Raw genomic sequence first — 115,298 nt, 5'->3', positions numbered from 1 at the left:
TATTTCCTCGTTTAAATCACCAAAATTCTAGGATGATTCACTTTTTCCTAATTTTTAATTTGGAGGAATTCCCAGCCCTCCCGGAAGTGGAGGGTGACGTATGAACGCCCCGGGGTCACGTCATCGGCCGCGCTCCTGGCCCCGCCGCGTCATGCGGAGCACGCCCGTCACGTCCGGACCCCGCGACGCGGGCGCCGGGCGTGTTCTGACGGAGCTACGCGTCGCCCCTGCGCAGGCGCTCTCTGCCCAGCTTGCCTCCGTGGCCTGGCGGTGCGCTTTCCAGCGGGTTCGTGCCGTCGCGTCCCACCCCCGGCTCCCGCCTGCCAGGCGGACGCGGCCTTGTCGTTCAGCCTGCCCCTCTGTGCCCTGCACTTCTTGAGACGAAGGCCGGATGCCTTGCTCTTGCACACCACGTCACACGCGACACCGCGTCACATGCGACGTCCGCGTCTTACAAGATATTGCGTCACACGACGTCCACGTCACACGCGACGCCGCCTCACACGCGACGTCCACGCCGCACGCGACGCCGCGCCACCCGTGTCACGCACGACGCGGCGTCACTCACGATGCCGCGTCCCACCGGCAAAGTGCTCGGCGGCGACAGGCGCGGGCAGGGCCGGCCTGTGCTCCGCGCCCCGCCGCCTCCCTCCCGGGGGGCGCCCCTCCTCCTGGGGGGCCAGGCCGCTGGGGGCTCCTCGGGGGCTCGTCGCCGCGTCGCCGGCATCATCGTGCTTGCCCTGTTTCAGGGAGACGACTTGAGGGTGCGCGGTTCTAGAGCCCCGTGTGCGGAGACGCACACTTGGTTTGTCCTAGCCCGGAAATCGATGAATGCCCGGGAGTCTTGCTTTTAGTTTTAGGGGATTTTTTAAGATTTGTGTTCGGATTTGAAACTGCCTTAGGATCTTTTAAGACACAGCAAATAGATGCAAAACGTGGTGATTAAAAGAGAATCTTGTCATCTCTTACATCCCAATCTAATTTCAGTTTAAGAAGTATGTGTCGGGGGCCCACACTCAGTGCTGTATTAGTTTGCTAGGGCAGCCGTAACCAAGTGCCCAGATGGGGCAGCTTAAACGCTTACTCTCTCCCCATCCTGGAGGCTGGAGATCTGAGGTCAGGGTGTCTCAGGGCTGGTTCCTCCCAAGGCCTCTCTCCTGGGCGTGCAGACACCAGTCTTCTCCCTGTGTCCTCACGCGGTCGTCCCTCTGTGCGTGGCTGTGTCCTGATCTCTTCTTATAGGGACACCAGTACTACTGGATTAGAGCCCACCTGTATGAGCTCTTTAAAACTTAATTACTTCCCAGTTCCTCAAAAAATTGAAAATAGAACTACCATGTGATCCAGCAATCCCACCTCTGGTATATGAAGGCAATAGACAGGATCTCCAAGCGATATCTGCACCCCACCTTCAGTGTGGCACTATTCACAATAGCCAAGACAGGTGTTACGAAAGGTTCGGGGATTCGATCGGAGACGTAAAAGACACTTTCCACTCCAAACAAATGGACCGAAGGTATATTTTATTATATAGAGGATAGTAAAGGCGACAGTCTGCAAACAGATCCAAATAGGTCAAATATTAAGAGGGAAAAAACATCAGCCTGACTGGAAAGGGAAAACACCCACATCGGCTGAAGAGAAATGACACAAATCAACCGGAAAGAGAAACACCAGGTTGACCGAAAAGAGAACACATCAAATCAATTACTTCATATCAAATCAATTACTTCACACCAAATCAGTTACTCACAACATCCACGCCCCACTGCCGGGAGAGCCCTGTCAATCGACGCGGCTGGGCAAGGATCACACGTCCTGGGCAAGGTGTCCCTTCCACAGGTGGAACTCTCACTAGGTCTCAGTTTCCAGCAGTTTTTATACCATCAGTAATTTTCAGAGTAAGCAATTACAGAGTTTGCAGAGCAAGCATTTAGTGTTTCCATGCACAAAATAGTTATCAGTGGCGTACGTGCACTGAGCCCCCTGGCTAACGTCCCAGCCCACTAGTTGTGTACATGCATTGTTCTCTTTGGTTATCGTCTCAGCCCGGCACAGATGACCAGTCCATTCCGAGCTACGACGCTCCAAGAGCCTTGAAATGTTACAACTTGCAACTCTCTCCGTGGGAGAAAGGCCAGTTTCCGGGAAAAGGCCAGTTCCCACCACACAGAAAGCACTTTGTATTTCTTTGTGTGCTGGTGGCTATAGGTCAATGGAGCGGCCAAACATGGCTGTACTCATGTCAAGACAACAGGGAACAACCTAAGTGTCTGCCAACAGACGAATGGGTAAAGAAAATGTGGTGTATGTGAAGGGTACCTGAGGGCTACTGTAAATACTCCATAAGAACATGGTTACCCTTTACCCTTATTCCCAACACAGCCACAGACGAAAAGAAGTTAGTACCCACGAAAAACCTAGATAAAGAACCTCAATCCCCATTATACGTATTTGTTGAGCCCAAATGCTTGCTTCACAGATCACACATCATTATAGCTTGTCAATTTGCTGTTTTCTTGTTTAACCAGAGGGGTGACTTAGTGGTCACAAGGATTATGAGCTTGTTTGGTAGAAGAAAAAGAACGCCTTTAAGGAAGTTATGACCACCAGGTGACCCGACCCCCGCTGCCACTGGCACCAAGAAGTCTAGTTGTTCAAGGTCTTATCTGAAGTGAAAGAAACACGGACTTCCCCTTTGTTTTCCTGAAACTCCACCTCCCAAGCCCCTTAGCCCTATAAAGTCCCCCTGCTTCCTTGTTTTGTTAAGGTGGATCTGAGAGAACCTATTCTCCTTCCTTGTTTTGGCCAACTTGAATAAACCTTCCTCTACCTCCAAGCACCAGTGTCTCAGTGATTGGCTTACTGCACATCAGGCACACGGACCTGAGATTAAGAGTTTGGTGTGATATATATACTGTGAAAATTAATATAGGTAAACCTCATTTAAAATGGAGTCAGGGGACAGCCCCATGGTGTAGTGGGTAAGTTAGGTGTGCTCCGCTTTGGTGGCCCAGGTTCACAGGTTTGGATCCCAGGCATGGACCTACACCACTACTTAGCCATGCTGTGGCAGTGACCCACATACAAAATAGAGGAAGATTGGCACAGATGTTAGCTCAGGGAATCTTCCTCACCAAAAACAGAAAAGAAAAGAAATGCTAAAAATAAATAAATAAATAAATAAAACGGAGTCAGGAGGCCAGAAGGGGGATCTCCCATGCGGTACCACTCTTGGTCAATTACAGGAAAGGAGAATAGTCATTACAGACCCTAACACAAGTCCTCAATACAAAAGAATCATCAATTATAGGAAGAAATGTATATTGCATCCCAAATAGAAATCGATGACCCCAGCAGCTCAGCCAATGAGCAACCGTCACCACCCTGAACTCTTGCTTTTCTCAGATGGACTTTCCTTCAAAGCAACCCCTCCCAATTTCCTCCTTTTTCCCTATAAAATAACATTCTTCTCCTTTGGTTGTTGGATTTGTCTATGCTCTGCCATAGCATGCATATCCCAAACTGCAATTCTTTTGCTATTCCTGAATAAACTCATTTCGCTGGTAAAATAACTGGCTGTTTTTTTTTTTTTTTTAAGGAAGATCAGCCCTGAGCTAACATCCATGCTAATCCTCCTCTTTTTGCTGAGGAAGACCGGCTCTGAGCTAACATCTATTGCCAATCCTCCTCCTTTTTTTCCCTAAAGCCCCAGTAGATAGTTGTATGTCATAGTTGCACATCCTTCTAGTTGACGTATGTGGGACGCCGCCTCAGCATGGCTGAACAAGCGGTGCATTGGTGCACGCCCAGGATCCGAACCCGGGCCACCAGTATCGGAGCGTGCGCACTTAACCGCTAAGCCACGGGGCCGGCCCCTCCTGTTTTGTTTTTAAGGTTGACAATACATATGCACTGGAATATTATTCAGCCATAAAAAAGAAGGACATCCTGCCATTTACAATAACATGGATGAATCTGGAGGACACTAAGCTAAGTGAAAGAAGTCAGACAGAGGAAGACAAATACTGTATGATCTCACTTACATGTGGAATCTAAAATCATGGAACTTATAGAAACAGAGTAGAATGGTGGTTGCCAGGGGCTAGGGTACAGTCATATTTTGAGGTACTGGGAGTTGGGACTTCAACACATGAATTTTAAGGGGATACAATTCAGCCTATAACAAGTGCCAGGATCTGTGCTAAGCCCTTGGGGGTGGTGTTGAGTACAGCTGTGGAAATTAATAAAAGAAACCTTAACTAAATTGAAGTTGGGAAGGCCTGTAGGGGGAGCTCTCATGCCCTATCACAAGTCCTCAATTACACCAAACAGGAAGAGAGGGCTTGCATCTCCCACTGGAAGTACCACCACTTTACTACTGAAGGAAGATTTCTCTCCCCACCTGGCAACAGCCCAGCCAATGAGAAACACTGCAGCTCAGCCAATGAGAAATGCTGCAGCTCAGCCAATGAGAAACACCATAGCTCAGCCAATGAGAAATGCAGCTCAGCCAATGAGAAATGCTGCAGCTCAGTCAATGAGAAACGCCACAGCTCAGCCAATGAGGAGCCGTTGCCACCCTGAACTGCTACTTTCCCCCAATGGACTTTCCTTTAGAATGTCCCCTCCCTACTCACCCTTCTCTATAAAAGCAGCTCCCCTCCCTTGTTTGCTGGATTTGCCTATGGTTTGCCATAGTGGGCACATCCTGAGTTGTGATTCTTTTGGCTATTCTCACATAAACTCATTTTGAGATAAAATAACAGGCGAATTTGCTTTTTAAGTTGACAAAGCCTGGGTCCCTGCTCTCCGGTAGGGCAAATGTCACAAAAGGGGAAGCCCAAGAGGCTGTGGAAGCACAGAGTAAGACCTGCCCTGCCCTGGTGGGGATACCCCAGGAGAACGGGCTGGTGAGGAACTGAGCTCATGTCAAGCATTTGCTGAATGGCATAATTTGACCTCAGAAAGTGGGATGTTCTGGAAGTGAATATTTCTCAGACTGAGGAGGAACACACTTTCTGTCTTCCCATGAGAAGTGCAGCACACTTCCCCTTCCAACAAATGCATAGAAGATCAGGCTGGCAGGAAACTGTCATTAAAATGCTTAATCGAAGTTGCCTCAGGGTCCTAAAATTTCGAGTAATATGGTCTCAGCTGTTCCAAAGTTGTGTAATGTGGTTGTATTACTTTAGTAACTTTTAAGCTGGGGTATAATTTCCTTATAGTGAATTGTATGTATTTACACCTAGTGGAATGTCCAGATGGTAAGTGTACAGTTCCATCCGTTAGGACAAATGCACACGCCTGGGTGACCCAGTCGCCCCTCCCCGCCCCTGGCAGAAGTGACCATTTCTCCCTACAGGGTAGCGTTGCCGTCCTAGAACCTCACATGTGCAGATTCATCCTGCCCTTCTGTGCGATCTTGTGTCTGGCTTCTCTCAGCACGCCGACGTTGAGACCGTCCGTCTTCTTGCAGCCCTCGGTGGTCCGTTCCTTTGGTCGCTGAGTGTATTCAGTGTGTGGTAGACCTCAGCTTGTCTACCTGTCGATGGACACCTGGGCTCTTGCTGTGATGAAGGCAGCTGCTCTGAACATTCTTGTTTAAGGCTTTTTCTGGACATTGGTGTTCATTTATTGTGGGCCGTGCCTGGAGTGGAACGGCTGGGTGGTAGGGTGGATGATGTTTAACTTCTTAGGACACTGGCAGCTTTCCAAAGTGCTTGGACACGCACACATTTTATCAAACAACATTATCAAATCACTTATTTGTCTTTACCTACGTATTAAACTGAGACCATTATGAGCTCCTCTACACTGGGGCTGTGTTATTGGTGCAACATGGAGAGAGCACCTTATTGTAATTACTCAGACCCTCAAAACATCTGGTACTGAAAAAAGGGGGGCTGCCTCTATGAACCTATCCCTCCGAGAACAGAGCCTCCTGTGCCTGGGCCACATGAGAGTGAGAAAGTGGGCGCCGGGGGAGAATTATTTCCCCTCTAAGTTGGTGTCTTCCACCCTGTAAACTGTCTACAGACACTCGAGGACATTGCCTGCGGCTGCCTCCTCAAGGTTGTGTCCAGAGATGGAAGAAAAACAATAACTTGTGTCGAGTGGAGGATTCAGCAGCTCCTGCAAAATACAGATTTGAAAACCTTTTTTGCAGCTCTCTAATTGGAACTGTAGGCTTGTGGCTTTTTATGTAGAATGAAATGATTTCTCTTTCTTTTGAAAAAATGCCTACTCTGGTTGATTGTCAAAAGTGTGCATCTCTCTGTTGTACAAGATGCTACCAGATGGTCATCTCGTAAGAAGCACCGTCCCCCAGGTGGCAGTGAGGAGTGTCGGGGTCCAGCGTGGCTGAGGGCGGCTCCTCTCTCCCTAAGAACTTACCCTGCCTCAACGCTCTCTCCTTTCGTCTCTCTTGCTACATCATAGAAAGAAATAATTCTCAGAAAACTCAAAGAACAGTTTCTGCTTGTGCTTCTGACCTGTGCCCACCAGTAGCCATGCTGCTGAGCGACGGGAAGGCGGGAAGGCCCAAGGAAGCTGGCACGTAATATGTTTGCCTGACTTCCTTCAAATCCCTGAAGGCCACGCTCGGCACTGTTTGGACGAGTTTGCTAGCGTGCGTGAAGTCACAGGAGTTTCTGAGTTTGGCCCGCTCCCCCAGTATGCTAGTCACACGAGTTAGCGTCCCCACGGTGTGAGCCAGCCAGACTGGAGCCTGTGGAACCTTCCTGGACTGGTGGGTCCACGAGAAGCCAGCAGAGCAGGCACTTGACCGATTCCAGTGACCCCAGCTGACATTCTTAGCTCCAAAAAGCCAGGATTTAACGTGGCGGACTGTGTCTCTCCATCTAATTCCTTCCCTCTCTGAAATGATGTTGACAAGGCCGTTTTTCTAAATTTGCCCCAAACTCTGAGGAGTTGTTGAGGGTGGCTACTCACTTCCAGCTGAGACCACACAAGCTTGTGGCCGCTCTGGCCTGTTCCCAAGTGGCTTATTCAGTCCAGTGACATTCAGAGGGATGATGGCAGAGTGAACCCAACAGACACAGAAAGAGGCTGCTGGTGTGGCTCCACCAGCCTGGGGCACAGAGGGCTCAGGGCTCTAGAGTGACATTCATTTGAACCTTTAGTTATTGGAAAACATATTCAGTGCCCATGGTCTCTCTTACATGGGCTGGTTCCATTTTGTTGTCTCAGCAAACAGATGCCCTGGCTTTGTGGCACCGAACACATGTGTCACCCGGCTGTTCAAGCATCAGTGGCACTGTTTAGTGTTTAAAAGTCAAAACAAAATGACGACGTCAGAACAAAACACGCACTGACCACACAGCTCAGTGGCTACTGGATGGGTTTATTACTGAACTGCTCCAACCAGACACACAACCGTGTGACAATAAACGTGCCTCAGAGGTCTCTGTGTTAAGCACTTCAGCTCATTTTAAATAGCAAGATTTTAAAAAATGTACACAATGCTGGCTTCCAGATGTTTCAAATCATTGTAGAAATCAGTGGGTTGAGCTGAAGGCTTAAAGAGAAATACAAAACACAGGAAAGAGTTTTCATATTTCTTTGTTTACAACGTTGGTTTTGCCGGTGAGGAACACGATGGCGGCTGTTTCTTTGGGGTGGGGACCTGCTGCTGCCTGCTGGGCTCAGCTCTTTCATTATCTAAAACAGCTGGATCATCGAATCTCTGGATTTACCAACACCAACCCATTTCACTGAAAGGGAAAAGGGTCGTTCAGACTGGGGCACGGCCAGGAGAGGGACAGTGGGCCGTGCGCAGGGCACTCACCTGCCACTCCGACGTGATTCTCCACGAACCGAATGTAGTTCTGGGCCTGCAGAGGGAGGTCCTCCCACTTCCTGGCGCCCGTGGTGTCCACTTTCCACCCAGGCAGTGTCTCGTATTCGACCTCGACCTTCTGCAGTATCTCCTGGTTAGCTGGGGGAAGACACAGGGGCGGGATAATGTCTTGCAGACGTCCGCTCCATCCCTGGAGCAGACACTGGGTGGCTTGGGACCCCCAGCCCAGGGCCTGCTTGCCCGAGCGGGCTCAGCAGTGAGGAAGGCAAGTTGCCCTGCTTGGTTTTCTCAGGGTTGGGGAGCCATTCTCTGACACTGGCTGTACCCCTTCCAGACCAGGGGGACACGTCCACCCTGGACAGGGATTCACTATGTGCTCTGCTGGAACATCCACGGGTGACTCAGCTGAGGACCCCTAAGGACCCTGCCTGGAAATTCTAAGGGGCTCTAGGATCTGAAGTGTTCAGGGATCCTGAAGGACCTATCCCCCCACTCCCACCAGGGCAGGGATTCCACTTGGCCGGGACTCCGAGGCTCACAGCAGATGCCAACCACCCCTTATTGAGAGAAGATGCTGGAAAATGCTGTCCACTGCAAGCGTTGAGCCTCAGTGTGCTCCGAGTTTGCATGTTCCCCTGGGCCCTGGACCCCCAGAGGTCATGCCACACTCCTGCTGTGCCCTCTCAAAGGTCAGGGGTCAGCAGGGCTGGGGGACACTGGCCGACAGGGCACATGCGGCTCCCATAGCCAAGTGGCGCTGGTGGGTCTACACTTGTGTGCTCGGAGGAGAGCGAGGGCAGCTCCCCACGGTTGTGGGGAGGAAGTCGCCCATGGGAGTGGGGTCAGAACGTGAGCCTGGTCCAGATGCATCAGTAACTGTGAAATCCAGGAGAACAGCGTTGCCGTCACAGTTTTTAAAAGAACGGACGTGTGGTAGCAGAAACCTCAGTCAGGTCTTGAACAGCCTAACGGAAAGTGTGCTTTCTCAGGTAAAGTGTCATTTTTACACTTGCACGGGACTTCCGTTTTCCAGAGCAGTCCACATCTGCTAACTCTGGCGGGCTTCCAGCGCTCCCAGGAGGTGGGCCTTGACGCCAAGGCGCCTGAGGGTCCCCAGGGTGCCGGGGTTGTAGAGCTGGTTCCCTCCTGTCAGCCCAGGCCCATCCCTCTGAGCAGCTCCCAAACCATGGGACGCGCCTGCAGCGCCTGGAGACCCGGCCAGGCCTCCCCCTCGGGTTGTGAACCTGCGAGGTGGGGCGAATCTTGAGACAAGCGTGCACTCTTAGTATATTTAACGTGCAAACCCTTTCCCCTCGTCTCCAGAAACCCCAGGTCCCTCCATCCCCGTGTCAACCGTCCAGCGGACAGAAAAGCCGCCTCACGCACGCACCCGGGAAGTAGGGGATCCTTTTCCCGTTCAGCTTATACGAGATGCCGACTTGAATCTCGTCCAGGGCATCCAGGATGTCCAGCTTCGTTAAGGCCAGCCTGTCCAAAAACCGGCAGAGACAAAGGGGGAAGCTGGAGCAGTTGCTCACTCTTTCCTTTGGGTTCCACCCCTCACCTCTCCTCCGCCCTTTACAGTGGAGAGAAAATAAAGATTAGGTGGTCTCAGAAAAACGCAGTGACAGGTGGGCCAGGACCACGACTTCTGCCTGTGCAAGCTGTCCTCACCTCAAATGCCCCCCGGGACCCTTCAGTGGCTCCTGCCACACTTGCCCTCAGTCACGACCGCGTTCAGGTCTTAGCAATCGTGAGTGGCCAGTGTGTGAGCCTCATGCCCCGTGGCACGTTCATGCTCCTCTGTCCTGCCCGCCTCAGGCTGCCCCATGGAGACCCGGCGACTGTGTCGAGACCACTGGCGCCAACAACGGCGTCGCCTTTTGGCAGCCGGCCCTGAGCATAGGGCTTTACGACGCGTTTCCCTTTTCCTTTGATCCGCCCTCCATGGGCAAGGCCTGGAGGCCTCCTGGGGGTCTCTGTGCTCCCCGAGCCCATGATGGCCAGTGTGCGTGGCGACGCCCTGCCTGTGCTTTGCCGTGGCCCTCAGCACCTCGTGGGGCTGCATGTCATCTGCTGCCCCCCGACCCTGGGGGTGCTTGCTGGGGTGCCCCCCTGCGGGAAGCCTGCTCTGCGGCTCTGGGGGCCCCTGTCTGGGATCTCAGCACTCCAAGAGCAGAGGCACTTGGTCATACGCTGTGTCGGGACGGTGCCTCCCTCCCACAGCCCAGCCCGGAACCCTAACAGACCCGACAGGCGTCTTGACAGTCTGGTTCAGCCAGGCCCAGGCCAGGTCCCACTCAGCAGAGTGTTGGGTCCGTGAGGACCAAGGTCCTGGGCTTTCTCTTCATCTCTATATTTATTTTTTCCCCCAAAGCCCCAGTAGATAGTTGTATGTCATAGCTGCACATCCTTCTAGTTGCTGTATATGGGACGCAGCCTCAGCATGGCCGGAGAAGTGGTGTGTTGGTGCGCGCCTGGGATCCGAACCTGGGCCGCCATCAGCGGAGTGCACGCACTTAACCACTAAGCCACGGGGCCGGCCCTCTCCTCATCTCTAGATGAACCGCTGTAACCTCCTACAGGTGCCAGACACCCTCTGGCCTTCACCGTGTCGCCTTCCCTGCGCATGCACTCAGGAGCAGACGGCAGGGTCAGTTCTGACACGCCCTGGATGGGCCTCCACGTCACCCCCATTGTGGCCCTGCCACGCAGAGGGTCCAGATGGGGTGACACACCCACACAGGGAGACTCTGTGGCCCTGAGCCCCAATACCCAGCTCCACTTGCTCCCGTGGTGTCAGGGAGGCAGGGACGTCCCTGGTGTGGACGGGCACCGGGGTGTCCAGGCAGTAACAAGCGTGCTGCTTACGCAGTAAATCCGTTGAGCATGTGGGCGTATCTCAGAATCATCAGGTCCAACCAGCCACAGCGCCTCTTCCTGCCCGTGGTTACCCCCCACTCGTGGCCGCGGCTCTGTAGCAGGTCTCCGATCTCCTGCGTGAGAACAGAGCAGGTCCATGAAAGGGAGCCTGCCCTGGCCCAGCTCTGCTTGAGGATTCCTCTGCCTCGGCCACCTCATCCCTTCCCCACCCCCCACCCCTCGCCCCTGTACTCCCCCCTTCCCCCGTCCCCTTCCCCCTCCTCCTCCCCTTCCCCCTCAGCTCAGGGGAAAGCTTGAGGCTGCAGCCCCTAAGGAATTCCCTCCTCATGCCTGGCTTCCCCCATCCCGTGTTCCTGGCCCACGTGCCCCCTCTGAGTCTCCCCCTGGCGGGGCCTTGCTGACGGCGGGGCTGGTGTTCCACGTGTTGAGTGCCTCCTCCCCAACACTCGGCCTTGTCGGGGGCGCACAGCCTCACTCGCCTCCCCCCTTACCACTTGCTCGTGCGCAGAGAGGTGAGGCAGATCTGGTCTTGTAGCTTAGCTTTGGGGTGGGGGCGTGTGTTTATTTCTCAGGAGTCGCTATCCCTGAGCCCCCTGCCCTGTTAAAGCTGCATGGATACAGCATGCTTCCCTTCCCGCTCCGGCCCTCACCTGCTCAAGACCAGAGCCTCGTGTCCTCACTGGCCACTGGCCGTGAGGGCACAAGGCCAGGCTGAGAAGGAAGGCCAGTGGCATCCTGAGGATTCCTTCCTGAGCAGATGGGGGCCCCAAGCTGTACCCCACTGTGAGTTGCCCCACTCGCCTGCAGCATGCCCCGGGGAAGCGTGTGTGCACAGCACATCCTCAGCATAAGCTCATGTGGTGTGACATTGGGGGAGCACCTTGTTACCCCCCGCGCGCCCTGGGCGCCACTGCTCGTCCCCCCATTGGGCGCCCCGCCCACCTCCGTGCCCCGACACGGCCCCCGGGCTGCAGACTCACGTTGATCTGCTCGGTGGGGAAGGCCCCGATGCCCACGCGTGTGGTGTAGGCCTTCACCACGCCATAGACTTCGCCCACGTTCTGCGGGGGGATGCCCAGGCCTGTGCACACACCGCCCACGGTGCAGTTGGAGGACGTCACAAAGGGGTAGGTCCCTGCAAGACAGCAGGTCGGGGAAGCCTGCCACCCCACAGATCACCCTGGCCCAGGGGTCCCTCTCAGCAGAGAGCAGTGGGCGGTGCAGCCCCCTGTTCGTGCCCTCGGTGGGGTCTCCAGGGCCAGCGGTCTGAGAGATCATCCTGGGCGAGTGGCCAGCCCCGGGGCGCTGTGTGCCGGCCGCTGCGGCTCACGTACGTCTCGGGGGTGACAGGAGGGAGAAGATGGGTGCCTCCCCCACCCGCACCAGGCCGCCTCGGTGCTGGTGTGTCTTGGTCCTGGGGACGTGCAGGCTCTGACCAGCCCTGCCGGGCTCCCTGGCCTGGCCCGGGCTCTTTTGTCCCCATTCTCTCCTGTCCGGCTCAGCCCTCTCTCCTCTCCCCTCCCGGATGAAGTTAGGAAAACCCGGGGCAGCCTGATCATTCTCATGGGCAGGGACAGCAGCGTGGCCGTGGAAGGCGGCCCTGCCACGCCCCGTCAGCGGCCGGCCTGGTCCCCCTCAGACAGGAAAAGGAGGGTTCCTTGGGTCAGCCTGGCTGGGACGTACCGAAGTCGATGTCGAGGAGGGCTGCGTTGGCGCCTTCCACGAGGATTTTCTTGGGGGGGCCGTGGAGTGCCTCGTACATAAAGTAAACGCCATCTCGGACCATGGGTCGGATCCGCTCGGCAAAGCCCTGCACAAAGGAGGAATGAGGCTGTGGCAGGGCCAGGCCACATCCACTCAGCCCCGGCCTCCACCCCACAGCCTCACTCTTCCAGCACATTCCTGTCCAGTGAGGGGCCTGGCCTGCAAACCTGTTCCAAGACAGAAACAACCACTGACCCCGGCTGGGTCTCGTCTGTGCAACTCAGCACCAGCCTCTCGCTGGCTGTCATGGGTTGAGTTGCGCCCCCCCAACTTCATCTGTTGACGCCCTTATCCCCGGGACCTCAGAATGTGACTGTATTGGGAAATAGGGTCTTTAAAGAGGTGATTAAGTTAAAACGTGGACATTAAGGTGGGCTCTAATCCAGTGTGACTGATGTCCCTATAAGAAGAGGGATCAGGACATAGACACGCACAGAGGGATGACCACGTGAGGACACGAGGAGAAGATGGCGTCTACACGCCCAGGAGAGAGGACTCAGGAGAAACCTGCCCTGCTCACACCCTGATCTCGGACCTCCAGCCTCCAGGACCATGAGGACATATATTCAATCCTCCCAGTCTGTGGTTCTTCGTTATAGCAGCCCGAGCTGAGACAGTGTGAATGAGTTCACGTGAAACTTTGGGTGCTGATCTGATTTGAACGTGGGGGGATGAGCCGGATTCTCACAATCCAGTGATGTTCCCTACATGCGTCGGGGACTGTGTCTGGGAGATTCCCAAGGTGAGCACACTGACCCACGTCCCTTGGCAGCAGGAGGCACTGCCCCCAAACCCTGCTTTTTGAAGACAGGCATCTGTGTGCTTCTGATGCACCTCGTGTGGGGGTGCACTGAGCTCCCCCAGCCGCTGTCTTGCCCCTGTGGCAGTATCGGCCCAGCCTGTCCTCATTTACAGCCCCAGACCAGGGCTGGAGGAGCTGGGTTCCCAGCCTTGGAAACTTCCGGAAGGACTTTGCGCTGCTGACATCATCCTGTCCCCTGCCCGACTCTGCCCCTCTGAGAGGGAGCTGGGACACCTTTACCTCCTGCCCCAGATAGGACAAGGTCGGCCTCCTTCCCCAGCACGTCCTGGGCAATTTCCCCAGAGAGGAAGCAAGGGTCCAGGCCGAGCGGGTGAGCCCCTCCAGCCTCCTGAGAGGACTGCCCTGACCCCCACTGGCCAGGGGCTCACAGAGGAGGCCTGTGGTCCCCAGAAGGCCAGCCACCCCGGAATAATGCCCCGTGACGGGTGCGCTCCATGAGCGTTCAATGAACGTCGGATAAGATGTCAAACCTTGGTAGGGTTGACCTGCCTGTTTCCTTGCCCCCGACACCATCCCCCTACTCCCCAACACCGCTCCCACCACACTGCTCCCCAACACCACCCCCTGCCACCACCCCCCTACACCGCCTGCCCTACCTTGAGCCTTTTGAGTTGACCCTCAACGTCTATTTCCAAGGTGGGGAACATGGACTGGTGCTGATGGGCCAGGTTCTTGAATCTGCAGAAGCGACAATGACTGTGACCCCTCGCCCTGCCTGGATCCCCGAGTGCCCTCCCCACTAATCGGTCTCCCCCTGGGCTGCACACGGCTCAGGTACCTGGTGGAAAATTCGTCGAAGTCTGACAGGAGGTCGCAGACGCGGAGGCCCGTGCGGGCCGCCTTGGAAGAGTAGGCTGGTCCGATCCCCTTCCTCGTGGTGCCAATGCTGAAAGACGGGGAGCGGCTGTGAGCATGGGGGGGTGTGACAAGCCTTAGGCATTGCTGACCCTGCCCGGCAGCCTGCTGGGACCCTGGGGAGGAGCCTGGAAACTCGGGGTCCCTAGCCAGCCCCCTAGACCTTAGTTTCCACCCCATCAGTAAAGGGTAGAGCTGGTGGTAGAGCTAAGGTGCCTTTGCAGCAGCAGCACTGGGAGTCTGGGAGAGCCGACCAGACTCCTCAGATGGCCAGCTTTCAGGGATCCAGGGGCTGGGGTGGTGGCAGATGGTCTGGGCCCCCCGCCTCCACTCTCAGGCCCAGGGCCCCGCAGTGCTCTCCCTGTCCTGTCTGCAATCTGCCTGGACTTCCCTCTCGCCTGGCACTGAGGACGCTTCTCCTGGTATCTGCTGCCTCCCTGGGATGGGGGGCCGGCTGTGCCCATCCTGTACCCACTGCCTGCCCCATCCCAGGCCAGCCTCAGCGAACCAGCATGCTGAGTACTGCCACCTGCATCTGACCAGGCCACATGTGTGAGCGCGTGCACATGTGTGAGTGCATGTCTGCATGTGAGCATCTGTGTGTACTTGTGTACGAGTGTGTGGATGCGTGCAGTGCATGCATGTGTGCATGCGTGTGTGCACATGTGAGTGCATGCACGTGTGTGTTGCATGTGCGAGTGTGTGACTCCACGAGGCAGGACGCTCGTCTGCTTCACCCTGTCCCGGCTTTGAGAACCACAGTCCCGGCACGTTCTGATACTGTCTTTGGAGTACACAGGAACGACCGTCGGGTGCTGGGTGCCCTGGTGGGAGCTGTGGCCTATGTGGGGCCAAGGCTGGCCCAGGGGTCCAGCAGGCACGAGGGCGCAGACGGGAGGGCATGTCCACTCCTCGGGGGTGGCCGTGGTGTGACCCCGGGGAGACGTGGGCTCGTTGGGGCTTTGGGACTGGGGAGGCCCTGGGGTAAACCGATGGGCGCTGTTCTCATGGGGCTTCGTGTGGATCCATGTTCCCCACCCTCGGCCCGCTGGACCGGATCCACCCCCAGGTCACCAGCTGGCGGATCCTCGAGACACTCACTTCTTCCCCTCCTGGGCCTGCCGCTGCACCTCCTGCAGCCCATCGACAGCCTGGTGAAAATCAAACACTGCGGGCAGGCGGGAGCGCAGGCAGAAACAGACAGAGGGTTAGGGCCCTACCCGTGCATGCCCGGCCTCCCGGAGGGGTGGTCCATTTTGAAAAGGGACACGCTGGAATCGGCCTCCGCTCCTCACCGACTTACTGTGACCCTGAATCCCCCTGGGCCTGTCTTCCCGTCTGCCAAGGGGACAGTGAGCCTCACCCAGTGCCCACCTTGAAGCTCTCTGAGACACCCTCGAGGAGTTGCGTGGGCTCGGCGGCCATGGAGGGAGTCAGTCGTTCACGGGGCAGGGGGAGGGTCGAGCCCTGCGCCAGCCTCAAGTGTGCAACTTACCGAGGTGGGCTCGGTCGGAGATGACGAGCCTCTTCTCCCAGTCCTTCAGACCTGCGGGGACACAGCACAGCGGTCAGCACTCACAGGGGAGCGGCTGGCCAGCTCGCCCAGCTCCCACCAGGCAAGAGGCCACAAAGGTCACCCCTATCACATGGCAAGTGACGGGTCCACCCCTTGTGGCCTCTCCCTCTGCTGGGGTCCCAGACCCTCACCCCCAGGGGACGCCCACGCACATCCCGTGGGCTGGCCCATCTCCTTGCAGGCCCTCTGTCCTGGCACCTCCTGGGGCCCAAGTCCCAGGCTCAGGTTCCCACTCGCTCTTTTTGTGCCTGCCCTGAACTTGAGCCCTGAGGTCGAGGCTCTGTTTCCTCCACGGACCCTCTCGGGGTCTCAGGGCTGCTGCATCGCCAACCTGCCTCTCGACAACCTTCACAGGGTCTGACTTGCCCGGACGCCCTGGCCGGTGGCCTCGGTCACTGCCTGCCTGCTTCCTGCCCCCAAGGAGCCCCAGGAACCACATCCTTCCCTGCAGGCACAGTTGGCCCAATGGTCCCCAATCCTAGCTGGACATCAGGGTGCCCTGGGGAGCTCTGTCAAATTCCAGGTCCTGGGGCCCCTTCCTGAATCTGCATTTCCAGGTGCCACCTGTCCCTCGTGTCATGAAATCGTCCCTGAGACACCGAGGCCGTGGCCTGCAGCCAGAGTTTGGGGCCCCTGGGCTGCCCCGCTCTCTGCTTTCTGAGCCATGAGCCGGCTCTCTGCTCAGGCAGAGCCAGTGGGTGGTGGGCAGGGGCCCAGCGTGGAAGCTGCCCCCGTCTGCCCGCCCGCCCTCTAGAGAAACCGCACAGCGAGGCGCCGGCCAACACGGCCGCTACGAGCAGTCACGTGTCTGGGACAGGTGAGTCTGCAGGGACTCAGACCTACCTTTCTTCTCATTCTTTTCTGCTTCTTCAAACAAGCCTGGTAAGTGGACAACCACCCCATTGCCTGCAACACACGGACGTGAGACTGAATCGTATCACAGATCTTGGGGACTTATGGTTAAAACAGTGTGAAATCTGCACCCCATGGTCATAGCAGTGTAATTCACAAGAGCTAAGACGTGGAAGCAACCCAAGTGTCCACAGATGGATGCATGGATAAAGAAAACGTGGTCCATTCATACTATGGAATATTACTCAGCCTTAAAAAGGAAGGAAAGCCTAACACGCGTCAATACGGATGAACCTTGAGGACATCATGCTGAGTGAAATAAACAAGACACAAAAGGCCAAACACTGTGATTCCACTCACATGAGGTCCCTAGAGTCGCCAGATACATAGAGACAGAGAGTAGGATGGTGGTGCCAGGGGCTGGAGGAGGGGATGGTGAGTTAGTGTTTAATGGGGACAGAGTTTCAGTTTGACAAGATGAAAAGTTCTTCATGGTTGCACAACAATATGAACGTGCTTAATGCCACTGAAATGGACACTCAAAAATGGCTAAGATGGTAAATTTGTTATGTGTATTTTATCGCATAAAAGACATGGCCCAAACAAAACAAAAGCCAGCATGAAGGATTTACAGAGTCGGAGAGCAGCTCGGCGGTGGCTGGGGCTGAGTGGGAGGGAGACCACCAGAAAATGGGCATGAGGGAGTTTTCAGGGCGATGACAATGTTCTAGAGTGGAATTGTGGTGATGGCTCCACAGTCATGGGTGAATTTCAGGGCACATAGATTATACCTCAATAAAGCTGTTACATTTTATTTAAAAGGCATGAAAATGGGAAAGCAGGAGGCGTGGAGAAATGCAATCCAGGACCCAGTAGGCCTCCGGGGAGCCGAGTGTCCCCTCCACATAAAGCTAAAGTGGGGTCCGCGCAGACGTTCTGCACGGCAGACTGGCCCACGGCCCCATGGCACGTTAGTGAGGGTCCAGGCTAGAGCTGGACACTGGGCCCCTCCTCTAAGACCAAAAGCAGCTGGGCCGGCCCACCTGCTGCCCACCTGGAAGGATCCCTGCTCCTATGCGTCCTGGCCGGGGCTGGCGGAGGCACAGGCTCGGCCCAGGGAGACGGTACATCGGTCCAGTTGGGAGTGACTCAGGGACTATGCAAGCCACACCGAGCACAAAAGGTCACCTAAATGCCACAGTGTCCTGAAATGACCACGTGGCAGGGGCCTGGGGTGTGTCCCAAGCTGAGGGAGCTGCGTGCGCTCCGGCACGTTCCGCCCTTGCTCATTGCATTCCTCGGTGTTGTCTGGCCTCACTGACCACTGAGCCAACCCTCTGCTGATGCTCCCTGGGGACCGCCCAGCTTGGGCTCTGGCCCTGACCTCTCCCCAGCTCCTTGGAGACTGGGCAGAGTGCCCTCTCAGGCAAGCGGTGCCTCCTTGGCCTCACTTCCCGCCAGGTGGGCCCCAAGGCCCCGCTGACAGGCTGCTGCTGGAGAAGGCTTCCTGCAGCAGAGACCTGCCCTGCTGGGCTCTGGGCCGGGGGTGCAGGCTGGGGCCCCCAATGTGACCTGGGGCTGTTGCTCCACTGTCCTCACCCACGGCTGGGGCCCGGGTCTGCAACCCGTGAAGAAGGCCCTCGGTGCCCCACTCCTGCTCAGCTTGACTGCACACAGTCCCCTCGGCCCTCCGCTGACATTCTCCTTCCTGTGCGTATATGGAGTGGGCCAGACCCTGTGCCATCACCGGGCACACCCCTGCAGCTGCGGCCTCCGCTTCTAGACCAGGGAGGGGCGGGCACAGATAAGTCACAGTGTGATCTTGCTAAGTCATGGAAAGGGCCGGGAGGAGAAGTGCTGGAACCTCTGAGAGGGCGTCCCCAGGCCTGGCCTTGCTGAGGGGACCAGGAAAAGCTCCTGAGCAAGGGAGGCCACGACCTGACGCCACGACGGGCAGTCAGGCCTTGTGACCCAGAGAGAGAGACAGAGAGAGACAGAAAGAGAAAGACAGAGAGAGACAGAGAGAGGCAGAGACAGAAAGAGAGAGAGAGACAGAGAGAGAAAGACAGAGAGAGGCAGAGAGAGAGACAGAGAGAGAGAGAAGGACAGAGACAGAGACAGAGAGAGAGAGCAAGGGTGGCTGCAGTGAGGGCCACGGGGAGGGGCTGGGGGGCAGAGGAGTGAGGCAGTCCCTCTGCAGCACGGGCCTCAGGCAGGGGTGAGGGAGGCCTGTCGGGAAGCCAGCCTGGGCAGGGGCCAGGAAAAGCACAGCTTCACCACACAGGCTCAGCTTCACACGCACACTCACACAATGCCTACATACACACACACTCGCCCGCACACGTGCACACACACACTCACATGCATGCACACATGCATACAGACCTATATGCATATACTCACCCACCCACGCAATGCACTCATGAAGCACACTCACGTGCTCACACTTGTGTACACACTCACACATGTATACACAGCCCCCTGCACAATGCACTCACTCACACATGTCCATACAGGCTCGCACACACACTCTCGAGGTCTGAGAGTTCAACTGAGCCTCCTGCACTCTCTCTCCCTCGGCCCAGGCTGGGCAGGCATCCTGGGCTCTGAGGACAGGCTCCCAGATCAGACCCCTCTGCAAAGGCTCCTGCACAGGAGCTGAGGCCTTGAATCCCCCAGCCAGGGCTGAGGCCCCAGCCGAGCAGGTCATCCCTGTGCAAGCATCTGGCCAGGGGCAGGTGGCCAAGGTCCAGCCAGCTCTCCTGCTGTGTCCAGCCCCGCATTGGGCCCCTGGGCCAGATGACGTCCCGGGCCTTGCTGGCTCATACACTCGGGATCTAGGCGTCTGCGGCTGGTCCTGGGGCTGGGCGGCGGGGCACTCACCGATGAAGGACACAGCCTTGGTGTTGATGATGCCGCTGGGCAGCAGGTGGAAGTCGTACTCCTTGCCGTCCACCACCACGGTGTGGCCAGCATTGTTGCCCCCCTGGGAACAGAAACCCGGCTGAGCGTCCAGGAGCCCAGGGACTTGGACACACCTTGGGAGGGCCTGTTGGGCGCCCAGCCTCACTCCGGGCCAGCTCTAAAGGTAGGCACTCAGGAGCCGCCTCTGGGCTGCCCAGGGCGGCGGTTCTGTCCCCCAGGGCACTTGAGACGCTGTCCACGCTTGGACTTGGGGAATCTAGTCCAGTGATCGGCTCTGATGTGCATCTGGGCCATGCTGGGTTAGTGCCCTGCTCCTTGGAGGGGGTGCAGGGGCCCGGCCGGTGGACTGGGTCAGAGGGGTCTGGCCCAGGCTGGTCCCAACATCCGGGAGTGTCTCAGGGCATGTGCTGATGCCCCAAGGAGGCTGGCTCAGCACAGGTCCTGAAGCCGCAGACATGCTCAGAGCCCCGCCCCGCCCATGAGCCCCTCTGATGCAGGAATGAGGGGCCCACCCTTCCGGAAAGCACAAACTCAGGCACCCACCGCCCAAGCTGCCACGTTCCACACAGTCCGAGCTCCGTGGTGGCAGAGGGTGGGCCAGGCAGCACCACGCCTCTGGGGCCGGGTGACGGGAACAGATGCCATCACCGGCCAGCAGGGCCAGCGCCCATCACCCCCCAGCAGGGACCCCTCCCTTTGGGCCTGCGCCTCCCATCTAAGAATAAAAACGAAAAAACTATTCTGAGGCCAGCCCTGTTCTGGGGACACTCAGGAGACAGGCTCACTTTTTTTGGAACTCCTGCTGACCTTGGGCTGAGGCAGGCTTCGGGGGTGCAGCGAGCCCCGCTGGGGGGTTGGGGGAGCTCCGGGAAGGTCCCACCGCAGGAAGGATGCTGGGCCTCCAGCTCCAGTTCCCGCCACTAGAGGGCACTGTGCTCCCCCAGGAGGGGAGTCCCTAACTCTCCTGGGTCCGGAGCACCCAGGGCCCAGAGAGGGGACGCATTCTGGCTGGTGCCCAGCTCCACGGGCCTGCCCCACCCCCTGCACTAGCCCTGTCCCCAGGACCCCGGAGCCCAGCCCAGCCCCACCTTCCTGCCTGAATCTCCTGCAGAAACAGCTTATCTGTGGGGCCTCTCCACACTGGGGTCCCCTCCCTGCCACACCCCATGGTCCTCCTACCTTGCAGCGGGGTTGATGGGGCCCCCATACCCCCTCTCCTTGCCCCGCCCCAAGCAGACTGATTGACGGCAGCCTCCTGCTCCACCTCCCCTCCCGCAGGAGCACCTGTTCCTCACGCTGCTGCGTCTGGACGAGATTCACAAGTCTCCCAGCCCGTGGGGTGGGAAGAGTGTGCCGGGGACAGAGAGGAACAGCCTCTCCCTCCTGGACCCCACTTCACGCATGGGTAAATTAAGAGGTGGTGCTGGAGCCCTGATACATCCCCTGACCTCTCCCGTGAGCCCCTCACACCGGCTCAGCCCTGCGATCTGCACCAGCTGTCCCACACACGGCCCTGCTAGAAACCAGTTCCACAAGGTCCCCAGACCCCAAGCCTTCTGGTGTAGAGTGCATGTGTGGGTCTGTCTGGGTCTGCTCCCCGCGTCTCTGACACAGGGTCAACTGGAGGTCAGCTGGAGGACTCTGAGGCAGGTCTGCCGTCTCTAACAGACTCCTGGGTCACTGCGGTCCAGGTGTGTGTCCTGGGCCCTGCAGCACGACTGTGCCGTGGCCCACAGCTCCACTGTCCCCGGAAGGCGGGCCTGCCCTCTCAGGCACCCGGCAGCCAGCGGGGGCCAGCAGGCCCTGGGACCTCCAAGCGTTTGGCTGTGGGAACTGATCGCAGGCTCTGAGCAAATCATGTGGGAAGCGGGAAGGACAAAGGCACGGGGTCCTGGGAGCCAAGGAGGGGTGCCCCCAACATGGGAAGGGACTCCAGAGGGGCTTCGAGAGGGAAGGGAGCTGATCTGACGAGGTGTGGGGAGGAGGGGCAGTAGAGGGCACAGGCTCAGCCCTGAACGTCAGGGTCGCCCTGGCGCTTCCCGCAGACCCCAAGTCTGCCCGGGGGATCAGCCCATCGGATGGATGCGGCGGGATGGCATAGCTGGGAATTCAGAGAGGCCCATGCATGACTGAAGGGCGCCAGGTTTGGGGTCATGGCCCTCCCAGACACCTCGTCCTTGCTCCACCCTTGCCTGGGAGTTAGTCCCCCCACAAGGTTCTCTGTGCACGCTCACATCCACAACCACATTTGCCCCCCACGGGGGCGTGGTCCATGACAGAGTGGGAAACTGAGGTCCTGGGAGAAGGGAGTCTGCAGCAGAGCCCAGGCCGGACTGGATGGTAGCCCAACTGCCTCCACGCAGATGCTCTCTTCCACGTGCCAGACATCCCCCCAGGGCCATGTCCTGTCTGCCTGCACGGCCGGAGGCCGGATGAGCCCAGACACCCGCCTCCCGCCCCCTGCTCTCCGAGGGCCTAGTGCCAGTGTCAGCTGGCCGAGGACATACACATAGACGAGGAGCACCACCCAGCACACCCCCCCATTGTTGGGGGTAAACACAGGCGCCTGGGAACAGGGGCAGCGGTGTGGCCAGTGGGCATCAGATGACCACTCAGCTGCAGGCCCCAGGCGTCAGGAGCCAGCCCCGGAGGCCAAGCCCAGGGCCTGCTGATGTGCAGGGCACACCTCCAAGCCGCTGTGCAGAGCTCCAGCGTGACCATCCCAGAGACCCCGTGTCCTCCCCCAGGCGCACGTGGGCAAGCGGTGAGGTCAGGGCAGGAGCACCCCAGCTGCCCTCCTTAGACCTGCAGCTCTGCCCGCGGTCTGCTCGGGGCCGCGGCCTGGTTTGGAAAGCCACTTGGAGGGGGAGCTTGTCCAGGGTCCCCATGGGAGCGTGGGGGACAATGCCTGTCCCCGGCCAGCCTGGCTGCCCCTCGGGGCCTCTGCTCTCAGCCTTCGGGTCTCAGGTGGGCAGGTTCTGGGGGCTCTGAGCCTGGTGCCCTGTGAGAGTGAGGGAGGGTGGTCCTGGACCCTGGGGCTGCTTGGGGAGGGGGAGGATTCCTGGGCTCAGTTTCACCGTCTGCTCCTCTGCTGGTCTGCTGTCTGCTCGACAGCTCGACAGCTCGCCAGCTCGCCGAGCTGGCCTGAGCATACCTCCGCGCCCCTGGGGGATGGGCCGAGTCAGGCTGGGAGCTGGGCACAGAGGCAGGCCTTGTGTCAGCCCCTTGGGGCTCTGCCCGCCTCCAGGTTCTCCCCTCTGAGGGAGCCTCTGATGGGTCAGGCACAGCTCTGAGCCCCCTAGGGATGCTGACGACCCCTGCCACCCCCAGCCCAGCCTGCTCTGCCACATCTGCAGGGGCCTCTGCACACCAGAGGTTTTATCACGCCCTCCTAGCCTCCACTTGTGACTCTGACAGGGCTCCACGGGGCTCCCCTGATGGAGCATGTTCTGTGAGCCTTGTCCCCATGCGTGTCCCCAGCCTCGCTCTCCTGCAGCTGCCCATTTCTGCTCCCCCTTTCACCAGCCCTCGCCTATGTACCTCACCATCTGCTTGGTAGGTCTTCCGCTGACCTCTGACCTGCCAGGGTCCCACCCCCTCACCACCCACTCAACTACTACCCCCTGCATTCTTTCTCTGACCTCCACCACTCAGTCTCCACGCTGCTCTGGACGGCTCCTTTGGCCCCGGGTTCTCAGGGAGGCACTGGCCTGGCCTTTATCCCCTGCGACACAGCCCCTCTGACCCCCCAGCTCCCCTCCCCGCCATTGGAGGCACTGGGGGGCCGAGGGGAGTTATCTCTTTGGCAAGGCCCCAGGCCTCCGAGCTCCAGGCCCCTCTCCCTGACTTTGTTTCTCTGGCAGCTCCATGCCCCCATGCTCCTGGGTTGTTGTGGCATCTCCCCCAGAGCACACAGCCTGCCTGCCTCCCCAGTCCAGCTCACCGGGGAGAGGGACCAGCTCATCCCTCCCTGGGTCCGTCCCCAGCCCTGGTCCGTGTTCCTGACAGTGGACAGAGGGAGCAGAGAGGTGAATTCGGAGCGGGGGAAGCGCTCCTGGGCCTGTGCTGTGGCCTGGTGCGGGAGGAGGCCTCTTGGTGGCAGCCTCGGTTTTATTAGGATCACGCACAAACGCAGCGAGGGGTCTGCTCTCAGGGCGGGGACACACTTGTGACTCACCTGTCTGGGTGAAACCCCAAAGTTCACCCACACATGCAGTGCTTCACCTCCTTTTGGTATCTGCTGGCAGGCTCCTATCATTCATTCATTCATACATTCAAACCCAAACACAGTTGCTCTCCGCCCCATGAGGCACTGGGGCGGGGCCTGGGAGGGAGGGGCCAGGGGCCTCAGGTGGTACGCAGGTCTTACCAGCCCAGGGCAGACGTCCTCATGGCCACGAGGGGCTGTGTAGCTCTGGGGAGGCCTCCCCGTGGAGCCACCGCTGTGTGACCAGAGCCATCAGAGGGTTAGGATGTGGAAGGGAGGCTGCTTCTGGAAGCAACACTTGGCATTTCCCGCCTAAGGTAGCCGCCCCTCGCCCCCCGGGAGGCCCCTGGACTGGCCTGGGGTCCACAGCAGGGCGTTTCCCGATACCCCTGTGGAGGGAGGTCCCAGAGCAGCGACAAGCCACAGGACAAGGCCCCTCAATGAGTGAGACCACCGCGTACATCGCCACAGCTCTCCACCAGCAGCTCGAGGCCAGCTGGCCCTTCCCAGGGGGTGACCCTGGCTGGACAGGGCCCTGGCTAGACGGGGTGGTGGCATGCGAGCTCATGGTGGAAAGCAAGAGAAATCCACCCTCGCACCCTTGGCTGAGAGTGGTAGGCACCCGGAGCCCAGGGCCGGTGCACTGCAGTTGGATGGGGGGAGTTGTAAATCCTGACAGGCATGCGCCTTGGCCATCCTGGGCAAGGGGAGTGAAGGGCTTCCTCCCAGCCTGGGGCCGACTCCAGGCGGGGACAGGGGGCAGCAAGAGAGAAGAGGCCACGACGGCCAGTCCAGGTGAGCGGTCCTGAGGCTCCTATCTGGGTGGGGGGGTCAAGCAGCAGGAACGATACTAGGGAGACACAGAAGGAGGGAGCCCAGCGGAGATGCGGGGACTCCTAGGAGGGGTGGGCAGAGCTCACGGTCCGAAGAGCCGTGCACAGAGAGCACAGAGGGGTCCCCTGAATGATGGGAGTGGGCAGGGCCTGGCCTGCTGACCCAGGTGGCAGAGCAGGGAGGGCCCCGTTCCAGAACCATTTCCACAGCTGGAAGGAGAGCCTGGCAGCTTTAAGATAAGGGCTATCAAGGGTAACTGCAAAGTCCTCCGGACACTTCAGGAGGGAAGACGGGCCACAGATGTGCGTGCGAGGCTGACCAGGGCCAGCAGGTTAACCGGAAGGCCCTGGGCATCACTGCAGGAGACAGGCCGAGAAGCAGACGCCCTGTGCTGGGAGCGGAGAGCGGCAGCCTCCTGACCACACGCCCAGCTGCAGGGGGACCAGGGCCCTTGCTTACGCAGCAGGGCTTCGGGGGCCGCCTCTGGCACCTGCAGGCTCTCAGGGGAGAGGAGAGGGCTTGCTCACTGAGGCTTAGGGCACAGCGAGGCGGGGAGACTTCCCGCGATCCCAGGAAGCACCTTCCAGGAATTTGCTGTCCGCATAGGGCAGGACTGGTCCAGAGAGCTGTGGAGACTCAGGTCCCTGCGCCAAGCGCCTGGGGCCCATGCCCTTCTCCGGGACGTGACCCAGCCCCAGCCCTCCTGGCCGCAGCTCAGGAATGAGGCCATAGAACCTGGGAGAAGGGGCTCACGGATGCCCTTTCCCCATTTTGGGCAGCATTCCCAGGCGTGGCTCCAAACCCCAGCAGTGCCAAAGCGTGCACCCCAAAGCTGATCCCTTTGCACCCCGAGCTGTGTCAGCCCACAGCAGCAAGCGTGGCTTGGTGCCCCTGGCCTGAGGGAGTGTCGGTCAGAACAGACCTGGCCCTGCCCTGGGCCCTCAGGGGACAAAGTCTGTGTCTGGCCTCCTTGGTAGCACTGCCAGCCACTGGGTCACCCTGGCCAGAAGTCTGTGGCTCCTCCCTCTCCCCGAGTCTGGCCAGGACCCTCCTGCCCTGCCTTCCTTCAGGTCCTGGCCCACTGTCCTGCCCTCGCCTCTGCCTCCCCTTGGCTGACTCCCCTGGGTCACCCCTCTCCCAGAGGCCTTGCTCCTCACCCCTCTGGCCCCCCTCAGCGTGCTCTGACCCCTGTGTGGAGTCAGCCAGCCCATCTCAGACTCAAACAGAATGAGGAAGGGGTGGTGTCTGGGTGGTTCCCCCCCACCCCCCACACTGCAGGGTCAGCGTCACAGCCATGGCACACTCCCCCCCATGAGGATCCGGTGTCCCCAACTCAGCTACTTGTATTTATAGCTCTGCGCTGGCCCACTGCCCTGGCGGGTGGGGCTGGGTGGGGAAGGCGGGTCCCCGGGGGGGGAGAGAGTGGGCGAGGGGTGTCAGGTGCCGCGAGGGAAGTGTCTGTGCGTCTGAGTGGCAGGGGGTTGCGTGAGTGGGTGGTGTATGCGTGGTGAGTGGGTGGGGTGGCCCCTGGGAAGGGTGTCCCCGGCAAGGAAGGAGTCCAAGATGCTCGTCTGGGTCGGGATGCGGGAGAGCAGGGAGAACAGGGTCCCTCTGGGTGCAGGGGAGGGGAGGGACCCGGCGCCCCGGCCCGCACCTGGCAGCGGCTGATGATGTCGGCGTCCGTGGCCAGCAAGTCCACCACCTTGCCTTTGCCCTCGTCCCCCCACTGTGCGCCCAGCACCACGGTCACCCGGGAGCCCGTCGCCGCCGCCTCCTGCTGCAGCCGCCCCCGCTTGACGCCGCCCGTGCCGGGGGGCCGGTCGTTAGAGGCTCGGGTCCCCGACATGCTGGCTCGCTCGTCCGCTGCGCCGGGCCGCCTGAGACCCCGCCGCGGCCCGCGCGCCCGCGCCATTAAAAGGAGCCGGGCCGGGGCGGGGGGCGGGACGGGGGCGGGCCCGGCGGGCGCCGTGACGCGCCTGAGTGACCTTTGGGCGCCGGGTTCCCGCCCCCGCCGCCACCTGGGAGCCGAGTTGGGCTGCGGGCACTTCTGGGGGGCGCGCTCCGGGGCGCCTCCGCGCGGGCCTGGCCGGGGGCGTCTCGTGAATGCTAATGGGGGGCATTCCACTCGCCGCCCCGAAGCAGGGCCTGGGCGCTTCGCACCCACCCTGCCCGGGCCCCGCCTGGCCCACGACCTCGGGGTTCCAGAAACTGCAGGGGGTCTCCTCCAGGGCGAGAGTGCAGTTTGCAAAAGGGGAGTTGCGTCTCTGCACCCCACCTGGAGGGTCCGCATGCTCGGGGTGCGCACCTGCCCGGCGGTGAAGCCCCGCCGCCTGGACGGGCGTGCGCGCCCTCTGGTGGCCGCGGAGAGTACAGCGTGTCGTGTCTCTCCGCACCGCCCCCCCCACCCCCCCTCCCCCAGCCTCCCACTTGTGCAGGGGCCGGGTGTCGGGCACAGGGCACGCTGTGGAGCCTAGAACTGCCGGTACCAGCAAGCGGGCTCCATCCAGGATCCGGGCTGCCCTCGGTCCCCTGGGTCCTGAGTCCGGGGAGAAGCGACTGGTGTTGTCAGGTCACCTGGCCCAGCAGGGGAGCAGCCAGGGATGCTCACCAGCGGGACAGGACCAAGGTCTTCAAGAAGCCCCACACCAGGCTGTGGAGGGACAGGTGCCAAGAGGGTGCACGATGGTCCGTCTGCTGGGCTCCTGTGTTTCAGCTGGGTACACTGCCTCCCCCGCCTTCAATGGACTGGGCTTGGGCGTGGCTAGCCCCATAAGGGGTTAGGGGATAAGGGGCCAGAGATGGGCCCCTGGGGGCAGGAGGGCTTGTCACCCAAAGGTCACTCATGGAGAGTTAACGATTCAAGCAGCAGCAAAGGACTGCACTAGCCCATCCATCCCCTTGGACTCTCTCCCTCTCCCATCCCCCTCCTGGCCCTGGCCCCCACCGATGGGAGCCCTGGCTCTGTCCTGGTCTGGTCACTTGGCCCCACTGTGTCCTAGTCCCTCTTCTCTCACACGGGGACATCAATGTCAGTACTGTTGTGGGGTAAATGCCACAATGTGCGTTACCAGCAGTGAGGGGACATCTTGAGTTGTCCATCATTGTTCCTAGGAAGGAGATGCAGGTGTCACGTGTAAACTAACATCCTCAGCTGGGAAGCGTGGGGGGTGACAGCCAGCGGGGGTGGGGGGGGAGTGAGGAGACCCCCCGCCACCAGCCCCTGGGAAGTGGCTGGAGCAGGGGCAGGAGGGCCGACTCGAGGCTCTGAATGCCACCGAAGGCTGCGCAGGCTGAGGATGGCGCATATTGCGAGCTGGCAACCAGGAGGGGGCTGTGGCCAGGGATCCTGTGGGTTTCAGGGAGTGAGGGGGGTGGGAGGGAATTTGGGGCACAGCAGCTGGCTGTGTAGGGGAGGAAAAGTAGAGACTGTAGTGAGAGGGGCCCAGAGGGTTACAGGAGGTTTCTTTGTTTGCTTGGTTCCAGATGAAAGAAATTGAGTCTCTGGAATGCCCACCAGGAGCCATGGAGAGGAATGTGCTGGAGTCAGGTCAGATGAGGGGGTGCTTCCCCCTGTCCACCCCTGGGGCGGTGTTGAAGGCCCGAGGGAGGGGCGCTGGCTCTGAGCCTTTCCTGGGGAAAACCCGGGGCTCTGGGCCCGCAGGTGTGAGGTGGGGGCACAGGGGGGCCAGGAGGACACCATGGGGATTTAGATGGGCTCTGCAGGGCCAAATGCTGGCCAAGGCACTAACTCCCCCAGGCCCGGGTCTATAAATAGCCAGCAGGCCTGGGGGAGTCAGGCTTTTCTATAAACAGCCCTGTCCAGGCCCAACAGCTGGGGCCCTGCCAGTAACACACCCAGCCCGAATTAGAACACCCACCCCTGCAGTGGCCCTGTGCACAGTGGGCCTGTCACCAGGGCAGGACAGTACAAGTCACCAAGTTGCGGGGCCCTCTGTATGACCTTGGGGAAGCCCTCAGGGGAGCGGGTGTGTTGGGCCGCCTGGGGTTTCCACTCTCTGGGGCTGCACCTCCCTCCAGGGCCGCGTTGTGCATGGTGACCCAGGACACAGACACCACAGATGCCGACACGTACCCTCGCACCCTCAACTGTGAGGGGGCACACAGCAGGAGTGAAAAATGGTGCAGCCGCTTTGCAAAACAGTTTGGCAGTTTCTTAAGAAGTCAAACGTACACTTAGCCTATGACCTGGCCATTGCCCTCCTAGGAATCGGTCCCGAGAAACAAACACAGACGTCCACACAGACCAGCACACAGGTGTTCACAGCGGCACTGGTCACAAAGGCCTCGTGCTGTTAACAACCCGAGTGTCCGTCAAGGGGTGCATGGATGATGAAGTGTGGCCTGTCCACACGCGGAACGTTACTCAGCCGAGAAAGGAAGGACTGGCACATGCTCCAGCCCGGATGAATCTTGAAAACATGCTAACAAGCCAGTCACAAAGGGTCACGTACCATATGACTCCATTTATATGAAACGTCCACAAAAAGCACATCCACAGAGACAGAAAGCAGAGCGGGGGTTGCCAGGGCTGGGGGAGGAGGAATGGGGAGTGAATGAGGGGCTTTTGGTGATGGAAATATTCTAAAACTGGCTCATGGTGGTGACTGCACTACTTTGTAAATCTGCTGGAGTCACTGAGTTGCATACTAACGATGGGTGATTATGCCCCACAGCGCTGTGCTCATCTCCCTACTATTCTGGGGTCTGTTCACAGTCTGCTGTGCCCCTGCTCTACATGCTCTGTGGGAGCAGCTAGGCCTACCACCATCTCCTCAGGCCCACCCCTCCTCCTCCCTCTGCCCATCCATCCACCCGCTCATCCACCCACCCGCTAATCCAACCGCCCACCCATCTTTCCATGCATCCATTCACCCATTGTCCCACCCCTCTCCCCCTCCCTCCACCCGTCCACCCGTCCACCCACCCACATCATCTCAGCTGTTGTGAGGGTCAGACCCCTCAAAGCACCGTCCAGCCCCCACGTCCACCCCCAGCTTCTTAACACCACACAGCTGCGTGCTGGGCGAGCTTTGATCTTTATTGGTTCAAGTCCTTCCAGCTTCCTCCTTGGCAGCACACACCTGGTGGTGGTGGGGCAGAGGACTCTGGCAGGCAGCCCCTTGCTGGGTGAGGCAGTGAGAGGTGGCAGCCCCTCTGGCTGGACCCTTCCTGTCTCCTAGGCCTGGCTCCAGGGCCTCCTCTCAGCCCAGCGGGAGGCAAGCCGGGCCCCTCTGGAGTTGGGAGCAGAAGCTGCAGGGCGGGTTCTGTTAACGGGGTGGGCAGGCCTCATGGCAGCCAGGGCAGACACCTCCCCACTCTCAGGGCTGGGCGTACCGGGATGGGGGCCAACTCCATGGGGTCCCGCATCCGTCTACTGAGTAGGGGCACCCTGGCATGCCCATGGCACTGCCGGCCAGCCTGCCTCTACCCAAGGCCCTGGCGTCCTCTGACCCACCCTCCTATCCCCAACTCAGCCACCACAGAACAGCAGAAACGCATAAACAGTCATATTTGGTTAAAACCACTCTCCGCTCCAGCCCAGCTGAGCAGGTTGGGAAGCAGGGCTGGGGAGCAGCGGCTGGGCTCCGTTAATGGGGCAGCGGGGGCTCCACCTCAGCCAAGCTCCCATGGCTTCAGGCAGAGGGGTCTGTGAGGGGCTCTGCCCAGAAGAATCTGGGTGCTGGGTGGGTCACTGAAGAGCAGGCTGCAGGCTTGGAGGGACCCCCAGGGGACGCAGCTGCCCGACCTGTCCCCGCTGTGGGCGGGCGCCGTGGTGCATGCGAGTCCGGGGTCAGGTATCGGCATTTAGGAAGCAGACCATGAGGGACCAGGGGCGTGCAGGTGGTCCAGGAGGGTGCCAGGCTGGCTAGGCCCCGGTGTCTGCTGGGGTCCCGGACGCAAGGCCCCAAGAAGGCTTGGGGAGGCCCACGTCCCTGGCTGGGTAAGGCACGGAGTTTTGGCTTCCCAGGGGCCCAGTCCCAGCCTGGCCCCAGAGGACACGTCCAGCGGGCCCCTGCCACGCGGAGGCCGGCGGCCTGAGGGCTCTCTCACTTGGCTTTGGGCTTGGGCCTGAGGCCTGTGGGGAGGGAGAGGAGATGACGTGGTCAGGAACAGCCTTGCTGGGGGCAGCACCAGGGTGCCCACATCTGGGTCCCCAGGCCCCTGCTGTCCTCCATCACCACTGCCCACTGGGCTGTGCCGTGTGTCCCCGGGGCCACTCTGACCCCAGGCCCTTTCTCCAGAGCAGCAAAGCTCATGCAGGTGGAAGGTGCTGGGGTGACCCCAGGAGGCTGCCTCTTGCCCACCTGTCCAGGCTGGGTCTCTGCGGCTCACTCTCCCTGTCTCAGACCTGGCTGTTCTTTGTCTATGATCCCCACGGTCCCTGCTTCTCTCTGGAGCTCCCTCAATCGCTTCCCAGTGGCCCCTCGCGCAGAATCCTCCTGCCTCGTCTTTCTCCAGCTCGGTCCTGAGGGCACCAGGGCCTTGCCCCAATGGCTCCTGTCACCTGCTCGGCCCCCAGGTGGCCCTGCAGGCCACTGCGCACTCAACGCCCGCTGTGCTCTCTGGTCCAGGGACCCTCACTCGGCTGGTCCCCCAATGCCCTGCCCCCATGGCCACCCCGGAGCCAGGCGCTGACCCAGGCCCCATGGGTCTTGGGCACAAAAACAAGTGGGGCAGAAATGGGCAGTCACCAAGACCCTCACAGCGGGGCTTCAGTGCCACTCCCCCTGCGGGGCCGGGGCGAACAGCGGGGGAGCCGGGATGGCGGGCTGTGCCAGAGAGACGAAGCCTCAGGGACTGAAGGGGACAAAGGAGCCAGCGTGGTGGCCCCACTCGTCCCAGTGGCTGCAGGGGCATCACAGCGGATGAGGGTAATGGGTCACCACACGCTGGAGAGACAACTAAAAAAGGGGGGGAGAGGGGAAACTCGTGGAAGGAACTATGGACGGAAATCTCCGTGTTGCAACTGCCAAGCAAACCGCAAGCCGTGGCTCGGGGCACCCCACGGGCCGATCACCGCCCGCTGAGCGGAGCAGACTGTGCAGCCGGGCTGTTGCAACCACACCTCAACCACGGGGTCGTCAGGGTCACCAACCACGGGACAAAGGGGCCCCCGGACCCCTCTCTCGATGCTCTGGGGAGGACACGTGTCACGGGTGTGGAACGCCTGCCCCAAAGGCAACCTGGACCCAGCCACAGGGCAATGGGACACACCCAAAGTGAAGGTGTCCCCCACGATGTTACACAAGACAAAAACGGGTTGATGTGTGGTCCTGGGTAGGATCTCATTTCCAAAAACCCAAAGCAATGACTACGAATAGTGTGGCGGGGACGGCTGGGCATGTCTGCCTGGGCTGCGACATGTGCTGGGTGTGGGGGGACGGCCTTGTTCTTAGGAGGCCCCTGGGCACACATTCAGGGGCCAAGTGCCGCGATGTCTATAAGTGACTTCCAAATCATCCAGTAAAGTGGGGAGATGGGGGGTGGGCAATGCAGCAGATGTTAACAATTTTGCTATTTTTTGCAAATTCTTGCCATTTCAGGGTGAAGCGTAGGTGGTGTTCATTACGATCTCATCGCAAACGTCCTGTTGGGCTGAAGTTTTTCCAAATAAACAGCTGGGGAGACGAGGAGGTGGGATTCCGTCCTCCTGACCTCAGCCACCAGGATGGCAGGACAGGGAGGGTGGAGCGAGCTAGCAGAGCAGACCGGCCCACCCGCAGACGGGGAGGCGCATGCCCGGCCAGGAGTGACCCCGGGGGCACAGACCTGCATTGGGCACGTTGAATTTTCAGTGGACAGTGGCCACCTGTGTCTGCCAGCCCCCCGGACCCAAAGACCACACGGCCCACTGTCCCCCACACCTGGGCCAGCAGCCAGGGCCAGGGCCACAAGGCCAAATCCCAGCCCCTAAGGGACACGCCAGCACCATTCTAACAGACAGAGCCAAGCTCAGAAAGTAACCCCACGAGCAAACCCCGGAGCGGAGGGCTAAGCTGTACCCATAGTGAGGATAAACTGTAAAGAGAGTTGCAGCCTTGACTTCACTCCTGCTCTGCTCTGCACCCTGGATCCTAAGCCCCAGGCCCAGTCGGTCGGCACAGCGCTGTGGCCCGAGCCAGATGCCGGGCCCGCCCTGGCATGACTACAGGTGCGTGGAGACAGCCTGCGCTCATGGGGATAACGATCGGGCAGGGGACCCCTGCCCTGGAGCCCCCTCCACCCAGCACAGGCCAGGACGCAGCAGGGACCCGGGCCTGTCTGTCTGGTGCATCTGTGAGCCTCTCAGGCCACATGAAAGACCCTGACTGTCCTGTACACAGGCCCAGTGCCACCTCCCTGGGAGAGGCCTGCATCTAAACAGACCTGCCCACTGTTTCCAGGACCTGGCCTCCAGGGAGAGGAGGCCTGTGTATCCACCACAGGAATGATGGCCTGCCTGCTACTGGAGCCAGCCCTTAGGACCGTCCCTGTCTCTCACTGTCTCCCTGGGGACACACGTGGCCAGCACCAGGGCTAGAGGGGGGCTGGGGTGTGCTCTGTGGACCGACTAGGAGTAGAGGTGTGCGCCCCGTGGGCTGCTGGGTGTCAGTAAAGCCCAAGGCTAGCGGGGATTAGAGCCAGTCAACCTCAGCCTGTCCCACCAGGCCCTGGAGGCCAAGCCGCCCCCACCCTCACAGGCCCTGCTTCCCGGTGGGCAACTCTGAGGTTGCACCTTGCCGCAGCAGAGGAGACGCCAGCTAAGCGAGGCAGAGCTCCCGCCCTTTCCGGAGAGGAAGGGGGAAAGGAGGGGCGCAAGGAGAGGCCCACCACCAGCAGCACAGGAGGGCGGGATGCTTGCTGACGCCCTAGGCAGGGAGGAGGGAAGCCAGGTTAGTGTCCAGGAGGGGCCCGGCGCAGGCCGGGCCTCTGCCGCCCTGTTAGTGCAGAGCCAGGCGGTGTACGTACCTTACTGGATCACACAGAACCTTTTTGTTTTATTATCGTCAGTGTCTGGGGCAACCTCTGCTTTCAAATAAAAGAAACGCGCTCAACAGCTGATCACTAGCGAGCAACCCTGAACTTGGAGCCGGGGCCACAAGTGCACCGAGCCAACACGCAGCCGCCCCCCAGGCCCCACGCTGCGGCAGCCACCTGGCACTCCCTGCCGGAGGCGGCGTGAGGCAGGAGTTAGTGGGTTAGGGGCAGAGCAATCTGGGCGGTGGCCCCCCAAAAGCTGCCCCCCGCGTGTCTCCTGTCCTGCAGGATGTGGGGATGCCCTGGGAATCACCCACTCTCAGGGGGAAGAGGAGGGACCGGCTGGCCACAGGGAGGGGTCCAGGGACCCGGCCTGGGATGGATGAGCTTTGACTGCACGCAGATGCCCCCAAGTCCTGCGTGACTCACCCACCCGGCCCCCTGCTCTGGGGGCGACAAGATCGCAGAGCCCCGATTTACCTTCCTGGCTCCTCCTGGACCGCTGCTTCCTCCTCTTGCCTGGTCCCTTCGAGGCCCGGCCCCGGGCCCTGGGGAGGGTGCCAGATCCCGAGGAGTCGGTCACTGTGTCCTCCGAGAAGGACTTGTCCAGGGATGTGTCCAGTGCGGAATCTGGGGCTGTGTCCTCCTCGTCCCCGTCCCCATCCTCACCGGGCACTGTGGCGGGGAAGCTGGCATCACAGCCATGGGCAGCTGCGTCCTCTGGCCCCTCGCCTGTGCTGTCGGCCTCAGCCTGGTGGGCGCCCCTCGGGGCTGTGGGTTCCTCAGTGTCTTGGCTGGAACCCATGGCCCCGGGGGGCTTGTCACTGGAGAACTGGAGGGGCTTCAGGGCTCGAGTGTCTCCCAGCCCCACTGAGCAGGCCTCTGCAGAGGGCTGGGGGCTCTGGGAGTCCTCCATGGCCAGGAAGTCACAGGCATCGATGTACCAGGAAGACCGCCTCTCCAGCGGACCCGGGCCGCCCTCCTCTGATGGATCTTCGGCGGGGGGCGGGCTGGGGGCGGTAGCATCCATAAGGTCCCAGCCTCGGGGCTCTGTGGCCACTAGAGTGTCAACACTGGGCTCAGAGGCTGGGCAGCTGGTGCCTGCCTTGGGACCTCCCGTGGGGTCACTGGTGGCCACTGTGGATAGAGAATGTATCAGCGGAGGGCAGGGCCCCACCCCCTGAACCATCCCCACGGCGCCCTGCTCAGGATGTGCTCTCCTTCCATCTCAGCTTCCACCCCAATGCTGCCAGCCCTGCAAAGCCCCCACCCCCAGCACCCTTCCCAGGTGGCCTCCAAGCATGGGTTCCCACAGGCCAGGCCCAGGCCTCAGCGTCCACAGTCTGTCCACAGTGTGGGACAGCAAGGGAGAGCAGGCCCCACGGAGGCAGCACACGTCACCCCTGTCCCCAGCGGCCCCAGGCAGCCGCCCCTGGGGGGGGGAGGGCCCCTCCCCCAGGCCCTCATGCCTGCCTCTCCCACCACCTCAGGCCCTCCGAGCCCCAGGGGCATCTGTCAGTGGGCCTACTGGCCCATCAGTCCTGCCAGTCCTGGGGGCTGGACGGACAGCTGTCTCCCGGCGGGGAGCCCTCAGCTGCAACAGAGACACGTGGGAGCACCATCAGGCCGAGCTGACCCTCCAGCCCCGCCTCTCGGCTGACCCGTATCTCAGGGTGGCAGGGAGATGAGAGGGCTCTCCCAGGTGGTCAGGGAAGGCTTCCTGGAGGAAGGGAGGTGCTGGGCCACAAGGATGGCCTAAGGTGGGGACGGTGGGCAGGAAACGAACAGAGTTGGGCGAAAGTCTCACCAGGCGCCCTGTCCCTCGGGGGCTCTGCAGCGGCCGCCTTGCTGCCCCCGTCTGCGTCCCCTCGGCCGCGGGCCGTCTTCCGCAGCTGGAAGCCCTTCCTGATGTCGGCCAGCAGGGCATCGATGACACACACCTCCTCCTGCTTCCTGCCTCCCTTCCTGACTGAGAAGCCACAGAGACCCTCAGAGACGCTGCTCACGGGGTCCCCGGAGCCCACCAGGGTGGCCTTGAGAGGAGATAACCCAGGGGAGGGGGTGGGCGGTGCTGCAGGACTTTGGGGCAGGGAGGAGAGGATACGGCCCCTGCCCGCCCCAGGCCGGGCCTCACCAGGCTTCCCGTCCTCGTTCCGTGGCCTGCGCGCCTCCTCCTCTGCCAGCTGCTGTTTCCTCCTCTCGGCCTTCGCCGCCTGCTCCTTCCGGTCCTTGTTCTCCTGCGCAGGGCAGATGCGGAGCCGGTGACCCCGGGCCCTGGATCCACCACGCGAGCCTGCCCCGCCCGAGGACAGCAAGTGGCTGCCGGACCAGCCCCGGCCCCGGCCCACCTTCAGGGCGCGGAGGAAGAGGTCCCGGAAGGTCTTCATGGTGCTGAACGTGTCCTCCAGCGAGAGCTGCTGGGCGTCCTCGCACAGGTAGTCAGCCAGCTCCAGCTTCTTCTGCTCGATGGCCTGGAACACCTCCTCCAGCGCCTGGGAGCCCGCGATGCTGGCCTGGGGGCACGGGGGCACGGTCACAGCCCCGCGAGGGCCCGCAGCTGCAGGAGGGTGACCGCCACCGGCACAGGCCCTGCAGCAGTGGTCTCTGCGCAGGACCAGGGGTCTGGGCTCTTCGGCCCCCAGGATCAGGGAAGGCCCCTCACTCTGGCTCTCTCCTCCTCCACACTCACCTCCCCACCCTGGCTCACTCCTACCTTACCGGCCCCAGGCTTGGGGCCTGGCAGACACCCTGGAGGGGCCTGCCTCCCTGGAGACCGCTGGGCAGTGCTTCCCCGGCCCAGGGCCCGCCTGCCTGCTGGGCACTTGCCTGGAGGCGCTGGGCGTACTGCTCCTGCACCTCCGGGATGGAGGAGGACACCTTCCTCTCCATCTCCAGAAGCTTCTTCAGGTTGGTGCTGGACTCCGAATGGATGATCTCCAGGTTGATCCTGAAAGGTACAGAGGGCCGGCTGGGATCAGGTGACAGCTAATGTCCAGCTTGCTGGGACAGTGGGGGCCCTGGACTGCACACTGCAGGTTGCCAGAACCAAGTTAGAGCTACAGGACGGGCCGAGTGGTGTTGGGGTGAAGTGCCCGCCGTGGCAGGTACTGGGCCTGTGGCGTTAGGACTGTGACCCAGCGGCTCAGCCTCTCTGCACCTGATCCTCCTCGCTCGACCCTTAAAGTTCAGCAGCTCCGGGACCAGAGAACCTTCCACAGCAGTGTGGACCCTAGAGTTGGATGGCCTGGGCTGCCCTCCCAGAGCTGCCCCCTCCAGGCTGTGGGACCCTAGGGACGTGGCCCTGCTTCCTCAGGCCTCAGTTTCCCCGTCTGTGCAATGGGGGTGGCACGGCCTTGCTCACTGGTTAACTTCATAAAGAGGCCACGTTAGACCTGCCCCTAGTGTGACTGTGGCCAGGTTACTCCCTGCCCCTTCGAGGCCTCTGTTCCCTCCTCTGACTGACACGGGGACAGGCCACGGTGGACACGAGGTCCTGCCCCAGAGTGAAAGTGGGTGTCTTGTCGAGCAGTGGGTCCTGGGGGCCCGAGTTGTGCTGCAGCCGTGAGACCCAGCCTGGTCTGGCCACCTGCTGGCCGGGTGAGACGGAGGTGGTGCGGGAGGCGCCTACCCTGCCGCCTGGGAGGGCTGCTCCAGGTCCCGGGGCAGCTGCAGGAGGTCCGGGTGGCTCTTCTCCACCTCCTGCAACAGCACGCACCCAGTGAGCCCGCTGCACCCACCCCACCCTCTACAGCTCAGGCCCATGTCCCCGGGAATGCCTCAGCGCTCTGGGCCTCCAATCCCCGCCTTGGGCCTGGTGTGATTCTGGACATTCGTGCTTTTCTTGGGGACTTGTCGGGGGGACAGAGGCGGTCAGAGCAAGCAAGTGCTGCCGGGGGCAGACAGGCCGAGGGGGGTGGTGCTGCGGGGAGGCCCCAGAGAGCGGCCACCTCCAGCACGTGGTGCAGCAGCGTCACGCGGCTCTGCTGGGACTTGGTCTCCGTGAGCTTCAGCAGCGTGCTGATCTTGAAGCCGTCGGCGTCACCTGTGTGGCTGCCCTGCGAGGGACAGGGACGAGGTGAGTCTCCCTGTCTCCCAGGGGGTGTGGGCGGGCCGGGGCGCAGCCTACTTACGTAGTTGAGGAAGTTTCCGATTTTCAGGATCAGCTGGCAGAAGACGGGCAGCTGGTGGCTGGTGAGCAGGCCTGCGGGAGGGCGCCAGGGCTGAGGGAGGGCACGGCGGTGCAGAGCCTCCAAGGCCCTGGCGTGGGGTCTGGGCCCGCCTCTGGCATTCTTCACTCCCTTGCCCCGGACCCTTCCCACACTCAGCCCAGAGGTGGGCAGGGCAACTGGAATGCCCCACCACAAACAAGCTCGGGGGCCTGGGAAGCAGGTCTCCCCAACATGAGGGTTCACTAAACCCTCCTAACCCTAGGGGCAGATGACTGCTGCCCTGTTATGTGGGTGAGGATGCTGAGAGGAACTTTCCAAAAGCTGTGGCCACCCTGTTTCTCAGCTAACCATCCCTTGCGGCTTTGGGGAGGGCGGTCCTCCTGGCTCTGTGGCCAAGATGGGAGTGGATGTCCAATGTGTGCGTCCCCCCAGAAATGAGCTGCACCTCGGTGGTCAGGCCCAGCTGTGCCCCTGCCCCGTGGCTGCGGTAAGTCCCTGCTGACTCCTTGCTCAGAGAAAGTGGTGCATGTCCATGTCTGTGTGCACGTGTGTGCAGTCTGTGCATGCATGTGTGCAACAGTGTACACACGTGTGTGTGTGCGTGCGTGAGTGTGCAGGCACAGTGTGTGCCTCAGAGCCAGGGGTGGCGGTCCACGGCGAGGTGGAGAAGGTCAGAACCCATGGCTGTGCTCGGTGGCTGTCACAACACTGAGGGAGCAGGGGCCGATGGGTGGCCCTCCTGGCGCCCCAGCCCCCAGGGCTTCGTGGCCCCACTCACTCTTGCAGGCGGCGAGCACCAGCTGGGCCTTGGGCTGCACCATGTCCAGCACGACGGCCGTGCCCTCACACAGCAGCATGCACTCGACCCGCAGCTGGTAGCTGGGACAGCAGAGCAGGAGGTCAGGGGCCAGGGGCCTCCACACACACGCCTGCCCTGGGCCCGCAGCTTGGGGGCTGAGGATCCACTCAGCGCAGGGCTGGGGGGAGCGGCGTCCCAGAGCCCGTCCCTGTTCAACATGCACATTCCCTGGCCAGGCCCCACAGGTTTCGGCAGGGCTGGAGTGCAGCCCAGGAAGGGGCATTTCAGACAAGCACCCAGCGGCCATGGAGGTGCAGAGCCTCCCTGTGGGCAACCCTGCCTCTTAGAACAGGTGGGAGTCTGAGCTGGGGTCTCCCAGGAGGACCTGGGGCAGCCTCAGGAGGCCGCAGGGGCCCTGCCCACCCCCACCCTGACCCCCACCACCGCTGGCCTGGAGGAAGACCCCAGCCACACAGAGTCCCCTCAAGAGGCCCCACGGCTACGGGTGTATGAGTGATTTCCCCGCCTTCCTCACGGAGCCCTGGGGGAACCGTCCGCACAGCCCCACTCGCTCCTCCAGGTCTGGGCAAGCTCCCGCCCTCTCCCCCTGCCCCTTCTCCACAGGCGTGCCCCGGGGTTCCGAGGGCTGCCGAGCTCACCAGGGAACGTCCAGCAGGAGGACGTAGAACTGGTCAGCGACGGCCAGCTTGCCTGGGTCCTCCGTGAAGGAGCGCAGGTTTTCAATCTGTGGGGAGTTGGCCCACCTGCGGGATTCCAGCTTCTGGCCCCCCAGGAAGTCCCCCCAAGGAGCCCCGGATGCCCAGTGGCCTCCACTGCTCCCTCCAGCACCTCTCACATCCGGGCACAGACCACGTGGCTCTGGGCAGTGGGGTGGGGGCAGAGCTGGGTCCCCCACCCCCCACCGCTGGGAGCCCCCATGGCAGGCCCCACAACCTCTCAGTCTCCCATCCCCGCTCACCTCATGCTTCTCAGGAAGGAGCTTGAGGAGCTGTTTGAGCACCTCCACGTCAAACTTGGTGGTGTCCCCCGCCCGAATCATAGCGGTGACCTCCTCATTGGAGCTGGAGGGTGAGAGGACGGACGGGCACGGTGGGGGCGGTAGAGGGAGACATGAACCACCGCCACCTTGGCCTCCTCGGGACCCTGCCAACTGGGGATGGCCCTTGGCCCACGTCACCTCTGCTGGTCACACCAGGGTCCCCTCCCACACCCACGAGGTTGCTGGGACACAGAGAAGGCAAGCCACCTGCCCGGGGTCACACAGTAATGAGGCTGGGGGCTGAATCACACACTCCCCGTCTGCCAGAGCACCCTCTGCCTCCCCATTCAAGGGGGCTGCTCAGGACACAGGCAGGATGGCTCAGTGATACCCAGCGAGCTCCCTTGCAGGGGCCAGTGCCCAACATCTGCAGGGAAGGACTCGGGGCTGAGAAGCAGAGCCAGGTCTCCACCCTGGTTTGGTGACCACGTGTCTGTGGCTACTTAGGGGGTCCCCAGCTACTCTCTGGATCTCAGTTTCCCCAGGGAGTCTGGACTGGTGGTCTCCAGGGTCCCTGGCTGGGGCAGTCTGTGGCTGTTACCCCACTGTCTCCAGCCCCAGGGAAGGGATGTGCACTTCCCAAAGCAGCCCGCAGAGGGCACTGCTGAGCCAAGATGAGGGGGCGGCTGGTGGGAGGGGCTGGCCCTGAGACGCGGCCCCCCTCCCAGATCCTCGCCGCTCACCATTTAAACTGCTTCAGGAAGATGTTGAGGCTTAGGCTCTTCTTGGAGTCCAGAAAAGTGATCTGGAAAACACCCCTCGCTCATCAGGCTGGTACCCGGAGGGTGGGCACAGAGCCCCCCCCCAATCTGAGCCTGGCCCCTTCCCCACCTCCTTGGGCTCCTTCCTGGTCTGGGCCACTGCTGGCTCCTTGGGCTTGGCCACGGGGAAGGAGAATAGCCGCTCGATGCTGGAGAAGTCGGGCTCCACCACCTCGGCGCCCGGGCTGCTCAGCGAGGACCACATGGAGCTGCGTTCTGTGGATGAGGTGCCCCCGTGAGGTGCCCCCTCGCGCCTGCCTGGGGGGCCGAGGTGCAGGTGGGCCCCACAAAGGAAGCCCTCCAGCTGCTGTCACGCTGGGTGCATGCATGTGGGTGCATGCACGCATATGTCCAAGCTGGCCGGCGACCTGGCCTCTAGCCGGCCCTGCCCTTGACCTCAGCATCAGCACCCCAGCCCCCAAGGCGACGAGCACCCAGGAGCCCGGGCAGTGCAGGGGCAGTAGCATCAGAGACACACACCAGCCTGCAGGGGTGTGTGCAGGGGGAGAGGGCCCTCAGAGGTGACCTCTGACCTGCCCTCGTGCTGCCCCCGACTACACAGGAGCTGAGCTCAGAGCAGGGATGGCCTGCCCTAGACACACACAGGGGGCCCATGCATGGGGGGCCAGGCCCAGGTGTGAGCACACATGCTCCACGTACCACCTGCCACTGTCCCCAGCAGGGCCCAACCCTGCCCCCAGGGGGAGCCACCTGCGGGGACCTGGGGGTCCTCACCCCTCGCCACGTTGGATGGCAGCTTCTGCCAGTTCAGCTTCTTCATGCGCAGTGTGGGCGGGTTCACCCGCCGGTGGCTTGGGACCCAGGCGGAGCCCAGGCCGTGATCCACCTGAGCCACGATGACCTCCTCCACGCCATCCACTACAGTGGGGCCGGAGGTGCCAGGTAGGGGTGGGGGTGGGGGTGGGCACCCCATGCCAGGCAGTGGTGGGGGTGGGGGCGGTAGGGTCCCACTAGAGTCAGGCAGTGGGGGTGGTGGAGGGGGTAGAGGACACATGGTTGAGCCTGGCAGGGGGGGTGGTGGGGGTGGTGGAGGGGGTGAGGGGAACACGGCCTGGCCTGGCAGGGGGGGTGGTGGGGGTGGTGGAGGGGGTGAGGGGAACACAGCCTGGCCTGGCGAGGGGGGTGGTAGGGGTGGTGGGGGAGGAGGGGGCCCAGCGGTGGAGCTGGGGAGGGGGGGTGCAAGCGGGAGGGGGGTGGGCGCTGGCTGCTCCAGGGCTGTGGGCTGTGGAGCCATCACGGCGCTGGTGCTCTGGGCACTGACAGCGTGCAGGCTAGTGAGGGCCTCCGCTGGCTGCTGGTCCTCCATCCCCGCCTTTGCGGCACCAGTGTTTTGCGGGGAGCTGCCCCTCTGACTCAGGCCTAGGTCAGCCTGGACGCTCTTGTGGGCCTTGTCCAGGGAGCTTGGGCGGGGCCGCCCCTTGACGGACAGGAGCCGCTGGACCATCTCCTCCAGCGTGCATTCCTGGGCTGTGGGGGGGCATCCAGGGTCAGGGCAGAGGGCCAGACGAGGCAGGCAGGGCATGCATTAGGGGCCAAGGATGGGCACCCTCCCCCCACGGTCTAAGACCGCAGTGTCTGCCCACCAGGCCGAGGTCAAGGAGGAGGATGTGGGCCGGGTGCCCCTCCCCTGCCCCCGTCCCGCCCACTCACCATCACTGGCCAGGAGCACAGCCCGGTTCACCAGGCTCTCCAGAGCCTCCCAGAGCAGCTGGCTAGAGCGGAGGGTGGGCTCCAGGTGCAGGAGGCCCTGCAGCACGGAGAGCAGGTGTGCGGACGCAGGGGAGCAGCTCACCTGGGTGGGGCCAATGAGGAGTGGCTGTCAGCAGCCATCCCCTCCCTGGGGCGGGCTGACTACCCCTGGCCTCAGTTTGCCAGGAGCGTCCACCCATCACCACTCTGTGCCTCAAAGGGGCCCTGAGTCAGGGCACCCTGACCACCACACAGGTGACATCTGGGGCCGGCTCACTCTCTGTGTTGGGGGCTGCCCTGTGCACTGTGGGACCGTTTAGCAGCATCCCGATCTCCACTCACTTGAAGCCAATAGCACCCCTGCCCAGTTGTGACAATCTCAAATGTCTCCAGATGTTCCCAGATGCCCCCTGGGGACACTTGCCCAGGCTGAGAGCCACCGGCTTCAGTGAAGGACAGGAGGTCCCAGCCAGGGAGCGTCTGAACCGGACTGAACTTGGCCTCCTGGCCTCTCACTGGTCCCAAAGCCCCCCTTAGTCCACCTGATGGTGGCCACTCTGCTGGAGACCAGGACAGCACAGCCACCTCCGGGCAGCCCTGGCCTTTGGAATCCTGTCCTCCTGTGTCTTGGGGCCCTGGCTCTGTCCCGGGGATAGCCCAGACCAGCCCCCCGTCTGCCCAGTCAGGCTCTTCCTCTTTCCAGCCCCTTGACCCCTTGCTGCTCCCCAAGTCTGGCTCCAGATCTGGCCCCACTACCCTGTTCATGGGGAGTCTGACCAAGGCAGGGAAGGTGGCTATTTCTGGCCCCAGACCTCAGGTCACAGCCCACACGGGCCCTCCTCCCAGAGAGAGTCCCTGGAGGGGCTCTCCCACCTTCAGCCCACCTTGTGGAACAGGGAGGCAAAGACCTCCTGGTGGCTGTTCATGTCGATGCCGCCGCAGACACGTAGCAGCTCCTCCTCGTCCTCGGCCTTGGCCTCCTCGAAGGCCTCGAGCTGGATCAGCAGGTCGGCGTCTTCCAGATCTCTGAGGTGGGAGGGCCCCGGGCAGGCTGAGCCTGCTGCTCCCACCAGCCTCCCCCTACCCTGGACAGATGCGCAGACAAGCCTGAGCTGGGCCTGTGGCTGGCATGTGGCCACCGCAGCCAGGGGGCAGCCATGGTCTGTCGGGGCGGGCCTCTCTGGTCAGGGGTGGCGGGCTCACAGGTCTGAGCCTGGCGCCGTACTGGGCTGCCCACGGGTCAGAGGGCAGCTCTACGTCCCTTGGGAAGGGAAAGAGCAAGCTCTCACACTTGCAGAGAGAGATGAGGAGAACGCGCTGGAGGTGGCACAGGATAGGGGGGAAGGCCCTCCTCGGGTGCTGGGAGGGCAGCACTAAGATCACACCAGAGGCGGTCCTCCACCAGGAGGGACAAGGCTTCTGGTCTGAGCAGCAGCAGCTTGGGCGTTCACTGGGCCCAGGACCTGCCAGTCATCTCAGCCTGGCCAATGAGCTGTGCCCTCAGCAGCAGGGCGGGCCCCTCAGCACCTAGCTGACCTTCACCTGAGGCCAGTTCAGCACCAGTCCCTCCAGCCTCAGCTCCTCCTCCTGGCACCCCGCCTCCACCAAGCTGACTTCCCTGGGGGTGGTCATGATGAGGCCTGGGACGGGGCTTCTGAGCTACATGGGTACCAGGTACTCAATAAAATTTGAATTCAGATAAACAACGAATGATTTCTAGCCTAAGTATGTTCCACACAATAGCTGGGATATACTTACACAACAAAAATGACCTCTTGTCTACCTACGACCTGATTTAACTGGCTGTCCCGGAGTGTACCTGGCAACCCTAGTTTCTAGAGGCAGCTGCCAAGCCCCTGGGCAGAGAAATTCTGCAGAGCAGCCTGTCCTGCAGTGCTAGGGATGGCCAGCTGGGTCCTCATTGGGACCTGGCCCTAGAGGGGATGACCCCTCAGGGCTACTCCTAGAGCACCTCCCTGCCCATATGGAGGGGCTGCTCCAGCGGGACCCAGGGGGAAGGGCGCCGGGCTCTGGGGAGTCCAGGCAAGTGGGGACTCACCGCAGCCGCGTCAGAATGTCCAGCAGCTGCAGCCCTGGGAAGGGACAGACGGGGTCAGTGGGCCTCGGAGGCTGCTCTGGCCAAGCCCCCCGGGTCACCTGCACCTTCTGACGCCTTCCCCTCCGCCCTCTCCCCGGGCTCAGCCCCACCACCCGGAGCACCCGGCCGTGGAGTAGGACGGAAACTCTGCCATTCCCACGGGACACAGGGACACGAGGCTCCAGAGGGCACACAGCGGTGCTCGTTAAGTGGTCACTGCTGGAACTGGGGGTCAGGCTGCCTGCCTCCCTCCACTGCCCCGTCAGCCTTGCACGGAGCCCTCCAGGGCTAAGGCCCAGGGTCCTGAAGGCCCCAAGGCCACCGAAGGGAGCAGGTGGGGGCAAGAGGCTTCCCAGGCCCGCAACAGACCCTTCCTCTGGGGCTCTGGGGGGTCAGGGGTGCAGGGCACTTCCCGGGAGGGGGCAGTGCGGGCCGGGCCGGCCGAGGGGACTCTGCAGCAGAGGCCCGGGGCGTGGTTACCGATGAACTCGCTGCGCAGCTGGGTGCGGGTGCGGAGGTCCTCGGGGCCCAGGATGATGGCGTTAATCACGCTGAGCAGAGTGACCACGTACGGCACGTTGCTGCTGTCGGAGAGCTCACTCATGATGACGCTGAAGCGGTACTGGCGGCTGCACACCGTCTGCGGGGAGGCCGGGGTCAGGGTGCAACCCACGCTCCACCCAGGCGCCGGCCACCCCGCCGCTCACCTTGTAGTGGTCCAGGGCGTCCAGAGCCAGGGTGTGGCCCTCAGGCGAGTAGATGCACAGGGCGGCCAGCAGCTCAAACACCTGCTTCTTGACCATCACGTTGGATGTGTCCAGAGCTGCCGAGGGCCAGGGGTGTCTCAGCGGGGCCCAGCGTTCCCAGAACGGGGCTCTCCTCCTCCCCGTCAGCCCTTCTCCCACCCGTGCCTGCCTGCGGCCTCAACTCCCACACTCGAGCTGGGAAAGTGGGCAGACACCAGGCGGCGCTGTGCACTGGCCACGGCCCACATCAGGACCTGGCCCCTCCAGGGCCCCTGACCCACCTCTGGACCACAGGGGCAGACCCTACACTGAAGGGCTTGGAGGCAGGGGCAGCCCAGTCACCCCGGGTCTGCTCGGGCTGGCCGTTAGTTCTGAGAGGGGTCCCCGCTGGCTCTGGGCCCTCGGCCCACATCGGCACATCTCCCTGGGCTGAGCCCACGTTTCCACCAAACTTGGCAGCAACTGTGTTTATGACAGACAGCTACAATGCCTCCCTGTCCCCAGGAACCCCTGCCTCCCACCTCATTCCCTGAGCTGGGAAAGTTCTGGGGTGTCCCTTGGCTGGCCCTGCTGAGAGCAAGTCACAAAGGACTCTACAGAGGGGCTCAGCCAGGCCTGGGCTGGGCAGGAATGAGGCGGCCTCTGGCTCACTCACCCCTGCAGGCACTCGCCCACCCCCATGAACCAGCCTGCCCATCACTGCCCACCCCTAGAGCCCCAAGTATCAGTGGGACTGGTCGCTGCCAGGGAGCAGCACAGCCTGGTGGGCAAGGGACACACAGTGACCACTGTCCACCAAGGGCCACCTGGGGTCTCTCTTGAGGGTTGAGGACCAACTCTGGGTGCAGCCTGGGGAGACTTCCTGGAGGGGGTGACCGTGAACCAGAACTTAAAGGGTGAGCAGAACTCTGCAGGCACACAAATGTAGAGAACAGCCCGAGCAGGAGGTGGAGGTCAGGGCCAGCAGCTCGGGAAGGAGTAGCCCCCAGATGGCCGGAGCAGGGGACAGGGTGCTAGTGGGGAGGGTGGAGGAGGCTGTCAGCAGGGTTGGGCTGGACTAGAAGGGCTGGGGCTTGAAGCCAGGCAGAGTGTGAGCACGGCCAGTCAGGTGGACTTGTGTTTTTGACCCAGGTGACTCCAGCTGACATGACGGGGACGGGGGCCTATAGAGAGGGACCTGGAGACCGGGTAGGGGGCAGGGCCAGAACCAGCACAGGGCTGGGTGGAAAGGCAGAGCAAAGTCACAGAACAGAGGGGACAACTAGGTGCAGCTGGTGCAGACCACCGGCTCCAAGGTGACCTGGAGGTCACAGACTTGGGGCTGATGGTGGTGCTTTCCACCATCATCCACTGGAAACTGGTTCCTCCTCCAAGAAGCCCTCCTTGCCTGCCTGGCGAGTTCTCTCCTCCTGTGCCCCCAGCCCTCCCACGGCCTTTCTCGGCCTGGAGCCTCCTGCTGAGTTACTCAGGTCCGTCCAGCTGCCCGTGGCTCACCCAGGGAGAGCTGGCGCACGTAGGCCTGGTTGCTGAGGATGTACTGGATGCCCTGCTGCGAGTTCATGACGGCACGCACGCAGCTGATGCAGGTGAGCTGCAGCAGGGCGTCGGAGATGCGGGCCACACCGCGGCCGGACAGGCGCGCCAGGGCCTCGAGCAGCAGGTCCAGGCCGCTCTGCTCGAGGAACTGCACCATCCAGCCGCCGTCGCTGCTCTCCAGGCGCTTGCGCAGGCCAGAGTAGTTGACCACGGAGGGCATCTGGAGCAGCCGGATGCACAGCTCGGGGTCGGCGTTCTCCAGGTTGGCCTCGGTGGGGTCCGCATCCTGCGGCCCCAGCTTCTCCTTGAGCGCCGCCCACTTGCGCTGCGCCCCCTCCTTCACCGACATCTTGCCGAACTGCAGGGACAGAGGGGACGGAGCGTCAGCCCGGAGCCCGGCCCCAGGGATGGAGGGGACCCACGGCCGAACAGAGGCAGTGTCCTTCCTCTGCCTCAGTTTCTCCACCTGCCAAACACGTGCTTCCCGATGACCCCCAGGCCTGCCGGGAGGACACGCTGTGCTGGTAAACCCTCGTCCTACCCGGGCTGCCACTGCCCATGGCTTCCCCCGTGCCGGGCGCTCTTCATACCCGCCCCTGACTGCATCGCCATAGCAACCAAGGAGGCAGCAGCACCAAGGACCTCGAGGCGGCTACACTGGCAGGAACACCACTGACCCAGTGGTGATGATGCAACAAAAACAGCGTCTCTGAGGCTTCCTGATCTTGCGCCCAGGGCACTTCCCCGCCCAGTGCACAGGGTCGGATAGGGACAATAGGGTGAGGGCGATTCCAGAGCCCGGGAATTTCCAGGCTGCTCACAGCATCAGGAGTGTGGCTGGGGAAGGGGGCTGACCTGAGGGTCATGCCTGATGTCTGCCTAATTCGAGCAAGACCAGGGCCCTGTGCGGGAGCAGCCTTGCCAGGCCCCCACGTCTGTGGGCCTCCGTTTGTCAGTCTGCGTGCAGGCGGAGGACCGGGAGTCCCCCAGGCCCTCGGCATGTGGAGATTTACCTGGATTCAGCTGCGACAGGCGTGACCACCACCCAGAATATCCCCCCAACACGCTCCTTTCCCCAAAACAGAAGAGCAGGATAGGTGGGCTGGGCCTGTGTCATCGGCACACCCACTGAGCCCCCCTCCCTGGGGCCCTCGGCCATGGCACTGTCCCCAACTACAGCCCCTGGGGACTGGCCTCAAAGGTCGGGCAGCCCAGGCTCTCCTGAGACCATGTATGGCTCGGCTCTTATATTTAGCGTCTGAGAAGAGCAGCGTGGAGCCGCTGGGAAGGAGGCTTGAGGGGCAGGGCATGGTGATACCACTGCACCTCATGCCCAGGGCCTGTCCCCAGCACTGCCCACCCCTGACCCTCAGCCCCCCACCACCCAAGGCAGGCACTGAATACCGTCCCCCTTTACAGGAGAGCAAACAAGGGTGACACCCAGAGAAGCCAGGGCAAAAGCCCACAGCCCCAGAGCTGGAAATGGCAGAGCCAAGCGAGACTGGACCCCAGAGGGTGGCCTGGAGCCCGTGAGACGCTGGACATCCAGCTCGGCTTCACTCTAAGGCTGCCGGGCCTGGTAAGTTGGAGGAGGTCCCCAGGGGCCATCCGAGTCACGCAGGAGACAGAGGCCGAGTGGGGATGAGAGCCCAGGTGCCTGTCCCCGGCTTGGCTCTGGGTCCTCAGTGCTCGCTGTGGTCACTCCCGGAGGCCCTGTTCCCACTCTGCCTGGGTGAGAGTCTTGGATGTGCTCCCTCCCCGGAGCTCCCAGAGTCCACCCCCTAGCCTGCCGGGAGCACAGAGAACAGCCTGGGTTGCCTCCTCTGCCTGCAGTGGATCCTCACCAGGAGTCCGACCCCCACCCAGCCCCTCATCCTCCTGTTTGGTCAACTGCCCTGCAGGGCTGGGGGGTCCTCCTGGGAGGCAGCCTGCTTGAGGCGAACAGAGGCTCCGCCCTGCATGAGCACCCAGCTCTGGCCCTCCCTAGCAGACTTTGGTCAAGTAACTTGTCCAGCCTGAGCCTTGGGGTCCTCACCTGGACCTCTGGCATCAGCCTGCTGGGAGCATGCTGAGAGGCAGTGGGTGTGGGGGCTGTCAGGGTGTTCATCAGCCCTCCCTGGGGGGCCCCACAGCCTGGGTCCTGCACTGGCCTGGTCAGTGGAGAGCCTGGAACCCTCCCCAGGACCCCATGGCTTCCCCTACCCTCCCAGAACTGGCCCTCTCAGCCCCCCACCGTCCACTCACCCAGATGCGCAAGACCTTCCGGCCGCCTCTGCCCACCCATTCCAGGCCCTGTCTTGGGCTGCCCCTCACGCTCTCCTGGCTTCTCATCCCTGCTGCCCGCTGAGCTGCCCGCTGCCCGCAGCTCCTCGGTGGCAGGGGAGGGGGCCGCTCCCACCACCACAAAGAGCAGGCAGACGGGCTCTGCACACTCTGCTGCCCACCTGGGTGCTGCCGCTAGAAGAGGCGCCCAGAACTGACCCTCCCCTCCCAGCCCCGCCTCCGCTGGCCTGAGTCCCTGTTCTTGGCACAGGCCAAGTGGACGGAGCATGAACTCTCTCAGGCTGCCTCCAGCATCTCAAGTCTTGTCTCCAGCCAACAGCCCCAGGGGTCCCTAGACGCAGACAAACAAGCCCTTAGAGATGACAGCCAGGGTTGCCCAGCATGGCCCAGTCCTCCCTGTGCATCCCCAGTCCCTGGGGGGGGGGTCACTCCCCCTAAAGACCCCACCTACAGGGTGCCTGTGGTCTGTGGGGTGGGACCACAGCAGGAGGTGACCGGTCCCGTCAGCCCGCGTCCACGAAGGATCCTATGCTGTGTGCCCCAGCGCCACGCTCTCGGGCTGAGCTGCACAAGCTGGCCGTGCCCCAGCAGTGCTGTGCAGGGCAGCAGGTGTGTGCAGGGCTCAGCTGGCTGTGGTCCAGTGTGGACGGGGCATCCAGCCAGGACAGCAAGCTCAGCTGGGGTGAGGTAGGGGCTGCTGTTCTCCCTCTGTGATGCCAACCCCATCAGGTCCTGGGCTGGGGACGCCTCTTTAGAAATGTTTCAACTGCTTCTTGGGATGAGAGACTGAACACACAAATGGACAGTGGCCAGACCGCACATGAACACAGAGCCCTGACCACAACCTGCAGCCATAGCCCAGGACCTACCGACCCCTCACTGCGGGGACAGCCGGGGCAGCGGCCTGCTCTCTGTGCTCAGACCTGCAGGGAGTCAGACCTCTGTCTCCAGAGACAGCCCAGGGAGTGAAACCACCACCCCGTACGGTGGCACCAAACCTCCGGGCCTTGATCAGTAACTGACGCTTCCCTAATGTTTGTCCCCACTTCCAGCTTAGGACTGATGGGAGAAAGCCAAATGCGCTCCCCAAGCAATCATGGGACACCCCGCTTCCCCAGACCCTCATCAGGTGTCCCCGAGTCCCCCCTTTCCTGTAAAGAAGCTTTCTATGCATAGAAAACATTTTAACATGAACATATATATTACGTGATATGTATTACATGTACACGTTATAGACGCGTATATGAATATATTATACGCACATAGTAACAATTAACACACCTACATGTAACAACACTAGAAAGGCTCCCACGCTCCCTCCTGCCCCTAGTCTCTGCCAAGCCAGGTGCTGATGACTCCCTGGCTGCAGCAGCTCCGAATAATCGGCCTTTGCTTGTTCCCATCTGGGTGGTGGTTGAATATTTCTGCAGGAAGCATGGGAGGGAATCACGTGTTTACTGCTCTGGGTAGCACGGGGAACGTCCCTTTCTGAGGACATGGGACCCACGTTGGAGGCAGCATACTGGAAGGCAGGCGGGAGCCTCATTCCTGGGCTTACTGGCTGTGTGCCCCCGGGGAGGTGACTCTGCCCCTCTGTTCGCCATCTGTAAAGTGACAGCACACGTCTCAGAGGGCTGCAGTGGGGGTCCCCGTGGATAAACTGGACCTGGTGTGCAGAGTGGGTGCTCAGGAACGCCCACGGCTGCTGTAATCCTGTCCACGGACGCCTGGCCCTCCGCCCTTGCCCAGCTCTGCCCAGCCCGTGGGCTGAGTGTCCCGCCCGCAGCCAGGCCTGGCGCCACCTGGCGGGATTGCAGGGACCTTCCCAGGCTCAGTACTGCCCGCCCCTGGGGTGGGGGCATGGCCAGCGTGACCTGGGCGAGGCCTGCGCAGGAATCTGCACTTGTAGACTTTTTTTTTCAGCAGCACCACTGGCTGAAGAAGAGCAAGATTATCTGGGGCTGCCAGAGTCCAACCACCCTGCAGCTCAGGCCAGACCCTGTCCCTCAGGCAGCTGAAGGGTCAGGGGTGCTTCAGAAACCCCGGGTGACCCCCAGGCAGTCCACCCCTCCTCCGGCACCAGTGGAAGACCCCGAGGCTCTGACATTAGTGGGATGTCACCCATGGTTCTTCGGGGTTCACTTTTTTCTATCTATAACATGGGGTTTCCCCTGGCACGGAGACATGCCTCTCGCAGACTGGGATCCCTGAGGGGAGGGTCTCCCTCGGGGCTTTCCTGGGGTCCACCCACTGATGTGGTTGTCCTGCTCACGGGCACTCACCCAGCCCACACAGGGGCTGCCTCGAGGACCTGGAGGCGGTGGGGACACTGGTCCAGTGGGCTGCTTGGCACCTTCTCGGACACCCATCGGCCTTCCCGCCGGCACCTGGCCAGCCTGGCATGGTGATGCCAGCACCTCCACCTGGGTGCCCACACGCCCGGGCAGCTGTGCTGACTTGTGGGAAGCCGCCGCCCCTGCCTGGCAGTCATCTGTCAATCTAAGTGTGTGTGTGTGTGGGGGGGGCAGCTTTGACCCTGCCCCCCACAGACCTCAGAGACCAGCTACCCAGGCCCAGCTGTGCAGATGGAGAAACTGGGCCAGAGACAGCAAGCCTCTCGGGGTGGACACCGGGCACCAAGCTGTGTCCTGGGCACAGCTGCTGGGCGGCCCTGCACGGCCCTTCGGCTTGGAGCAGTGTGGCGGGGTGGGGAGCCTGGGCTCGGGCTAGAGCTTGGCGCCCGTGCGGAGGTGGTGTTGCCTCCTGTTCCTCGACCCCTGCAGGGGCAGGTGGAGGGGCTCTGGGGGCCCAGGGGTGGGGCACAGGTTAGGGAAGGTGTGCGCACCTGTGAGGAGGGAGGCCACCTGGATTGGGAAGGCAGCCCCAGGGGGCCCCGGCAGCATCAGCACGGGGGCTGGGGTGCTTCTGGGCCCAGAGCCAGCGAGGGTGGGGGCAGGGTGCCAAGAGTGAGCGTGCCTCCACGGGGTGGGTGGGTGAGATGGCAGGAGCGGGATTCCGGAACCCGGAGGCAGGGGCTGCCTCACTGTATTTTTAGCTCCTCCAAGAAACCAAATTTTTCCACTGCCTGGCAGCCCTCGGATTGCATTCCTGGCAGCTCCCTGGAGCTCAGGGGCAGCGCAGGCCCTGCGGGGTGGGGGAGGCCCTGGAGCTGAGACTGCTCTTCTGTGATCCCCCATTACCTCCCTTCCAGAATCTCGGCTCCTTCTGAGGCTCCAGTGCATGTGTCGTCTTCCTCCCCAGGCCTCGAGCCCTCGATGGACCTCGACGGACCTGTGTGGGTCACCTACTGTGGGCTCCTCCCAAGTAGGGGGTCCAGGGCACAGCAGGCCTCAGGGGAGGAGGCAGAACTGAGTGTCCCCCACTGCCTGCCCACAGGCACGGAGTGCACAGGACCTCGGGTGGGCAGTGTCCTCACTGTCCCCAGGGCTGTCTCAGGTCCAAGCAGCACCCCAGCCTGCTGCCACCTGCAGTCGCAGGACGCAGGGTGAGGCCCCTGCCGCCCCAGCTCTCCCCCGAACTCCCTGATGCGTGGGCAGGGGCCAGCCGGGCTGCTAGGCGTCCAGTGGCAGGACAGAGGGGCCTGCTGGGAGGAGGGGGGGCACCAAGGCATTTACAGCAGTGTCAAATCAAAAAACAGGTGAGAGGCAGGATACCGAGTCACACTGTGTGGGATTTCAACCTCATAAGATGTGACGTGTCACAGAGGACACATGCCCCATACTAACAGAAGTTAGTGAATGTTGTCATTTTCATGAGAAAGAGAGCAAAATGAGTGAAGAAGGACCAACAGCATCTCATGGAGGGAGGCTGGGCCCAGAGCAGCAGCCCCAGCTCAGGTTGCCAGGGAGGCAAGGGCAGCGCTGGGGGCCAGGCTGCTCCGAGCAAAGTGTTGGGAGAGGCCCTGACAGTGGAGACTGGCCGGGGTCTGGGCTGGCCAGCGCCGAGAGCTGGGACACCACTGGTCAGGGAGCCAGGCTCGGCCTACTGTGTTCTCAGAATGTGGGGGTAGGTCGGATGACATCAGAAATGCAGTGCCCAGGCCTGGCACGACTGCATCCTCCGCAGACCCACCCCCCTGGGTTAGGAATAGAAGCCGGTGGAAGCCACAGAGAGGGCGGCCCTGGCTGGGGGGACAGACTCACAAACAGGAAACGCCTGCCGGAGGGGTGGCGGTGCTGTCCCTGCCACGAGCTGACTGGAAGGAGGGTTGGCAGTGCAGCCCTGAGCCCCTGAGCCGGGCTCTGTGCGCATCTGGGTTCCCGGGAACAGGCTGGGAGGGGTGTGGGGCCCCCTCCCCCAGTGGACTGGCTGGCTCGGCGAGGGGAGGACAGGAAGGGTGTAGGCACCCACACCAGGAAGCCAGGCTTTCGCTTCCACCTGCACTGAGGGCTCAAAGGGACAGGATCTGCCCTCGGCTCCCAGTCACTGGAGGGGCCCACCTCTGGGCCTCGGTCTCCCAGCCGCACAAAGAGCAGGGCCAGTGGGGAGTTCCTGGAGGGCCTGGCCACCTCCGACGTTCTCAGGGCTTGGGACCAGAGTCTGGCGGCCCGAGGCCGGGAGGGGCTGCCCGCCTGCCCCAGCACATGGGAGCGCCCCAGGGGACTGAGGACGAGAGCGGCCACCTCCGCCTTCTGTGGCTGGGTCAGTTCTGACTGTGAACGCTTGAGGGGTGCGACGTGTACAGACTGTGGTTAGGGGGTGAGGGAGGACGAGGAACTCGGCAGGTCTCGCAGGTGGCAGGGTGACGTTTGCACCTGGCGCTGCATTACCGCAGGCCCCGGGGCCTGGCCACAGCTTCCACACGCCAGCTCCACTGGGCTGCCTGAAGACCTCAGGCTGGCCGCCGGAATCCCCTCTGCCTGGGTTCTCTCCTCCCAGACCTGATGCAATTCAGAGATGCCTCCTCGAGGAGGCCCCATGTCCTTCCCCTGTCCCCTGCTGCCCTCAGGAAAGGCCTCTCCCAGCCTGGGAGGATGCTTGGGGCCCAAGGAGGGGAAAGGGTGGCCAGAGACAGGCTCTGGCTTCAGGCCCTGATTGCTGCGTGTTTGTCTAGGCCTTGGGTGTCGGGGCAGGACATGAAAGCTGCCCACTGCCTGTCCAGGCGGTCCCCACCCCCTGCCCAGATCGCATGGCCCAGCTCGAGGCTGCCTGCCCAGAGCAGGGAGAACAAAGCCGCAGATTGAGGGTGGAGGAGGGGCCCCAGCTTGCACAACCCGGCACTACCAGGGGCTGCAGCCCGGGCCTGGAGGGCAGGGGACAACTCAGGTTCTGGGTGGGACCAGGCTCCGCAGCTTACCGGCCGTGTCCCTTGGACAAGATACAGGACCACCGCCCCCTGATTCCCATCCTCAAATGGGGATGAGCATGTCAACACATGCCTGCCGACACATCTGCAAAGCAGGGCCCATAACTGCCGGAAAGCGCCGCACCTCCCGTCCACCCGTCCACTACGCTGCCGTCTCCTTATGCCAGGGCTGACATCGAGCTGGGATGCACCGTGTGCCTCCCCAGCCCCTGTTCAGCGTCCCTGGGCCACCTGGCCCCAGACAGCCAGCGCCAGGAACCCGGCCCGACTGGGCGAGCCAGATCCTCAGCGTCCGGTGCAAGATGCTGTGTGGCATTCCCTGCTGGGCGCCGAGGGGGCCGGGCCCGTTCGGATTTGGTTTTCTCATCTGTAAAATGGCCAGGGTGTTCTCCAAGGACCCTGGGTTGGCTGAGCCAGTACCATCTACACGGCCACCAGGCTGGCCTGGCCCACAAGGCCCCTCCAGGGCTGCTCCCCAACCTCCTCTCAAAGGTGACCACCTGGGTCCCATCTCTGGCCTTTGTCTTGGCTGTCCCTCCCATTGCTCTGCCACCGCCTGCAGGCAGCCCCCTCACTCCTTTGCCTCCACCTCCATGGCCTGGCCCAGCACCCGGGGGCGGGGGTGAAGCCTGGAAGCACCAAGTGGGGGCTCCAGAGGCCCCACAAGTGGGCAAGATCCAATCTGGGCACCCGGGGCTCCCGTTCTCAGGCCACTCCAGTCCGTGCACGTGAGGAGGCAGAGCTGGGGGGGACAGGCAGGGGCCCCTCCCCACCCCAGGCCGGGTGAAGAGCAGACGTCTGCCTCTCTGCTGCTGTGCGCGGGCGGCAGCACCGAGCTGTACTTGGAGCAGAAACGGGGACACGGGGACACGGATGGCGGGGGAGGCAGGCTGCACACTGAGGCCACATCCCAGGGCCCGAGAGGACCTGGGACCAGGCACAGACGGGGGGACTGAGGCTCTCTCACACAGCTGGCCAGGGTCCACGCCGGCATCCATGCCCACCTCCCCAGCACTCAGCAAGGGCCACAAGGGAGCTCAGGGGCAGAGGGACCCCTGCCCCACCAGCTGAGTCGGCCGAGACTCCGTGTATGTAGGTGCAGGGGGTGGGCATGCTGGGCACGGCGAGAGGCTGGGCTGGCCTCTGCCCACAGCAGCCGAGTGGGGGCTCGGAGGCAATAAAGACAAACCACCACCCGGGGCTGTGCGTGCAGGTGGACCTGGGGCACGGTCCCCCCTCCTCCCTGACCCAGCCCTTGTCCTGGCTGCTCTGTCCTTAGATAGCTCTGGGAGAGGGACCTCTGCGTCAGTCATCCCACCTGGCTCTGATCCCCCCACGCCCTGCCAGGAGGGCCCACTGCCGATGGACCAGTGGCTCAAGGGGCAGGGGTCCAGGGCAGCCATCTGTCTGCCTGGGCTGCTCAGAAGCCACACAGGTGGGCGCCTCGAGCGTGGCCTGGCACCTGCCCCCTCCCCTGTTTGGAGGCCGGGGTTGGGCGGGGTGGGCTACCTGGCCAAGACAAAGTTCTACTCCCAGAGCGGCCGTGCCAGGACCCTGAGGCTGCCGCACCCCCGTGCTTGCTGCTCCTGTGGAGACTGCGGTGGTGACGAAGGGCAGGGGGACAGTGTGGGCCTCCAGGCACTCCTCTGGGGCTGGCCAGTTCTCATCTGACCCCCGGGAAGCACCTTCTATGTGGCAAGCGTGGTGCCAGTGCGGCGGGCTCCCTGCTCCGGCCCCTGGGAACAGCGAGGTGGGCACAGAGGCCGACACAGTGGGGGCTTTATAAACACCTCCAGCCAGAACAGCAGCACTGATTCTTAACCCGACCACCTCGTGCCTCAGTTTCCCCATCTGTGAAGCCGACGATAATTGCAGTACCCACACCTCACCGCGTGGGCCTAAGGGTTGGAGACCGTGTGGTGAGATGTGGCAGCCTGGTTCATTCATTCTGTCACTCATTCAGCACACAGACCCTGTGCAGGGCACTGGGGATGCCACCGTGGAGAGTCCAGGCTCGGGAAGCACCTGGCAGAGAGGGGCCCTGAACAGCTCCCCACCCCAGTGTCATATTGAATCACACCTTGGGAAGGTGCTGTGAGAGAGGACCAGCAGCAACAGCCCCTCCTGGGAGGAGAGGCCCATCCTGCCCAGCTCGGGAGGCGGCTGGCAGTCACCAGGGAGGTCTCCCCCTGTGCTGGGCAGGTGGGACAGACCCCACACTGCCTCAGGACCGAGGCTGTCCGGTGTTCAGAGGTGGGCTGGGCAGGACCCTCCTTACTAGGGTGAGACTGGCCGGGGTCGGGGCCTCCCTAATAGGAGGCCACATGCTCGGACCCTGCTCTCATACCTCCAGTAATGGGGAGCTCACCCTCTCCCACGCACTCCTGCCTTCATAATGGGTTGAAACTAGCTTCCTCATCTCGGACATCTGGGGTCCCCTAGGGACAGCCCTGCAGAGACTGGCTCCTGGACTCAACCTCCCAGCCCTCCTGGCCTGTCTCCCCTAGACACACTCCCGTCCACTGTCCTGAAACAGAGGTGGGCATGCCTTCCCCAATCCACTGTGTCCACTGGGCCATGAACCATGCAACTATTAGACACCTGCTGTGTGCAAGCCTGCAGTGGAGGAAGGGGCCAGGTAGCAGAGTCAGGCCTTGTCCCTCAGACCAGGGGCAACTTGGCTCCTGGTCCTTCTCTGGGTACCCTCAAAAGCCAGGGTCCTGAGCTCCCCTCAGAGAGCACCCACTGCCCCATCCATAGTCAGGCCTGCTGGCCCGCGCTGGGGGGCTCAGGCCAGGCCAGCTGTGGCATGCCCTGCACCCATGGGCAGCACGCTGTTATCATCCAGTTACCATCCATCCCCCGCTGCCCTCATGGACCCACTAACTCTTCCAAACTGGCAAATAACTGCACTTGGATGAAAGGTGAACAGAGTCTATTTAAGGCAGGAGCTTCCAGGTCCTGGAGTGTGAGGTGGGTGCAATTAGCTCCGACAGCCCGTCAGCACCTCCACAAAGTGGGGGCTCACCCAACGGTTAACTGTTTGCTGTGAAGAGCAGAACCCTCAACAGACAGGCCTCCTGGGTGGGTCACAGGAGGGCAGCCCCACTCGGTCACCTCAGTCCACTCTCCCTGGCGGTGTCCCCTTGCCTGCCTGCTGACCCGTGATGACCTGTCCATCAATCCAGAGCCACGAGCTCTTGGGGAAGCGAGGGGGGTGGGGCCTGGGCAGTGGTCAGGAGGCGCCTGCCGTGCCAACTTGGCTTTTTTAACAGAAAGGTGATGCTGACCTGGTGATGGGGTGGAACGGTGTGGGGCCTCAGACCCCAGACCCAGACCCAAATGCCCCTATCTGCTCACTAGAGCTGCAGCCTCCACCCCTAGAAGACCCCCTGCCCTCTACAGCACCGTGAAGGGGTTTTGGGTGTTTGCCCTGGCTCTCTGCCTTCTCTGCTGCAGGGTGACACGGGGAAGGTCCACACCTGAGTGACTGTCCCCACCCTTCAGAATGCAGACGGGGAAAGTGAAGCCAGAGACAGCAAGTGTCGTCCAGGTCCCACTGCCCAAGGGAGCAGTGGGCGCGGCTGAAGAGAACTTCCCAACTCCAGCTCCGGCGTGGGTGCGCCTGTCGGCAGTGGCAAGGCTATCTTCCCCACTCCGACTCCTGCTGTGTCCAGCTACGGCGGGGCACTAACGCTGTGGTCACCACTGCCGCCAGCCACCATACAGCCTGGGGCCCTGGGTCGCAGGATCTCAGGAGGCCAGGCAGACAGATCCCCTGCATATGCTCCCCAGGAGCAGCTGGGGGCTGGCAGGGCACAGCTGGTCACTCCAGCTTCCCTCCTGAGGTCATGGTCACTCCTTGGGTCCCTCCCCAGAAAAGGGGTCCAGGAGTGGGACTGGAGGCTCACAGGACCAGCCTCTCCCACCCCCAGGCCGACCAGCCCCCCCCAGGAGGAACCAAGAGCAGTGATGGGGGGTCGCTCCCCCAAGGCCTGCCTGTGGGGGTGCCAGGACCCCGTGTGTGCCCACCTGCGCGTGGCCAGCTACAGAACCCATAGCTCAGGCGGAACCCCAGGCCGGCGCACGCCTCAAGGTGGCACCCGGGCAGCGGACCCGAAGTTGAAGTTTATTTTCCCAACTGTGGCTGATTCACGGTCAGGATGTGGCAGCCGCGAGGCGGGGAAAATCTTGCCGGCACCAGGCGGGGCGTAGGCCCGGCTGACCCTCGGCCCACTATCGCGGGCAGTGCGCGCTCGGGCGGCGTCTCGGTGCCCGGCCGGCAGTCTGGGGTGGGGCGCGTGCCGGTGGGGCCAGGGGCGCCCTGGGGTCCCCGCCCGGGAGCCGGGAGCCCGCCACCCTGTGCCGCGGGGCTGCTCGCCGCCACCTGGGTGCACACGCCGCTGCTCCTCCCCACTCCCCGGCCCCAGACGAGCGTCCCCCCCCACCCCCAACTGCCAACCTAGACTCAGTTTCCTCCGCGGCTCCTGGCGGGACCAGGGGGTGCGGACTTACCCGGCGGGGGCGCGCCGGCGCTCAGTCCGGTGGGTCAGGGGCCGCGGGCAGCCAGCACCGCGGGGCTCCGCACGGCTCGGGCTCGTCTCCGGCTCCGGCTGGGCGCGCGGGAGGAAGAGGAGGCGCCGCCCGGCCCCGCCCCGCCCGCCGGCGGCCACGTAGGGAGCGGGCCGGGGGCGGAGTCGGGGGGGGGTCGCCGAGGAGGCCCCTCCCGCTCCGGCCGGGCCCAAGGGGGCACCTTTGGGAGATCCCCCCACGCCTGTAAACACCCCCGCCGGCTCCCCCAGAGGTGGGCCCCTCCCCTCTTGGTGGAAGGGGTGGCTCTGTGGGTGGCACACACGGGGAGGGGGGGGCCTGGGAAACATCTGGAAGCTGTCCCCCCAACTCAGACCTCACTGTCGCCTCCCTCCGTGGTCTCCACTGCTCCTCCAACCCCACCTCCTCCAGGTCCACTGCCCACTGGCAGTGAGCCATGTGACCTGCTCACCCACTGAGGCTCCCGGACAAAGTCCGGCAGGTGGGACTAGCTTCCCAGGTGTGGTCACTCATCTCAGGTCACCGCCTGCATGGGACCCCTCCTCGGGCTGGCTGATCCCACCTTCCCACCTCCGAGGTTGGGTCGTGGGAGATTAATCTTCCCAGTGGTCTGGGATGGAGAGCATCCTGGTGAGGCCTCCTCCCAGCAGGCCTTGCTGACCCCACCTGAGATGGGGTCTGGGTGGTCCCTGGGCAGCCTGGACTCTGCTGGGCTGTGCAGGCAGCAGGCGTGAGGAAGCCACCCCTGCCCCAGCAGGCATCAATGCTGTGGCCATGTTCTCTGCCACCCTCTCTTGCTGTCCTGCCTCCATAATCCTGCCAAGTAGGGGCCCTGCACACCCCTGATGCCCACATTGCCCAGCACAGGGCCTGCTGGTAGTAGGCTCCGGAAACCTGGCTGACTGGCTGGAGAGAGCTGTGCCCCCACCTCTGGAAGTCCCTTCTGACATCTAACCCTCAGTCAGAGCTCACAGGGAGCAGGCTGCACCAGGCCTGGGGGCCAGGGGGCCACGGGTCCATGAGGGGGTGGCTCCAGTCCCCCTCTGATGGAGGAGACACAACCCCTGCTGCAAGGGCCCTGTCCAGCACCCTGTGTGTGACCTCAGGCTCAGCCATGACATGAACTGCCGAGCCTCAGTTTCCCCATCTGTGAAAGAATGACAGGTACCTCTAAGGGTTGTAACCGGAGTGAGATGAGCTGACGTTAATGCAGTGTCTGCGCTGGTTGGTTTTGTCTTGATGAATCTCTGCTGAGACCTGCGGTGTGCAGACGTGGGGAGGCAGGGTGGGTGGGTGGGGCTCATGGGGTGGGGAGGGTGGGAGGGGCTCGGGGCAGAGGGAAGGGTGCTGGACACAGACGCTTCAGACCAGGGTCTGGCTGGCTTCCCAGCCTCGCTCCAGCTTCTGTTCTGGGGTCAGTCTTGGTGCTGTGTGCCCCTCTGTCGGGTGGGGGTAATGCCCGGAACTCCTGGCCTGTAAATGCCCCCTCCCAGTGAGTGCGGCCCCTGCCCAGCCCAGCAGTCCCCGGAAGTCTCCTCGGCTCGGCCCCACTGTGGGAGCGGCTTCTGGCAAGAGGCCAGTGCCCCTGAGTGCCGGGCGTGCTCTGGAGAGCTGGCCAAGGAGGGTGCGTGCTGCCTCTTGGACACTCTCCAGCCTGGGGACATGTGCATGTGGTGGCCGCTCCTGGACTGGGACTCACCGCCCTTCTTGGAGTGCGCCGAGTCCTTGCACGGGCGGGCGGGGCGGGCCTCTGCCTGGAAGGATGGTCAGTCCTCCCCCTCCTGGCTCCCTGCCCCTGTCCTCGACCCTCTGAGTAGGTGGGGGCTCCTCGTGGAAGCCTCCCTGCCCTCCCCCTGAGCTGGGTTTTGGGCTCTCTGTGCTGGCACCACCTGGGGGTGGGGGTGGGAGGCACGGGTGGCTGACTCATCACTGTCCAAAGTGGCGCCTGGCTGCAACCCGCTGTGGTCAGTGGGTGTGTTTGTTGATCCGGTGGATGGAGGAGGTGGATGGAGGAATGCAGGGGAGGAAGGTGGAGAGTGACCTTCCGGCCTTCAGCCAGGGCTGGGGAGGGTGGCCCAGTTGGTCAAATGGGACCTCTATGCCCCTGATCCCCCTCTCTCATCCACCTGGGCCTGGGGAGCCTCGCCCTAAGACTGGAGCTGGGGCCTGGCGTGGGCTGGGATCTGTGTCTCAGCCACCTCACCAGCCTTCTGGGGCACACTTGAGTGTGTGTGGACCCCTGCCCAGATGGAGGTGAGGGAGGCTGGAGGGAGGCCAGAGCCCCCTCGGCTGGCTCCTGCCCGGGGCTGTCTTCCCTGTGCACCTGCCTGGGGCAGGTGGGTAGGTGGCTCAGGGACAGAGGGCCCCAGTCCAGGCTCTCACAGTCCAGTTGGTGCCCTGGGAAGGCGCCAGAGAGGAGGTTCATCTGCGCTGGACCCTGAGGGTTGAGTGAGTTCACCGAGGCTGACAGGTGACAGGAGCAGGGCGAAGAAGGCAGCGAGCCTCCGGCAGGGTGTGTTTGTGTATGTGACTGTGTGCGTGGGCAGGTGCGTGTGTGTGCATGTGTGTGAGCATGTGTATGTATGTATGTTTGTCTGTTTGTGTGTGTCTGTCGGGGGGGTGTCCATGTGTAGTGGGAGGCTGGAGTCAGAGGTCTGGCAGGCTGTGGGCGTGGATGCTGGTCTCAGAGGGGCTTTCCCTCAGGCCTCGGGCCCCGACCCACCATGCCCAGGGTCCCAGCCTTGTGGGGCTCATCCCACCTGAACCACTGATTTCTGAGACATACAAAGCCACCCCCCTCCCCGGCCCCATTTCTTTTATTGGCTCTACCGCTGACCCTCTGCACCACCAGGCAGCCCACCATCCCAGCCACATTCTGAGTGGGTTTTCTGTCCCAGAGGGTGAGGGGAGGAAGTTCTTTCTGGAAGCCATTGCCTACCTGGCACGTCCCATCCAGGGGCCTGTGTCTGTCCTTGGAGCTGGGGGTGCACACACACCTGCCACAGCTCTGGATGCCCAGATGCCCCAGGACAAGGGACATGCTGGAGGTGCGACACATGGCCACACCCACCTGCCTCCAAGACTCCGGCAGAAGCCCACGCACCGGCCTGAGACTGACACGCAAAGTGCATGCACCTGCCTTGACACGCTTGGGCCATGGGAGCCTGGGGAGAGGTCCCACCGCCTCCTGCTGGAAGCAGAAAACAGAGGTGGGTATGAGAGAGAGAGCAGGCTGAGGGCGCCACCAGTGTGAGCTCTGCTGGCAGCAGGCGCAGGTGTGGGCATTTCTCAGAGAGAAGTCTTCCCAGCCCAGCGAAGATGCAGAGGAGAAAGCCAGGACAGCCCCGAGTGTAGTGGGCGCGCACTCTCCAGTTGAGAGGGGCTGCTTGGGTCCCGTCCAGCAGCAGCCTGGCCTTGGGTTTTATTTCCTTTTTCAGTTCAGCACCCAGGATGCTTTTTATCTTTTTTCTTTTGAAGTGTTTTTCCTTTTGTATCCTACTGGGGTGCCCTGAGATGACCTCTGATGCTGCTACAGAACGAAGTCAGTGAAATCCACCCACCCATGCAGCCATCCACCATTCATCCATCCGTCTATCCATCCACCCACCCACCATCCATCCACCCACCACCTACCCACCCATCCACCCACCCACCACCCACCCACCCACTCACCCACCTACCCATCCACCATCCATCCATCCACCCACTCACCCACCCACCCATCCACGAGCCATCCATCCGTCCACCCACCCACCCATGACCATCCATCCATCCACCCACTCACCTACCCACCCACCCACCCACCCATCCATCCACCCATTCACCATCCATCCATTCACCCATCCACCACTCATCCACTACCCATCTACCATCCATCCATTCACCATCCATCCATCCACCCCTCCACTGTGGGCCTCCTAGCACCTCTGCCTCTCTCTCAGTGCCTTTGCTCTGTAGCCTGCAGCTTTGGCCGCTGTGGTCTCAACACCCTACAGGCCGCCTTTCAGAGTTCTCCAGATTTCTCCTGCATTTCTCAGTTCAAAGTCCAGAGAGCACCTGAGTGCCAGCCTACGTGTGCCTGCCTGGCTGCGTGAGGTGGACCTCAGTCAGGGTCCATCCCTGGTCTGGGAAGGGGAGGCTGGAGCTGGGACCAGACAAATGCTCAGAGAAGGGACAGTGGGCGGGTGGGTCAGTCAGAGGCCCAGGTCAGGCAGTAACCTCTGCTCTCTTCATTTGCATACTACACACAGAAGATTCTCATCATTCGCAGATTTCTTATGTGTGAACTTGCCTACTCCCTAAAATGTGTTTTGTAACCCTGAAATCAATCCTCGCTTTTACAGTCATTTGCCAACACGTGCAGAGCAGCACAGACTTTGAGTGCCCAGCTGAGGTGAATGAGGGGACTCTGCCTTCTCGTTTCATCTTACACTATAAACATGTTCTTCTCCTGGTCTATTTAGTGCAGTGTTTTCTGCATTTTGGGGTTTTTGTGGGAGATTTCGCTGTTTAAAGTGGCCCCAAGCCTGGTGCTGCAGTGCCGGCCAGCGTTCTCGAGCGCAGGAAGGCTGGGCTGGGCCTCACGGAGAAAACACCTGTGTCAGGTGAGCCTCCTTCAGGCGTGAGCGGGAGGCTGCGGGCTGTGAGTTCGATGTTGATGCATCGACACTGTGTACTAACTAAGGTGTCTGTGAACAGGAGCAAACGTCAAATGAGGTGATGTCTTGATCGGCTGATGGAAGTGTTGTGCCCAGAGGCTGGCAGGACCTGACCCTGTTTCCCCAGGAGCGATGGTTCAGTGCTTGCTAATCCAGGATTAGCGGTGACTCTACAGACCATCACCGTTTTGCCCGGGGGCCGACTGAGACTGTGTGTGGATCGTGCAGCTGGGTGTGTGGCACTCGGGCACCTGCTCCTTCGGTGTCCTCTCCATGTCTGCAGGCGCATCCAGCCGTGGCCTCTCCATGGGTGGTATGGCCCAGCCAGCAGAGGAAGCTGTGCTGCAGAGAGGCTGGGATGTTGGCAGAGCTGGCTGGTATCCAGGCCCTGGGTCCCTCTGTCTGTAGTCTGCTTCCCCTCCGGCACGTCTCTGAGCCGGCTGGGCCAGTGGCCCCACAGGCAGTTAGGGGCCGGCCCTGGGGAGTGCAGGAGGCCATACCTAGAGACGCAGCCTGCAGAGCCGAGAGGAGCATGGCTGCTTCGGGGCCAGTGGCCCTGGGCCTTTGCTGACCCACAGAGAGGCTTGGGCTGTCCGTCACCTCCCCGGCCTCCCTTGTTACCTCTGTTGCCCAGTGAAGCTCTAGACGGACCAGTGATTTTCTCCTTGGTTCTGCACGAAGACTCAGCGTGCTGGTGGGGAGAGCAGCCCTGCTGTGAGGGGTTTATATATCCGGGCCGCATCATCTTTTGCTCAAAGAATGTTTCTGCAGCTTAAGAGGCGAGAAAACACTGGGCCTTGCTGCCCTGGTTCTGGGACTGGGGGGGGGACTGTGTGGGGGCACACCAGATGGAATCCTCGAGGGGCTCCTTAGAGCTTTGCAACCCTGGAGCACTGTCGTGCTCACCCTGCTCTTGGCCTTGAAGCCGCAGACTCAGAGGTGGGGGGTCCCCTCTCCCCTCTGGAGAGGCAGGGCTGGGGCAGGGGGGAAGGACCAGGGGCTGAGGGGCAGAGATGTGGTGGGGGAGGGGAGAAGGGCGTTTAGGCTGAAGGATTGGATCCTCCCTGGTGTCCTTAGAGTGGAATCAGTCTGTGATCCACTGGTTTTGGCCACTGGACTGTGTTTCTTGGGCCGCGTACATCTTGGAGGTTTTATTTTGGGGCTGGAGCAGGATCACAGAAGAATTTATGAATGGAACTGCTGAATGGAAGGAGGACACTGCTGGTGGCGGGAACCTGCAGGGTCTCCAGCCTCCACTTCCCCTCCAGACCCCCACACGCTGCAGCCACCTGCTCCTCCCAGGATAACCCCTCCCATCTGGCTCCGTTTTGGCCCAGCCATCCCTGAAACAGGCTCTGAGCCTCATCACCCTCGTGAAGAATCCACTTGCACCTGAGCTCTCCTGTGGATGAAGGGTACAGGTTTTACTCAAAGGTGGAGGAAGGGGCTCCTGTGCCCCGCCCGCACTCTCCACTCCCCAAGCCCGCGGGGATGGGTCTCTGACCCCAGCGCCTCCTGGCCCCATCCTCCCAGCTGTCTCCTCAGCATCTTCCTGCTTGCCCATCATGGCTCTCCTTTTCTCCTGTAGAGCAGCCAGGAGGTTTGAGGGTTAAAAATAACCAAAAAACCAAAACCCAAATATGGTTCTACATACACTTACCGTGTTGATTGCTGGCCTAAGATCTCGGTGTCTTTCCCACGCCTTTGCACGGGCTGTTGGCTCTGCCCCAGTGCCCCCTCACCCTGGGGACTCCCTTTGGCCCCTCAAGGCCCCGCCTTCACAGAGCCCTTCAGGGGACGTGTTCTCCCCTCTTTCCCACTGAACTTTGATCTCGCACAGGCCTGTGTGTGCTTAGTCTCCCTGCTCAGACTGTGAGTTCCAGGCGGGTGTGGCCAAGGGTCAGGGGTGGGAACAACCTCAGGGGTGTGGGGCTGTGGGGGGTGTAGGGGTTGGGGGTGGGGGTACCAATGAGCTCTAGCCCCCCGCCCCACCCCCAGCTCTGCCCATCCTGCCTCTACGGGGGCGGGGGCCTTAGAATGAACCCCAGACTGTCCCCCTCCATGTGCAGTTCAGGACCCCGGGGCTTTCCAAACTGCTGCGTATCTGTTCTCTCCCCAGGGAGGCCCTCTATGGCCGCCCCAGGTGGCGCCACTGTTTCGTCTCATCCATCGCTTCCTTATTACCTTGGCCGCAGTTTTGAAATCAGCTAGAAATCAGGTTCTAAGTTGACGAGCGGTGTGGTGACGAGCACAGCAGCTAGCTGGTGGTAATGGGACCTCGGGCGCAGCCGCGCCTCTCGCCAAGTTAGGGAGGGAGGATTGTCCCGGGAGTGCCTGGGTTTGGAGGCCCCGTGCCAGGGGTGCGGGTTGCTGAACTGGGTCCCTTCTGTACTGGGTCCTTCCCGGACTTGTCCCCAGCCCACGCCAGCCCAGCTGGGGTGTAACCAACACCTCAGCTAGAGCCACGCAGGCGAGGGATGCGTGGCGCCAGGCTTTCTGTTGATGGCTATCACGAGGGCGTTCTTTTCCTTTTTTGCATTCTAACTTGAATGCATTTATTTACTGAACACAGAATGCATTCGTAAGATCCAGATTCGAAGCCTGCGCTGTGGAGGACAGGGAGACGCCCCCTTCCTGCTTTAGCTTCTTGGGAGCCCTCATCCCTGCGTGCATTCCAGTCTGGTGCTTCCCCCTCCCACCCCCCACCCCCCACATCCCCCAGCTCTGTTTGCTCATCTGTTTCTGCTCCTGCCTGGCTGGGGAGGGAGCGGGTAATGTTTGCTGAGTGAGTGAGTGAGTCAGCGGGCAGCTCAATTCCGGAGGGGCCAACTGGGTGGGCTGCAGTCTGAGTGGGCCTGGAGAGCAGCTCCTCCAGCCAGGAGACCCCGCCTCACTGTCTGGCTCCTCTTCCACTGGCTGGCTTGGTCCAGACCGACCTCCTGGATGGCGGGTTACGTGTGTGTAAATTTTCCCCAGGAGAGGGTTTTGGGGCTCCAGTCCCCAGCAGGGGTGTGGCTGGGTCAGTCCTGGCCAGGGGTCCCTGCTGACTCCAGCTGACAGAGCCTGAGCCCTTCTGGCACACACTTCGCCCCCCCAGCACCCCCCAACCTTGTGTTGGTGAAGAGGTGGCCTTTCCCTTATCCTGAAGCTGCTGACTCAGGGCTGAGTCATCGTCCACCTCCCTGGAGCCCTGCTGAGGGGAGAGTGGCGAGTAGGGGGATGGGCAGGCTGGGGCGTGTTGGGGGTGCAGAGGCCCGGGGGGGATGGGTGCAGTTTGACCCTCCCCCCCCAGGGCCCTGTGCAGACGGGGAGTGCCGCCCACAGGCCTCATTCCAGAGCTGTGGCCCTGGCTGGGCCTGGCCTGCCTGGAGAGGGCCCGCTGGAGGCTGGTGATGCTCCGGGGACAGTGGGCAGTGTGGTCCAGGGGTCCAGCCCGGGGGCACCGTAGCTGCACAGCCCGGGCGCAGACGCTGGCGCTGTGCTTATGTGCTTTCTGGCCCTGGGCAGGCACCTTGGCTGCTCAGAGCTGGCTCCCCCCACTAAAGTGAGGATGGAGATCGTGGTCCCACCTGCCGCTCCGGGGAGGTTAAATAGGGTGAGGTGTGTGAGGCCCTCTGAGCCATGAGCGCAGCGTCATGAGGTGTGGGTGGGAGGTGAGGCAGAGCTGAAAGCAGCCCTTCAGTGATGCTGAAGTCCAGGGATGGGGGCGTCCAGGCCACTTTAGACTGAGGGGGGTGTCAGGACGCGCCAAGGGGAGAGAGGGCCAAGAAGAGCAGAAAAGGTCATGCAGGGCCAGGAGAGTAGGTTTTACTCCGAGAGGGAGGAAGGTGTCGAAGGAGTGTGAGCAGGGGCAGGGGTCGGGGCTGGGGAGAGGAGCTGGGGCAGGGCCAGGCGAGGCGATGATGTGGGGGCCCGGTGGCAGGATCGGGGAGGGGTGAGACATGAGTGTGTGTGAGTGTGTGAGCATGCATGTGTGTGTCGGAAGTCAGCTTCTGGTCTCTGCAGAGGGGAGAGTGGGCCGCCACCGGGCCATCGGGACGACAGTGGGAGATGTGAGTTCTGAGCACTGAAGGCGGCCAGGCCCCTCTGGTGAGGATGAGGTAAGCTTAGGTTATGGGGGCACTTGGCAATTTACAAAGGTTGGGGACACTCAGGAGCCTGTCTTGAGCCCTGGGCTGACTTCCCCTGGGGCTGCAGTCCCCGTCCAGTCTATGACTCCCGAGAGAAAGGCTGGAGCACCCAGATCCCTCCAGGAGCAGCCCGCGCCCCCGCAGCCCTTGGCAGATCCCTGGCTTGAAACCACCAGACCAACAGAACCATGCCAGGCCTGGGCCCTGGGAGCTTGGTCGCACCTCTGGCCCTCTCTGGGCAGCTCAGCCGGGGCCTGGCCTTGTGGTTGGCCTCACTGTGGGGATGTGGGTCAGTGCCCACGGCCCCAGAATGTGCAGCAGGCAGCCCAGCAGGCAAAGTGTGAAGAGGAGCCCCAGCTGTGCCCTGGAAGGGCTCTCAGGGTGGCACACACACAGTGGGTGCTCGGCATGTGACACAGGGCACCCGCCGCGGCTCGGCTAGTTCCACCCTCACACAGCGCTGCCCAGGTGTTGTCACCCATCGATAGCCGGCACCTGGGTCCAAGAGACAAGGGCTCACTCGAGGTCACATGGAGGGCAGGGGCTGAGGCCCGGCTGGAGCCCACGTCCGGGCGTCTGCCTGCCAGAACAAGGCTCCACCTGGGGGTTGGCGTTTCCCACCCTGGAGAAAACCAGCACCCAGCACTCCCTCCCCTGGCTCCTTCACATCCCTCACCCCCGCCCCCTCCTCCCATGGGCTGGTTGGGACAGGGGATCTGGTTACCCCCAACCTACAGGTGCAGAAACTGGGGCTCCGAGTGGGGGCAGTGCTTGGTCAGGACCTGGGAGGAACTGTGGGCCGATGCTGGAGTCTGCCTGCCAGCTAGGGGGAGACAGGCCTCCTGGTGGCTGTCAGGGGGACCTCCTGGGGGCAGAGGAGGGCCCAAGGACCTACCTGGACATGTGAGCATTGGCGTCCCCGGCTGGGACCTGGCCCTCAGGTCAGCCTCAGAGCCCTCCCAGCAGGAGGCCTCGCCTGGCCTGGCTGGTCCTGGGTCCTGGGCACCTGGACAGGCCCAACAAGAGTAGGTATTTCCATGGAGGGAACTGTATGCTGAGGTCTGGGGTCCATGGTCCCAGACCACGCCAGCTCTGTGGCCCTGGGCAAAGGGACTTCACCTCCTTGGGCCTCAGTTTCTGCAGCAGTCAACTGGAGCGGGGGGAGGGCAGTGGGATAAGAGAGGGTGCAGCTGGGCCCCTCAGGGTCAGCCCAGGCTGGGGGGACAGGCTGCCCTCCCCCACCCAGGCCTGGGGTGAGGGGTCTTGGCAGAGATTTTCCAGCTCCTCGGCCAGCGTTCTCTGGGGGCTCTGGGGGGGGGTGGGGGTGGAGGCAGGCTGCAGGCTGCTGTGTGGGGCTGAGGAGGCAGCTGCCATCTGAGTCATGCTCCGGAAAATGAAGGAGGCCGTTTCCACCACCATCTGTCTCCTTGGAAAGAGGAGGAGGAGGGGGAGGAGATGGGGGAGGGGGAGAAGGGCGGAAGGCAGGGCTGCAGGGGGGTGGAGGTGGGGGACAGGGTGACACCTCACCTGGGCCTGACGGGGGCGGGGGTGGGAGGCTCTGTCCCAAATTCCCAAAGCACCTTTCCCCTCAGGCCCCAGAAGGTCCCCACAAGTCGACGAGGAGGGTATCCAATGCTCTGTATAGCAAAGCCAGGCCACACCAGGGGCTCCAGCTAAGGGGCTTCTCAGGGACCCCCTATGGGGACTCCCTCGCCCCAGATCAGGGACCCCAGAACCTGCAGGGTCTCCTGAGCCCAGCACAGTGCAGGGCACCAAATACCAGGCCCTCCTCCCTGCCATGTGTTGTAGTGGACCAGATGTCCCCTCCCCTGGGGCTGTGGGAACCTCTGCTCAGAGCCCCTTTGCAGCCACGAGCCTCCCATTCCCACATCCCTGAGAACCACCCACCTGGGCAGCTGTGGAGGTGGGGTGCTGGGTGTGAGTGTGGTGACTCTGCAGGGGTCCCCTCCTCTTACCTCTGTGTCAGCCCCTCCCCCTCCATGGGGCCCGTTCTGCAGGTTGGGGGTGGTGGAGGGAATGCCCTCTCTGGCCAGGGGCAACCGCCCTAGGCTGCACTGCCTTCTCACCCTTCTGGAATTATGACAGTCTGCCCCATCATGTTAGTGCAGATGGGGCACTGAGGGCCGAGAGGGGAAGGGCCTCCCGGACCCCCTATTCTTACCACAGGTCCCTTCCCAGCTGTGAAAACAGGGGCTGGGCTGGGTCAGTGGGTTCCGGGGCGTGGACCGTTAGGCCTCCTTAGCAGTGGAAATTTCTCTTCAGATGGAAGCTTATACAGATGCGAAACGCTGGGAGCCGAGCTTCAGCCTGCCCTCCCTGGTGTGCCCCCTGGAGCAGACCTGGGTGGGGTCCCCTCCCTTCCTCCGTGTGTTCTTTGCCTCTCTGGCCTTTGGGCTCCTTGTCTAAAATGGGACTGGGGGAGCAGAGGACGTTCGGGGTGATCCTGCTCTGTGCCTGACACATGTCAGAGCCAGCAGGAAGCCACCGGACGTCGGGGGATGGGCCTGGGTTCCCGCAGGCCAGTGGAGGTGCCTGCAGGGCCAAGTCCTGGTCAGGTCAGCGCCTGCTGCTGTTTGTGGTTCTCCTTACAGAGACTTGGAAGTAGTCAAGAGCCTTTGGTTGCAGAGACCAGAAACCTACCTTAGTGGAGGCAAGGAGAGAAAGAGGAATTGAGTGACCGAGGTCACAAGGAGGCAGGAGCGGGGGCCCAGCTCAAGATAGCCTCTCCCTGTCTCCTGTTTCAGCTTTGCCCCTCAGAGTTGTCCTCCCCCAGCCTGATGCCGTATCTGCCCCAGCTGCCGGCTCACTGCTCCTTGCCTGGGGGCCCTCAGAGGAAGGGTGATGTTGATGATAAGATGCCCCGCCCCCAGGAAGGATCCTGGGGACGGACTCTCATGGACAGTCTGGGCCCCACACCCACCCTGGAGCAGTCTCTGTGGTGGGAGGACTGGGAGAGGGAGGTGCTACCAACAGAAGACCTTTCCTACAATGGCTTGGTTCAATAAGACGGGCAGTTCTCCAAAGAGGGGAGGCACGAGCTGGCTAGCAAGATGTCTGCAGGTGCTGTGGGCCTACCTGGGACGGCCCTTCCCTACAGGTAGAGGTGGGCCTTGCTGGAGGGGCGCAGTTCCCATGGCTCCCAGCCCCTAGGTGGGAGAGGTGTATCCGACTGGATGCTAGGACTGAGCAGGCTTCTGAAGGGCTGCCGGTGATATGCTGGCAAGCTTGACCTTGGCCATGGGAGTGGTCAGCTGTCTAGGAGCAGCTCCTTGGTGCTGGGAATGGAGAGGTCACCTTTTGTGTGAGGTCAGCGAGGGCCTGGGAAGTCAGGGACCCCAGCAGGGCTTTGAAGCAGGCAAGTCCCTCCATTCCCATGTCAGGGACACATAGCTCACGCCCCAGCACACTGGGCTTCCTCTTGTCTGGGGCACAACAGAGCATTCTCATTTTACAGATACAGAATCTGAGCAGGATAGTCCCAGAGATGGTGAGATGTGCCAGAGCTGGGGGTCTTCCCATCAGCAGGCACCTCCTTTACTCCCAGCCGGGGTCTGTCATGGGATACTTAAGGCTACTTAGTGTTAAAACCCTTACAGATCCCAGCATCTATCCATCCATCCATCCCTCCCTCCATCCATCCATCCATCCATCCATCATCCATGCATCCATCCAACTGTCCATCCAACTGTCCATCCATCCATCCATCCATCCATCCATCCATCCATCCATCTGTCCATCCTTCCATCCAACTGTCCGTCCATCCTTCCATCCAACTGTCCATCCATCCATCCATCCATCCATCCATCCATCCATCCATCTGTCCATCCTTCCATCCAACTGTCCTTCCATCCATCCATCCAACTGTCCATCCATCCATCCATCCATCATCCATGCGTCCATCCAACTGTCCATCCATCCATCCATCCAACTGTCCATCCATCCATCCATCCATCCATCCATCCATCCATCCATCCATCCAACTGTCCATCCTTCCATTCATCCATCCATCCAACTGTCCATCCATCCATCCAACTGTCCTTCCATCCATCCATCCAACTGTCCATCCATTCATCCATCCATCTACTCAACTGTCCATCCAGCATTTATTGAAAGCCTTCCATGTGCTGGGCATAGGGTTGGTACTGGTCATACCAGGGAAGCAAAGGCACAGCATCACTCTTAAGTAGAGTTGCTGGCTTTAGGAAATAAAAATACAGGACACCCAGTGAAATCTGAATTTCAGATAAACAATGACTACTGGTTTAGGTCAGTATGTCCTGTGCAATATTTAGTATAAGTATGTCCCAAATATTGCATGGGACATACTTATACTGAAATTTATTTGTTGTTTATCTGAAATTCAGATTTAACTGGGCGTTCTGTATTTTATTTGGTAACCCCACCCTGAGGCACTCACTATCAGCTGGTGAAATGATGCCGGACGGTGCATGTATCCACAGTCCCTGAGAGAGTGCAGTTCTTCCCGCCGCTGAAAGTTGGGGCACGCCTGGTTGAGGGGACCGCCTGTGCGCTGAACATCTTCTGTCTTCTCAAAAGTCTTAATCTATCAATCCCGCCACCCCTTGGCTGCACCTTCACTATCTTCCTCCCAATAGAATCTCTTCCAATAGCACTTCAATGAATTCAAGTCTCCGTTGAACGTTGTCTATGGCACCAGAGCGAGGCTGCAGGTCACAGGCACCCATGTCCGATATACAAGTCTCTGGGGATATTGGAGCCTTCCAAATCTTCACCCTCCTTCAGACAAGCCCACCAAGGGCACTCACCTGGTGGAGCTGGCGTGGGGTCGCCCCACCTCTCTTTAAGGCTGGGGGAATCTGGGTCCAGGAGTTCCTGACTTTCTGGTCTGGGGGCCCAGCACTGAGCCCTTCATGCCCCCAGGACAGGACGCCAACTAAGATCCCGCCAAGTCTGTGTGGTCACAGGGTCCTCAGGAGGTCTGTGGCAGCCCTCTCCTCTGGCCCATCCTTCCATACTCTCCCGGCCCTGCTATCCCTGCCTTTCACACCTGGCAGCCACCTCCAGGGCACAGGTGGTTTATCTGGGGGTCTGCCCACGTCTCCTTCTGCTGGAATGTAATCTCCTGAGAGTAGGGCCGAGTCTTCTTATTGTTTTATCTCGTTCATGCCTGGCAACAATGATAACAGCTCCTGTGTATTAAGGGCCTTGACTGTGTACAGTTGTCTCTTGGTATCTGCGGGGGATTGGTTTCAGGACCCCTTGTGGATAAAAGATCTGCAGATGCTCCAGTCTCTCGTAGGCCCTCTGTACCCGTGGGCTCTGCATCCTAGGATTCTACCAACCATGGGAATGATGCGGAACCCATTTATACTTTGGAAAATTATTTAATTCAGTCTTATAGAAATCTATGAACTTGATAATATTATCTCCATTTTAAAGTTGTAAATACTGAGGCTCAGAAAGTTTAAGAAACTTGCTCAGGGTTACCCAGCTAGTGATGGCTAAACCAGGAGCACAAAAGAACAGTTTTATTATTTTGAAAAACATATGTTATTAATCAATTAATGCTAAAAATTACAGAAGAGAAAATCTGTAAAAGTCCCTTTAAACCCAACCACTAAGAGATTACCATTGTGAAATGGCTCCACCTTGTTCCACACATCTTGCTTTGCAACTTTGTAGAGAGAAGAAAGTTGGACATAATTGAAAAACAGAACGGGATAATACTATAATGCTTTACTCTAAAATATAAAATTTATTTCATTTGGATTTAAATGGAAGGAATTGCTGAATTTCAGATAAATATTTTTATCATGACAAAAGATATTGGTTCCTAAAAGATCTGTATGTTTTCCAGGGCCATTTTTAAAAATCTAGGGGTCGCTATGTTTATGTATTTACATATTTTACAGCTATTGAGGTCTATTGGGCCCTGTATGAATACAAGGAGGGGCACCCTCCCCCATCCCCTCCTCCTTCTGTCTCTGTGTGTGCTGGTTAAATGGTCATGTTTCGTACACTTTTATCGAAGTGTAATAGACATAAAGAAAACTGCATCTGATGTACACAGAGGGCTTGATGCATTTTCACAAACTGAACCCACCCTGTAACCAAGATGCAGATCGAGAAGACCATCCCTAGCCCTCCCCAAAGCCTCCCTTATATCCCCTCTCGTCAGCGCCCCCACCCAAAGACAGCCGTGTGTTATTTGCCCTCTTGGTTTGTTTGGTTTTAGCCTTCCTGAAAGGGAATCATAGTGTTTGTTTCCCTGAAGTCTTTATTTCATGGTCATCTCAGAAGGATATTTGTACTGGGTATAGAGTTTTAGGTTGTCTGTGTTTTTCTTCCAGCACCTTAAAGATCTACTCCTTTGCCTTCTCGCTTCCATCAACTTCTTTTCTTGAGTATTGGTCACACTTTCCTGCGTCTTGCGTGTCTACCGATTTTGGGTTATATTCTGCACATTGCGATGATATGTTGTAATGAGGCAGGATTCTGTTACGTTCTCTTTAAGATTATTAATTTTTTTTGTTTGTTTTTTGTCTTATTAATTGATTAACTCAACTGAACTCAAAGTGTGACCACTGTCTCCTCTGTGGTGGCTAGCAAGTAAAATCTCTGTTCTCTTAGCTGAGCTGCTTGGAATCTGTCCTGGCAAGCACAGCCCACAGATCAGCCAGAGATGTGAACAGGGTTTATTATGGAGTGTCTGGAGCTCTCTCTCTGTGGCTCCCTCCGTTCTGGGATTTCCCCCTCACTTTCTACCCCAAACTCTGACCTCTGGTATTTCAAATAAGCAAGACTGTGGGTTCCACCAGGGTTTTAGCCACCCTGTGGGGCCCAGACAGGGCCTGCCCTCAGATGGAAAACCACAAACGTGGAGACTCAGCCAGCCATTGCCTACTCCCCAGTGTCCATCCTCTGCAGTCTCTGTCTGGTGTTGGCTGCTCTCCAGTGCTGTTGGACAGTTGTCTTCATGTCCAGCAACCCTAGTTGTTATCTGCACAAGAGTTGGTCCAGTTGGAGCCACTTGGCCATTCCCAGGACCAAACCCTCAGGCAGTTAGGACAGGAGGAGGGACTGACCTGGGGCAGGATGGGGCGGAGTTGGGGAGACTCCCTTTTGCTCTGGCTGGCTTGGTGTAGGGATTGCTCTCTTCAGAAATGTGACTGAGAGCCTGGCAGGTCTTAGTCTCCTGCTGTGCACAGCACCAGGATTTTACAAATGTTCTGGGACGAGAGTTCACTTGAAGTCTCCAATTTTGCCACTTTTGCCCCCGTGGCTTTGGAAAGTATTGCTGATTTCTCTGCTCCTCCCTGCCCAGGCCACACCCAAGCCTCAGCCTAGCACCCAGAACCGACAAATGTCCCCAGGGAATAGACGGCTGTGAATCACCAGCCCATCTGGAAGGTTTTCTTCTTTCTGGAATTTCAACCCATTAAGTCCTCACGCCTCACGGGCCCCTGGGGCTCTCTGATCCTCAGCAGTAAGATTTTGTAATGCACCTGGCCTCTTCCAGCTGTTGTCAGCACGAGTGACAGCCTCCATGTGGGATCCACCCTTCCCTACTCAGAAGCAGAGCCCAGGTATCATTACATTGATTGTTGTCTGCATTCTGGTCTGCGCCTAGTCGTTCAGCCTTATTTCCAAAGTAGAATGGTTCTGATGCTGCCCTCCAGGCTCAGCATCCGCCAGCCTCCTTGGGGTTCTCAAGATCAAATGAGAGACCAGAGAGAAAGCTGTTGAAATCTGTGCTTTACAGCTGGTATTAAGAAAACAAAACAAAACAAACCTTTAAAATGCAAGTGACTGTTGCCCCAGCATTACCAATCCTGGGACTTCATCTCTAGATGAGAATCTAGAATGTGCTCAAAGGTCACGCTGCCAGGATGTTGATGGCAGTGCAGTTTATTTTTTATTTTTACTTTTTTGAGGAAGATTGGCCCTGAGCTAACATCTGCCAATCCTCCTCTCTTTTTGCTGAGGAAGACTGGCTCTGGGCTAACATCCGTGCCCATCTTCCTCCACTTTATATGGGACGTTGCCACAGCATGGCCCGACAAGCGGTGTGCCGGTGCACGCCTGGGATCTGAACCGGTGAACCCTGGGCTGCCGCAGTGGAGCGTGCACACCCAACCGCTTGCGCCACCAGGCCGGCCCCGGCGGTGCAGTTTAGAACATTGAAAGGAAAACCTGAGAAGGAGTGAATTTCCAACAGCAGGTAATTTGTTGAAAACAATTTGGTTTATGCACACTGTATAAAGTTCAGTAGTCATTAAAAATATTGGGGCAGAGTGAGTGGAAACTCGACCCTGTTTTGTTATTGACAGAAAGTAGCAGGATCTGGAGCAGGTGTGTTGTGTGGTGGCCTTTGTGTGCCCATCGCGGGCAGGGCGGGATGGGGCGGGGCATCTGGAGGGAGAGGTGTCTCTGCTTCTACGGCTGTTGATTTGGGGGACAATTGCAGGTTGTCTGTATTTTCTGATTTTTAACAATGACTACTTTTTGACTATGTCTCTTTGAGGTATGATTTACATCCAGTAGAATGCATTGACCTAAAATGTGCAGTTTGACAAATAGACCCTATAAGCCACCCCCAGAACAAGATGCGGAGCATTTCCACCACCTCAGAAGGTTCCCTCGTGCCTCTTTCTGGTCTACGATGTATTGTGGATAAGAGATGAATCAGAGAAACGTATTTCGAGGCTAGGAGAGAGGCACTGTGTTGACAGCCTGGGTTCTCAGAGAGGCGGGCCCGATCATTCTACTCCCCGAGGGCCTGCAGCCAGGTGGGCATTGGAAAGCCAGCAGCTCCCCTCCCTGTGCCAGGTGTCCTCCAGCTGGGGTGGGGGTGGGCTCTGTGGCAGGAGGGAGCCGAGGGAGCCGCGTGGCCGCCCGTCCACTTGAGGCTGCCATTCCTCCGGCTGCCGTGTCAACTCGGGCCACCTGGCCAGAGGGACAGAGGCCTTTCTTTGTGCCAGGGCTGTCGCCTGCCCTGTAATGGGGTGGGAGGGGAGAACGGGCTGCATTCCTGGGGGCATGGGGACAGGGTCACAAGGCCTTTCTTTCTGAGCTGCTGGCCGAGTGTCAGCCAGTTCTCGGGACCCAGCTAGGGCCTCAGTGGCCTCCAGGTGGCACTTGTAACCAGTGTCATGGGCAGTGGCGGGCGAGGGTGGGACCTACTCTGGCTGGAGGGCCAGAGAGAGGAGCTCAGTCTGGGGCACAGTGTGGTGCCTGGGCCCCTGGGACAGTGTCTCCATCTGCTCGGTCTGCCGTAACAAGAGACCACAGACTGGGCAGCTTAAAGAACTGTTGATGCAAATAATCCATAATCAATCTATAAATCAAAATTGGGGTGAGTTTATTTTGAGCCAGATCTGAGGGCTAGCCTGGGGCCTTCCTTCCCCAAGGAAGGCAGGGCACCAAATATGTGGGGTGTACAGAGTGGTTATATACCATCTTGGAACAAAGAGAACATGTCACATACGATAGGAATGTCCCTTTTACAACAGTCATGGAATTGCTTTGCTGGTACAGCAGGTTGGTGGTCACAAGGTGAGCACAGCAGGTCGGTAACTAATCCTTGGTTTTTAGGGAGAGATGCTTGTCCTTAAAGGAATGCTGATATGTGCAGAGTTACATCCCTATCTTTAAGGGCATCATTCTTGCCTTTGAGGCATTGTCAGTGTTTAAAGCAGTTGTATGATGCATGCTCAACAGGCCACGTCAGGCCCTTTTGGAAAAACAAGGTCAGGCCGAATTAGTTTTGCTCCTCTTCTTATAACGACACAAGTCTGTGGAATTAGGGCCCACCCCTATGACCTCATTTAACCTTTATCGCCCCCCATCTGCCCTATCTCTAAAGACAGTCACGCTGGGGGTTGGGATTCAACAGGTGAATTTGGGGGGGGACGCGATTCAGCCCATGACAGACAGGCCTCATGCCAGGGCCCATAGGGAGGGCATCGGTGCTCCCTGCCTCAGAGGGTCTCCCCAGGGGATTCCACACTCCCTTCACACTTCCCCCGGGCGGTCTGGCCTCAGAGGCCAGGGCGCCTGCAGAGAGGGGAGGACCCAACCTGGCTGGAGGGGTGGAGGTGTCCACTCGGCACTGGGATGTGTGCGCCACTAGAGACCCTGAAAGCAAACACCCGGCTGGCAGGAGGATTACTTCTCCACTCAAAGTGAGCAGTGAAAACCCCCTCTGTTAAGCACCTCCTGCTAGTATTTACTTATTTGGGCTATGAATGCCTTGGCTTTCCCAGCTAGGAGAGTACCTGCCACTCCCTGCCCTGGATCTCCCCACCTGAATCCGACCTTGGGAAATGCCAAGTAGGAGGGGCCGGAGAAGGCTGTGAAGGTTGTGTGCATGTGTGTGTGCGTGTGCTTGTGTGTGTCTGGAGGAGGTGCCCCAGCTCCCTTGGAGGCATCAGACCCCCTCAGCAGGCCCCCACCTTCTCTCCCCATGCCCTGCCTTGGGATGGCAGATGACCTCCTCCACGTGTCTGGGCAGGTCTCCCCTTTAACTAGATACAGGTGCCCACTCTGCTGAGGCCATTATGTGGGGACATTTTGGATGACAGAAGAGGGAGAGCAGAGCTTTTGGGGGGCCGCAGGCTTCCCCATCCAGGGCACGCCCAGGGCCTGTCCTCCCCGTCCTGTCCAGATTCGTGGCTAATACAGGCTCCTCCCCAATCACCGTGGCGAAACCACTGAAGGCAGGCAGGGATGGACTCAGGGAGCTGTAAAAACCAAGCAAGACCCCAGGGAGACACCTTGGATGGAGGTCGTCTCCATGGAGTGAGTGCAGGAGAGGACAGCAAGAGGAGCGGGGAGGCTGTCCCGCTCTGCTTCTGCTCTTCATGGGACCTCGATGCCACGGCCAGGCTGCAGGGGGTGGGCGTGGTAGGTGCACTCGCCTGCTGCTGTGAGGGGTTCATGAGCCTTCGGTTGGGGTGGGGGTGGAGGTCAAAGGTGAGGCCCTGACCCAAGGGCTTGTTGGAATAGCAGTTATAGAGGAAGGATGATTCTGACAGCAATTCCCATGTGGCTTTTCTCCCACACCAAGCAATTCTCGGGTACCAGCTGGGTGTCCTACAAGTCAACTCAATTCTGACAACATCCACCTGGAGACAGCGTCAGGTCCCACAGGCTAGGGGCTCAGTCCCGCAAGACTGCACCACTCCACCTTCATATGCCAGTCACAAGTCCAGGTTGTCACCTGTGCTTCTGACCAACCAGCTGTAGCTGGAAAGTTCCAATGACCTCCTCCAGAGGGGCCAGAGCCGCTCACAGAACTTGGAGAAACATTTTTCTTACTAGATCACCGGTTTATTATGAAAAAAATATAACTCAGGGACAGCCAGATGAAGAGACGCACAGGGCAGGTATGGGGAAAGGGTGCGTAGCTTCCACGCCCTCTCCCAGTGCCCCACTCCCCCCAGTCTCCATGTGTTCACCAGCCCGCAAGTTCTCCGAACCCCGTCCTTCCGGGTTTTGTGGATGCTTCGTAGCCATGATTGATGAAATCATTGGCCACTGGCGACTGATTCAACCTCCAGGCCCTCTCTCCTCCCTGGAGTCAGGGAGTGGGACTGAACTGTCTAACTCCCACCCACCAATCACAAGGTTGGTTCCCTGGCAACCAGCCCCCATCCTTCAGTGACTTAGGGGCTTTCCAAAAATTACCTCATTAACATAACACAACACACCGTTGTCCCTCTCCTCACTTAAAAATTCCAAGGGTTTAAGGAGCTCTGTGCCAGGAATGGACAAAGACCAAATATGTGTTATTGTAAGTCACCATCTTACAGGGGGCACCTCACTCGCCCTCCTTGGGCTCTGAGGAGGCACGGGTAGGCCAGGCAGCCCCACCAGAACCAGAAGCAGAACCCAAGTTCTCAGGCCAGGGCACAACCCCAGAGAGAAAGAAAGACAGCTCCTGCAGGACGCCCGCTATCACTGGGACAGGTGGACCAAAAGTGGAGACAAGCGTGAAGACGTCAACCAAAGTGAAGCAGCTGGGACAGGTCTGCGGAAGTAGACAAAGAAGGGCGTGATCAATAAGAAGCGAGACGACATTCACGAAAGAAAGAACCTAGTGGAAATATGAGGATTGACAACCATAACTGTTGACATAAAGAACCCAGTAGGTGAGATAAAGAGCGGGGTGGATACCGCCCAACACACGGGCGGGTCGTAAGGGCAGCAGGAATCCACGACCAGATGAGACTGACGCATGGAAGGAAAGCTGCAGGACACAGGAGGAAAGCGCCGGTGCCAGCCGCTGGTCACTGGGTCCCGGAGGGGAGGGGAGGAAGCGTCTGGGAAAATCAGGAAGATGCATATTCCAGAATCAATGTTGGAAGAACTCGCAGGGCTCAGAGGGTGTGATGGAAGAAGTGAGGACAGTGGGCAGATTTTTGTTTCCAAATATTGAAGTCAAAAGGAAAATTCTAGGGGCCGGCCCCGTGGTGTAGCGGTTAAGCTCTCGCGCTCTGCTTCGGCGGCCCGGGGTTTGCTGGTTCAGATCCTGGATGCAGACCTACTCACTGCTCATCAAGCCATGCTGAGGCGGCATCCCATATAGAAGAGCTACAACTCTACAACTGTGATACACAACTATGGACTGGGGCTTTGGGGAGAAAAAGGAAGAAAAAAGAGGAAGATTGGCAACAGATGTTAGCTCAGGGCCAATGTTCATCATCAGAAAAAAAAGTCAGGTCTTTATTTTTCACCACCCGCTGACCTAAATCCAGTTCCCCAGTTGTGCATGCTGGCCAAGGAGCTCGGCAGCATTGGCGGAACCCATGATCCCACAGTGAGAAATCCTCCGTGCTGTCCCACCGTGTTTCGATGCTGCAGTGTTTTGGGCATCACTTTTGTTGACACTTCCACTCTGTGGGCGTCATTAGACCTGCTTTCCTAGAGTTGGGGAGGATGAGTTAGTGACCACACATCCGTGTTTGGGAAGGTGCCTGCTGTGTGTAAGCCCTCTGCACACAGCAGGACTTACTGCTACTGCATGACCACCGGCCTAAACAGGAAACCAGACAGGAAAGTAAGACGTTCTCAGAATTAAGTAATGGACGCACCAAGTGCCAAGATTTGTAGGACCCCGCTTGTGTGGTACTTAAAAAGAAATTTATAAAATACTGTATATTGTGATTTACAAGAAATATATATTTGGTCATCTGAATGAATGGTTATCTGACCACATAAATGTGGTCTTCATCCACAGTCGTCTCTGGCTCACAGCTCCCCACATCCTTTGAATTTCTTGTTTATGTTAATGAAGGTGACTTTTGGACCACACCCAGGGTGGGGGCTGGCTGCCAGAAGAACCAGCCATGTGATCAGAGGATGGGAACTTTCACTCCCGCTCCCTGATTTCCGTGGAGGGGAGGAGACTTGAGGTTGAATCAATTGCCAACGGCAATGACGCAGTCAATTGTGACTACATCTCGAAGCCTCCATAAAAATCCTCATTGGCCCTTCTTTTCAGCGAGCTTCCACGCTGGGGAACCAGAACGCTTCCACGTGCCACCACGGCGCGCCCCAAGCTCCAGGAGGACAGAAGCTCCTTTGTTCAGGACCTGGCCCTATGTATCTCTTCAGCTAGCTGTCGATTCACAGCCTTAATATCCTTTGTAATATATAGGTAATCTAGTCAGTAAACGGATTTTCTTGGGTTTCGTGAGCCATGCTAGTGTGGGAGATCAAGATTTAGCCACCCTGAAATCTACCTTAAGGAAAAGGGCAGAGGGAGATTCTCCCTCTTCCCTCTACACTAGCAAACAGACCGAGGAGGGTCCTGGGAACCTCTGGCGTACAGCCAGTTGGTCAGAAGTACAGGGAGCAACCTGGACTTGTGAACCGCATCCTGAGTTGGAGGGGTCGTCAGAACCTCCAGTTTGTAGCGAGGAGGGGAGGAGGTCAGAAGCACCGGGAACCACCTGGGCTTGCGACTGGCATCTACAGCAGAGGCCAATCTTGTCGGACTGAGCCCTTTCCCTGTGGAATCTGATTCTATCTCCGAGTAGATAGTGTCAGAACTGAGCTGAAGTCTCGGCCTCCCTGCTGGCATCTGAGAACTGCTTGTTGGTGTGGGGAAGCCTTCACACACATGTGCTAGAATTGGGTCCAGGAACCCCTTTGCAAATATACTAGATTGAAAATTAGAGGAGGACAATGCACAACACTATTATTTCATATGATAAACCTGAAAACCTAGATGAAATGGGTCAATTCCTTGAAAAATATAGAATACTAAAATTGGCGCAAGAAGAAATAGAAACTTGAATAGACCAACAAGTAAAGAAATGGAAATGACAGTCGGACTCTCCCCACCCTCCCCCAAAAAACCCCAGCCAAGCCCAGCTGGGTTTACTGGTGATTCCACCAAACTTTAAAGGAACAGCCAATTCCTTCCTTATACAAATTGTTTCTGAAAACAGAAGACAAAACAACCACAAAAAGATTGCCCAGTTCATTTTATGAGGCTAGAATAAATCTCGACTCTAAAACCAGACAAGTGTGACGTAAGAAAATGATCTGTCCGTTTCCCTTGTGAGCTTAGACTAACTGTAAGCACGTTATTAGCCGACAGGGCCGGGCTGCTCGCTTCCCTGTGTCTCTCCCACCCCACCCTCTGCCCTTGTCCCCGGGCCCGGAAGCCTGAGGCCCCACACCACTCTGAGTTGTCACGTCTGCTAGGATTCTCCACGTGCAAACTCTTTCTCAGACCTGTCTCAACGTCAACAGGGCTGAGGAGGGCTGCTCAGGTGTTTTGTAGAAAGTCCCCCCATTGGAGTTTGTCTCTGTTTTCTTCATGATTACATGAGGGTCACAGGTTTTGGGAGGAAGACCACAGAGGCGACGTGTCATTTCATCACATCCTATCAAGGGGACACAGTGTCTTCATGATGTGTGACTGTGGACGTTGACCTGGATCCCCCGGCTGAGGTGTGCTGTCAGGTCTCCTCTGTAAAGGGACTCATTTCCCCCTCTCCACACTGTCCTCTTTGGAGGGAAGTCGCTGCCCAGCCCACCCCTGAGCAGTGGGGAGCTGTGCCCCACCTCCTTGGGCGGGGGCCATCTACATAATTTATTTGGAATTCTCTGCAGGGAGATTTGTCTCTCCTCCTCCGTTATTTGTTTATTCAATCGTTTATTTATATTCTTGTGGACACACGGATAATTATTTTACCCTTTGAGTTATAATCCAATTCCACATTATTTATTTTGTTGCTTGAACTCTCCCCGCCTCGGCCAGTGGGGGCCCCTTCACTGGGCTCCCATGTCCTCTGACGTGCCCTGTCATCTTGTGTGCTTGTTGAGCTCTTTCTTACTTTCTGGCCCTACAAGGAGCTCCAGGCTCCCCTTGTGGATTTCCTGCCCCAGCCCTAGAATCAGCTGTTTCTCTGGGGATCCCTGGTTCCTTTCACTGGAGAATCCTATTAGAAACCAAGATCCGGGCACTAGGTGTGCTTGTTGCTGCTGGGGCGTTGTCGCTTCTAGACCTTCTCAGCTGACAGAGCAAGGGGATGTGTGTGTGTAGACTAACTCCTGTGTACACGCACAGCTATACATATTTTTATATGTGACCATCTGTGTCTATATGTAGCTGAACACGAGTTCACGCTGATGTCTCCACCTTGAATCCATCACCACGTGGACCACTCTAGTCTCCTCTCCTTGATGCTCTGTAACCTCCCTCCCCAACAGTGGAAGCCTGGCCCAACCATCCGCCATCTTTTTATTTGATTGTCAAACTCCAGTGTATGTGGATCGCAGTTTCAGAGTTGCTAACCTGTGTCCCCGTAGGAAACAACAGTGCTATGTACTCTTTTTATTTTAGTTTTACAGTCTTTAGTCTTTATTTTACAGCCTTTAGTCCTTCCCTCCACCCCTTCTGTGAGGCTGTTTCATACGTGAGTGACACGGTCAGATTCTCTTGTCACAGTCTGCATTCCGTCCTGGGACACTCCGGCCTCTTAAATGAGTTTTTGGATTTGCGAACATTAAGGTTCACTCTTTTGCTGTAAAGTTCTCTGGGTCTTGACAGATGCACGGTGTCGTGCATCTGCTGTCGCACTGTCGTCCAGGATAGCTTCACCGTCCTAAAGCATCCCCGGGCTCCCCTCTCCCCTTCAGCCCTGGCAATCACTGATCTGTTTACCTGAATACACTTTTGAGGGGGGTTTTTGGGGAACAACTTTATCAAGTTGAGAGTGTTTCATTTGCCTCTGTTTGTAATTTGCTGAGAGATTTTTATAAAAGTCACAAATAAGTGTTAAATCTTCTGAAATGCTCTCTCTGCATCACTCAAGAAAATTATATGTTTTTGTCCTGCAATCTCTTCATATGGGATTTGCATTGATGGTTTAGGATATGGAGTCCTAAACCTGGGAGAAACCCTGAGATCTATCAGCAGGAAAGGGATTCACACTCAGATTAGGTTAATCGCACGAGGGCTTAATAAAGGGGCGCTTTATAAAGGTGTGGGCAGGGTGCAGGGGACCCTCGAGGAGTAGTGCACCCCCAGGGCTGCAGCGTGACGGGGACAGAGGTTTCTGAACCTGAAAGGAGAGTGTTGTAGACAGAGGGACACCTTGAGAGAGGCAGGACATTCCCAAGTTGACTCACACAGTCACCTGTCATTACTTGCAGCCAGCTAGGATGGCTTTGGAAAAGAAGAGTGAAAGGGGGCTTGCTTCTCCCAGATTTTAAGATACACAAACCCCAGGCATTGGAAGAGCAGGTCTCTAGCTGGAGAGCAGGCAGTGGAAGAGGTCGGGTGCCCAGAGGAAGAGCCAGGGCATTGGGGTGGGGTGGGCTGGGGTGGGGCGCGAGGCCCCGACAGGCATCTCCTCCTGAGTCTGGGGGTGCTGAGGTTGGCTCGTCGATACCGCCTTTGGTGGGGAGGAAGTGAGAGTGGAGGGTGAGGGGCCATGAGGGGCCACTGCCACCATCTGCTGGGACTCCAGAGCCCACACGGGCAGGTCCTGTCACGCCCCTGGTGGGCCTCAGGGTCCCTGCGTTTGAGCTAGTGGGCCCCTTCCAGTGCCACCAGGACGCTTGCCGGTGCGGTTATGTTCTAGCACCACGTGAAGCGCAGGGCGGCACGCCCGCCGTCTGGAGTTCTCTCGGTTCTGCAGGGGCATCTGCACTCGCGTCTGTCACAATGTTACTGCACAGAATTGGGGTTCTCTTCCTGATGCGCATAAACAGCCAATTAATTACGGCATCAGCCTGTAAGAAGAGAGATCAGCTTTATTCTGTGAGATCCACCTGCACGGAGACAGGGGGTGTGTGCCCTCAGATCTGTCTCCCTGATTCAGGATTTGGGGCAAAATTTAAGAGGTTAGGAAGAACAGGCTGGCACGCGGAAACGCTGGTGGGACGGGTTTTGATTGGTGCACTTCAAGCATTTATGGTAAGATTTTAAACATTTATGACAGGGTTCTAAACATTTATGACGGGGTTCTAAACATTTATGACGGGGTTCTAAACATTTATGATGAGGCGGGGAAGAAATTTTAACACCAGGTCTTCCAGAATGAGGGACCCCTCTCTTCTGATAAGAGTCCGACTTTCAAGTTCCCGTAGTGTGCTGGTTCTTGGGTTCCACGGGAAGGAGGATCTCTGGTTCTGAGGTCATTTCAGGTCATTTCTTCTGCACATGCTCTGGCTACCTGACTTTGCACGTCTTCTGAAAGGCAATTTTCAATCGCTCTCTTGTTAAGAGATGGGGTCAGGTGAACTGGTCCTGGAGGGCCCGCAGTTACGGCCCCCGAGGTGGGAATATTTATCCCCCTTTACTGAGGAGGAAACAGGTTCTGGGAGGGTGACAGCTTTCGGAAGGGCAGGTGGGCCAGCATTTAACTCCAGGGCCCTGGGAACCCGGAGCCTGTGCTCTTTGCCCTCCCTTTGAGGTGTCCTCTGGGGTTGCCCGGTTTGATAGGAGTTAGCATAGGCCCTCGAAATTCATGACACGAGGAAGGGGACACCCAAGCGTCACTGGGAGTGGGGGGCTTCCCTGTCTGGCGATGCGGTGGGTGCCATGGAAGGCAGGGAGCAGTGCGTCTGGGGGAGGTGGGAGGAGGGAAGCCCCCAGGACGGCCGACCCCAGAGTGGGGACCAGGGGACTGGCAGGTCTGCCGTGAGCCATCAAAGCCACAGCTGTGCAGGAAGTCCCCTGGCCTCCTGCCCGAACCTGGCTTCCCAGGCGGCAGCCCATAAAAGCAGAAGTTGTCATCTCTTCCTGAAGGAAAGGAGCGGGTTCTGCCATTTCCAACACATGTGACCTTAGCTAAAAATGCTGAGGGCGGGCCGGGCCGGCTGGGCCCCACCGTGGGTTGTGGGATGTGCCCAGCGTCTGTGGGGGGTGGGGGGCGGTCTGAGTACGGTCAGGGACAGGCCTCAGGATGCCCCGTCCCACAGCCCAGCTCTACGTGGGAAACCGAGGCTGGGCGGGCAGGAGGACACCTCCAACAGCTTTGAGACCTGTGACCTCTGAGCAGGAAGAACCCAAGGGCAGCAGCGGGGGCGTCTGGTGGGCCTGAGAGCTCCAGAATCGCCAGCCAGGACTTTCTCAAACGCTCACGAGCCTATCTGAGCATGGGGCGAGGGGTGTGACACACTCAGTGGGGTGGTTGCGAGGATCAGCAGGGTCAGCCCCAGCCCCGTGGGCCTCAGAGGAGAAAGAGCCAGGAATAGACCCAAACTGGGAAGCACAGGGACGACAGAGACAGAGGAGAAAGAAGTCCAGACCAGAGAGGGCAGGAAGGGAATGGGGAACACGTCACCACAGCAACACTAGAGGAGCTCTAGGGTCGTGACTGGAAAGCCGTGTAGACCACACCTCTGTCCCAAAGCCCAGGAAACCCGATTTTACATGAAAATGAGCGGTAGAGATGAGTCATAGGCAGATCCTGCACAGGGACACTCTAAGAAAGAAACGGGACACGGAGTAGAACCACGTCCCCGAAGACCACGACAGCTCGCTGGACGAGATGCCCCCAAGACCGACTGTGCCGGTTGCTTACTGCTGTATAACACCCCCCACTGGGTGGTTAAAACAACAACGACAGGTTACTGTCGGCATGGTCTGTGGGGCTGGCATTAGGAGCTGGGCTTGGGCTCTCGTGTGGGCAAATGTTTGCTGTCGTCCGAAGGCTTGACTGAGGCTCAAGGGTCCACTTCCAGTCACTTCCAGGCTGAGTGACTCACGTGCAGGGCCAGTTGGGTCCGCTCTGTGTGGGCCTCTGAGTGACACTGCTTGAGTGTCCTCACAACGTGGTGGCTGGGTCTCCCCAGTGGGCGTGCTCCATGACGTCACGGGGAGGCTCCAGGGCCTTTTATGACCTAACGCCAGCAGTCAACAATGTACCATCCCCCATTTGTTACTATCACACCAGTCAGCCTGATTTTAAAGTGGACGGGACCACACGAGAGCAGGAACACTGGGAGCCCGGATTAACGAGCCCGTTGGAGGCTGGCCATGATACAGATGAAAACACAACCTAATACTTCAAAACAAGCTTGAAGAGAGTAAGAAAACGATACAATATATGAAAAAGTAACGTAAATCAGAATTAGAAAAACTCAAAGGTGATGGAACTTAGACAAGAATTAGAAATAAAATGAAAATTATTTCAGAATTGAGATTAAACCAGAAGGAACATGAGGACGGATAAATACAAAAGAAAGCATTTTGAGAAAGACATGAAAAGGATTCCAGACAAAATGGCAAATACAGAAAACAGGCAAAGAAGACCCAAAGGAAATTTCTCCAAAAGAAGAGGTACGAATGGCCAATATGCACATGAAAACATGCTCAACAACAGCAAAGTGCAAATCAAAACCGCTTCACTCCCACTAGGGCGGTTCTAATAAAAACGACGGGCAATATGGAGTGTTGATGAGAAGGTGGCGCCGGCAGACCCCTCGTGTGCTGCCTGTGGGGACGTAAGATGGGGCAGCTGCTGTGGAAACCAGCTTGGCAGGTCCTTGAAACTCAAACAGAGTTACCTTGTGACTCAGCCTCTCCACCCAAGGGAAGTGAAAACACGTCCACACACAAACTCGGATGTGAACGCTCAGAGCAGCGTTATTCACAACAGCCAAAAAGGGGAAACAACCCAAATGTCCATCAACTGATAAACAAAAGATGGTATATTTATATAATGGAATAGTATTCAGCTGTAAAGAGGAATGAAGTACAATGAGAATGAACCTTGAAAACATGATGCTAAGTGAAAGAAGCCGGCCAGAGAGGGCCACATATTGTACGATTCCATTTATATTGACAAAAGAAAGAGATAAGAACGAGGCCAGAGTTGGCATGACGGTTACCACGATCACCTCAACGCTGGACTATGGGCAGAAATAAAAAATTACCTTTTAACCTTGACCGTCACCAGGTAGAACAATGCAATGGTCTTTCCCCGAAGTGAGGGCATTTGGAAAGCCCTGGGCACCTGGTACGCTGTAGCCAGAGAGGGCGACCAATCGGAACTGGACTCAGCCTTAACCTGGCACATCCTGCACTCTTTGCCTTTAAAAACCAGCCACCCCAAGACCGAGGGGGCGCTCACCTTTCAAGTTGCGGGTTGAAGTGTACTTTCCCGGTTTGCAAACCTTTTAATAAAGCCTCTCTTTCTTTAAAACTCATCTTTGCCTTGTAAAGCTGCTCATTTCAGTTAACACTATGAAGTGTCCAGAATAGGGAAATCTACAGAGACAGAGAGTAGAGAGGTGGTTGCCAGAGGCTGGGGATGCTAATAGGTCTGAGGTTTCTTTTTGGGGTGATGAAAATGTTCTCAGAGAAGATTATGGTGATGCTTTGGTTGCACAACTTTGTAAATACACTAAAACCATTGAATTGTACATGTGAAATGGGTGCATTTTATGATATGTAAACTATATCTCAATCAAGTTGTTTAAAAAAGAGAGAAAAGGAGCCAACACACATATAGGAGTTCTTGGGAAAACAAAACAAAGCGTTGGAACAGACCAGATGCTAAAAGTTAAAATCCAGGACAACTTACCCGGCATAAAGATTTGAAGCTTGTATATTGAAAGGACACAGCCCACACTCAGGGAAATTGACCCAGAATGACCAACACCGAGGCACACGTTTGTACGTCAACAGCACGACAGAACTTAGGATTCTGTTCCCATGATCCTTCCACAGGATTCCACTACAGGACACTCCAGACAGCTGATGGTGGGGAGGCAGGGACGTAAACAGGGGCTTCCCTGTGCAACTAAGAGGAAGGAGGAGTGTCACGACAGCTTGGCGTGGATCCCTCCAGGCACTGGTGATATGGACATGGTGTAGTTGTAAAGAGATGGGGGGAAGAAGGACTGGGGGCTCGAGGCCCCCATTTTCCTCCTATCTTCTGATGAGGCCCAGCTCACACCAACCCTGCCAGAAGCATCCAGAGTCCCCTGTTCACAAACTCCCTCTTTCTAAGCTCCTTATCTGGGAAAATGAAAGAAAAAAATGTCCTCAGTGGGGCACCCCACTGCGGAGAGAGGCCCCACCGCGGAAGGAGGCGGCTGTCCTGTAGGGATCCGCCCTGCTCCCTAGTCGGCTCCACCCAGCGTGTAGGAAAGAACCCTGTGCTTCCCTTCCCCGCCCTTCTTGCATATTAGCGGCAGGGGGCGGTGGCCTTTTCCGTTTTGTTCCGGGGTCTTTTTTACAGGAACTTTATTTTCAGGACAATTCTCCACAGTCAGCAGGACCCAGGGCACAGAGCAGGGGAGAGGGGAAGCCTAGGAGAGAAGGACATGAGGTTCTGGGCTCGGTCCTTTGTCACTCATTCTCCTTCCCCTTGCCTTTGTGCTGCCTGGGCCGCTGTCCCCTGAGACAGCTCTGTGGTCTCAGCTGGCCTGGCATTGAGCCTGTCTGTCTGTCTGTCACCTGCAGGTCACCCTCCCCACCTCCTGAGTCTTTCCTGTGAAACCTCCAGCCTGGAATGACCTTACACGGGTGCACCCCAATCTAACATCGGGGGACCCCACCCCTGCTCCCTGACCCTGGACAGTTTGGGTCTCCTGTCTGCATGACATGCTCCAAATTGCCCAGATGGTAGCTTCCCCTGGAGGATCCTGGGACCCTGCAGCCTTAAAATATCTAAGAGAAATCCAAAATATCTAAGGGAAATCCTGGAAGGCGCCCATCCCGGCGGATGGAGCCGTGGTGCTTGTGGGCAGTCAGTGCCCACCACACGAGTGCCAGAGACATTCAGGAGCCCCAAGGAGCTGGGAGTAAGATCCGAGAGACGCCCTCTCAGCTTCCTGTAAACACAGCCCAGCCCAGCACAACACGGCCCAGCCCAGCCCAGCACAAAGCAATACAGCAGAGCACAACACAACACAACACGACACAACGGTCTCCCCCCTTGGCAGGAGGCGGAGAGCTTCCAGCCAGCTCCCTGGCTCCTGGGTCTCCAAGTCACCTAAAACCACCCCCAAGGGACCCTGAGGCCCCAGGAGCTGCTGACCCCTCACGGGGGCGGGGTCCCCTGTGGACGGGCTCCCAGGAGATGGAGAGGGAAGCGAGTGGGCATAGAAACATCGTCCATACAAGGTGGCGCGCGAGGGGAAAGGGGCACCAGGAGCAGGGACCCCGAGGCGGCAGCCCTGACTGCCCAGGTCAGGCAGGGAGCGGTATTGACCCTTAAATGACCAAAAACAGCTTCTACGACCAAAAACGCCTTCCCCCCTCCAGGGGCTGGGAGTGCGACAGTTCGCGCCACCCCTGGTGAGGCCAGCGTTTCATACCGGCCTGGAGAGCATGTGTCCAGACGGGCGCCCTCTGAACAACAAGAACATCCCCATTGTGATAACAAGATCCTGCTGAAACACCAACTTTCTACTGGCAGGAATGTGGGAAATGTGTGTAAATCTTTTGCACGAATGTGTGAAGAGCATGTGTATTTGCATAAAGCCAAACATTATACGGATCACAGTGTTTTGGAATCTATGAGTCTACTTTCAGAGGTAGGGCCTTCAGCCAGAGCCATTGTCAGTGGGAGCAGCAAATCTTTATGAGCATCTCCTATGTGCTGGGCTCCTGGAAGCTCCTGGAAGCTTTCTGAAGGCCTTGCAAGGCTGCCTTCCTTTCCATCTTACAGACAGGTGGACAAGGCTAGGAAGGGGCGGCGAGGAATCCTGGCCCTCTGCCTCCCAGCCAGGGGCCTCCCTTCTCATGTCGGGGGCAGGGGTGGTGGTGCTCAGCAAGGATGGCCGGCCTGGAGGGCTGGGGGTCCTGCCCATCCTGCATCCACGGGCTCCCCCAGACCCGACCCTCTCCTGCCTGCCAGGCGAGGCCCGCAGCTTGGCCTCTCTCCCAGGGCCTCCGGGATCTTCCGCCATGAACAATAGGGGTGGGGACTCTTGTGAGAAGCTTGATTTGCCCCTGCCAGTTGGTCCCCAAGGCCTTGGCTGGCCCTTTCCAGGGCCCTGCATGTCTCAACTTGCTTACAGACAAGCAGTGGGTGTGGAGCTGCTGACTGCAAATCAGGTCGCTGGTGGGAGTGAACATTCCAGACAGGCTCCCACACTCCCGGGAGGGAGGGAGGGTGCTCCAATGCTCAGGGCCCTGGGATGGCTGGGAGAGGCCTTTGGGGCAAGCAAGCCTCCTCTCTGGGCTGGACCAGGCCTCTGGGGGCTCAGGTAGTCCCCTCCCAGGAGCGGGCTCCCTCTGCAGCTTCTCTGTCCAACCAGGTCTGCTCACGTGCTGGGAGGGGAGCTCATGCCCCCTGACCCTGGGGCTCCTACGAAGCCCTCCCTCCTGCCCACGCAGGCTCCGCCCATCACCCCCTCCCAGGCCCCAGGTCAGTCCCTGGGCCTCAGGCTAACGCCAGCACCCCTCCCACCCCTGACAGTGCCCAGAGGCCCCCTGTCTTCGGTCCGTTCGGTTTCCATCCTGGGCCTTTTCTGAGGGGCCCACAGTCCTGGTAGAAACGCTGCTTTGCCGGTTCCCCTACCGGCCAGGGGGGAGGGACGCAGCCCGTTTTGCACAGCAAGATCAGGGGCTGGGGGAGCCCTCAGGGTGAGCCCGGCAGACCCCTGAGCCAGGCCCCTTGCTCCCAGGGGAGGGGGTCCTGCAGGCCAGCTGGGTGTGTGGTGTTGGTCCGGTCAGATGGTGGTCGGCAGCCTCCGGGAGTGACCTTACTGACAGGGGCAACCAACAGTGCTGGTGGCCCTCCTGGACGCTGTCCTGGGTTGGGGAGGGGAGGGCAGGAGACACGCCCTGTCCTGAGTACCTGCTGTGTGCTGGCAACAAGAGACCACTTTGAGCACAGGGGCCCCTTTGCCTTCCAATCAGAAGCCATCATACCCCAGCTCTGCAGAGGCGGAAACTGAGGCCCAGGGAGGTGACGTGGTCTAAGGAGGAGCTGGGCTGTGATGGAGAGAGCAGGGAGGTGAGGGTTGTGGGGGCTGGACCTGCTGTGTCTCAGGGAGGCTGGCCCCCAAGCCCTCTGGGCAGGGGGTGCCCTGCCCTGGCCTGAGCGCCCCATGGGGCCTGATGGCTCCTCGGCTGCACTGGGTGGCTGGGCCTCGACCACAGGCTCCAGGACCCCCACCAGTGCCCTCCTCTTTCCAGGCTTCGTGGCTAAGGCCTCATCTGTCAGCCTGGGGTGGGAGAGGTGGGGGGGCCAGAAGGGACTCGGGACGTGCCAAACACACCCCTACATGTCCTGGCCGAGGAGTGGGTTAATGCTGACCGGCAGGCCTTGACCTCCACCCTGCTGCTGCGACCCCCGGGTAGCTGTGACCGGCGATCAGAGGCTAGGCGGTGACTGTGGCCGGGTCACACAGCTCCTAGCTGGCTGCGTCAGGGCTCGCTCTAAGTGAGCCCCTGCGTCAGCCCTCACTCCCTTCACTGCTGTGGGCGGCCAGGCCACTCCCTGAAGGGGCACAGGACCCTCCCCTGGAGGTTGGGAGCAGGTGCTCTGCAGAGTGCCCAAAGTGAGAACAGGTGTCCATGACCCTCGCCACCTCCAGGACCTTCTTGGCCAGGCCTGGGTTCCAGGAGGAGCCCTCTGCCTTTGTGGGGGTGGGGGTCACTCAGCTCTGGGGAGCCCCCCCATGGGCCATAGCTCCAAGGGTTCGTGGTGTCCCCAGTCCTCCCAGACCCAGAGGCTCTGCCCCAGGGTGGGGGCCAGTGAGTGGAGGGGGCTGGCCAGCGCCGCCAGCCATGCCCCTCAACTAGGAGAGGGGGGCCCGGTGTTGGCTGGGCGGTCCTGGCAGGTGCCTGGAGCCGCCGGGTTCCCAGTTCTTTTGGGGGGCGAGGCGCGCCCTCTGGTGGCAGAGAGGCGGCAAACCCTCCCCCGCCCGCGCTGACAGGGGTCCGGAATCAGGGCGCGGTGGGCCGGTGGTCTCTGAACCTGCGACCGCCCAGGAAGACCTCCCAGGGCTGGGCGGGCCACGCAGTTTTGGGGGAGTGAAGTCAGCACCTCGACTTCCAGGCGCCCGTGATGGAGGGGCAGCTTCTCTCGCACCAGCATTCCCACCTGAGCATCGACCCCTGCCCGCCTTTGCCCACGGGCGGGGGGTCCGGGGTGGGGGTGGGGGCGGCGTACAGAATGCTCTGCCGGTCGGCTGACCACGACGGTCATTTTTCACAATGCATGTATGTGATTTTTGGAATTGCTGTGACAAAACTCCTTTTGTCCCCATATACTTACTAGGTGAACAGAGTTGCTTAGTGCTAACATCTTTAAAAACCCCAAAAAGTGGGAGTAAGTTCGATGCTGAACACTGTATTGATTTAACTATAAGTAATATTCATCCGTGGAAACAAATTCAATGGAAAAAAGCCCCATCTATTTCGCTTAGAGAAGCATTTCCAATGAAAATTTACTTTTTCTAATAACTTTTAATCAAAATGTATAATATAAATTATTTATATCTAAATCTGTGGTTTTTGAATCATTGTGAGCTGATTGTAAAAATAACTAAATCCAGCAGAAAAATGTGAAGATAATTAAAAGCCTTCTGAAGTAAAGAATAAAAGGTGACATTTCAGTTTATACACATATTTTAATTGCAGGAAAGTAGGGTGGGTGATCAATGAAAGTCTTTTAAGCACAAAATATATTACATTAGGATAAAATTCTGTGGGCAACGTGGACTGGAAATACAGGTAAAGGAGAAGAAATTTGTGCCTGTTAAAAAATCGTCTTTTTTAAATTGATGATGGTGGGTATTAAATCTCCATGATATTTAGATTTTGTTGGATACATTTAAAAGACTGATCCAACACTTATTTTCAAAATGTCGGTATTAACTATTGATACACGCAGCAACGTGGATGAATCTCAAAAACAGTGTGCTGAGTAGAAGAAACCTTACACACAAGGGTGCATGCTGTCATTCCTTTCCTGCCGTGTTCTGGGATGGTCGGGCAAACAATCCTATCAGCTGTTGCCCCTGCGGGTGAGAGTGGGGGCAGGGATTTACCGGGAGGGGGCATGAGGGAATGTTCTGGGGTGATGGGGATGTTCTAAACTTTGGGGGTGGCTTACACAGGTGTATGCTTTTGTTAGGACTCACTGCTGGGTACCCTGAGATAAATGTCACCTCCCTACCCACTGTGTCCCCAGCACCTGGCAGCCACTGACCTGCCCGCTGTCTCTGTGGACCTCCCCGTTCTGGACTCTGATATGAATGGGACCACATGGCAGCAGTTCTTCTGTGACCAGCTTCTTTCACTTCGCAGCACGTTTTCCAGGTTCGTCCATGCAGCGGGTATCAGCACTTCCTTCCCTTTTATGGCTGAATAATATTCGCTATATGTAAATTTTTCCTCAAAAGGAAAAAGAGCATCGTAAACAAATATGGAACTCTAGTGAGTTAATGATCTGCCTGCTGAAGAGTATGGGGGGAGTGGGTAGATGTTTGCAACTTGTTTTGCCATGTGTTAAAAAATAAGGCGGCTGAGGGATGGATAGGGGTGGGGAGAGGGGAGATCTGGGGCAACGTGTGAGCCGTGGACCCCAGAGGGGCCTATACGGTGTCCACCGGGCAAGTCCCTCAACTTTCCTGTGTGTTTGAAATTTTTCATAATAAAAGGATGAGGCAGTGTTTGAAGAGTCTGGTGGAAGGAGCCTTGGGCTGCAGACCCGGCGTGGTCCCATGACCTGGCCCCAGGCTGGCCGCCCCTCCCACGTCCCTCGCCTTGCGGAGCTGCTGCCCGAGGCCCCACCCACGTGAGGGTGGCAGTGAAGTGGTTGAACACGGGCTGTGGGGGCCTGAGGTTGACTCCCTGCACGTAAAGCACGTTTCTGCTCTTTTATAGTTTAGAAGTAACACGTGTTCTTGTAGAAACCCAGACAGTACAGTAACACGTGCGTCACTCAGACGTCAGTCAAGGGGTGGGGGAGAGAGAGGGAGGAACCAGGCCTGGCTCTGGATCCTGTTTTCTTTGTACTTCAGCTTCTTAAAGGAAAGCATAGTTTCTTACCTTCTATCAGAATTACTTAAAGCTATCCATTGTCCTTAGAGAGCTGCTTTGGCTGCATCCGTGGTTTTGACATGTAGTGCCCCCATCATCATGTTTATTGCATTTGTAACTTGATGTTTCATTTCCTCTCTAACTCAGAGACTGTATGTATATCCTCTTACACCAATGATGGCAGCTGACATTTATTGAGCGCCTCCTGTGTGCTGCATTTATTGAGTGCTTCACTGTGTTTAATCCTCAGAACACAGAGATGTGCAGGTGACAGCATGGCCCTCCTCCTGCAGATGAGGAAGCGGAATCATCCAGCCCGTGAGTGGCAGAGGGAGTCCTGTGTCCTCTGCTGTGCCAGCTTGCAAGAGGCTAGACCTTTGATAAACATTACCTGTTGTTTTCTCTGTGTTTTATCGTACGTATTCAGGGAACACTGCCTGCACGATTTCCCTTCTTAGGAACCCACTGAGATTTTTCCAGGTTCTCACACGTGCTCTTTTTCTGTGTGTTTGTTTGGCATTTGAAAGGAATGTGCTTTCTCTCTCTGTCGACTGTAAAGTCCTGGATCTCTATTAAATGATGGTGGTTAATGATTCTATTAATATTCTCTCTTGCTCTGCTCATTTTCTGATCCAGTGCTTGCTGTGCGAGGTGTGTTGGTCTCCCACCGTGACTGTCATTTAGGCAAATTCCCCCTGGGTTTCAAGCAGCTTTTCTCCATATGTTTTGGAGCAAAAGGTTAATAACTGATGTGGTCTTGGCGGATGTGTCAGTCTGGCTCTGCTGGGGGCTCCACTGTGGTCCCTGCCAAGCCTAGCGGCTCGTTTCTGAATTTAATTTCCTGCAAGACTGTGTGGGATTTTCCTCCTTAAGGATTTTGGAAACAAAACCAACCATCCCAGCCACTCACACCAGTAAAAAGAAATTTGAAGACCAGGAAGCAACAAAGCACAGAGTGATGCCTGAGCCGGGTTGGGGGTCCTCTTGCTCTAAGACCTGTGGTCCTCGGGCCCTGCCTGGGAGCTCCTTGGCTGGCAGAGAGAGGAAGGCTCAGATCTCATAAATAATCAGGTGGGACTTCTTCTTGGGCTTGGTTCCCAAATCCCATGGGGGCTGGGACTTTTGAGTGATGACTCCAGTGCCTGCACCTGCCAAGTCTAGGTTGCATGTGTCCCCACCGAGACTGCTCTGGTGGGTTGGGGGCATCCTTGGAGGGCCCGCTGGGGGCTGGGTCCTGGAGCCTCACAGATCCGGCATCGTCTGCCCTTGGCGGCTCTGACCTCTTGACGGCGGAACAATCAGCCACGGCTGTGATGGGCAACTTTTCCTCCTCCTCATTCAGAGAGGTCACAGGCACAGGGACGAGATACCAGGAACTCAGAACCTGCCAAGCTGACCCCAAGTTGTGTCCTGGGATGGAAGGTGGGCTGGCCACCTGTGATGGTTAATTTTATGTGTGAACTTGACTGGGCCACTGGGTGCCCGGATATTTGGTCAAACAGTATTCTGGGTATGTCTGTGGGTTGCTTCTGGATGAGGTTAACATTTGAGTTGGTAGACTGAGTAAAGCAGATTGCCCTCCCCAATGTGGGTGGGCCTCACCCCATCACTTGAAGACCTAGTAAAACAAAAAGGCTCAGTAGCAGGGAACTCCTCCTGCCTGACAGTTTGGGCTGGGATGTCAGTCTTCTGCCCTTGGTCTCAGGCTCGGACTGGAACTAACAGTCCTGGGTCTCCAGCTTGCGGACTGCAAATCTGGGGACTTGTCAGCTTCCATAATTGGATGAGCCAGTTCTTTGTAATAGATCTCTTTACACACACACACACACACACACACACACACACCTAGTGGATATTGGCTCTGTCTCTCTGGAGAACCCTGACTAATGTCCTACTTACATTCAGGTCTGCTGCACCCCTCTACTTGTCTGTATGTTCTGACAATACGCCTGGACTGGCTTTCCTGTGTGCAGATCCCCTCCTCTTCAGAGGCACTGGGGGGCGAATGAGTGTTGGAGTCTGTGCAGGTGGTCTGGTGTGCATGTGTAGGTTTGAAGGGTTGTCGAGGGCTTCCTCTCTCCTCAGGGGCCACCACCCTCCAGGGCTTGCCAGCATGGTGGACCTCACCATTTATCTAAATGGAATGCCCCCTTTATTCCATTTAGTACTTCTGTCTTGGAATCTACTTCATCTGATATGAATATTGCCACTAGCTCTGCCTTCCTTTTTAGAAAAACCTCGCCAGATATATCTTTGTTCATCCTTATATAGTCAACCTGTGTCATTTTGTTTTTGGTGTATCTCTTATAAACAATACAGCTGGATTTAAAAAAAAAAAATTGAGAGACTTTGTCTTTTACTGAGAGAGTTTACCACATTTACGTTTATTGTGCTGACTGTGTCCTCGGCCCCAGCCCTGCGTCTTCTTCCATGGCTGTGGATCATCAGCCTCCGTGTTACAGGCACTCGTCAGAGAGTGTCACCAGGTGCCGTCTCAGTCCTCATAACCCTCTTTCAGGTGAAGGTTACTACTCCCAGGCTCAGAGAAATGCAGTGACGTCCCAAGGTCACAGAGCAGCTGGATGGACACCAGGCCTGTTGGAAGTTTCACATTCCACCTGTGTTTTATTACTGGGTAGCCTTAAAATTTTAAAATGAAAGCATTGAAGCTGAATGTGTTTTCTTTTTTTTTTTTTTTTATAATTTTATTTATTTATTTATTTATTTCCCCCAAAGCCCCAGTAGATAGTTGTATGTCATAGTTGCACATCCTTCTAGTTGCTGTATGTGGGATGCGGCCTCAGCATGGCCAGAGAAGCGGTGCGTTGGTGTGTGCCCAGGATCCGAACCCGGGCCGCCAGTAGCGGAGCGCACGCACTTAACTGCTAAGCCACGGGGCTGGCCCAAGCTGGATGTGTTTTCCATCCACATGCCTGTTAATTGGGTCTGTTTCCTCTCTTTGAACAAGACACAAAAGTTAGCATCCATTCGGCCTTTAGTTTTTCATCTCATCTCTTTTGTTCGGTTCATTTCTTTCAGAATTTTAGTTTCTAGCTGTTATTAATGCTTTTTACTTTAAATACCTACCATTTGATGAGCACTTTCTTTCTTTCTTTTTTTTGCGTGTGAGAAAGATCAGCCCTGTGCTAACATCTGCCAATCCTCCTCCTTTTTCGCTGAGGAAGACCGGCCCTGGGCTAACATCCATGCCCATCTTCCTCCACTTTATATGGGACGCTGCCACAGCATGGCCTAATAAGCGGTGCGTCGGTGCGCGCCCAGGATCTGAACCAGTGAACTCTGGGCTGCCACAGCAGAGCGCGCGCACTTAACCACTTGTGCCACTGGGCTGGCCCCTGATGAACCCTTTCTTAATAAGCACTTTAAACTTGGACTGTATTGCTCATCATTATTAAGAATAGCTATGTTTTATGGTTTCTTTGTTCCTCATAATTTCTCAATTTTCATTTTTTCCTCTTTCTTGAATTTACTTTTAAGTTTTGCTGGTGTGTGTGTGTGCTTTTGTCTTCCCAGAGAGGGTATATGAGGAGTTTATTAGTCTTTGCACATCTGACAACATTGTTCCCCCAACATTGGAATGATGGTGGGCCTGGGTGCGGAGTTCTAGGTCCCAGTGTTTTCCTTTGAAAGCTATTTTCCTCTGGAAGATGGTGCTTCATTGTCAGGCTTTCAGGTGGCACGTGCAACATTGTCTGTCCCCCCGAGGGCATCGTTTTGTAGGAATCTGTTGATCCACTCTGGCAGCTTCTCTTGCTCAGCTCTGGGCTTCAGAGTTTTCGCCTCCTGTGCTGGGTAAGTATCCTTTTTTTCTTTAATTGTTATTCCTGCCTGGTGTTCAATTGTCCGTTACGACCAGACATTCAGTTGGCCAAGTGAGACCTCAAGTCCTGGTTCAGACCAGGAAAATTTTCTTTATTATTTTTTTTTAATTTAAAATTTTTTTATTTTTGAATTTTAAAATGTATTTTATTTTTTAAATAAAAACTGTACATGTTTAAGGTGTGCAGCATGATGACTTGATACACATAGTGGAATGGTTACTCCAGCCAGGCTAGTTAACATAGTCTCTCACACAGTTACCATTTAGAGCCCCTGAAATCTCCTCTCTCGGCGTATTTCCAGCATTCACTCCGGTGTTGTTAACTATAGTCTCCATGCTGTAGCTTGATCTCTAGACTCATTCATCCTACAAGGAAAATTTTCTTTAAAAATATTTTTCCCATTTCTTCTTCTTCTCATCCTCCTCATTTTATCCTCCTACGGCATCAGTTACTGGAACTTCTCTTACTATATCTTCTCTTACCTTTTTTCTAGAAAGGTTTCTTCAGCTACGAGTAACAAGCCCCAAGTATAAGTGTTTAAGCCATATGGACATTTGCCATATTACCTCATGGACATTTACCACTTGTCTTTCAAGAAGCTGCAGGTCGGTGGTGGCAGGGTGGGTTCAGTGGCTCGACAACATCTGCCGGGACTGAGGCTTTTGTATCTTCCTTCTGCCCTGCCATCCTCAGTGTGTAGACTTGTTGCCTCTTGATCACAAGTTGGCTGCCAGAGCTCCAGCCATCAGGTTGACAAACACTGTGTTTAAAGGTAGGAAGCAGGGGACGCCAGTGTGGCACGAGAGAGTTTCCTCATGAGCCTTTCTTCTTTTATAAAAGAGGAAAGTTGTTGCCCAGAAGCCCCTCAGCAGATCTCCTCTTGCACGTCATGTGGCAATCCTCGCTTCGAGGGAGACCGGGAAAATGAATTGTTGACTTTTTCAGGTCCTGGAGCGGGAGTCGGGAAGGGAGAAAGGAACCAGTGACTGTAACTGACAATGCCTGCCGATGCTCTCGTTTCCTGTCTCTTTGTCCTTACAGCTCTGTCCTAGAGAGACTTCAGAGACTGCGTTTTCCAGATGACCCGCTCCGTTTCCAGGCGCGTCTGTTCGTCTAGACGCTGCTTCATGGGACTTTCCTGCCCATCGTCTCTGATTTCCAGGACCTCTCCGACGTTCTTTGCTCCTTTCCCACAGCAGCCTGTTCTTCTCTGGAGCCTGTGATCCTTTTGAACTTCCCCATTTCCTGCATTATCTCTGTTTCCTCTTTACAATCTTGGTGTTTCATGTTGTTGCTTTTCCTTGATTATCCGGAGGTTCTCAGTCATGTGTTTATATTTATAAATAAAGGACCAGATTGATCAGAATTGTCACCAACAGTGCAACCCACGCATGACGAGTGTGGCTGCCACGTGGGGTCTTTTCTGTCCCCCCAGGGTCGTGAGATGGCCCCCGGCTGCCCACAGGGCCTGGACCGCGGCCGACACTCACCGTGTGCTGTTGTCCTGTCACCATGTGTACAGCAGGGGCCTGTGGACATGCACTGTGACCTTGCTCCTCTGTGCTCGGCTCCAGCCTGGAGCACGGCTGCCGCACGGTGGGCCACAGCCCCCTTCTTCTAGCCCTGTAGCCCGATGTCCAGATCTCACCAGACTTGGCTAACGAACACGTGGAGGACAAAGGGCTCTCACACGGGACCTCAGGGAAGCCCTGCTGGAGGAAGTGACTCAGCCCTAAAGTTGCAACAAGTGAAACCTAGGTAAAGGGAGGGGGAAGACTGTTCCAGGTGGGGAACAGCAAGTCAGGATGCTCTGAGGCCAGAGAAGAGCTTGATTTGAGGAGATGCCAGGGAGGTGGAGGGGTCAGCGGGCACCAGGCTGGGCAGGGCAGGGTGGCCCTTGGTCTCTCTCCAGACAACGGGGAGGCACAGAGGGGTCTTAAGCAGGGTGGTGTTGGGGTAGAGTTGGCATTAAGAAGACCCCTCTGGCTGTCTGTGCAGCAGGAGGGCAGGTGTGGATGGGGGCATCCTGGGGAGAGAAAATGGGGATGGACCAGGGAGGTGGCTGTGGGAGCCCGGCCAGGTGGCATGAGCGCAGAGCGGTGCAGAGAGCGCAGGACGCGGTCCTGACCCTGTGGGGAGAGCTGACCAGCCTGTGAGAGGAGGGCTGCGGGGGGTCTGTTGGCCCCCAGCTGGCAAACCTGGGGGGGTGGGGGTTTGCTTCCCGTGCCTCCCCTCCTCCCAGGCGTTGGGGGGAGGGGTGGCCAGGGGAAGAGGGGTGGATGGCGGGATGGGGCGGGCACACGAGCGCAGGGACCCTGCCGGCCCGGGTGTGGTGAGGCTGCATCAGTGGGCGTGGGGGCTGAGGTTCGGGCCCCCCAATCCCGTAATCCGGGATCGCGTGCTCGCTGGAGGTCGTGCCGGCACTGGCCACGCGAGGGCGCCCGAGCTCCACTCACGGTTCTGAGGCTCAGGGACCCCCTCCCCCGGGGGGCTTCTAGTTGGAAAACCGGGTCCTCTGTGTGTGTGGAGTGTGTGTGTGTGTGTGTCCAACCTACTGGGGCCGGACGCCCCTCGGTCCCGGGAGCAGCCAGCCCACGCCGGGCAGAGCCAGGCCATGGTCGGGGTCTCCTGGCTCGGCGGGGTCGGGGGGTAGGAGGTCGGAGGTTAGGGGGCCCGGCTCCCCCAGCCCGTGGATGATGAGAGGGGAGGAGCGCAGCCGGCCGGAGAGAGAGGACGGGCGCTGCTCTCTCTTGCGCAGGCCGAGAGGGCTTCCCAGGGGAGGCGGCATCTCCGGCAGGAGCCGCGTGGGGCTGGGGCGGGGCTGGGATGTGGGTTTCTGCGGGCCGCGGGTGGTCGGTGCTTATGAGGGACGGGCCGTGGGGGCCTTGCGGTCAGAGCACACCCCACGGCGGAGAGGTGGTCCATCTTGTGGACTGCTCAGCCCACTCCCCCTCCCGCAGGAGCCTCAGGAGTTGGGGGACGGGTCCACCCGCTTCCCCGCGCGGAGTTGAGGGCCGCCGTGAGTAATGGATGCTGCGCAAACAGAGGTATTACCGCGGGGCTTGCGGTGGGGGAGACTGGTTCCTTGTAAATATTTATTAACCCCGAGCCCGGCACTCAAGGGCCTCATAAATATTAATTCCCAATTAAACATTTATGCGAAGGAGATTGCTTCTCCTCCCCCTCAAAGAACCCGTTTGTGGGGGAAGTGGGCTCCAGGGGGGCCTGAGGGGCTGGAAGCAGTCGCCTGGGCTGGCAGTGGAGGGACTCCCCTCTGGGGCCTGGGCCCCAGGGCCCACCTGGCCCTCGTCGCCTGTCCACGACCCAGTCCACAGCGCGGCCCCTGCTGACTGGTCACGGCACACACAAAATCCTGGCGGTAAGGGCTCTCCTGTCCGGCTGCGAAGTCAATGTCTTAACTGAATTACGCCTGAGACCTGTCAGTCGTGCACAGGTCAGAAGATTTAGTTGGCAGAGGGGGTGGGTGGGGGTCGGGCTGGCGGTGCCCTAGAGCTGGCCTGCCGAGGACTCTAGGGGACAGCCCCAGGGGTCCCCAGGCTGCCCTCCAGTCATCCTCCACCTGGGCCGGGGCATCTTTCTTGTTGGTTTGGGGCGTCGATGGGAGGGGTGGTCACTGGAGGCCCTGATGCTGGGCTCGGTGGGCCGGTCTGCCCAGCGTTCCCCCTTCCCTCCATCTCTTCCAGGCCCCCACGCGGAGCTCCCACCTGCGGGTCCTGGAGGAGGTTTGGACCCTTGTACAGAGGTGTAGGGGGGCGTGTGTGAGTTCACTTAGATGCCATCTGTAGGGGTCTCTGTGTGGGCTCCACGGGCAGACCCCAGACTCCACTCACCGCAGTGGGTCCCGCGCTCGCCGCCTTTTGTAAATCTCAGGGCAAGGACCCTGGTGTCTGCCCGTCTGCGGGGCTGAGGATTCCTGGGATTTCGGAGCCTTGGGCACATGTGCACGTTCTCTACACGTGACCCCCCCAGGGAGGCACAACTGTCCTCTTCTGCCTGCCCTTGGCATCGTCCTGCTTTCTCAGTTTGCCTGTCTGGTGGGTGGGGTTGCGGCTCCCTGTGGTTCCAGGCACATTGCTCGGTGATGGTGACCTCGAGTCTCCCTGCTGGGTCGCCTGTGAGAACATTCCCTGCCGCCGCCGCCGGCCTCCGGGCTCCTCTCATTTTCTCTGACACTGACGCCTTCAGTCCGCCTGGGGCCAGCTGCACGCGGTGTGGGGGCCGTCTCTCCTCTGTAATGACCATTCCCCAGCACCGTGACCCCTCCATCTGTGGGTCCCCCTGTACCTTTGTGAGCCCCACATGTCCCCGATTTGTTCTGGTCAGCTGCCCCTTCAGTGGCACTGCGCTGGCTTGTCATTCCTGTATTTGTAGTTGTCACACTTCCCGGTTTGTCCCCATTCTGGGGGTGGGTCTTTCTCCTTGCTCGTGGCTCAGTCAGCGGCCCAGCTCCTCACCCTTTCTTCTTCCGCAGCGAGTTTACAACCCGGTTGACGAATTTCCTGAAAAAGCCTGCTGGGACTTTGATCTGCGTGACCTGTGACTTCAGGAACAGTTTGGGGACAATTGTCGCTTGTGTGACTGGAGTCCCCGTATCTGCCTGGCCCTTTCCTCCTTCAGCCGCCCCGCGTCCTGTCGCGAGTTCCCAGAAGCTCCCCACCAAGTGCAGTCGCTCTTTGCTAATTTACCTCCCAGCTCCTCGACGGCCCCGCTGCTGTTGTGAGCGATGTCTCATTTTCTGGCTGATTATTGCTGGCACAGTGTCATCTTATTGATTTCCAGAGGTTGACCTTGTACCTCTTGTTAGTTCCGGTGGTTGGTAGACTTGGTTACGTTTTCCCCAAGGATGGTCTCGGTGCCCAGCCGTGGTGATGGTGTCCTCTCTTCCTCCAGCCCTGATACCTCTTACTTCACTTTATTTGTCTCGCGTGTTTCCTGGGACTTTCGGGATTATGTTGGACAGTGGAGACGAGGGACACTCTTGACTTATTTCTGGTCTTAAAGAAATCATGTCTTAGATTTCTCTCTTAAGTCTGATAGTTCCTGAGCATTTTTGGAAAATAGGTTTTTATCAAGGTAAGAGTGTTTTCTTGTATTCAAAGCCTGAGGGTTTCTAGGAATTATGAGTAGGTGTTGGACTTTATGCAGTCCTTTCCTGTGCCCGTTGAGATAATTCATGTATTATTTTGTGTGTGTTTAGTCCCTTTAGGGGACATGGTGAGTCACACCAATGGGCTGATCTGACGAGCAGCTGTTCTCGCCCCGTGGGTGGACTCTGCTGGACCACGTGTGATTATTGTTTTCAACCACATCTTGTCGAATGCCATTGATCGTAAGGTGCGCTGTTGCTTTATGCTCCTCTACAGAAGAGAAAATGCTGCTATGGAAGGAAGCCCGGTGCTTGTCCTGTGTAGCCCACCGCGTGCTCACCCAGGGCCTCTCTGGACTTCCGTGACCCCGGGGCTGATCTCGCTCCCTCCACGCTCACATAACAAGGACCACGAGAGCCAGACAGCGAGTCCAGGGGGTCCTGGGACGCCCGCACGCTCAGACTGGACTCCTCAATCCCTCTGACTCCGAGCCATCCACGTCCTTGTTTTCCGCATGGAATCGTCCGCCGTGCCACCAGGAGGGTGCGTGACGCCACGCTGCTGAGAAGATGCACCACCGTCACGCTGGGGTTTCCTTCTCAGCTGCTGACGGCTGTCTGGAAGTCTGGCTCTGGCGCTGCCTCGATCTTTCCAGAACACGTCTGGGGAAGGTGTTCAGACAGTGGCTGGGCTCTGCTCCTTCCTCAAACAGCCCTCTGTGTTGGCAGATCACCAGGCTGTCTCAGCCAGCAGGGAACATGCAGGCTGTGCATGCAGGTGACATGGCCACACCACACTGCTGCCGACCACCCGGAACGGGGAGCTGCCCCGTTGGGGGGTGCAGACTGTCCTGTGTCCTGTCCCCCCAGCTGGGGCACTGAGCTTGGTTCTGCACGGACCACCTGCAGGTGCACAGACCCGCTGGGTGAAGGGGCGCGGTCCCCAACAACATTGCCCCCAACTCAGATGCCTGCCTCAAGGTAGGGGGCCCCCAAGCCACCACACTTCTGACCAACTAGCTGAAACCTGGGGCTTATGTGGCTCCCTGGTCAGTAATTCACTAGATGGACGTGCAGAGCCTGGAAGGTGCTGTGCTCATGGTGGCAGGCTTATGATAAAGGATACAGACCAGGATCAGCCAGACGAGGAGACCTGTGGGCGAGGCCTGAGCATCCACGCCGTGTCCCTGTGGACTCAGGGACATCACCCGCCCAGCGCGTCCTTGTGTTTACCCATCGGGACGCTCCCCTGAGCCCCAGTGTCCAGCTCCCCTTGGGGTTTATTTCGTGCGCGTGACAGATTGGATTGTTGGCCGTGAGATGAAACTCAGCCTCCAGCCCCTCCCATCCGTGATGCGCGTCAGAGCCCCAGCCTTTGAGCCTGCAGTGGTCTCTCTGGGGACCCCTCCCCGTCCTCAGCCTTCTCGTTAGCATACACTCAGGTGTGGTCCGCAGGGGACTCCAGGAGTTGGAAGCGCTGTGCAGGGGACAGAGAGCAGACTTCTTCATGGTTCCACACAGCCCACCCTCGGGGATGTCAGAGTGTGAAGCACGCACAGCCTAGAAGGGAAGGACAAGTGGCCGTGCAGCTGGGTTCACGTGACTTCCCCTTTACTCAGCATCCCCGTCTCTGTTCAAAGTTAAATGAGCTGAGCATTGCCTTTCCCTGTTCTTTCATTGTGGACAAGTTTATACCGGCCTCATAAAGCTGTGGTGCTGTGCCGGCGTGTTACCAGGGGCGTGACCCCAGGGGCAGCAGTGAGGGATGGAGGTGCCCAGGGAGGGCAGTGTGTGAGCTGGGAGCCCTCCAGGGTCTAGGGTGTGCGGCCCTGCAGGTCGCTGCGCAAGGCGCAGCCCAGAGTCACATCTGCGGGGAAAGAGGGAACCGTACGCGGTGCTTCCTGCCCCAGGCCCCGTGCACGGTGAGAAGTGGGGTGGGAGGTGGAGGTGCGGGGTCCCCCAGCTGGGCTCTCGGGCTGTGCCCCCAAAGCTGGTCACCCGGCTGGAGGCAGCAAGAAGGGTGTGCCAAGCGGTCCGAGGAGCCTGACCAGAGCCTGCTGCACCCCTTGTCTTCTCTGGAGGGAGTTTCTAAGGGGAGGTTGGCCCCCGTCTCTGCGTGGAGAGCTGGCGCCTGTGGCCAGACTGTCGGGGTAATTCCTCAGCCTGGTGTTCAAGGCCTGTTATAGGCTGAATGTTTGTGCCCCCAAATTCAGATGTTGAGGTCCTAACCCCCAATGTGATGGTGTCGGGAGGTGAGGTCTTTGGGGGTGATTAGGGTTAGATGAGGTCACGAGGGTGAGGCTCTCGTGATGGGCCTGTAGTGCCCTTATGAGAAGAGGAAGACGGAGATCCGCCTGCACCCTGATCTCGGACATCCAGCCCCCAGACCTGTGAGACAGAAATGTCTGTGTTTAAGCCCCGGCTGTGGTGTTTGTGACGGCCGCCCGAGCGGAGATCAGACCCTTCCGGTCCCTGACACCCTCTCCATCCTCCTCTCCCAAGATCCCCCAATGCCTTGGATCAGCCTCCAGGTCACTCTCCGCTATGCATGGGACAGGCCACGCAATCCCGTGCCTCTGCTGTCCCTCTGCCCGGGAGCCCTGGTCCCAGGACCCAGGCCACAGCCCGCACCCCCGCCTCCCTCCTTGGCAGGTGCCCATGCAGAGCAGGCTCTCACAGGGCAGGTCGCTCAATGGCAGGTCTCTGCTAGCTCTCTACTTGTGAGTCTCACCTGCAAAGCAGGAAAATGCTAGAACCTCATCTAGGCTGGGAGAGGGGGGAATGTGTAAAGTCCTGGAAGGGCTTGAAGGTGCCTGACAGTGGGAATGTTCTCCTGCTCCTGTGAGCTGAGCGGAGCTGGGGCCTGTGGGAGCAGGGCAATGGGGAGCCCCTCTGCATCCCAGTCACCCTGAAACCCTCATGCGGGATGGCAGGAAGTGCCCGGTGGAGGCAAATGGGTGCGGGGCAGCCGGCCTCCCTCAGCCGGACCACTTGTCTGGGGCTGCCTGCATGTCTCTCCTGCTCTGCAAAGGCCCTGGCACCAGGTGGGCATCAGGGATGGCTGGATGAGTGACGGTTGGAGGGATGAGGGATGGAGGATGGAGGGATAGAGCAATGCAGAGGGGGAGGGGTGAAGGGACGCAGGGATGGATGGAGGGATGGAGAGTGGAGTGATGGAAGGATAGAAGCATAGAGGGGTGGGGGGGAGGGGGGATGGAGGGAAGGGGGATGGAGGGATGGAGAGTGGGGGGATGGAGGGGAGGGGGATGGAGGGATGGAGAGTGGGGGGATGGAAGGATAGAAGCACAGAGGGGTGGAGGGGAGGGGGGATGGAGGGAAGGGGGATGGAGGGATGGAGAGTGGAGTGATGGAAGGATAGAAGCATAGAGGGGAGGAGGGGAGGGGGGATGGAGGGAAGGGGGATGGAGGGATGGAGAGTGGAGTTAGGTGGGGTGGTGGAGTGGTGGGGTGGAGGGATGGCACTCCAATGGGCCTGTGGGGTTCCCGCCTCCCCAGGCAGGCCCTCTGCCCCCACCTCCTCCTTTGCCAGGGGCCTGTGGCCTGTGGACCCCCTCCTGTGCTGTTCTCTCTGAGACCGAGGGGAGGGCATTCTGGGGTCAGGGGCAGGGGTCATGGTGGGGCTGACTCAGGTCATTATTTAGACCACATCCCAGAGGAGGGTGGTCCCAGGTTGCTGGGCGAGGAGGCAGAATCCCCTGGATCCCTGGATGGTCAGTTCCCCAGGCCCCCTGAGCCCAGCAGAGCCACTGCCCCATCCCGGGCAGGGCCCAGGCCACAGGGCCAGCCAGTCCTGGAGGATGCTGCCGTACCATGAGCCTGGGGCCCCGCTTTCGTGGCCTGTGCTGACCCCTAGTCCCTGCCCCTCACCTCCAGGGGTTTGCTTAGAATTGGGGGTGGGGCCCAGCCTGGTTAATTATTCAATGATTTAAATGAAATAGCAAAAGGCTTTTTATTGATTTGAATATAAAAGTTATGAAGCCCAATCCATCCTGGACACGGGCAAATTAGTGGGCCATAAAAGCTCAAGCGGCCGGCGCTGCTCCGAGAGCGTCAGGCCGCGCCAGGCTGCGGATAAAGGTCAGCGGGAGACAGATGGCCGCGCTGCCTGTGACGGCTGGAGACGTGTGCGCGTAAACATTTCTGCTTTCCCACACGGCCATCACTCTTGCTCCTCTGGTGGGTGTCTTAAATGTGCTCTTGTGTATATAATATTAATTTGGCCATAAAATAAAAGGCAGTAGGTTAGAGAGGAGCTCATGTGAACCATTAAAATCAAAGTGCTGAGTGAAGCATCGGCGGGCCTGGGTGTCAGGTGGGAAGGAGGCACGGGGGCCCCCCCAACAAGGCCGTGAACATTCCCCACGGCCTCAATTCTTCCACCCAGTGCGTTTGGACCACGGGCTCTGGTCCTGGGGGGCTGACCTGGGCCTGGCTGGGGGAGGCTGTGCACGCCCAGAAGGTGGCAGCCGTGCGTTGGGTGGATAGGGACCCCCAAGGAGGGCTCCCGCTGGAGTGGGGCGACCTCAGGAGAGAGGCTGGAGGCTCCATGTGGCCGACGTGGGGGCCCAGCTGGATGTCCCTAGCGGGGGTCTCTGGGGAACCCACAGACATGCCCCATGAGAGAAGTGCCAGGGGTTTCCATCTGTCCCATGGGGCCCCAACCTCAGCCCTCTCCTGACCTTCCCCTGCCACCCAGCGGTGTTGATTGAACAGGGGAGGTGAGTGAGAAAGACAAGTGGCTGACCGGACCTCCTGTCCTGGTCAGGGAGGGCAGAGTTATGCTGCAGTAACAAACATCTCCCTGTCCTGGTGGCTTAGCCCCATGCAGGCCTGTTTCTCACTGCGGGGCTGGGTGCCCTCCATGCAGGGACCCAACGGCTCACACCAGGAGCCCGCCAGGGTCGGGGAGCCACCTGGAACCTGCTGCCTCCTCCATCAATGCCCCAGGGGGAGAAGCCCCAGCCCAGAAGCATCTGGCTGCCCCCCACCCCCCAGCCCCGTGCTGCCCCTACCCTGCTGATCTTGTGCAAAAATCCCGGGGTGCTGTGGACCTGTGTGTGTCGAGTTCCTTCTTGTCACGGGCTCCCGGGCTGTAGCTGCCCACAGTGGGTCTGCTCACGGGGTGGGATATGCCCGCTGCTTCCCTGCCATGGGGTGCTGGGCGGCAGAGCACCACCACTGGGGCCAGGTGGCTGGGATGGTGCTATGGACTGAATCGTGTCCCCCCCAATTCATATCTTGAAGCCCAACTCCCCGTGTGGCTGTGTTTGGAGATAGGAGGTAATTACGGGTAAATGAGGTCATAAGGGCGCTGGCCTCAGTCCTCTCACAGCAGGGCCCTGGTCAGCGCTCAGAGAACCGGGCAGGCCCCAGTCCTGGCCCAGGTCTTTGGGATTGCATGGGGCGGGAGAAGAGGGAGGAGATGAAGGGAGGGTCTCTGTCCATCCACAAGGACGGGCCACGCACCTCAGCGTGGCCCTGCGTGGACACAGCCCCCGGGCCTCCCTGGCCCGGCTCAGAGCTGGCACTGCTCATTCGTCTCCACCTCCGGCTTGTCGTGGAGACCTCAGGCCAGCGGTGGCCTGGGGCTTGGGGTCTCGGCCAGTCAGGTGGACAGCCAGGTCTGCTGCCCCCCTGCCACCTTCAGAGCCCAGTGGGGACAACCCACGACAGTGATTTTTTGCCTGGCAAACAGATGGATGTTCTCTGTTACAGGCATTTAATCAGCGCCAGTTTCCCCGGCGCCTCTGACCAGGGAGGGGGGATGGGTGGGGCTGAATTTGTCAAGAACCAGGCTGAAGACTTCAGTGCCCGGCGAGTGACTGTAGGGGCACGGCCAGCCACGCTGATGGTGACGGCCGAGGCCGGGGTTCTGGTGAGGGCTGTGTCCCCCACCCAAGCAGGAGGCCACATCTAGGAATAAGAGGTGACAGATGCTCAGCAGCCCCCTTGACTATATCCTTGGCTCACTTTTTCAACTGGGTTGTGTGTCTTGCTTCTTTCTACATCGCTTTTTATGGGAGCTATTGATATATTCTGGATTCTAGTTCTTTATCAGTCTCATGCATGGCAAAGATTTTCTCCCGTCTGTGTTTGCTTTTCACTCTGTGATTTGCGTTGGACATTCAGAGATTTCACATTTGAGCTGAACAGACTTATCAATATGCTCCTTTATTGATTGTTAATTTTGTGCTTGTTTAAGAAATCGTTTGCTTCTCCAATATCATAAGCACATTCTCTTTTTCCTTCTAAAAATTTTATGGTTTTGCTTTTCGAATTTCAGTCTTTAATCCATGTGGAATTTAACATGGATGTGGGATAAGATAAACCGTGAGTTTCGTCCTCTCCCTGTGTAAGCCGGTGTTCCCAGGGCCACGAGCAAACCAACCTTTGTACTCACACTGTACAGCATGCAGGAGCTGGTTAAATTTAAATTAATTTAAACATTAAATAAAATTTGACATTCAATTTCTCAGACCAGTTGGCCTGGTCATGTTTCAGATGCTCCATGGTCACATGTAACTGATAAACCATTATAGAAATGAATAAGGATGACAAAGACGTAAAAACATAATTAAGTAGTTTAACTGTGTGGACGCCTGTGGGCGACCGCACTCAGAGGTCACGCATCCTTTTTAAGTGCCCAGGGGATTTTTCAGCCATGTCTCGAAAATACCAAAAAGTAGGTGCTGCTGGCCACATTGTCTAATGAGAAGCTGCTGAGATCTGAACAATAACTACTTACTGAAGTGCGTGGGTGCGGAGAAATGGCGCTTACAGAGACGACCGCCTGTTTTACGTGTCTGCAAAAATCCAGCTGTTGGTCTGTTGCTTTCTCTTCCATTCTTTGTTCTCTGGCACGAGATGTCTCTCACGCCTTTGTGGTTTCCTTTCTTCTGCTTTCTCTGGTTTGTTCTATGATTTTTTTTCTGCCTCTCTCGTTGGATTCTTAACTTGTGAATTTGGATTATTCTATTCTAAGATTCGCGGTTTTAGTTCATACATTTTCCGTTAAGTGCTGCTTTAGCTGCACCTCGATAGATTATGCTGCTCAACTGTGCTTTCCACTTCTTCCCTAATCTTACTAGTTTTTATGATTTTCAGTTACTGAGTTATGTTAAAATCTCCCACTCTGATTGTCACTTTTTCATTGAACTGTACATTTTTTACTTATATATTTGAGGCTGTGCTCGCTGTTCTATAGTAATTTTATTAATCCTTACTAATGCTCTTTTCCTTGAAATCTATTTTGTCTGATGTTAATATAGCTTTATAAACTTTGAGAAAATAAAAGAGTATTTGCTCAATTTATTTTTTTCTTCCTCTTTGAAATGAAAACATCCTGTGTTCTTATATTTTATGAGTATCTCTTATGAAAGTATATGGCTGGATTTGATTTTGTCAAATCTCCGTTTTAACCTGCAAATTCAGTTCATTTATATTTATCAACATATTTGGATTTATTTCTATAATTTTATTTTGTGATTTCTATTCCTGTAATTTTTTTTTTTGCTTCTTTCTCCCTCTTTTTCTGCTTTCGTTAGGTTAATTTTTCTTTATTGTTTATTCTTCCCTGACATGGTGTGGATGTTTTATATCCTATTTCTATTCTTTTGGTGGTTACTCTTAAGATTTTTAAAACATCTACATTTGGTTTAACACAGTCTAAATTCAAGCAAAATCTCTAGAATCTCTGGAACATTACAAGGACCTTAGAATGTATTAACCCTATGGCACTATTCTGTTTTATATGTTATTCTGAACTCTTTTTGTTTCATCTTATTTTTATATCACAAAATTCATCATTATTATTCTTCAATAATAATTAATCTTATTTGGGTTTATTTACATAATTTTTCCCCACTATTGTTTCTTGAATCTCACTCTTGCCCTGATTTCAATTTTTTTTTTCTCTCTGAAGAATATCCTTTACTAGTTCTTTTGGTGAGGGAATGTGAATGTTAAATTTTCAGTTTTTGTTTGTTGAAAGGTTTTTCTATATAGTTCCCAGTCCCACCTGGTAATTTAGCTGGGTATAAAATTTTAAGTCAACATATTTTCTCCCAGCACAGGGAAGACTTTTCCCCCTCTCTTCTGGTTCCAGTGGGTGCTGTTGAAGAACCTTCCTGTGAGTTGGGTCGTAGTTCCATTGTAGGTTACCTGCTGTAACAGGCTGAATCATGTGCCCTCAGAATTCAAGTGTTGCAGTCCCAGTCCCTAGGGTCTCAGAATGTAATTGTATTTGGAGATGGGGCTTCTAAAGAGGTGATTAGGTTAAAATGAGCCCATTAGGGTGGGGCTAGCCCAGTAGGACTGGTGTCCTTATGAGAAGAGGAGGAGACACCAGAGATGTGTGCACACAGAGGAAGGCTGTGTGAGGACCCGGAGAGGAGCAGCCACCTGCAAGCCAAGGAGAGAGGCCTCAGGGGAAACCAACCCTGCCAGCTCCTTGATCTCGACTTCCAGCCTCCAGAACTGTGAGAGATAAGTTCTTGTTGTTTAAGCTGCCCGGCTGTGGTATTTTGTTATGGCCGCCCGAGCAGATGAAGACATCTGCTTTTCTCTCTGTTTTCTCTTAATTTATTTTCTTTGTCATGATGTTCTGCAGTTATACTGTGATATAGTTAGGTGTGTAATTAATTTTTTTATTCTGCCTACAGCTTATTATGAGTCATGAATCTGAGAATCCATCTCTTTCATCAATTCTGGAAACTTCTCAGCCACTGTCTCTGTGCAGAGAAGAGCTCCCACGGCAGGCCAGAGACTGCTGTCCTTAAAGGGCCTGCTGGCAAGGATAAGCTTAGGCTGACTGCTGGGAACCTGGGTTTTGGGAGGGTTCCCACCACTTCTAGAACTGCCAGGAGTGGCTCACTGTGTCTAAACTGTGCAGATAATATGGTTTATACTGAGCTCTGCTCTCCTCCTGGGAGTCTGGGGTTTGGGTACCTGCTGGATAGAGGCTGCCTGTGTGACCGGCTCCCAGTGAAAACCCTGGGCACTGCGGCTCTCAGAAGCTGCCATGCTTCTAGACAGCGTTTCACACGTGTTGTCACAGTTTGTTGCTGGGGGAAGTAAGTGTGTCCTGTGGCCCCGCTGGGAGAGGACTGTTGGGATCCTGTGCCTGGCTTCCTCAGACTTCGCCCCACATTCCTTTTCCCTTTGCCGACCTGCTCTGTGTCCTCTCAGCATAGGAAGTCATGACAGTGAGTCCCAGCATATCTCTGCACCTGGGGATGGTCTTGGGGCCTGACACAGGCTCTCAGACGTTGCCTCTGCTCCCTTCTTGCCTCCTGGAGCCCAGTTAGAGTATGTTAGACCTTCTCACGCTCGCCTTCTTAACTCTCTTTCATAGTTTCCGTCTTTTCATCTCTCTCTTCTGTACTACCCAGAAACTTCTTCAGATCTGCATCAGATGGTAATTTTCTCTTCAGCTAAACTTCTGGTGAATCTATCCATTAAAGAATTTTAATTACTGTAGTTTTCTTTGTAATATTTTTATAATTTATACATTTATTTATTCATCCAATTATTTATTTATATCAGTATAGAATTCATATTTTATAAATATCTTATATTTATAACAGTATAAATATCATAGTGGTGATGAAAACCCTGTGAATAGCAGTGGAGCATTGTGCGATAGAGCACTGGGAGGTGAGAGGATGGCACAGAAAGACTGGGCAGGGTTCTGCTCTGCTGTGCACAGGGTTGCAAGGAGTCAGCATCGACCTGACAGCACTAACAACAGTAAATATCATATATTTATATGAGCATAAACTCATGAATTCTTATTTTATCCATTTTAACCCAATACTATCAGCTGTTTTTTTTTTTTTTTGGTGAGGAAGATTGGCCCCGAGCTAACATCTGTTGCCAATCTTCCTCTTTTTGCTGAGGAAGATTGGCCCTGGGCTAACATCCGTGCCCATCCTCCTCCACTTTGTACGTGCAACGCCTGCCACAGCATGGCTTGATAAGCGGTGTGTAGGTCCACGACCAGGATCTGAACCTGTGAACCCTAGGCTGCCAAAGTGGAGTGCGAGGACTTAACCACTATGCCACTGGCCCGGCCCCATCATCATTAATTTTTTTCTCGAACTTTCCAGCTTATGCCGTTGGCAGCTCCTGTGGGTTTTTCTTGTGTCCTTTTGACATGTCTCCGTTGTTTTTTTAACCATTTCTGTATTTCACTATTATTTTTTCTTTCCCTGCCCCAGCCATTTCTCCAAGAAGCCCTGGTTCCTTTTACTGATTTTAATTTATTTATGTATATTTGAGTGTGTAAAACGTTCACATCATTCTGAAAGTCAGGACTCCACAGGCCGATGTTCCCTTAGGGACTGCCTCAGCCGGACCCTGTTCCCACTCCCGCTCCACCCCGTGCCCACCCAGCCTCGTGGGTGAGCCACCTCTCGAGCTCCTGCTGTGCCTTTCCTGTGTATGTGAGCACGTCCATGTGTAATTTCTTATTGCCCTGTCCTTCTGCACAAAAGGTAGCCTCCTGTATGCTCCTGTGCTCTTCACTTTTACAACTCACAATGTTCCCCCGGAAATCACACCACAGCCCGAGTTCCCGGGGGTCTCTGTTGCTCTTTTCCAAAGCTGCTTGGAGCTCCACTGTGTGAGTCATAGTTCCTTCAATGACTGTCCTCTCGCCTGTGTGTGCGTCCTTAGGTAGCTTCTGAAATTTTGCAATAACAAACAATGCTGCAATGAAGGTATTTTGTGTGGGTCCCTGGAGGTGGGATGGCTGAGTGGAAAAGTAAGTGTGTGTGTAGTTTTGTGAAATCCTGCCAAATTCCTCTCCAAAGGGTTTGTTCCAGAGCGCGCTCCCACCAGCAATATACAAACGGGCCTCTTTCCCCACAGCCTTGCCAAGAGAGTGAGTTATCATGCTTTCTGACCTCATCGGTAGGAAATGGCATCTCAGTGTAGTGTTTTTTTTCTATTGTGATAAAATATATGTAACATACATTTACCATCCTAGCCATTTTTAAGTGTCCAATTCGGTGGCATTAGGTACATTCACATTGCTGTGCAACCATCACCACCATCCATCTCCAGAACTTTTCCATCTTCCCAAATTGAAACTCTGTCCCCATTAAACACTAGCTCCCCACCCCCCTCCCCCAGCTCCTGGCACCACCATTCTGCTTTCTGTCTCTGAATTTGACTCCTCTTGGTACCTCAAATAAGTGCAATCACACAGCATTTGTCCTTTTGTGACTGCCTATTTCACTGAGCACAACGTCCTCGAAGTTCATCCAGGTTGTAGTATGTGACAGAATTTCCTTCCTTTTTGAGGCTGAATATCTCAGTGTAGTTTTAATTTGCATTCTTTAATTGTGAGGTTGAACATCATTTCATATGTTTCAGGGCCATTTTTACATCTTTTTTGGGAATTATCTGTTAATGTCTTTTCTCCATTTTTCTAGTGGGTTCTTGTTTTTCCTCCTTTAATATTTAAGAACTTCTTATATATTAGGAATATCAGCCCTTTATC

General features: G+C 58.3%; 2 protein-coding genes across 6 annotated transcripts; both read right to left on the bottom strand.

Moving 5' to 3' along the window:
* Positions 1–7,353: 7,353 nt before the first annotated feature.
* Positions 7,354–26,387, bottom strand: ADSS1 (adenylosuccinate synthase 1). Of its 2 annotated transcripts, XM_058567852.1 has the most exons (13): positions 26,196–26,387; positions 19,459–19,561; positions 16,567–16,629; positions 15,643–15,693; positions 15,249–15,315; positions 14,071–14,178; positions 13,889–13,970; positions 12,389–12,515; positions 11,686–11,840; positions 10,694–10,818; positions 9,213–9,310; positions 7,811–7,960; positions 7,354–7,736 (listed from the first exon to the last, which is right to left on the bottom strand). In XM_058567852.1, the coding sequence occupies exons 1-13, from the start codon at positions 26,385–26,387 to the stop codon at positions 7,684–7,686; spliced, it is 1,374 nt and encodes a 457-aa protein (XP_058423835.1). In that variant the 3' UTR covers positions 7,354–7,683. The 2 variants fall into 2 exon arrangements, with proteins under 2 accessions (XP_058423835.1, XP_058423836.1); XM_058567853.1 differs by lacking the exon at positions 7,354–7,736 and having other exon boundaries at positions 7,892–8,787.
* A 3,192-nt stretch (positions 26,388–29,579) lies between these two features.
* INF2 (inverted formin 2) lies at positions 29,580–59,782 on the bottom strand. 4 transcript variants are annotated; one of them, XM_058567849.1, is made up of 23 exons: positions 59,728–59,782; positions 46,358–46,757; positions 44,825–44,940; positions 44,598–44,757; positions 44,079–44,112; positions 42,904–43,045; positions 41,981–42,122; positions 41,045–41,797; positions 40,380–40,525; positions 40,232–40,293; positions 39,468–39,570; positions 39,148–39,233; positions 38,468–38,568; positions 37,651–37,721; positions 37,468–37,575; positions 37,149–37,219; positions 36,347–36,467; positions 35,869–36,033; positions 35,655–35,757; positions 35,328–35,489; positions 34,001–34,657; positions 33,512–33,568; positions 29,580–30,638 (listed from the first exon to the last, which is right to left on the bottom strand). In XM_058567849.1, the coding sequence occupies exons 2-22, from the start codon at positions 46,746–46,748 to the stop codon at positions 33,513–33,515; spliced, it is 3,750 nt and encodes a 1,249-aa protein (XP_058423832.1). In that variant the 5' UTR covers positions 46,749–46,757; positions 59,728–59,782; the 3' UTR covers positions 29,580–30,638; position 33,512. The 4 variants fall into 4 exon arrangements, with proteins under 4 accessions (XP_058423832.1, XP_058423833.1, XP_058423831.1 ...); XM_058567850.1 differs by lacking the exon at positions 59,728–59,782 and adding an exon at positions 58,524–58,616 and having other exon boundaries at positions 29,580–32,158; XM_058567848.1 differs by lacking the exon at positions 59,728–59,782 and adding an exon at positions 58,524–58,616.
* Between the last annotated feature and the right edge of the window lie 55,516 nt (positions 59,783–115,298).

Source organism: Diceros bicornis, chromosome 24 (assembly GCF_020826845.1).
Source record: "Diceros bicornis minor isolate mBicDic1 chromosome 24, mDicBic1.mat.cur, whole genome shotgun sequence".
Classification (NCBI taxonomy): Eukaryota; Metazoa; Chordata; class Mammalia; order Perissodactyla; family Rhinocerotidae; genus Diceros; species Diceros bicornis.
Note: the sequence above shows the minus strand (reverse complement) of the source record. Positions and strands in the feature narration are given on the sequence as shown.

Bases quoted from the DNA above. Each gene is read 5' to 3' on its own strand.
- ADSS1 (XM_058567852.1), bottom strand. From the start codon at position 26,387: ATGTCGGGGACCCGAGCCTCTAACGACCGGCCCCCCGGCACGGGCGGC. The intron at 15,316-15,642 runs GTAAGTTGCACA...GCCTGCCCGCAG, and splicing joins CTCCGACCGAGCCCACCTCG to TGTTTGATTTTCACCAGGCT. The intron at 9,311-10,693 runs GTAAGCAGCACG...GTTTTTGGACAG, and splicing joins ATGCTCAACGGATTTACTGC to GCTGGCCTTAACGAAGCTGG.
- INF2 (XM_058567849.1), bottom strand. From the start codon at position 46,748: ATGTCGGTGAAGGAGGGGGCGCAGCGCAAGTGGGCGGCGCTCAAGGAG. The intron at 40,294-40,379 runs GTGGGGAAGGGG...GGTGTTTTCCAG, and splicing joins CCAGGAAGGAGCCCAAGGAG to ATCACTTTTCTGGACTCCAA. The intron at 36,468-37,148 runs GTAGGCGCCTCC...TGTACCTTTCAG, and splicing joins CAGCCCTCCCAGGCGGCAGG to GATCAACCTGGAGATCATCC.